Source organism: Haliotis cracherodii, unplaced genomic scaffold, assembly GCF_022045235.1.
Source record: "Haliotis cracherodii isolate W230 unplaced genomic scaffold, xgHalCrac1.p SCAF_9, whole genome shotgun sequence".
Classification (NCBI taxonomy): Eukaryota; Metazoa; Mollusca; class Gastropoda; order Lepetellida; family Haliotidae; genus Haliotis; species Haliotis cracherodii.
Genome location: NW_027266343.1, coordinates 49,817,481 through 49,936,919, shown reverse-complemented (window position 1 = coordinate 49,936,919; position 119,439 = coordinate 49,817,481). Strand labels below are relative to the sequence as shown.

General features: G+C 41.3%; 8 protein-coding genes and 3 non-coding genes across 16 annotated transcripts; 6 read left to right on the top strand and 5 right to left on the bottom strand.

Moving 5' to 3' along the window:
• Positions 1–31,031: 31,031 nt before the first annotated feature.
• On the bottom strand, positions 31,032–38,783 carry LOC139452341 (transmembrane protein 127-like). 3 transcript variants are annotated; one of them, XM_071233784.1, is made up of 5 exons: positions 38,729–38,775; positions 37,604–37,639; positions 35,041–35,452; positions 33,612–33,782; positions 31,032–32,491 (listed from the first exon to the last, which is right to left on the bottom strand). In XM_071233784.1, exons 2-5 carry the CDS (start codon positions 37,610–37,612, stop codon positions 32,094–32,096), a joined length of 990 nt encoding a protein of 329 aa, XP_071089885.1. In that variant the 5' UTR covers positions 37,613–37,639; positions 38,729–38,775; the 3' UTR covers positions 31,032–32,093. The 3 variants fall into 3 exon arrangements, with proteins under 3 accessions (XP_071089885.1, XP_071089886.1, XP_071089887.1); XM_071233785.1 differs by lacking the exon at positions 37,604–37,639 and having other exon boundaries at positions 38,729–38,783; XM_071233786.1 differs by lacking the exons at positions 37,604–37,639; positions 38,729–38,775 and adding an exon at positions 38,399–38,536.
• A 10,174-nt stretch (positions 38,784–48,957) lies between these two features.
• LOC139452342 (transmembrane protein 127-like) lies at positions 48,958–52,835 on the bottom strand. Its single transcript, XM_071233787.1, has 3 exons — positions 51,960–52,835; positions 50,371–50,541; positions 48,958–49,698 (listed from the first exon to the last, which is right to left on the bottom strand). The coding sequence occupies exons 1-3, from the start codon at positions 52,345–52,347 to the stop codon at positions 49,316–49,318; spliced, it is 942 nt and encodes a 313-aa protein (XP_071089888.1). The 5' UTR covers positions 52,348–52,835; the 3' UTR covers positions 48,958–49,315.
• Positions 52,836–52,971: 136 nt separating this feature from the next.
• On the top strand, positions 52,972–59,897 carry LOC139452594 (mediator of RNA polymerase II transcription subunit 28-like). The gene is made up of 4 exons (XM_071234120.1): positions 52,972–53,044; positions 56,071–56,137; positions 56,800–56,912; positions 58,333–59,897. The coding sequence occupies exons 1-4, from the start codon at positions 52,979–52,981 to the stop codon at positions 58,684–58,686; spliced, it is 600 nt and encodes a 199-aa protein (XP_071090221.1). The 5' UTR covers positions 52,972–52,978; the 3' UTR covers positions 58,687–59,897.
• A 1,849-nt stretch (positions 59,898–61,746) lies between these two features.
• On the bottom strand, positions 61,747–74,408 carry LOC139452465 (palmitoyltransferase ZDHHC16-like). 3 transcript variants are annotated; one of them, XM_071233955.1, is made up of 9 exons: positions 74,297–74,408; positions 72,909–73,163; positions 71,522–71,713; positions 70,653–70,764; positions 69,000–69,133; positions 67,180–67,245; positions 65,501–65,749; positions 63,926–63,996; positions 61,747–62,435 (listed from the first exon to the last, which is right to left on the bottom strand). In XM_071233955.1, the coding sequence occupies exons 2-9, from the start codon at positions 73,128–73,130 to the stop codon at positions 62,312–62,314; spliced, it is 1,170 nt and encodes a 389-aa protein (XP_071090056.1). In that variant the 5' UTR covers positions 73,131–73,163; positions 74,297–74,408; the 3' UTR covers positions 61,747–62,311. The 3 variants fall into 3 exon arrangements, with proteins under 3 accessions (XP_071090056.1, XP_071090058.1, XP_071090057.1); XM_071233957.1 differs by having other exon boundaries at positions 61,747–62,429; XM_071233956.1 differs by having other exon boundaries at positions 65,501–65,746.
• Positions 74,409–77,823: 3,415 nt separating this feature from the next.
• Positions 77,824–80,868, bottom strand: LOC139453032 (peroxynitrite isomerase THAP4-like). The gene is made up of 2 exons (XM_071234658.1): positions 80,563–80,868; positions 77,824–78,979 (listed from the first exon to the last, which is right to left on the bottom strand). Exons 1-2 carry the CDS (start codon positions 80,771–80,773, stop codon positions 78,636–78,638), a joined length of 555 nt encoding a protein of 184 aa, XP_071090759.1. The 5' UTR covers positions 80,774–80,868; the 3' UTR covers positions 77,824–78,635.
• Positions 80,869–81,190: 322 nt separating this feature from the next.
• On the top strand, positions 81,191–81,272 carry Trnal-uag (transfer RNA leucine (anticodon UAG)). Its single transcript has one exon. It is a non-coding gene; the product is annotated as a tRNA-Leu (tRNA).
• A 745-nt stretch (positions 81,273–82,017) lies between these two features.
• Positions 82,018–82,099, top strand: Trnal-uag (transfer RNA leucine (anticodon UAG)). The gene has a single exon. It is a non-coding gene; the product is annotated as a tRNA-Leu (tRNA).
• Positions 82,100–83,919: 1,820 nt separating this feature from the next.
• Trnal-aag (transfer RNA leucine (anticodon AAG)) lies at positions 83,920–84,001 on the top strand. Its single transcript has one exon. It is a non-coding gene; the product is annotated as a tRNA-Leu (tRNA).
• A 1,130-nt stretch (positions 84,002–85,131) lies between these two features.
• Positions 85,132–97,207, top strand: LOC139452660 (nucleolar protein 56-like). 2 transcript variants are annotated; one of them, XM_071234198.1, is made up of 10 exons: positions 85,132–85,161; positions 87,873–88,080; positions 90,282–90,449; positions 91,130–91,328; positions 92,034–92,221; positions 92,785–92,936; positions 93,683–93,783; positions 93,998–94,146; positions 95,286–95,407; positions 96,144–97,207. In XM_071234198.1, the coding sequence occupies exons 1-10, from the start codon at positions 85,159–85,161 to the stop codon at positions 96,390–96,392; spliced, it is 1,539 nt and encodes a 512-aa protein (XP_071090299.1). In that variant the 5' UTR covers positions 85,132–85,158; the 3' UTR covers positions 96,393–97,207. The 2 variants fall into 2 exon arrangements, with proteins under 2 accessions (XP_071090299.1, XP_071090300.1); XM_071234199.1 differs by lacking the exon at positions 85,132–85,161 and adding an exon at positions 85,205–85,222.
• Positions 97,208–103,485: 6,278 nt separating this feature from the next.
• On the top strand, positions 103,486–105,585 carry LOC139451935 (M-phase inducer phosphatase-like). The gene is made up of 6 exons (XM_071233219.1): positions 103,486–103,662; positions 104,100–104,342; positions 104,526–104,687; positions 104,823–104,950; positions 105,123–105,240; positions 105,418–105,585. The coding sequence occupies exons 1-6, from the start codon at positions 103,486–103,488 to the stop codon at positions 105,583–105,585; spliced, it is 996 nt and encodes a 331-aa protein (XP_071089320.1).
• A 3,510-nt stretch (positions 105,586–109,095) lies between these two features.
• Positions 109,096–111,229, bottom strand: LOC139451934 (M-phase inducer phosphatase-like). Its single transcript, XM_071233218.1, has 6 exons — positions 111,053–111,229; positions 110,371–110,613; positions 110,030–110,191; positions 109,767–109,894; positions 109,441–109,558; positions 109,096–109,263 (listed from the first exon to the last, which is right to left on the bottom strand). Exons 1-6 carry the CDS (start codon positions 111,227–111,229, stop codon positions 109,096–109,098), a joined length of 996 nt encoding a protein of 331 aa, XP_071089319.1.
• Positions 111,230–119,439: the final 8,210 nt, after the last annotated feature.

Sequence of the window (119,439 nt, the reverse complement as noted above, 5' to 3'; positions counted from 1 at the left end):
CACACATATTCAGCTTCACATATTAAGACACACATGATCAGACATATTAAGACACACATATTCAGCTTCACATATTAAGACACACATGATCAGACACATTAAGACACACATATTCAGCTTCACATATTAAGACACACATGATCAGACATATTAAGACACACATATTCAGCTTCACATATTAAAACACACATGATCAAACACATATTAAGACACATATGATCAGACACAGATATTAAGACACACCTATTAAGACACATGATCAGATACATATGAAGACATGCATGATCAGACACACATATTAAGACACACACATGATCAGATACATATTAAGACACACTCATGATCAGATACACATATTAAGACACACATGATCAGACACATTAAGACACACATATTCAGCTTCACATATTAAGACACACATGATCAGACATATTAAGACACACATATTCAGCTTCACATATTAAGACACACATGATCAGACATATTAAGACACACATATTCAGCTTCACATATTAAGACACACATGATCAGACACATTAAGACACACATATTCAGCTTCACATATTAAGACACACATGATCAGACACATTAAGACACACATATTCAGCTTCACATATTAAGACACACATGATCAGACATATTAAGACACACATATTCAGCTTCACATATTAAAACACACATGATCAAACACATATTAAGACACATATGATCAGACACAGATATTAAGACACACCTATTAAGACACATGATCAGATACATATGAAGACATGCATGATCAGACACACATATTAAGACACACACATGATCAGATACATATTAAGACACACTCATGATCAGATACACATATTAGGACACACATGATCAGACACACATGATCAGACACACATATCAAGGTACACACATGGTCAGACACACACCTACAAAGGCCGACATTTTGTGATATGCAGGACAGTATTCCTCCCTGTGTGGGGTTCCCAGTACAGGGATGGCTGCGTTGATAGTCCCGACTGTGAAAGATACAGACGAATGTGTCTTATACCGGAATATGTAATAGCACCTGACACAGGCATATCAATATTCAAGAGTCCTGTTGTTAGTTACTGACGTTTGTGGGCTGTGTATTTGTCTGTCACCTTTCATTGTATAACAAATAAAACATTGTGGCAGTTTTAACAGCCATTTACAGAGAAAGAAGAAGTGTTTGGTCTTTATTCACTGACAATCCCTTGCCATACAATGGGAGGTGAGTATTGGTCCAGGTATTGTCCATCTGTCTTTCTCAAACACAGGATGAAAGGAGACTGTTGGAAATAGTTAGAAATAGGCAGGGACTTTATGAATTAGCATTATGTTATCTTGCCTGTTGTTTCCCCTTGTGGCCATGTCGTTCGTAGCACCAGAGCAACACTATGGAGGGATTTCTCATGCAAGAAAGACATGAGTTTGAAAATGACTATTTTGGGGAGCATTATACAAGCTATATGTATCAAGTCAAAAATAAGGTTTATAGGATAATATTTACATTTTCATTTTTATCATGCTGTATTTAATGATATTTATGACATGGAGGTGTCGTAAAGGGGAATGTCAATATGTCTGGGGCTTGGCTGGCTTTGTGCCCTACCCCACTGAACACAGTTACATCCTTTAGCTATACCAGGATCTGCTGATTAAGAGATCAAAACATCTTATTAGTCAACACCTTACCCTTGCTTATGGGCTGCACCATCTTGGTGAATTGTTATAGTCTTGAGTGCATATAGTCAGTGATTGTCGGGGGCCTGTGTTGGCTTGTGATTGTGTGGGGCCTGTGTTGGTCTGTGATTGTCAGGGGCCTGTGTTGGTCTGTGTTTGTCTGTGGCCTGTGTTGGTCTGTGATTGTGTATGGTCTGTGTTGGTCTGTGGTTGTGTGGGCCTGTGTTGGTCTGTGATTGTGTTAGGCCTGTCTTGATCTGTGATTGTGTTAGGCCTGTGTTGGTCTGTGATTGTGTGTGGCCTGTGTTGGTCTGTGATTGTGTGGGGCCTGTGTTGGTTGTGTGATTGTGTGGGGCATGTGTTGGTCTGTGATTGTGTGGGGCATATGTTGGCTTGTGATTGTGTGGGGCCTGAGTTGGTCTGTGATTGTGTGGGGCCTGTGTTGGCTTGTGATTGTGTATGGTCTGTATTGGTATGTGGTTGTGTGGGCCTGTGTTGGCTTGTGATTGTGTTAGGCCTGTGTTGATCTGTGATTGTGTGGGGCCTGTGTTGGTCTGTGATTGTGGATGGTCTGTATTGGTCTGTGGTTGTGTGGGCCTGTGTTGGTCTGTGATTGTGTGGGGCCTGTGTTGATCTGTGATTGTGGTTTGTCTGTATTGGTCTGTGGTTGTGTGGGCCTGTGTTGGTCTGTGATTGTGTGTGCCTGTGTTGGTCTGTGATTGTCGGGGGCCTGTGTTGGCTTGTGATTGTGTGGGGCCTGAGTTGGTCTGTGATTGTGTGGGGCCTGTGTTGATATGTGATTGTGTGTGGCCTGTGTTTATCTGTGATTGTGTGGGGCCTGTGTTTATCTGTGATTGTGTGGGGCATGTGTTGGTCTGTGATTGTGTGGGGCATGTGTTGGTCTGTGGTTGTGTGGGCCTGTGTTGGTCTGTGATTGTGTGTGCCTGTGTTGATCTGTGATTGTGTGGGGCCTGTGTTGATATGTGATTGTGTGTGCCTGTGTTGGTCTGTGATTGTGTGTGCCTGTGTTGATCTGTGATTGTGTTAGGCCTGTGTTGATATGTGATTGTGTGGGGCCTGTGTTGATATGTGATTGTGTGTGGCCTGTGTTGGTCTGTGATTGTGTGTGCCTGTGTTGATCTGTGATTGTGTGTGCCTGTGTTGATCTGTGATTGTGTGTGCCTGTGTTGATCTGTGATTGTGTGTGCCTGTGTTGATATGTGATTGTGTGTGCCTGTGTTGGTCTGTGGTTGTGTGTGCCTGTGTTGGTCTGTGATTGTGTGTGCCTGTGTTGATCTGTGATTGTGTTAGGCCTGTGTTGATATGTGATTGTGTGTGGCCTGTGTTGATATGTGATTGTGTGTGGCCTGTGTTGATATGTGATTGTGTGGGGCCTGTGTTGATATGTGATTGTGTGTGGCCTGTGTTGGTCTGTGATTGTGTGGGGCATGTGTTGATATGTGATTGTGTGTGCCTGTGTTGATATGTGATTGTGTGGGGCCTGTGTTGATATGTGATTGTGTGTGGCCTGTGTTGATATGTGATTGTGTGTGGCCTGTGTTGGTCTGTGATTGTGTGGGGCATGTGTTGATCTGTGATTGTGTTAGGCCTGTGTTGATATGTGATTGTGTGTGGCCTGTGTTGATATGTGATTGTGTGGGGCCTGTGTTGATATGTGATTGTGTGGGGCCTGTGTTGGTCTGTGATTGTGTGGGGCATGTGTTGATCTGTGATTGTGTTAGGCCTGTGTTGATATGTGATTGTGTGGGGCCTGTGTTGATATGTGATTGTGTGTGGCCTGTGTTGATATGTGATTGTGTGTGGCCTGTGTTGATATGTGATTGTGTGTGGCCTGTGTTGGTCTGTGATTGTGTGGGGCATGTGTTGGTCTGTGATTGTGTGTGGCCTGTGTTGATATGTGATTGTGTGGGGCCTGTGTTGATATGTGATTGTGTGGGGCCTGTGTTGATATGTGATTGTGTGGGGCCTGTGTTGGTCTGTGATTGTGTGGGGCATGTGTTGATCTGTGATTGTGTTAGGCCTGTGTTGATATGTGATTGTGTGGGGCCTGTGTTGATATGTGATTGTGTGTGGCCTGTGTTGATATGTGATTGTGTGTGGCCTGTGTTGGTCTGTGATTGTGTGGGGCATGTGTTGATCTGTGATTGTGTTAGGCCTGTGTTGATATGTGATTGTGTGGGGCCTGTGTTGATATGTGATTGTGTGGGGCCTGTGTTGATATGTGATTGTGTGTGGCCTGTGTTGATATGTGATTGTGTGTGGCCTGTGTTGGTCTGTGATTGTGTGGGGCCTGTGTTGATATGTGATTGTGTTAGGCCTGTGTTGGTCTGTGGTTGTGTGGGCCTGTGTTGGTCTGTGATTGTGTGTGCCTGTGTTGATATGTGATTGTGTGTGCCTGTGTTGATATGTGATTGTGTGGGGCCTGTGTTGATATGTGATTGTGTGTGCCTGTGTTGGTCTGTGATTGTGTTAGGCCTGTGTTGATATGTGATTGTGTGTGCCTGTGTTGGTCTGTGATTGTGTGTGCCTGTGTTGGTCTGTGATTGTGTTAGGCCTGTGTTGATATGTGATTGTGTGTGGCCTGTGTTGATATGTGATTGTGTGTGGCCTGTGTTGATATGTGATTGTGTGGGGCCTGTGTTGATATGTGATTGTGTGTGGCCTGTGTTGGTCTGTGATTGTGTGGGGCATGTGTTGATATGTGATTGTGTGTGCCTGTGTTGATATGTGATTGTGTGGGGCCTGTGTTGATATGTGATTGTGTGTGGCCTGTGTTGATATGTGATTGTGTGTGGCCTGTGTTGGTCTGTGATTGTGTGGGGCATGTGTTGATCTGTGATTGTGTTAGGCCTGTGTTGATATGTGATTGTGTGTGGCCTGTGTTGATATGTGATTGTGTGGGGCCTGTGTTGATATGTGATTGTGTGTGGCCTGTGTTGGTCTGTGATTGTGTGGGGCCTGTGTTGATATGTGATTGTGTTAGGCCTGTGTTGGTCTGTGGTTGTGTGGGCCTGTGTTGGTCTGTGATTGTGTGGGGCCTGTGTTGGTCTGTGATTGTGTGTGCCTGTGTTGATCTGTGATTGTGTGGGGCCTGTGTTGATATGTGATTGTGTGGGGCCTGTGTTGGCTTGTGATTGTGTGGGGCCTGTGTTGGTCTGTGATTGTGTGAGCCTTTATTGGTCTGTGATTGTGTGGGGCCTGTATTGGTCTGTGATTGTATTAGCACTTATTGGAGTGTATGTTACATGCTAATGAAGGATTGATTCAGTTTATTAAGATTATTTTAACGTTGTTTGAACATGAATGAGACTCACACGCACACATGCAGAGACACGCATTTCTGCCAACCTGCCCTGCAGTTGAGCATCCTGTGGAGACTCAACACTACATAATTGAATACCACTTATTTAATTGAGCAGCAATATTAACTGTAATTGCTTCATTGCATAGCGACATTAACTATGATTGCATTATTTGTTCCCAGATGATTAGATGGAAGTCAATTCAAACAACATTAAGCCATTCCGTCTCAGGCCACATGAAAAATACTTGTTTTCAGTGTGTGTACATTTACTACACATGCACTTGAGGATATTACAATACAAGGCGGACAAATCCGAACCATTTACTCTCACTCTTTACAAACATGTAGCTGTGTACGATTTTTCGACTGGTAATATATAATCATGGGTGTTCCAGATCTGTTTATGGAAAACGTAATTATTATCAATATTTATTACAACCACCAGTCAGTCATGCGGATGTTTTTGAATTAATAACAATCAATTCAAACGTTTGGTTAATTTTCACCTTTTTCATATTGTAAGATTACTAGGCTCTAGATTCTGCATCTCCTGATCACTGCGACACTAGATTCTGCATCTCCTGATCACTGCGACACTAGATTCTGCATCTCCTGATCACTGCGACACTAGATTCTGCATCTCCTGATCACTGCGACACTAGATTCTGCATCTCCTGATCACTGCGACACAAGATTCTGCATCTCCTGATCACTGCGACACTAGATTCTGCATCTCCTGATCACTGCGACACTAGATTCTGCATCTCCTGATCACTGCGACACTAGATTCTGCATCTCCTGATCACTGCGACACTAGATTCTGCATCTCCTGATCACTGCGCCACTAGATTCTGCATCTCCTGATCACTGCGACACTAGATTCTGCATCTCCTGATCACTGCGACACTAGATTCTGCATCTCCTGATCACTGCGCCACTAGATTCTGCATCTCCTGATCACTGCGACACAAGATTCTGCATCTCCTGATCACTGCGACACTAGATTCTGCATCTCCTGATCACCGCGACACTAGATTCTGCATCTCCTGATCACTGCGACACTAGATTCTGCATCTCCTGATCACTGCGACACAAGATTCTGCATCTCCTGATCACTGCGACACTAGATTCTGCATCTCCTGATCACTGCGACACTAGATTCTGCATCTCCTGATCACTGCGACACTAGATTCTGCATCTCCTGATCACTGCGACACTAGATTCTGCATCTCCTGATCACTGCGCCACTAGATTCTGCATCTCCTGATCACTGCGACACTAGATTCTGCATCTCCTGATCACTGCGACACTAGATTCTGCATCTCCTGATCACTGCGCCACTAGATTCTGCATCTCCTGATCACTGCGACACAAGATTCTGCATCTCCTGATCACTGCGCCACTAGATTCTGCATCTCCTGATCACTGCGACACTAGATTCTGCATCTCCTGATCACTGCGACACTAGATTCTGCATCTCCTGATCACTGCGACACAAGATTCTGCATCTCCTGATCACTGCGCCACTAGATTCTGCATCTCCTGATCACTGCGCCACTAGATTCTGCATCTCCTGATCACTGCGACACTAGATTCTGCATCTCCTGATCACTGCGACACTAGATTCTGCATCTCCTGATCACTGCGACATTAGATTCTGCATCTCCTGATCACTGCGACACTAGATTCTGCATCTCCTGATCACTGCGACACAAGATTCTGCATCTCCTGATCACTGCGACACTAGATTCTGCATCTCCTGATCACCGCGACACTAGATTCTGCATCTCCTGATCACTGCGCCACTAGATTCTGCATCTCCTGATCACTGCGACACTAGATTCTGCATCTCCTGATCACTGCGACACTAGATTCTGCATCTCCTGATCACTGCGACACTAGATTCTGCATCTCCTGATCACTGCGACACTAGATTCTGCATCTCCTGATCACTGCGACACTAGATTCTGCATCTCCTGATCACTGCGACACTAGATTCTGCATCTCCTGATCACTGCGACACTAGATTCTGCATCTCCTGATCACTGCGACACAAGATTCTGCATCTCCTGATCACTGCGACACCTTCAGTTTCAAATGAATATCTTTACTTGCAAAATAACATAAAACAGCTCTTATCTGATAACTTTGCAGAGTTGTGTCCCTTAGACATGAAGGATCCACTGATGATGGATTCAATTTATGGATTTTCCTTAAGTCAGCAGCATAGCCATGCTCGTGGCTTGGCCAATATTGTAGTGAGTGCTCAGTGAACTCCATGTGTATTTAGTTGCCGTCTTGTGAAGATCCGGGGTAGAATAGGTCTTCAGCAACCCATGCTTGCCGTAAAAGTGACTATGATTGTCGTAAGTGGCGACTGACGGGATCGGGTGGTCAGGCTGCTGACTTGGTTGATGCATGTCATCGTATCCCAAATGTGTGGAATGATCCTCATGAGTGAGTGAGTGAGATAGCGAGTGAGTGAGTGAGTGAAAGTGGATTTGTCACAAGGGTCAATTGGTTCTTTTCAAATGACCCCTACCACATTGCAAACTAGTATTTATACAGAGCTGTGTGCAACATGTGGAGTTCAGTGAATCTCACATCAGGATACAGCCAGCAAACATCCACTCACAAATGAAGGAACTAACAAGAACTTATAGAAGCTAAACTCACCAATCATCGTAAACAGATGATTCTGCACTAGATGTTGAAACCGAGATGTATCTGTTATGAGGGAATATTCAGAAAAATTAGTGTTTATAATTTGAATCTTGAGGCATAAATTCTCAAAATGTGGCATTTCTCCTGAGCTGAATTGACACTTGTATCCTAAGCATATGGTCAGAAGAAAATTTATACATGCTTCTGCCATAGGAAAATGTATGTTGCCAGAATGTTCTTGTGGAAATGTCAGTGTATTTGAATATTTTGTTCATCACTTTGTGTCATGACTTCAAATAGTCACTTGGAGGTGAAAGTATGTTGAAGTCTTCACTATGAATAATTGAACCTTTATATCCCCTTGCGGCGCCAGTCAGCAAAGGAACCGTGATTCGCTGTGCAGAGTTGGGTCCCTTGGGCACGCCAGAATCCTATGATTGAGGGTTCAAAATCTGGTTCGCCCCAATTATGTTTCTAGGTTTGTCAGCACCATACCCATGCTCGTGGGTTTCACCAAAGTGGTAACGTCTGGGACCTGCATCTGTTCGGGCTTTCCTCCCTCATTAAACTGACACGCAGCGATATAACTGGAATGCTGTTAAAAGTGGCGTTAAAACCCAACTCAGTCACTCACCCTTACATCATAAGTTCTGTTACGTGCAAGGTGATTTTTATTAAAAACTTGCTCTTAATGAAGTATTTATTGATTTTAAAATTTAATCTTTAATGATGGAATATAATAATGGAACATATTACACGACCACTTATGAACAAAATGAGTGAAATGTATATTCAATTATAATTGTCTATGAGATGGTTCAATCTGTCACTGAAATATTTCTATCTGCTGAGTGGTGATAAACTTATATCACCCAGTTGTTGACATGGGTTAAAGATACTTGGCACCATATAATTGGCGGTTGTCTGACCAGTTTGTATGGTCCCAACATTTTCCGCCAATTTTATTGTCTGTTTGTTACTGAGGACACTCTGAATGTTTACAAGTGACTGATCATGGTTTAAAATGGCTGTGCTTCTGTCTCCAGTACAAGTATTCCTACAAGCTAGGAACTGCTGTACATTGTAATTGGTTAGAATTTCTTATGTATTGCGTACCATTCCAGCATGTTATAGAGGCAAGAATGTAGTATACCGGACACCTTCCGCCATCTGGGTAAGGGATGTGCACGAGCTCATTCCTTTGTAATTGTTTTTATGTTTTTCAGACGCAATTTTTGTCGCCTCGCTAAAACAACAGGGTGTTTGGGGTTTGTGGGGGGGGGGGGGGGGGGGGGCTTGCCCCCTACTGAACGGTTTGAATTCAATGCTTTCGTAAATATATGAAATCTCTAATTAGCTTAAATTGTGTAATGAACAGAATATTTGATGATGGTTGTCAAATACACTGTTTTTAGAAACCTACTGCTACTTTTCCCTATTCTGTATTGTGTTGAAGATATCTTTCTATCTCATTGTTACCTTTGAAGAATTCCGGTTCGCCCGATTATGTTTCTAGGTTTGTCAGCACCATACCCGCGCTCATGGGTTTCACCGAAGTGGTAAACGCCTAAGACCTGCATCACTTCGGGCTTTCCTCCCACATTAAACTCACACACACGATATAACTGGAATACTGTTAAAAGCGGTTCACTCATTGTTACCTTTAAAGAGGTACTATCAAGTGAGACATGCTTGGAGGCTTTACAGCTGAATTATACAAACAGCCAATTAATATGCACCTAATATTGATTTTTTTTTACTGGTTAAAAGTCTTTATATTTTCGCAAACAAATTCCAAGACATGCATGGATCCTACAACCTGACATATAATGTTTAGTATAAACCCACTTCGTCCGGGTGTGTCTCCTGACACATCTATGTGCAATGGCTTAGCCTAGTCTGCTGTGGGCCTCTGTGTCGTCACTACGTCAGCTGCCCGACTTAATTATCATTGATCAATTAGACCATTAGTAATGCCTGTCCCAGCTGTGCACAAAGTAGGCAAATTAAAACAGTAATCATATTATTGATGTGTGTGTGCAACAATTAATGTTTTTCAATGTCATAAAGATATTTGTAAATATTGCAAAGATATCATCAGATTATGACAGTATAATGTTTTGATAATAGTAGAGGTAGGGAAGAGTGGTCCCAGAGAAGTGTAATAATTGGTTGGGTAGTTGTTACATTATCCATTTGTCACTCCTTTAGGGCCTGGATACTGAATCATTCCTTCCTCTATAACACAATACACTGTCATATACACTACAACACACTACACTGTAGCAATACACTACAACACACAACACTGTAGCAATTCACTACAACACACTACACTGTAGCAATACACTACATCACACTACACTGTAGCAATACACTACACTGTAGCAATACACTACAACACACTACACTGTAGCAATACACTACAACACACTACACTGTAGCAATACACTACAACACACTACACTGTAGCAATTCACTACAACACACTACACTGTAGCAATACACTACAACACACTACACTGTAGCAATACACTACAACACACTACACTAGCAATACACTACAACACACTACACTGTAGCAATACACGACAACACACTACACTGTAGCAATACACTACAACACACTACACTGTAGCAATACACTACAACACACTACACTGTAGCAATACACTACAACACACTACACTGTAGCAATACACTACAACACACTACACTGTAGCAATACACTACAACACACTACACTGTAGCAATACACTACAACACACTACACTGTAGCAATACACTACAACACACTACACTGTAGCAATACACTACAACACACTACACTGTAGCAATACACTACAACACACTACACTAGCAATACACTACAACACACTACACTGTAGCAATACACGACAACACACTACACTGTAGCAATACACTACAACACACTACACTGTAGCAATACACTACAACACACTACACTGTAGCAATACACTACAACACACTACACTGTAGCAATACACTACAACACACTACACTGTAGCAATACACTACAACACACTACACTGTAGCAATACACGACAACACACTACACTGTAGAAATACACGACAACACACTACACTGTAGCAATACACTACAACACACTACACTGTAGCAATACATGACAACACACTACACTGTAGCTATACACTACAACACACTACACTGTAGCAATACACTACAACACACTACACTGTAGCAATACACTACAACACACTACACTGTAGCAATACACGACAACACACTACACTGTAGAAATACACGACAACACACTACACTGTAGCAATACACTACAACACACTACACTGTAGAAATACACTACAACACACTACACTGTAGAAATACACGACAACACACTACACTGTAGCAATACACTACAACACACTACACTGTAGCAATACACTACAACACACTACACTGTAGCAATACACTACAACACTACACTGTAGCAATACACGACAACACACTACACTGTAGAAATACACGACAACACACTACACTGTAGCAATACACTACAACACACTACACTGTAGCAATACACTACAACACACTACACTGTAGCAATACACTACAACACACTACACTGTAGCAATACACTACAACACACTACACTGTAGCAATACACTACAACACACTACACTGTAGCAATACATGACAACACACTACACTGTAGCTATACACTACAACACACTACACTGTAGCAATACACTACAACACACTACACTGTAGCAATACACTACAACACACTACACTGTAGCAATACACGACAACACACTACACTGTAGAAATACACGACAACACACTACACTGTAGCAATACACTACAACACACTACACTGTAGAAATACACTACAACACACTACACTGTAGAAATACACGACAACACACTACACTGTAGCAATACACTACAACACACTACACTGTAGCAATACACTACAACACACTACACTGTAGCAATACACTACAACACACTACACTGTAGCAATACACTACAACACACTACACTGTAGCAATACACTACAACACACTACACTGTAGCAATACACGACAACACACTACACTGTAGAAATACACGACAACACACTACACTGTAGCAATACACTACAACACACTACACTGTAGCAATACACTACAACACACTACACTGTAGCAATACACTACAACACACTACACTGTAGCAATACACGACAACACACTACACTGTAGAAATACACGACAACACACTACACTGTAGCAGTACACTACATCACACTACACTGTAGCAATACATGACAACATAGTACACTGTAGCAATACACTACAACACACTACACTGTAGCAATACACTTACAATACACTACACTGTTATACTACACTACAACACACTACACTGTAGCAACACACTACAACACACTACACTGTAGCAATACGCTACAGCACACTACACACTATTTTCAGACATACAATAATGCAGTTTCAGTGTTTAAGAGAACTAGTCCACCTTGACTACATGTCCGGCAGCAATTCGGCACCCAAGAACAGCCTTGCAAACGCACTGTGTTGCATAATGAACATATTGCTCAAATGTTTTTTTTCTTTATTGAGATGAGACTGCCATCCCTCGAGATGGTTGACTGACCGAGGACTGAGGTGGTCATGGTAGTTCAAAATCCAATGGTGGAACTGCATGGTCATTGACCCAGGTGTTGGTCACATGAGAGGAATGCAAGTGCTACCCGTGGAACCCATCTGTAGACATGACGGTATTGCTTCATCGAAGCCCAGGCTCTGAACCTTCCTCCATTGCGCCTGAGAATAATGGAAATAACACATTGACATCACAGTTTCTATGGCCTTGGTGGGGGCAAGATCGAAGTCCTTCTGGATCACTTCTGGCTGCATAGGGCACCTATTGTCTGATGAACAAACCTTGGCACAGAAGAGTTGTAGTTGTTATAAAACGTCCTTCACAATTTGGCAGAACAGAACTTTAGTGCGTTTCAGGCCGCGTACTATGGTGGATGAAATACATGATTGAATAAGTTAGAATAATAAAAAATACAACACTCACAGACACACACACACACACACAGACACAGACACAGACACACACACACACACACACACACACACACACACACACACACACACACACACACACACACACACACACACACACACACACACACACACACACACACACACAGACCTTGCACATATACTTTTTTAAAAACAAGAAACGCAAAAGTGATTTTAGATGTATATTTAATATATCATGATATTCAATTGTTCAAAATTGGCACATTGTCATTGACCCAGGTTCCATATGGCTCACATGGAACAGTAGAGTTTCAAAGTCAAGGTAATCTGTTCTGTTCTCAATATCTTGTATGGCCACTTTTAGAGTTCAAAACACATGCATCGTCGTCCCATGGAAGCAATCAGATCCCAAATGGTGGCCTTGGGAAGGTTCAGCCACTTTGTCTGCAGTACTTGTGTCAACTGTCGGAGGTTCTGTGGTTTGTACTGCAGGGCTCACACTCGTTGATCCAGTGCATCCCATAAATGTTCGATTGGGTTCAAGTCTGGAGACCTGGAGGGCCATGGCAGGACCTGGATGTTGTCAATCCTGAAAAACAGCTGTTGTCATTCTTGCCGTGGGAGGTCGGGCGTTGTCTTGTAGGAAAATGACGCTCGCTTGTTGCATAATGGGAAGGACGTGTGGCCAAAGAATCGCATCTGTGTAACGTCGTGCCGTTAATTCCCCAGAACTTGCACTATGTCTGTTCTACCAGTGTTGGACATGGTTACCCACACCAACACACTACCACCACCAAATCTGTCCAATTCCTGACAGTTTCCTATATATAGTTTCATATATAACGTTCCCCGCGATGCCAGGAAACATGACGTCTACCATTCGCTCGGCAAAGAATAAAACGTCACTAAACCAAACTTGTCTCCAAAGCAGTGGGGACCCTACTCTGTGACCTTGACACCACTGACGGCGCCGCCGACAATGCAGGTCCATCAAAATGACACCTCGAACTGGTCGTCTAGTGCGAACACCTTTCTTTGCGTATACAATTCCTCACTGTATGGACTGATATCATACGCAGTTAGAGTTGACCGTGGTGGTTCTTTCGCGAAAGTGACGTAACCGTTTGAATCTGTCCTATGCTCAAGTAGGGATGCGTGGTTGAGCGGATTTGGGAACATCACGTGTTGTCCCGTTTGTCTGACAGTGGTTCCAGAGGTTTTGTAATGGTGCTTGGTGCTACTTGGAAAAGCCTGGCTGCAGCTGAAGATGATTTTCCTGTTTGCAGTCGGCTGATTGACTCTCAAGTGGTTGTGTTATTGCAATCTTTTCACCAAAGATTGCGAATGTTCTAGTACAGCTAGACCATCCCAGTACTGTATAGAGCCTTCCAGAAGGGATTTAGACTATATAAGATTGGAAAGCACTTGATCATCTCACTTTTTAAGTCTCACATTACATCAAGACCAGCTTTTGTGTGAAGATCATAGTTTTCACACTGGACATCCAGCCTTGGCCTATTTTGGAAGCTTCATCACTGTTGCTGCCAGTTGAATATTAGTACCACTGCTATCATCTATCATACTGCCATTGTACCACTTGTACTGCCTTTGAAATTTTCACTGCCATTTGTGTACTGTCATTGTAATTGCTGTGCAGTAATTTGTATTGATTTGTAAATGTAGTCAATTTTATTACATGTATACAATTAATTGCATAGTGTTTCTTTGTTGTTTATTAGTTTCACGCTGAAATCTTTTACATTCAGATTTCTACTTATTGTTTTGTTTGGAAGTCCACATGTGACAGTTGTCAGACAGCATAATATTCATACCCTATGTTATCGAGGTGACATAAATTGTATTTAGTTCTGTAAACAGGCCAGACATGTAACCATAAATAGTGACACTTGGGGGCTTTAGGGGCTTTCGTTCTTGTTCCCCATAGGACATAAATTTTGGTGTACTGACTTTTACACATAGATGTTTTCTTAAAAAAATGAGATGTACTCTGTCAACTATTTTAATATCATCCAAGCCCCACACCACACTGCCGTGAGTCATTTTGGGTACATTGAGTATTAAAGTACTCATGGAAATGAAAAAAAACCCTGTTTTGCTGGATTTAATAATCGACACAAAGCATTACGTAGATGTAAATACGAAATAACAAAACAACTGGAAAAGTACTAGTCTGGATTTGCTCGTTTTATCTCAAAATGTACTTTACAGGAGGTAATTTGTAGGCACTTTCAACATTAAAAAATAAAACTAAGTCCAAATTGACATGGCAGAAACAGGCTATAGGCCTGGAAAAAAGTTATCAAAACAACAATAACAATAACAGCTTTGTTTATGTACATAATGAAAATGACATGTAAGTTGTTGTTTGAGAAGGGAATATGTTACTTTTACGTTCTGATATTTTGACAATGATTCACTATCCCATAATGCGACTGACAAATCACTAACCACTGACAAATCACATGCGCGTGGGTTTCAAGCACCTGCTTTCACCTGTCGTCAAGGTGTCATAGGTCATGGACATTCACCTTGATCTACTAACACCTGGTTATGCTCAGTTTCACAATAGTCTGTTTTGTTCATATTTTTACACACTTTTACGTGTAAAAAGACATAAAAACCTTTGATACGCTGTATTTGTGCCAAGGCCCAATTAGTACTAATTGAGTTGTTTGAATATTTATATATAGTAACTGCATTTATTTACAATCTGAGATCGAAAAAACAGGTTTTCTTTTCATTTCCGTGAGTACTATAGTGAATGCCAGTGTGTGCCTACCTGTGTGCAGGGAAGCGTGACTCAGTCACTGCACTAAAAGACATACTCTGTGGAGCTGTTATTCACTGTAGGCATCAGTAGAACTAACCCAACATACGACAATGATTCAATAAACCACAATTTTACAATACACCACACTGTCAAAACACACTGTTATACTACACTTACAATACACTACACTGTTATACTACACTGTTATAATACACTTACAATACACCACACTGTTATACTATACTTACAATGCACTACACTGTTATAATACACTTACAATACACCACACTGTTATACTACACTTACAATGCACTACACTGTTATACTACACTTACAATTCACCACACTGTTATACTATACTTACAATACACTACACTGTTATAATACACTTACAATACACTACACTGTTATACTATACTTACAATACACTACACTGTTATAATACACTTACGATGCACTACACTGTTATAATACACTTACAATACACTACACTGTTATAATACACTTACAATGCACTACACTGTTATAATACACTTACAGTACACTACACTGTTATAATACACTTACAATACACTACACTGTTATAATACACTTACAATACACTACACTGTTATACTATACTTACAATACACTACACTGTTATAATACACTTACAATACACTACACTGTTATAATACACTTACAATACACTACATTGTTATAATACACTTACAATACACTACACTGTTATAATACACTTACAATACACTACACTGTTATACTACACTTACAATACACTACACTGTTATACTACACTGTTATAATACACTTACAATACACCACACTGTTATACTATACTTACAATGCACTACACTGTTATAATACACTTACAATACACCACACTGTTATACTACACTTACAATGCACTACACTGTTATACTACACTTACAATTCACCACACTGTTATACTATACTTACAATACACTACACTGTTATAATACACTTACAATACACTACACTGTTATACTATACTTACAATACACTACACTGTTATAATACACTTACGATGCACTACACTGTTATAATACACTTACAATACACTACACTGTTATAATACACTTACAATGCACTACACTGTTATAATACACTTACAGTACACTACACTGTTATAATACACTTACAATACACTACACTGTTATAATACACTTACAATACACTACACTGTTATACTATACTTACAATACACTACACTGTTATAATACACTTACAATACACTACACTGTTATAATACACTTACAATACACTACATTGTTATAATACACTTACAATACACTACACTGTTATAATACACTTACAATACACTACACTGTTATAATACACTTACAATACACTACACTGTTATACTACACTGTTATAATACACTTACAATACACCACACTGTTATACTATACTTACAATGCACTACACTGTTATAATACACTTACAATACACCACACTGTTATACTACACTTACAATGCACTACACTGTTATACTACACTTACAATTCACCACACTGTTATACTATACTTACAATACACTACACTGTTATAATACACTTACAATACACTACACTGTTATACTATACTTACAATACACTACACTGTTATAATACACTTACAATGCACTACACTGTTATAATACACTTACAATACACTACACTGTTATAATACACTTACAATGCACTACACTGTTATAATACACTTACAGTACACTACACTGTTATAATACACTTACAATACACTACACTGTTATAATACACTTACAATACACCACACTGTTATACTATACTTACAATACACTACACTGTTATAATACACTTACAATACACTACACTGTTATAATACACTTACAATACACTACATTGTTATAATACACTTACAATACACCGCACTGTTATACTACACTTACAATACACTACACTGTTATACTACACTGTTATACTACACTTACAATACACTACACTGTTATAATACACTTACAATACACTACACTGTTATAATACACTTACAATACACTACACTGTTATAATACACTTACAATGCACCACACTGTTATACTATACTTACAATACACTACACTGTTATAATACACTTACAATAAACTACACTGTTATAATACACTTACAATACACTACACTGTTATACTACACTTACAATACACCGCACTGTTATACTACACTTACAATACACTACACTGTTATACTACACTGTTATACTACCCTTACAATACACTACACTGTTATACTACACTTACAATACACTACACTGTTATACTACACTTACAATACACTACACTGTTATACTACACTTACAATACACTACACTGTTATACTACACTTACAATACACTACACTGTTATAATACACTTACAATACACTACACTGTTATAATACACTTACAATACACCACACTGTTATAATACACTTACAATACACTACACTGTTATAATATACTTACAATACACTACACTGTTATAATACACTTACAATACACCAGGGGGCACGGGTGGCCCAGTCGTCTAAGGCGCCGCGATTCGCTGTGCAGAGTTGCGTCCCTTGGGCAAGCCAGAAACCTATGATTGTGGGTTCGAATCCCGGTTCGCCCTGATTATGTTTCTAGGTTTGTCAGCACCATACCCGTGCTCGTGGGTTTCACCGAAGTGGTAAACGTCTGGGACCTGCATCACTTCGGGCTTTCCTCCCACATTAAGCTGACACGCCGCGATATAACTGGAATACTGTTAAAAGCGGCGTTAAACCGAACTCACTCACTACAATACACCACACTGTTATAATACACTTACAATGCACTACACTGTTATAATACACTTACAATACACTACATTGTTATAATACACTTACAATACACTACACTGTTATACTACACTTACAATACACCACACTGTTATACTATACTTACAATGCACTACACTGTTATAATACACTTACAATACACCACACTGTTATACTACACTTACAATACACTACACTGTTATACTACACTTACAATTCACCACACTGTTATACTATACTTACAATACACTACACTGTTATAATACACTTACAATACACTACACTGTTATACTATACTTACAATACACTACACTGTTATACTACACTTACGATACACTACACTGTTATAATACACTTACAATACACCACACTGTTATACTACACTTACAATACACTACACTGTTATAATACACTTACAATACACTGTTATAATACACTTACAATACACCACCCTGTTATAATACACTTACAATACACCACCCTGTTATAATACACTTACAATACACTACACTGTTATACTACACTTACAATACACTACACTGTTATAATACACTTACAATACACCACACTGTTATACTACACTTACAATACACTACACTGTTATAATACACTTACAATACACTACACTGTTATACTACACTTACAATACACTACACTGTTATACTACACTTACAATACACCGCACTGTTATACTACACTTACAATACACTACACTGTTATACTACACTGTTATACTACACTTACAATACACTACACTGTTATACTACACTTACAATACACTACACTGTTATACTACACTTACAATACACTACACTGTTATACTACACTTACAATACACTACACTGTTATACTACACTTACAATACACTACACTGTTATAATACACTTACAATACACTACACTGTTATAATACACTTACAATACACCACACTGTTATAATACACTTACAATACACCACCCTGTTATAATACACTTACAATACACTACTCTTTTATACTACACTTACGATACACTACACTGTTATAATACACTTACAATACACCACACTGTTATACTACACTTACAATACACTACACTGTTATAATACACTTACAATACACTACACTGTTATAATACACTTACAATACACCACCCTGTTATAATACACTTACAATACACCACCCTGTTATAATACACTTACAATACACTACACTGTTATACTACACTTACAATACACTACACTGTTATAATACACTTACAATACACCACACTGTTATACTACACTTACAATACACTACACTGTTATAATACACTTACAATACACTACACTGTTATAATACACTTACAATACACCACCCTGTTATAATACACTTACAATACACCACCCTGTTATAATACACTTACAATACACTACACTGTTATACTACACTTACGATACACTACACTGTTATAATACACTTACAATACACCACACTGTTATACTACACTTACAATACACTACACTGTTATAATACACTTACAATACACTACACTGTTATAATACACTTACAATACACCACACTGTTATAATACACTTACAATACACTACACTGTTATAATATACTTACAATACACTACACTGTTATAATACACTTACAATACACCACACTGTTATAATACACTTACAATACACTACACTGTTATAATACACTTACAATACACTACACTGTTATAATACACTTACAATACACCACACTGTTATAATATACTTACAATACACTACACTGTTATAATACACTTACAATACACCACACTGTTATAATACACTTACAATACACCACCCTGTTATAATACACTTACAATACACTACACTGTTATAATACACTTACAATACACTACACTGTTATACTACACTTACGATACACTATGCTGTTATAATACACTTACAATACACCACACTGTTAAACGTCTGAGACCTGCATCACTTCGGGCTTTCCTCCCAGATTAAGCTGACACGCCGTGATATGACTGTAATAATGTTAAAAGCGGCGTTAAACCCAACTCACTCACTACAATACTTAACACTGTTGCAGTATTACACATTAAACTGTTTGATTGGCATTTTAGAAGTGAGCAGGTAATGTTCAGTGAGGAAAGATATTCTTGCTTGACAACGGCATAAGGACCCTATACCGAAACACGGCCTCATAACAGAATAAAGATGTTGCATTATACTGAAGTATAGGGTGCATATCCCCACAGCAGCTGGCTGACGTAGCACGGTGATGCTAGCTGCTAATTAGTGGGAGATGCTCAGCTTCTATTTATGTGGAGGTTTATAGTGGAACGAGATCCTACCTGGGTCGTAGTGGAGGGTAATAATCAGTGAGACATGGAGATCAAAGACTTAACACTGAGAGTTACCATGGTAATTGAACACCTTCACAACTTAATCAACAATTCTTGGAACAAATGGGTGTTGATGGCTAGACTAAGTACCACTTTTAACAAGATACCACTCCCAGTTGTCTTCCTGGCCGCATCACAGACAGCCTGACTACTGGGTGGTGTGACGTGCTCCGTCCCCATCTATGTCCTCACAAGGGGCCCCAGTCGTCTAAGGCGCCGCGATTCGCTGTGCAGAGTTGCGTCCCTTGGGCACGCCAGTAACCTATGATTGTGGGTTCGAATCCCGGTTCACCCCGATTATGTTTCTAGGTTTGTCAGCTCCATACCCGTGCTCATGGGTTTCACCGAAGTGGTAAACGTCAGAGTCCGGCATCACTTCGGGCTTTCCTCCCAGATTAAGCTGACACGCCGTGATATAACTGGAATACTGTTAAAAGCGGCGTTAAACCGAACTCACTCACTCACTCACGCACTCACTGTGTCCTCACCCTCTCATGAGACCCGTGAAGATCCCGTGTAGAATAGTATGACACAGACACACTAAGTATGACACAGACACACTAAGTATGACACAGACACACTAAGCATGACACAGACACACTAAGTATGACACAGACACACTAAGCATGACACAGATACACTAAGCATGACACAGACACACTAAGCATGACACAGACACACTAAGCATGTCACAGACACACTAAGCATGACACAGACACACTAAGTATGACACACACAGACACACTAAGTATGACACACACAGACACACTAAGCATGACACAGACACACTAAGCATGACACAGACACACTAAGCATGACACAGACACACTAAGCATGATACAGACACACTAAGCATGACACAGACACACTAAGCATGATACAGACACACTAAGCATGACACAGACACATCAAGCATGACTAGACACATCAAACTTGACGCAGACACGTCAAGCAAGACGCCAAAAAACATACATTTGTCCATGGTAAGTACATATTTTGTTGCCGTTTTTCAACAACAGGTAGGAAGGGGGTTTATTTTGTAGGCCGAGGATTACAACTAAATACCTGCGGCTCAGTGATGAGCATCTCCATTAGGATCCTCACAAACTAAATCAAAGACCAAATGCAATCTTGTGGTATAAGAAATAATTAAAGCTAAGCCAAAACATCTGGCTTAAATTGCTACACGAAGCGTTTGAGGTGATCTCCAACACATGTAATACCTAGAACTGCCTGCCGACACTGTAGCGTCATGAACTGCCTGCCGACGTTGTAGGTATCGAATCGGCAGAAGAATGACGGGCCCATCTGGCGGACTGTTGCTGCTCTAACGGCGCCGTTTCATAACGAAGACGTAGCCAACACGGATGATGTAGCCCGAAACGACATCAATGGCCAGTGCACACATTCACTCCATGACATCATAATAACTTTCTAAAAGTTTCAATTTTACGGCTGTTGCAAAGGCTACACCAAGTGTCTTCAAAACACTCCTTGAAAAAGCATTTATGGTAATTTCCGACAGTTTGGAACCGCAGGCAGTCAATCACCTGAACACAGATGGCCCAGTTTTCTGAACCTTTAAAACATCATAATTTGTGGTAGAAAATGAAATCATCATTCGCTGACTTCGCAACCACATAAATTGTCTGACGATGTGTTAAACTTGGAAGCATATGTTGCAGCTGATGAGCCTCTGGAGAACAGAACATCCTTACACGAAGTTTGTGGACAGCGTGTTAACATGATACAACACGAGATTAGACACCTATTGCTTGTCCTGATGCGTGTTCCCCGGTATTCCATGCTTGTCCTGATGCGTGTTCCCGGGTATTCCATGCTTGTTCTGGCACATATTCCCCGGTATTCCATGCTCGTCCTGGTGCGTGTTCCCCAGTATTCCATGCTTGTCCTGACGTGTGTTCCCCAGTATTCCATACGTATCTTGATGTGTGTTTCCCAGTATTCCATGCTTGTATTGGTGTGTGTTCCCAAGTATTCCATGCTTGTCCTGGTGTGTGGTCCCTAGTATTCCATGCTTGTCCTGTTGCGCGTTCCACAGTATTCCATGCTTGTCCTGGTGTGTGTTCCCCAGTATTCCATGCTTGTCCTGGTGTGTGTTCCACAGTATTCCATGCTTGTCCTGTTGCGCTTTCCCCAGTATTCCATGCTTGTCCTGGTGTGTGTTCCACAGTATTCCATGCTTGTCCTGGTGTGTGTTCCCCAGTATTCCATGCTTGTCCTGGTGTGTGTTCCACAGTATTCCATGCTTGTCCTGTTGCGCTTTCCCCAGTATTCCATGCTTGTCCTGGTGTGTGTTCCCAAGTATTCCATGCTTGTCCTGGTGTGTGTTCCCCAGTATTCCATGCTTGTCCTGGTGTGTGTTCCACAGTATTCCATGCTTGTCCTGTTGTGTGTTCCCCAGTATTCCATGCTTGTCCTGACGTGTGTTCCACAGTATTCCATGCTTGTCCTGGTGTGTGTTCCCCAGTATTCCATGCTTGTCCTGGTGTGTGTTCCACAGTATTCCATGCTTGTCCTGGTGTGTGTTCCCCAGTATTCCATGCTTGTCCTGGTGTGTGTTCCCCACTATTCCATGCTTGCCCTGGTGTGTGTTCCCCAGTATTCCATGCTTGTCCTGTTGTGTGTTCCACAGTATTCCATGCTTGTCCTGGTGTGTGTTCCCCAGTATTCCATGCTTGTCCTGGTGTGTGTTCCCCAGTATTCCATGCTTGTCCTGGTGTGTGTTCCCCAGTATTCCATGCTTGTCCTGGTGTGTGTTCCACAGTATTCCATGCTTGTCCTGGTGTGTGTTCCCCAGTATTCCATGCTTGCCCTGGTGTGTGTTCCCCAGTATTCCATGCTTGTCCTGACGTGTATTCCCCAGTATTCCATGCTTGTCCTGACGTGTATTCCCCAGTATTCCATGCTTGTCCTGGTGTGTATTCCCCAGTATTCCATGCTTGTCCTGGTGTGTGTTCCCCAGTATTCCATGCTTGTCCTGACGTGTATTCCCCAGTATTCCATGCTTGTCCTGACGTGTATTCCCCAGTATTCCATGCTTGTCCTGACGTGTATTCCCCAGTATTCCATGCTTGTCCTGACGTGTATTCCCCAGTATTCCATGCTTGTCCAGACGCGTGTTCCATCCTATACCATGTTTGTATGCTAGGGAAGAGATGACGTTTCAGGTAGAGCCACATAAATAGTGTGTCTGTCATCTGCATTTCCTACAAGGAAAATTGTTCCAATATATAGGCTTATGAAAAAAGGTCGTTTCTCTAATGACCCGCTCGCCCCTCACATTTTGTTTTATCAAATTCAAAGATTTCAGAACGTTTCAACATAAAACCCGCAGCAGTTTGTGTTTCTGAATTAGCCATGACACCAGTCTATATAATACGTTTATAGACACGCTGGTTACACGACAGTTGTAGCTAAGAACGGTTTAGCTCGGCCCTTGATAGTAAACTTGAAGTAAACTTCGATAAAGACTAATATTGTGATTTTTATAAAAGGAGGACCTATTGCACTAAGAGAAAAGTGGACATTTAAAGATGAATATATGAATATTGTCGTGGAATAGTTTTCACAAGTACATTAAACTTAAGTAAATCGGTGTTAAATTTATCAACAAGAGCTAAGAAAGCTTTCTTTCAACTACAGTCGGTTGTACATAAACTTGGCGTTGTTACACCTCTCATTTTCTTTAAACCGTTTGATTGTCAAATACAGCCCATCTTATTGTATGGCGCAGAAATATGTGGCTGTAGAGAGTTTTATGCTATGGAAAAGGTTCAGCTGTTCGCCTGTAAAGTATTTCTTAATGTGGGCATGTCAGCTCCCAGTAATATGGTTTATGGTGAATGTGGGAGGTTCCCACTATATATAACATCTTATACTCGATGCCTACGCTTTTGGCTGAAGTTATTATTTGTATGTTTGAACATCGTTGCCAAAGAAAGCTTATAATATGCTGGCATATCTTGATAATATTGGCAAGAACACATGGGCCTCCCGTAGGCGCTTAACTCTTTTTAATTATGGCTTGGGTTTATATGGATCTCGCAATCTATTGGGGACATGCATATGTTTTATAACAATTTCGTACTCGTGCTATAGATATGTTCCGACAGGATTGGTATTCTACACTTTCAGGAAGTTCGAGATACGACAAATATCCCAATATCAAGTCTCTCCTTGAACCAGTGTCGTATGTTTCAAAATGAAGATTCAAACATCTCCGCAATACCTTTCATACGCTTTAGACTTGGTCTAAATGATTTATAAGTGAAGAGTGAGTGAATATGGTTTTACGCCGCTTTTAGCAATATTCCAGCAATATCACGGCGGGGGACATCAGAAATGGGCTTCACACATTGTGCCCATGTCGGGAATCGAACCCGGGTCTTCGGCGTGGCGAGCGAAAGCTTTAACCACTAGGCTACCCGACCGCCCCCTAAAAGTGAGTGAGTGAGTGAGAGTTTGGTTTAACAAGGTTTTAACAGTATTACAGTTATATCGCGGCGTGTCAGCTTAATGTGGGAGGAAAGCCCGAAGTGATGCAGATCTCTGACGTTTACCACTTCGGTGAAACCCACGAGCATGGGTATGGTGCTGACAAACCTAGAAACATAATCGGGGCGAACCGGGATTCGAACCCACATTCATAGGTTTCTACCGTGCCCAAGGGACGCAACTCTGCACAGCGAACAGCGGCGCTTTAGACGACTGAGCCACCCGTGCCCCCCATTTAAAAATTTCAGGGATTAAGGAGTTACGACAGGTAAGGGCGCTTTGTGTATAGCCTGACACTTGATACCGGTTTTACGACTGAACTAAAATCACTTTTTGTAGCCAAGCCCATCGATACAGGAGTTACGAGAGCGCTAAGAGTGCTCTTTTAACGTTTCAGGGATTAAGGAGTTACGACAAAGGTAAGAGCTCGATACCGGTTTTACGCAAAACTGAAATCACTTTTTGAAGCCCAAGCCATCGATACAGGAGTTACGACAGCGCAAATATCGCTTTTTAACTGGGCCCATGGATGTATGGAGTAACGGCAGTGCAAAGTTCGCTAGCTCTGATACTAACGTACAGGCTTATCTATGAGCAACATGCGGGAGGCAGCAGTGTTTCTGTGCTCAACTATGTCAGCTATGTGAATCTGGTGCCTCTGCCATCAAGACGCCCACTTACGTTCGAGCAGCACTTGACAGACGCCATCATAAACATGGGCTGCTTACCAGCTCACTACCTAGACTACTCCATTAAAGTGCAATCACGGCTGCTCGGTCCGTCAACGTATCTGCCAAACGTTGCTCAGTGTGTTCCAGACTTCGCCATGCCAGTTGTGGTCCAACGGAAGTTATGTAATCCGGTAAACAAATGACCATGAGATCTGACTGTGTGCTTGTTGAGAAGCCCCGCACTCGGCGGGCTGTAAATAAGCGAATGTGGACCAGACAAACCGGTGATTAAAATGACGCGCAGTGTTCCTCGTCGTCGGGGTACGTTGTTTGTTTGTTGTTTGTTGTTTTACGCCGCACTCAGCAATATTCCAGCTATATGACGACGGTCTGTAAATAATTGAGTCTGGACCAGACAGTCCAGTGATTGATATCATGAGCATCGATCCACGCAATTGGGATCGATGACATGCATCAACCAAGTCAGCGAGTCTGACCACCCGATCCCGTTAGTCGCCTTTTACGACAAGCATAGTCACCGTTTACAGCAAGTATGGGTTGGTAGAGACCTAATCCACCCCCGATCTTCACGGGTCTCGTCGGGTACGATGACATGCAGGATTCAACCGAGTCACCAAACCTGATTTTCCGAGCCCGAAGTTGCTTCTTCCGACAAGCACAAGTTGCTAGGGACCAGTTCAAACCCAGCGTCCCGGTCATGTGACCAGGCAACTACAGAACCATGTGGTCCGTCCACGAGAGTGAGTGAGTGAATGGTTTAATGAAGCCTCGAACAGATTTTCGTTATATCACAGGGTCAACTTTTATTTGGATGGTCACGTCAACTAAATGTAAACTTTCGTTTAACCAAATTGCACTGTCATACGGAGAATATATCATCCACGATTATCCAGGGTATTATGTCTCCATTCTATGATGATAACGAGTTCGATTCGAATAGCACAACGCTAGAAATAGCCGTCCAATTATGTTTGTTGTTTGTTGTTAAACGCCACACTCAGCAATATTCCAGCTATATGACGACGGTCTGTAAATAATCGCGTCTGCACCAGACAATCCAGTGATTGACATCATGAGCATTGATCCACGCAATTGGGATACGATGATTTGCATCAACCAAGTCAGCGAGTCTGACCACCCGATCCCGTTAGTCGCCTCTTACGACAAACATTGACGCCTCTTTCGACAAGGATTGCTGAAGACCTATTCTATTCAATCAAATTACTCTAACGGGCAAATGAGAAGTGGCGGCGGGTAGATGGGTGAGAAATGGAGGGGCACCAACGCTGGTGGTATGAGGCGACTGAATGGATGGGGTGGTCAGACTGGGTACTTGGTGGTGGATTGCATGACATCGTCGTTGACGACGACGTGGGTAGTTGCTCATAATATTAATCAGTGGATTGTCTGAAATATTGGTCAGTGGAGTGTAAAACAACCAACACTGACTCACTAACTCTGAAACGGAGCTATGATGACGAATGGGTCCACGATATTTATCATCATGGAATGACCACATACGGGAGTCATGTGATCATTTAACCAGTCACATGACCACTAGCTAGTCACATGATACTTCAACCATGTTCACAGACATGACCCCCAGGAAGGGTCTTGTGACCCTTCAATTTGTCACATGACCACTAGCAGGAGTCATGTCGTTCACATCCACTGTCACATGATCACATGTACGCATGTACGTTTTCAGAGTCTACGATTCTTCCCTGGAATGCAAAGTGGGTAAAAATCAGGGGTTTTGAGGACCTGTTCTTCCTCCGAGTCCTTACAGGAGATAAGCAAGTTACCTACAGTCCTCACAGGGAGACGAGCTTGAAGTCACATTTGACATTATAAGTTGTCAACTAATCTTGAGGGGTATATCTGTGATGAACACACCGTGTGCCCTCAGGGATCGGTTGACAACGAACTTATCTCACAGACATTTATCCATACATGTCTGAAGTTTCAAGGAGTAGAAATCTCTGATTCAGACATTTTGACAGCTAGCAGACGACACAAATGAACTGAGTAACATCACCTTGCCCAATGCATTAGAAAAAACATTGATATTTATGCGAGATAAGCAAGTTACCTACAGTGTTCCTATTGATTTCTCAGTGGGCTACACAAGCCGGCTACATGGAAAATAATTGCCTGCTCCTTAACCAAAGAGAAGCAGGAACTCTAATGTGAGGTGAGATATAGAATTATGATGCTTAAAGGAGTGACGAACAAAACAACACATCTGCAGTTAGTTGGTTTTATTTAAAAAACAAGCAGCACTTAGGTAGTACAGTGAAAATAGATCAATAATTCATGTTGACTATTGATAAATTACACAAATATATCACAAATGCTCGTACATACAGGTATGTGCAGCTAAATTAGGACAAGAATCATATGTTTTGCATCTTTAAACATGTAAACAGTAAAAGCCTGACCCTGACAAACCAAGGATCATGATGAGGATGAACTGAACCCATAGTCAATGGATCCTTGTAAGTTGCTCCACCTAGATCTCTGGGCCATCCATGCCATCTTGCAGCACCAAAAACAGCTACACCATTCATGCCCAGTGCAGTACATCAATCGTGCCCCCCGCAGCACTATGTTAGTATTGTTACCCATGCCTCATTCATTACCCTAGATCAATGGGCACACTGTGTCGCCTACAGCACCCATGCCCCTGTATCACCCTAGAGCCCTGAGCCAATCACTGGCCCTGATGTCGAGGGTACTGCCGGGGCACAGTTCGCCCAGAAGTCTAGGGTTCCGCAGGGGGCACGGGTCACCCATATGTGGTGCTGACAAACCAAAGACCAGAATTAGGGCACAGTGAAACGCAGCACCTTAGACAACTGGGCCACCCATGTCCCCGATAAACCAAGAAACATAATCAGGGCAAATCTGGGATTCAACACCAGAGATCACAGGATTCTGGCAGGCCTAAGGTACACAACTCTGCACAGTGAATTGCGACACCTCAGATGACAAGGCAACCAATCCCCCCTTCACTCTGTGGCTGAAGGTATAACTAATCGAGACTCACACCTGCCCTGCTTAGTGAAATGAATTCTACGCTACAAGACTGGTAAACAGTAACATGTGACAATATGGATGCTGGGCTATATTCCTCTAGAGGAAACATTGTCATTGAGCTGATTCATCTTCACTTCAAAACATAATATTTTTTTATTTTTTTAATGACGCACTCAGCAATATTTCAGCTATATGGAAGCAGTCATATGTATAATTGAGTCTGGACCACACATTCCAATGACTGATATTGTGAACATTGATCTACACAATTGGTATACGATGACATGCATCAACCAAGTCAGCAAGCCTAACTACCAGATCCCAAAGTCATAATATAAAACTATGTAACACAACTGTCCTCTGAATCATAACTCAAGTTTTTTTTATAAAATAGGAGTAATAAATAATCAGCACAAATAATATCAGCTGATATCCTCGCTAAAAGCAACATGGAGCCTATCAATTCAGCAAACAATTGACTTAATTTAACACTTCACCATATATTTTTATTTTCTATATCAAACTACAAAGGTCATTTTAAGGCAATGCAAAATGACCACACAATTAGTTTACTGACTTAAGTAAAAATAGTTTAGATCATGTTTCTGAATCGGGGCTGCAAGCAGAAAGAACAGTCAAAGGGAAGTAACTCTAGGCAATATTGTACGGTGACTGTGATACCAGCATTTCTTTTATCATGGTTATTTCACTTTAAATAATCATTTGGTTTACATGGTCGAGGTCTGCGTAAGAACAAGTCAAAAGTAAGAAATATTTCCATATAACAATGACGAGCAGTATGTCTCTCCCGCCCAGGCACACGCCACTAAGCAGAACACTACTGACTCCACAAAGACACACACAGTAGCAAGACACCGAGTCTCCTCACACATTGTTATACATCCTGTACACATGGCCACACACACATGCACTAAGGTGCATATACCTTACATATATGTACTTACACATACACTTTCTCGTAACACACCCAAACATAACCAGCAAGACACATAAATTTATACACTCACACATACACACACACAAACAATTAAAGCAGAAATCTTTGTACATGTATGCAACACAACACTAATAATGAATAGATTATTCTGCATATATCTTAGTCAAACAATATATGCTGACAAGACAATCCAAAAGAGCCACCAAGACAGGACAATCCCACACAGCCTCTATGACAGGACAATCCCAAACAGCCTCTATGACAAGACAATCCCAAACAGCCTCTATGACAAGACAATCCCACACAGCCTCTATGACAAGACAATCCTACACAGCCTCTATGACAGAACAATCCCACACAGCCTCTATGACAGGACAATCCCACACAGCCTCTATGACAAGACAATCCTACACAGCCTCTATGACAAGACAATCCCACACAGCCTCTATGACAAGACAATCCCACAGAGCCTCTATGACAGGACAATCCTACACAGCCTCTATGACAAGACAATCCCACACAGCCTCTATGACAAGACAATCCCACACAGCCTCTATGACAAGACAATCCCACACAGCCTCTATGACAGGACAATCCCACACAGCCTCTATGACAAGACAATCCCACACAGCCTCTATGACAGGACAATCCCAAACAGCCTCTATGACAAGACAATCCCACAGAGCCTCTATGACAAGACAATCCCACAGAGCCTCTATGACAAGACAATCCCACAGAGCCTCTATGACAAGACAATCCCACAGAGCCTCTATGACAAGACAATCCCACAGAGCCTCTATGACAGGACAATCCCACACAGCCTCTATGACAAGACAATCCCACACAGCCTCTATGACAAGACAATCCCACAGAGCCTCTATGACAAGACAATCCCACAGAGCCTCTATGACAGGACAATCCCACACAGTCTCTACAGTCTCTAGACACATGTCCTAAGTAGTCTGGTAATATCAACCCAACACAACAGATCAGGACTAAATCAACTTCTGTGAAGCATTAGCAATAAATACTCAGTTCTCTCGCAGAGAGTCACTGTCAATAGAGGAGCGTCTCTGATGGGGGTGGGTGGGGTAGTGGTCTGTGTTGGCGTGATGCTGGGGGTAGGGGTAGGGGTAGGGTCGGGATAATAATGAGCACTATAATATACATCTAAGGCCCGGCCCTGGCAGAGGTCACTGATAAATGATAAGCGATATACACTGTTGCTCTTTTCAGATCACCATAACATGGAGGGCAGGCCTAGTGTGGGAAAAGGGTGGGGTTGGGGTTGGTTCAGCGGGGGAGTAAGGAGGGATGGCGGTTGTGGAGATATGACATATGTACTGATGTTCTTTTCAAATAACACTATAGGAGAAAGAATTTATGGATGTCAACTTCTTTATCATGAGGAACAAGTTGACATCCATAAATTCTCTCTCTTATGTGAATCACTTCTAAATGCCATCCAAAGACTCACCACACTATGCCAAGGAGGGATAATGGCAGTGTAGAGGTGCTGGGGTTGGGGGTTGGGGTTTGTGTGATATGATCAATATCTATGCAGTGAGGACCTTCGGGGAGTGACACGTCTTCCCGAGGCAAAGGAATCAACTTTAGAGTCAAGTACAGTTTCCACCCTTGCCAAACTAGGCCAAAATTTCTGAGTTCGAATGTAGCGCCACCAGTGGCCATTACGAGTTATGTCCCTTTTTTTGTCCCTCCTATTGACCAATTAGATTCCACCTTTCATATCACATGCATTTGCTTCAAACAAAGTGGCTGTCCTCAGTCAAGATGATCTGATCGATAATCAAGATCTTTATTATAATATTATGGGTCTTACCTCGCGAAGTGCATCAGATCATTTGTGCACCTTGATCAAAAACATGAAAAGATTTGGAAAATATCTGCTGACGCTGAGCTGGCGGTACACATCCTTCGCAAATCCTGCAATTGACTGAAATCTACACAGCTGTTCACGAACCGGATATTTTGATTGGACTATGCATAAATGTAGTCCAGCCAAAATATAAGTCCATAATTCCAGCCTAGTTCAGTTAACTCCCTTGACTTGGGAAGATGGGAGGGACAGCGGCAATGTAGAGGTTGGGCTGAGGTCAAGGTTGGTTCTGTGAGGGAGTGGGGATTGGGATTGTGGAGGCCTGACCAATACACATACACTGTTGAGCTTTTCAAGCGACCACACTAGCAGGAGCTGGGCCAGGGGTGGAGGAGGTTGCAGATGTGTTAGATGTTGTTGCAGATGGGGCTGTAGAGGGGACATTGGGGGAGTAGGCTGGGGGTGGCGGCAGTTGCCCTATGAAGGAAACGTCGTGACTGTAGGGAGACAGTAGAGAGTGCAGGTCGTCGCAGTCGTCCAGCAAGTACGGCTGAGGGCGGGGCTCCTCGTGGAGAGGGTATCGGCGCAGGCAGTTGCAGGCCACAGCAAACACGGACACGCTTCCCGCTGCCGAGATCAGGTAGAAACTGACATCAAAGGACACCTCTACTTTCTTGTTGTCCCCTTGAAGCTGCTGTACTTGTGTCGTGATGAAATAGCACAGGATGTTCACAATCACACAGATCACAACTGCAACACAAGAGTTAATGTATAATACAAGAGAGAGTGAATCATACAAGAGTGAATGAATGAATCACACAAAAGTGAGTGATGAGTGAGTGAGTGAGTGTTCGTTGCTTAACATGGCACTCAGCAGTATTCCAGCTATGTGATGGCGGTCTGTAAATCATCAGGTCTAGACCAGATTGTTTAGATCATGAGCATCAATCCACACAATTGGGATATGATGACATGCCATCATCCAAGCCCCTGAGTCGCCTTTTATGATAAGGGGATGGTGGTAAGCCATACAAAAATGACAGAGAATCATACAAGAGTTACTAAATCATAGCATGCAGTGATATGTGCATCCTCACTAGTGCGTAGTGTTGTGCATCTTCCCTCGTATGTAGAGTTAGGCATCTTGCGTATAGTTCATGTGTATTGTGCATCTTCCCTAGTGTGTAGTATTGTGCATCTTCCCTAGTGAGTAGTATTGTGCATCCTCACAAGTGCGTAGTGTTGTGCATCTTCCCTCGTATGTAGAGTTAGGCATCTTGTGTGTAGTACATATGTATTGTGCATCATCCCTCGTGTTTGGCAGTATTGTGCATCTTCCCTTATATGTAGAGTTATGCATCTTGTGTATAGTACATATGTATTGTGCATCATCCCTCGTGTTTGGCAGTATTGTGCATCATCCCTCGTGTTTGGCAGTACTGTGCATCTTCCCTCGTGTTTGGCAGTACTGTGCATCTTCCCTCGTGTTTGGCAGTATTGTGCATCTTCCCTCGTGTTTGGCAGTACTGTGCATCATCCCTCGTGTTTGGCAGTATTGTGCTTCATCCCTCGTGTTTGGCAGTATTGTGCATCTTCCCTCGTGTTTGGCAGTGTTGTGCATTTTCTGTGTGTAGAGCCCGAACTGTTGTTTGGAATACCCTGTGTTACCCTTTTCGGGGTTGCATGATCGAAAAGCACATTCCGACTTTCACTTTCTCCGATCTGGTAAGCAATGCTCTGATTGGTCGAATGAAAGGTCTTCTGACATGACCTGTACGGGATGTTGTCAGAGATCTGTTTAGCGGTGGCAAGAACTAAGATCTGACTTTTATTAAACTGAGTGTGGTGCATCTTAACTTGTTCTGTGTACCTGTGAGTATGCTGAAGATGGCGTTGCGATGTAACATGCGGAAGGTCCTCTGCGTGGGCCCAGTCAAATCCAGCAGGAAGGCGATGAGGCTACAAATGACTGCGACACACGAGGCAGCTATCACCCACTTGAACACCATCACAGCCTTTGTGGTCACACAGTTGGCCATTACTGGGGAAACATTCAAACATAGCAGTACAGAATTAGCAAAGGATTCCAAACTAAGCGCCTTGGCAGGCAAAATAGGATTCTTATTTTTCATAAATTCAGAGGAAAATACATTGTACTTGAACCTCTTGTTCCCTTGTTAAATAGAAACCCACCTTTTGTCACTTCAGGCCTACCAAAGAAACCCAGCAGAGAGCTACCAAACAATGGAATATGTTCACACTTTAAATAGAAATAGCCACACAAATTACAAACAAAGACACAATCCCCAAAGACATGATAAAGTTTGCATCGTAGTGATATAGAGAATCTCACCCAAGTGTCGTTTGATATCAAATATATCAACACGAGTCGATAAAAGTTCAAAACTCTGAGTCTTGCAAAGGAGTTTTAAACCTTTATCAACAAGTTTTGATATATTTGATATCAAAAGACACAAGAGTGAGATTCTATTTATCATCAAACATCATTCTTCCAACTTTTTGAGTTTGTAGACGGTACTAAGATGTGTCTTAAGCATTGTTAAGTGTAAAAAGTACTGCTAACGGCTTCAGTAGAAGAGCCATTAGTGATGTCATTTGATTGTGACGTCATGGTATCCAATGGAGTCACAATGGTCTGCAAAGCATTGTGAAGCAATTTCTCAACCAAGCAATATCTCTTGTTGGGGACAGTTTTGGATGATACAAGTTTGTTGCATCCTGCACAATTAACTGTGTTTGTTTATCATTACAATGCAGACTTAATGGGGAGTGTGTCTTTCTTTGTAATTTGTGTTGCTATTTCTATTTAAAGTGTGAACCTATTCCATAGTTTAGTAGCATTTCCCTTACTAAAGTGAGTGAGTACGCTGCTTCATATTCCAGTAATATCACGGCGGGGGACGCCAGAAATGGGCTTCACATTGTACCCATGTGGGGAATCGAACCTGGGTCTTCGGCATGACGAGCGAACGCTTTAACCACTAGGCTACCCCACCGTCCCTTCACTTACTAGAATGAATGCAGCTAATGCCTAAAATATGTAAAAAGGTTCAGCTATCTTGAAAGATTTTGTGCATTTTAATTCATTGGTTAAACCAGCATTAGAAATTGACACTAGCCCTGTAGTCCTGGCCAAACTGCCCAAGAGTTAAGATATCATGAAATTTGCCATTTTTAAGGGTTTTGCTATATGTTATCATTGTAAGGACTAGTGGACTAAAAATGTTACGTTTCTACCGCTGGTTACCACAAGAATGTTCACCTGGCATGTATCTTACCATCTAGCATGCTGGGCCCATACTGATATAAAACACTAGAGCCTTCGTCTGGATATGTGCCCGGCGCTATAAAATGTCCACTATAGAAGAACTGAAACGCTCCCAGGAAGTGCAATCCTCCCCGCGGTCTCTGGATGAGGCTACAGAGTCCATTGTAGATGGACACCCATTTGGGTTCCGCCAAGGCCACACACAGAATCACAATAGTTATCATGTTACAAACGGCTCCGGCAAAGTTCCGTTCACGCTGTTTGAAATTACAGTGTGAATGGCGTCGACTGCGACTCTGGCCATCGCTATGACGACTGCGTGATCGGTTGCTTGAGCGACTTCTTCTTGATGTCGACTCCCGACTTCGAGTTCTCCCTGAACTCCGTGAACTTGGCATAGTGGGTAGTCTACTGATGCATGCCTGTCAAACAAGAAAGACAAACTTCATTACTAGAAACATATCAAGGTGTGCCAAAGGCATAAAGGCCATTTTGAATATTCATAATAGTTTGACTCATGACAAGAGCGCCAACTCACTTTCAGTATTATTTCCTGGTAGTCAGAGCAACGTTTTATCTTTGCTTTTTTTACTAACATCGCACTCAGCAATATTCCTGCTATATAATGGCAGTCTGTACATAATCAAGTCTCAACCAGACAATCCAGAGATTGATACCAATAACATTGATCTACTCATTTGGGATATGATGGCATATGTCAACCAAGTCAGCGAACCTGACCGCCCCATCCCGTTAGTCGCCTCTTACAAGGAGCATGGATTTCCAAAGACAAATTCTCACCCAGTATCTTCAGAGGGTCAAGCTTCAGATTCATGTTATCAAGGTAGCAGAAGTACCGTAAGTTCCCATGGTCCCTGGTCTGGTGGCCTAATTTTGGTTGCTGGTGATCTATGGCTCACTTTCAGTATGTATTGTAATGAATAGTCATATTTTAAGAGTATATGCTAGCTTCAAATACAAATCTATAATACTCTAGCTGTCTTACTGTCCATTGTCGACAGATTTTTATAAACTTTAAATGTATTTACTCAATACATAAATTGGTCTCGTCACAATATGGTTGAAATATTGCCGATGTGACACTCTTTACTGTGACTGTAGACCGTAATTGTTAATAGTTGGTGACCTTTAGCATGTTTAATGACCACTAATGTTCACTAGTGAACATGAAAAATATCTGTTTTGTTTTTCTACTTATATGATACAGGGGTAATATCCAACTTGTCCTCATCTTATTTTGGACTGGTGGTTTCAGTAAAGTAACTCTATATGGGGGAGCAACAACTAGTCCTGCTAGATTTTCAGTTGTCATGCACTAATGAACCAGTGTTCACATCTATCCCTGTGATATCTGACATGTCAGTAGTGTTAGTCATGTTCCCTGATGTTTTTTTTCCTATCTGTTAGTACAAATGCTTTGCAAATCCTGCAGTTGACTGAAATCTGTACATTGAAATTCATGTTGTTTATTAACAGTTCAGTACACAATTTTGATTGAACTATGCACCTCCTGACTGCTGTCTCAGACAAGGGCCACAGGAATCGCCCTTCCTTACTAGTATCATATAACGTCCAAAGGGGCTCTCACACTTTGCCGAGTTGCGTCCCAAATATGGACCCGAGCTGACTCAGGGGGTACTCCTATGGAGCTCATAGCGAGGTCGTACTAAACTCAGGGTAACTCTGGATACCTCGTACTGATCTATGAGAGTTTTGGAACTGCTCAAAACACTTGGGCCGCCAGCCAACTCCTAACAAACTCATAACAAACATACTCGTCCTACTCGTAGTACCCTCGTGGTGCTCGTAGAGAACTCGTATGAGGATTGTCTGCAAAATTTATTGCCAAGTTGACCATGTCTAATACGAGCTATACACCGAATTATTTAGCAGGTTGTAGCTACCTGGTACCAAAGTCGTACAGCTCGTATCGAGATTGTTGTGCTCGTATGAAACTCTTAACAGACTCCTATTGGACTCCTATGGGGCTCGTAACACAATCGTAGCGTACATGTATGATACGCGTATATATGTAGCCTCTTCCCGAATCCTAAGACAACCACCTCGGCAAAGTGTGAGAGCTGCTTAACTCAGGGATGCAACTTGGCACTAGCTTGCTATATATACTGAGTCAGTTCGTTTAATGTTAAAGGTATCTTAAGGGCAGACTAGTAAAATGTCAGGCTTTTTAGGGGGGGTGTCCTTATATGGGAAGCTATGAAACTTGTTAATGGCTAACAGTAATAACTTCTTAACCATCTTAGGGAACATTCTTGACCCTTCATCAGGTGAATACTGAATAAGCATATCGATTTTACACAAGGTGGGATTAATGGATAAAGGTAGGTATATAATGAGGAAGCCAATGGCATTAATGGCAGAGAAACCAATAAGATGTAGCGATGGGGCTGGGTGTTGTAACTAAGAGTGAGTGAGTATGGTTTTACGCCACTTTTAGCAATATTCCAGCAATATCACAATATTCCAGCAATACCAAGGTGGGGGACACCAGAAATTGGCTTCACACATTGTACCCATGTGGGGAATCAAACCTTTGGCATGATGATGACCAGGCTACCCCACTGCCCCTGTTGTAACAAAGAATTGACTTTGGTAACAATATAACAACAACACAATCAAGATGTCCCTGTGTGTTTAATGATAGGAATAAAGCACAGTAGAGTACTACCTTCTGTTCTCATATACTATCAACAACTGATCGGAGCAGCTATAGAACACGTTCACCTCTATTTGTTTTCAACGAGTGAGTGACTTGGGTTTAAAGCCGCTTTTATTAGTATTACAGTTGTGTCAGCTTAATGTGGGAAGAAAGTGATGCGGGTCTCAGACGTTAACTACTTCCGTGAAACCCACGAGCACAGGTATGGTGCTAACCAGCCTAGAAACATGATCAGGGCGAACCGGGATTAGAGCCCGCAATCATAGGTTTCTGGCGTGCCCAAGGGACGCAACTCTGCACAGCGTATCGCGTTGCCTTAAGACGACTGGGCCACCCGTGCCCCCGATATTCAATGAACCAAGGGCTAAGTAACCTACGCTAACCCTAAGAATTGAAAAGGGGTGCGTAAATTATCTTTGCGATAAATCTACTTAATATTTTTTCTTGAGATATATCTCTTTTTTATTAAAATATTGGGATCAAACAGATTCTAAAATCTCATCAAATATTGACCATGTCTAGACATTATTTTCCCATTTTTAATTATTCGGACACCACTGCCATTCCAGGATCACACTAACTTGTCTGACCACCTCCATTACTTATTCCAGAAGCTTGCTTCCATTTTTCTCGTGGACAAAGATATGCGTCAAACACCAAGTCTTACCTCATAATTACCCAACGGTACGAGTGAACGAGTGAGTTGGTTATACCTTCGCTTGGAACAGTATTGACTTATTAAATGATACAAGAAGGTTATTTAGTGTTACAATGAAGTCATGTTGTGTACTTTGGCAGGTTGTGTCATAACGCTGCCGAAGACCTGGTCATGACAGATCCTCTATTGTGGAATTGCCGAAGTTAGTCTTACACCAACTCGAAAAGATGACAGATCTTATCTATCATTATCGCAAATAACCTCAGGAATGTATTGTAACACGTCCTCATACATACAATTTCAGGTTACGTTTCTAAGCAACAGTACAAATCAATATACCTCCAAATTCTTCTGTCACCAATTTTTCTTACATCCTTCGCAGAGTTATCTTTGGAAACCGGAAGGAGATCTTCGGTTATGTTCGGCTATTTCCGTCAAATCCTTGTCGGCTGTCAGCAATATTCCAGCTATATGACGGCGGTGCGGAGATAAGAACAGGGAACATATGATAGTACTCTCTGATACGAGGCAAATTCATCACAACAATTTCGGCGTCACCACCCTCACCCCACCCCCCAACACATCTTGATCTATAATAAATTACCAGTCTCTTATGTCAGGGGCAATGTGGTTGTGCTAATTATTTCCAGTAGACGTGTTTATAATGGTCACTGTGTCAGGTGGATATATAAAGTAATTTCTGTGATCAAATGGTCTTCCATATAGTGTTTACCTAATGTTTATAGAGAAATCGAATTTATGCCGCGTTACCAATTAAGATAGTGTGTTGATTACGGCTCATTAGGCCCGAAAATAATTATTGATTACACCTTTACATACGTAACATATGTTACACTTGGGATTACACGTCTAGTACTGTTTGGGATGGAGTCCCATCCGGGATTTGAACCCACATCCTCAGAATAAGGCACTCAACGCCAGCAAACATAGTCAGCGACGTAACCCACTCAGCCTGAAAACTGGAAGTCCGACAACTGGTAGTCTAGATCCGCTACTTTCTGTTCCCTTCTTGTAGCCCGACACCCTGGCCGTTGTGTGCTGTCATACTCGGAAATTGTGGTTTCGAATCCCGGATAGGTTTCCATCCCCAAAGTGCTAGAATTTGTAATTTACTAAGAGTGAGTGAGGTAGGTTTAACGCAGCTTAGAATAGTATTCTAGTTATGTCACGGCGTGTCAGTTTAATGTGGGTTTTTTTTTTTTCATCAGTGGTGGTAAGCCCATCTATTGCAGTGCGTAATATAGAATTGCAGACTGTGTGTATAAAAAAACCTACAGATGATTTCCACGCCTAGTAATAAAGAAAGAAAACAGGGGGAAACACACGAATGTGTGACAAAAGAGCCACTAAACTCAGAATTCCAACATTTTCAGAATTAAGTATTTTGGGGTTCGGGTGTGTGGGTGTGGGGTGGAGGGGGTTGTCACAAAACTTAATTCGACCTCGAACTTTTGAACTGGTCCCTTACTGAGACTGTATAATCCCCCAAATTAAGATATGTGGAGAAAACCTGCGTCAGATTCTTATATCGGTTTTTAAGGAAGATGTTGAAAAAATGGGTGTCGCAGACATGCAATATAACAATGGTTGTGTAGCTCCAAAGGATAAGTGTGGTTTAACACTACGGCTGGGACGAGTCCAAATTTACTATCCGGGTACCCACCACGCTATTACCCGACCCTACCCGGATACCCGCTATATGTCTCAAGACTTGGGTGTAAAAAGTCCGATTGGGAATTGTTTGACCGTAGCCCTGGTAAAAGAAAGAAATATAACATTTGTTACATTTGACCACTTTCTAAATGGCATTGTGTCTTCATAGCTTTCGGCCATGGGAGTCGTGCGAATTAACACTTGTCAGAGGGGTACACAAAGTACGTGATCTAGACGACCAGTTGTCGGACTTTCATTTTTTGTGGAAGCCTAGGTGGCTGAGTGGGTTGGATCGCTAACTTTGTGTGCTGGCGAATAGGTGCCTCACTCTGACAGTGGGGTTCGAATCCCGGACTGGACTCAACCCCAATCCCGTGTTGGATCCTGTGGTCTGATACACATGTATTTACTCCCGTGTTGGAGCCTGTGGTCTGATACACAGGTATTTACTCCCGTGTTGGATCCTGTGGTCTGATACACAGGTATTTACTCCCGTGTTGGAGCCTGTGGTCTGATACACATGTATTTACTCCCGTGTTGGAGCCTGTGGTCTGATACACATGTATTTACTCCCGTGTTGGAGCCTGTGGTCTGATACACAGGTATTTACTCCCGTGTTGGAGCCTGTGGTCTGATACACATGTATTTACTCCCGTGTTGGAGCCTGTGGTCTGATACACATGTATTTACCCCTGTGTTGGATCCTGTGGTCTGATACACATGTATTTACTCCCGTGTTGGAGCCTGTGGTCTGATACACATGTATTTACTCCCGTGTTGGAGCCTGTGGTCTGATACACATGTATTTACTCCCGTGTTGGATCCTGTGGTCTGATACACAGGTATTTACTCCCGTGTTGGATCCTGTGGTCTGATACACAGGTATTTACTCCCGTGTTGGAGCCTGTGGTCTGATACACACATGTATTTACTCCCGTGTTGGAGCCTGTGGTCTGATACACAGGTATTTACTCCCGTGTTGGAGCCTGTGGTCTGATACACAGGTATTTACTCCTGTGTTGGAGCCTGTGGTCTGATACACAGGTATTTACTCCCGTGTTGGAGCCTGTGGTCTGATACACAGGTATTTACCCACGTGTTGGAGTCTGTGGTCTGATACACATGTATTTACCCCTGTGTTGGAGCCTGTGGTCTGATACACAGGTATTTACTCCTGTGTTGGAGCCTGTGGTCTGATACACATGTATTTACTCCCGTGTTGGAGCCTGTGGTCTGATACACAGGTATTTACCCACGTGTTGGAGTCTGTGGTCTGATACACATGTATTTACCCCTGTGTTGGAGCCTGTGGTCTGATACACAGGTATTTACTCCCGTGTTGGAGCCTGTGGTCTGATACACAGGTATTTACCCACGTGTTGGAGCCTGTGGTCTGATACACATGTATTTACTCCTGTGTTGGAGCCTGTGGTCTGATACACAGGTATTTACCACCGTGTTGGAGCCTGTGGTCTGATACACAGGTATTTACCACCGTGTTGGAGCCGGTGGTCTGACACACAGGTATTTACTCCTGTGTTGGAGCCTGTGGTCTAACACACAAGTATATACTACCATGCTGGAGCCTGTGACCTTATACACAGGTATTTACAATTATGACTTATAGAGACAGGCATGTGGCCTATTGTATCACACTGTGTAGACAGGCATGTGACCTATTGTATCTCACTGTGGAGACAGGCATGTGGCCTATTGTATCACACTGTGGAGACAGGCATGTGGCCTATTGTATCACACTGTGGAGACAGGCATGTGACCTATTGTATCACACTGTGTAGACAGGCATGTGGCCTATTGTATTTCACTGTGGAGACAGGCTTGGGCCTATTGTATCACACTGTGTAGACAGGCATGTGGCCTATTGTATCACACTGTGTAGACAGGCATGTGACCTATTGTATCTCACTGTGGAGACAGGCATGTGGCCTATTGTATCACACTGTGGAGACAGGCATGTGACCTATTGTATCACACTGTGGAGACAGGCATGTGACCTATTGTATCACACTGTGTAGACAGGCATGTGACCTATTGTATCACACTGTGGAGACAGGCATGTGACCTATTGTATCACACTGTGTAGACAGGCATGTGACCTATTGTATCTCACTGTGGAGACAGGCATGTGGCCTATTGTATCACACGGTGGAGACAGGCATGTGACCTATTGTATCTCACTGTGGAGACAGGCATGTGGCCTATTGTATCTCACTGTGTAGACAGGCATGTGGCCTATTGTATCACACTGTGGAGACAGGCATGTGGCCTATTGTATCACACTGTGGAGACAGGCATGTGACCTATTGTATCTCACTGTGGAGACAGGCATGTGGCCTATTGTATCACACTGTGGAGACAGGCATGTGGCCTATTGTATCACACTGTGGAGACAGGCATGTGGCCTATTGTATCACACAGTGGAGACAGGCATGTGGCCTATTGTATCACACTGTGGAGACAGGCATGTGACCTATTGTATCACACTGTTGAGACAGGCATGTGACCTATTGTATCACACTGTGGAGACAGGCATGTGGCCTATTGTATCACACTGTGGAGACAGGCATGTGGCCTATTGTATCACACTGTGTAAACAGGCATGTGGCCTATTGTATCACACTGTGTAGACAGGCATGTGGCCTATTGTATCACACCGTGTAGACAGGTATGTGACCTATTGTATCTCACTGTAGAGACAGGCATGTGGCCTATTGTATCTCACTGTGGAGACAGGCATGTGGCCTATTGTATCACACTGTGGAGACAGGCATGTGACGTATTGTATCTCACTGTGTAGACAGGCATGTGGCCTATTGTATCTCACTATGTAGACAGGCATGTGGCCTATTGTATCTTACTGTGGAGACAGGCATGTGGCCTATTGTATCACACTGTGTAGACAGGCATGTGACGTATTGTATCTCACTGTGTAGACAGGCATGTGGCCTATTGTATCTCACTATGTAGACAGGCATGTGACCTATTGTATCTCACTGTGGAGACAGGCATGTGGCCTATTGTATCACGCTGTGTAGACAGGCATGTGGCCTATTGTATCACACTGTGTAGACAGGCATGTGGCCTATTGTATCACACTGTGTAGACAGGCATGTGGCCTATTGTATCACACTGTGTAGACAGGCATGTGACATATTGTATCTTACTATGTAGACAGGCATGTGACATATCATATCCAACCACGGAGACAGGCATGTGACGTATTGTATCACACTGTGTAGACAGGCATGTGACATATTGTATTTTACTATGTAGACAGGCATGTGACATATCGTATCCAACCACGGAGACAGGCATGTGGTGATGGGAACTTTATTCCCCACAGACAATAATTCAATAAAAATAATGCCCTCTGTAATATAAAATTTATTCCACGAGTCTTGAATATTGGTAACAATGGATAATAAGTGTACAGTTTCTGATTTAACAGACTTATTTACATATCTACAGTCATTCATCTCAGATCTTTCATGTAAACAAAATGCAACACTCTGAAATGTAAGTGTTTAAGATTGTGGAGGTTTGTGCATACTCAAGGCAGACATGTATCACAATAATCATAAGCTTGTGGTTGGTTTTATAATTAGCAGTCACAAATTATTCATATAGAACTGTGAACAAGACAAATCGATGTAACCAGAAATATCAGATGTGCTGTCTGTATATATACATCCTGGAGGCATCAGCTGAGTCAGTAGACACACATCACATCCTACCTACTGGCTTACAGAGACATACTGACAAAAAGTAGAGTGAGTGAGTGAGTGAGTGATTCCATGAATACCCTGGCGTAGTAATAAGACAAGTTTGAGATGCTACATCCTACTGGGCCTAACACATTGGTAAGTTGTCTACAGAGACCTTGAGAGGAAGTTGTCTACAAAGACCTAGGCATGGGGCTGTCTACAGAGACCTTGAGAGGAAGTTGTCTACAGAGACCTAGGCATGGGGCTGTCTACAGACCTAGGGGTGGGGCTGTCTGCAGAGATATGAAGGTGGAGCTGTTTTCTGAGACATAGGTTGGGGCTGTTTACAAAGACCTATAAGTGGGGGTGCTTACTGAGACAGAGGATTTTGGATGTTTACCAAGCCTTGGCAGGGAATGTTAGACCTGGGCATTGAGAGAGGTTTATATTTACTGAGACTTAGGGTGGGGAATGTTCAATGAGACCTAGTTTCTACATTTAAGATTGTGTCAATGTGAGTCACCTGAATGATGATGAAAGTCACCGGTATTACTTCATATGTGAGTCATCTGTATGACTTCATATGTGAGTCACCTGTATGACTTCATATGTGAGTCACCTGTATGACTTCAGATATGAGTCACCTGTATGACTTCATATGTGAGTCACCTGTATGACTTCATATGTGAGTCACCTGTATGACTTCATATGTGAGTCACCTGTACAACTTCATATGTGAGTCACCTGTATGACTTCATATGTGAGTCACCTGTATGACTTCATATGTGAGTCACCTGTATAGTCATCTGTATGATTTCATATGTGAGTCACCTGTACAACTTCATATGTGAGTCACCTGTATGACTTCATATATGAGTCACCTGTATGACTTCAGATATGAGTCACCTGTATGACTTCATATGTGAGTCACCTGTATGACTTCATATGTGAGTCATCTGTATGACTTCATATGTGAGTCACCTGTATGACTTCATATGTGAGTCACCTGTATGACTTCAGATATGAGTCACCTGTATGACTTCATATGTGAGTCACCTGTATGACTTCATATGTGAGTCACCTGTATGACTTCATATGTGAGTCACCTGTACAACTTCATATGTGAGTCACCTGTATGACTTCATATGTGAGTCACCTGTATGACTTCATATGTGAGTCACCTGTATGACTTCATATGTGAGTCACCTGTACAACTTCATATGTGAGTCACCTGTATGACTTCATATATGAGTCACCTGTATGACTTCAGATATGAGTCACCTGTATGACTTCATATGTGAGTCACCTGTACAACTTCATATGTGAGTCACCTGTATGACTTCATATGTGAGTCACCTGTATGACTTCATATGTGAGTCATCTGTATGATTTCATGTGAGTCACCTGTACAACTTCATATGTGAGTCACCTGTATGACTTCATATATGAGTCACCTGTATGACTTCAGATATGAGTCACCTGTATGACTTCATATGTGAGTCACCTGTATGACTTCATATGTGAGGCATCTGTATGACTTCATATGTGAGTCACCTGTACAACTTCATATGTGAGTCACCTGTATGACTTCATATGTGTGTCACCTGTATGACTTCATATGTGAGTCACCTGTATGACTTCATATGTGAGTCACCTGTATGACTTCATGTGAGTCACCTGTATGACTTCATATGTGAGTCGCCTATATGAAACCAATGTGAGTCGGATGTATGACAATCAATGTAAGTCACATGTCTGACTTCAAGTGTGTCATCTGTATGACAACAAATGTAATTATTTGTGATCTCAGGATGACAGAACAATTATATATGTGACATTATTTGTTGATCACGGTCGATGGGGAGCTTGCAACATAAAATGTTTACAAAAATGCAAGGTTTAATAAATATGCAAACTTAACACAGCCTTCATCACACACAGTGTGAGAAGTGTTAACATGACATCAACAGAGTGGGGTAGATATAGCAGCAAGGTATATACAACCTACCATGGCCTGCCAGAGAAATGGGGAGCACTGGAAATTAACAACAGCCTCAAAATTGTAAAAGACTCAACAGACAGTGGAATGTAGGAAGACGCTACTGGCAGGTTCAATCTTGCAGAAGTATTAATGTATTAGTGTAGCAAGTCCATGTCCCAAGGCAAATCAGAACAATCACTTCACCAGCTTCCACTACACACAAAATACAGCAACACCTGAATATTGAGACTACTCGTGTGTTGATAACACATCTTTCCTCTGGCCATCTAATAGTAGTGGGACAATACACGATACATCGGTGGATCATGGGTTTTTACTTCTCGATCACAATTGCACTCAAAATAAAAAGTATCAATTCTTACCTTTCATAAACGTTACACCAAACACTAATTACAAGTGAAAACATAAATATTTTCATAAATTGCTCCATACTTGACACTGCCAACTGTAAATCGCATTACATTTTTTAATTTCAAATTAACTGCTACTGCTACTTCTTATTAATGAAATATAATTCTAAACTTGACAGGACATTGAGTTTGTGTTGGTAGTCGTTGGTTTGGCACTATTCCAGCAGATCGTGTCGTCCTTATTAACACACACAGACATTTGAAGTGAAAATCTAGAAACACATCAGCCAGTGTGTCATTTGGGGTTTCAATTATCACTTTTTAGTTGGGACGTAATCATATATCGCGATATCGATAAATTTATAATGTTGATGCTGTATCAATACAAATTAATGAAAAATGATGCTGATAATTCCCTGCATATGTTAAGATTACCATGGTTAAGATGGACAATAAAAAGGCAGAAAATTCAAATTTAATTTAAGGGATCAACCTAGTTCAAATTTAGCAATAAGTTGATTAATTGCAGGTTTAGATAGAATTTCTTTATTTATTCATATCTAGAATAACTGCTTCATTTATTAATCGATATATATCATGATATCTTTGAGTCGATATATCGATACTAAACATGCCAATCAATGACACGCCCACCTTTAAGTAGTTTCAAGACCATCTGTCTTTAAATTGGAGTGGGTTTGTCCTTCAAACAGAATTGTGTTAGGACAATATGATATAACAGCGAAACAAGAGTAGATACAAATATTTTGTCCAAAGTTTTTTTTCTGTTTTCAGTTTTGTACTGCCTGTTGTAGATCAACAGATAAAAAATATAAGGTCTGGTAATGAAACTGGATCCTCAACATGACAAGTGCCAAGTTTTCACGCATCTGATTGTCTAACTTATCCTCATCTTACTCTCATATTGTAGACAGAGTCTCATATCAGGCATAGCAATTCCTGTCATTGTGTTGCCATGGCTACACGATCTTAGGTCCCTTAACCTGCTAACTTACATAACAAAAATCTTGAAAAGAGATTCTCCTGACTATATCATATGAAAATATAGTTCTATAAACATGACGACATAACATGATCATGTGATCACAACCAACAATAAAAAATAGAACAACTTGTGGATTCAAATTTTCCAGATCTTCAACATGTTAATCTGTCAATACAGATTCAATGTATATATACACATTATCACACTTCACGGGGGATTGGTTCTCAATATATACAGAATATATACACAATAATAGACCATATTAGGAATGTAACAAAAGTGGGAGCGGTGATGATACACATTGCCCTAAAGAGAGGACTGTATGATACATATTGCCCTAAAGAGAAGACAGTATGATACATATTGCCCTAAAGAGAGGACAGTATGATACATATTGCCCTAAAGAGAGGACAGTATGATACATATTGCCCTAAAGAGAGGACAGTATGATACATATTGCCCTAGAGAGGACAGTATGATACATATTGCCCTAAAGAGAGGACAGTATGATACATATTGCCCTAAAGAGAGGACAGTATGATACATATTGCCCTAAAGAGAGGACAGTATGATACATATTGCCCTAAAGAGAGGACAGTATGATACATATTGCCCTAAAGAGAGGACAGTATGATACATATTGCCCAAAGAGAGGACAGTATGATACATATTGCCCTAAAGAGAGGACAGTATGATACATATTGCCCTAAAGAAAGGACAGTATGATACATATTGCCCTAAAGAGAGGACAGTATGATACATACTGCCCTTCAAAAAGGACAATATAAGACATATTGCTCTAAACAGGGTACAGTACCTTACATATGGCTATAAACAGGGTACAGTGCCTATATATGGCTATATACAGGGTACTGTACCCTACATGTGGCTATAAACAGAGTACAGTACCCTACATATGGCTACAAACAGGGTACAGTACCATACATATGGCTATAAACAGGGTACAGTACCCTACATATGGCTATTAACAGGGTACAATACCCTACATGTGGATAAACACTGGGTACAGTACCCTACATATGGCTATTAACAGGGTACAGTACCTTACATATGGCTATAAACAGGGTACAGTACCCTACATATGGCTATTAACAGGGTACAATACCCTACATGTCGATAAACACTGGGTACAGTACACTACATATGGCTATAAACAGGGTACAGTACCCACATGTGGCTATAAACAGGGTACAATAACCTCCATATGGTTATAAACAGGGAACAATACCCTACATAGGGCTATAACCGTATAGTACCCTACATGTGGCTATAAAGTCAGATCAACATGATCAAACTGACTGGTATTATACAAAGGTATAGTATAGGTGTACAGAGATTATTCAGTCATGTTTGCAGATGAGATGGTCTTCCCCAACTAGGCAACAACGCCCTCGCAGTCATCACTAAAGCAATGGTAATGTTCTAAATATGTAACCAAAAAATAATTCTCCCTTGCCTATTTCTTTTCCAAAGGCCTCTGCCTGTGGCCATTATAAATTAATTCTTAGATTTTCATCCCCACCCGACTCCCTACCAAACACCCTGCCTCACGTCGTATTACAGTCATCAGCACCTACAGGCGAAGAAACTCACGACATGTGTCCTTCTTTCCTTACTTGATAAAATACACACTGTACAAAGTCCATGCAGGCTTCCTGTAAATCGCATCCGTCAACAGTTAATGTATCGTCGGATCATAAGTTTTCGGACATCATAGGTTTTCGGACATCATAGGTTTTTGGACATTATACGTTTTCGGACATCATATGTTTTCGGACATCATTTGCTTATCCTGATTACTAGCGCTATAGCAAAGGGTGTGTCGTCACACAGACATTGCAAATACTCGGATGATGGCCTATTTTTAAATCTTAAGCGTACGAACACCAATAACACAGAGATACACTCCTGACTCATACTTAAAAAAATCATATCCAAATTTAATTATTAATTTATTGTGACCTATTCATGAAAATTCTGTCATATATATTCATGACCATCAAATGCTTCTCTCCACCCCAACCCCTTACAGTACATGTCTGTGACACATCTCTTGTAACTGAATGTGAATGTGTGCCAGCTCCGGCCAACGTAACTGTGGCTGTATTCCCTGTACGACCTAGCCCATCACCCGAGACTGGCTTCTTGCTAAGCACTGACACTGAGAGACTGAGCAGCAGCTGATTCCTGTGGGGCGGGTGTGACCCCTGCTGCTGGTGTGTTGGGGGAGGGAGAATATGGGGGCGGGGAGACGTTAGGGGGTGGGGCGCTCTGCTGGTCGTACAGGGCAGCCAGATACTCCATGTCATCACATTCATTGAGGCGCTGGTATGAGACATCCTCGTGCAGGGGGTAGCGTCGGAAACAGTTACACGCCACGGCAAACACGGAGGCACTTCCTGCCGCCGCCACCAAGTAGAAACTGATGTCAAATGTGACCTCCACGTGATCCTGCTTGGTCTTCTTCTGGATTTGCTCAACAAGGAAGGATATCCAGTAGCAGAACAGGTTGATGACCACACACAGGGTCACTGAAACATGTGAAACATGCATTATTACCCACACACAGGGTCACTGAAACATGTGAAACACATTGATAATCACACAATGGGTCACTGAAACATTTCAAACATGCATTATTTCCCCCACACAGGGTCACTGAAACATGAGAAACACATTGTTAACCATGCACAGGGTCACTGAAACGTGTGAAACACATTGTTAACCATGCACAGGGTCACTGAAACATGTGAAACATTGATAATGATGCACGGGGTCACTGAAACATGTGAAACAAATTGTTAACCATGCACAGGGTCACTGAAACATGTGAAACACATTGATAGCATGCACAAGATCCCTGAAACATGTGAAACACATTGTTAACCATGCACAGGGTCACTGAATCATGTCAAACACATTGATAATAATGCACAGGGTTACTGAAACATGTGAAACACATTGATAACCATGCACAAGATCCCTGAAACATGTGAAACACATTGAACCCACACATAGTAAGTTAAAGTCAAAGGTACAGCATAGCCATGGTATATGACATTACTTGCACATGGTGTACTTCTCATGCTTAGCAAGGTTAGCACATGGTTAGAATGGCCTTTGCAGAATAATATTTACTTGTAGTTACCAAGGTACAAGAGCCTGTTCTCGTTCTAGCCAGGGTACCGTGTACTGCCACCTACCTGTAATGATGCTGAAGATTGCATTACGGTGAAATCTTTGCAGAACTCTCCCGGACGGCCCTGTTAGATCGAGGAGGAAGGAAGCCATGCAGATCACAATCGTCAAAAAACTGAAGAAGATGACAATCTTGAAGAGCAGCACCGACTTGCTGTCCACACAGTTGATCAACACTGGAATGACAGTTTACATGGCAACAGTCAGTACTAGGTGCGCCTGTTTGGGTCATTTTAATTAAACACACTATTGTGATGCCACTAATGCAATAGTGATTGGTAATATCCTGGCCTTATTTACCAATAACATGAGAACAAAGCATAACCATGATAATGCAACTGCATTGTGACACAGCCGATTCATTTTCTATCAAAGAAGTATGGCCTATCCTGTCCAACTCATGGCTTTTCACGTTGGTGATGACAAGATGAAATAAAACATATAAAACGCTGAATAAGTGCCTTTGTTTTACATATGATAATGTCAAATGAAGATATTTTGTTTTGTGTTTGTTGCTATATTCCAACTATGTGACAGCAGTCTGTAAATAATAGAGTCTCGACCACACAATCCAGTGATTGACATCATGAGCATTGATCCATGCAATTGGGATATGATGACATGCGAGCCTGACCACCTGATCCTGTTAGTCACCTCTTACGACAAGCATAGTCGCCTTTTACGGCAAGCATGGGTTGCTGAAGATGTTCTACCCCGGATCTTCACGGGTCTCAAATGTAGATAACTACCATTCATGCAGTTCTCAAATCAAGATGGCTGTCTTGAACAATAATTGGTTCATTATTAGAACAGCACTGTATTTCTGGTATACAACTGTGTACTTTAATCATGGTAATACACGTTTCAAATGATACATTTTGAAATATTTTTTCTGTGTCCCATTAGCAGATTTGGGAGCATCCATTTGATTTATAGCAGGGGGGTTGGGTGGGGTTGCGAACAAACATATTTTTGGCATATCATTTCTGAACGACTTGTTCATTCAAAAAATCTTCCAATCTTCCCAAATAGTGAGTAAACAATATATAACAAGTTTGATTATTATTTGTATTGCTTATCCTACACAGAAATTCAATCACAAATTGATTGACACAATGGCGGAATCATGGAAGTGATTTTTTCTCTCACATCGTTATCTCCCCTGAATGCATGCCAACTAAAACATGTAAAAGGCAGCAAATGACCATATTTAGTGTTTAGAAGACAGAATTTGTCCATAGCTGTCAAACACTTTAGCTCCCTATATATCACAATAAGTATTGCTATAGTTTAGACTTTGTAACTAGTGATCATTATTAACTGAGATGCAGTGCTTAAACATTATTAAACATATAAATGCTAGATTGGCATACATAACATAAACGTGCGTGTGGTGCAAGAGTTTAAACCAATTTAATCAAACGTTCTAAGAGTGCCAAATGGACTGATCCATAAGTAAAGTCACTCTTTAAGTTCTTATTGAGAAACAAAAATAAAGGAATGGATGTCTGTATTAAATTAAAATCATGACTATGGCACTAGCATCCCTATGATAGATATACACAGTGATTACAGATGCTGAAATGATGACTACCTTCATCTGGATCTGGACCAAAATGGTAGTGTATAGACTTGTCTGATTGCATGGTAACCAATTTGCCGCTGTAGAAGAATTGGTTGACACCGAGAGAATGAAGATATCCATTCTTTGTGTCTGCCAAACTGCAGCCCCCTCCGCGGAGGGATATCCATCGGGGTTCAGCCATTGATACACACAACAGCACGATCGTTATCATGCTGCACACTGCTGCCGGGTAGTTTCGCTCCTTCAGCTTGAAGCGAAAACGACTCTGACTCTGACTCTGTGAATGGCTTCTTGATTCTCGGTGTCGAGTACGAGATCTTACTCTGGATCGATTTCGCCTTGTGCCACCCTCGCGATTTCTCCCTGAACTCCTACTTGTACTTGTGCTTGACGGCATTGTTGCAAAAACGTGAGAAACTATTTCCTCACTTTTAGAATTGATAGTTTACGTCAACTGCCCATACAGAGTGTAAGGAGTTATAAACAGGATATGATGTCAGAAAGTAGATATGCTCGAACCACTGACACAGTAAAGACTTGAGTAAATGACGTGACTTCAAAATTGTGGGAAGATCTGTCAGTTGTCTCCCTCTCTCTGTCATGTAGAGTTTTAATCATGACACGCCCTAAATAACTTATTCACAGGGAGGCACGTATTAAAACCCAATCTAACAGTGCTTCCGGGTTCCTAATAAACACCACGCAGAGTCTGTCTGAATCGTTGGAAAATTGTTGAAGGTTACAATAAAATTCGTACAACATCAATTTTCCATGTAGACCATTACATCAGATTATCCATATAACAAAATATGAATCGTCGTTGTTCCGAGAATAAAGCTGTCACTATTTCGATCCCGTTCAGACAGAAGAGTGGTGTCCCTCAGCTGAGATGAACCCGGAAGTAAACAAAGTGATGACCGTTATGACCTCGATTATACATACACTTGAAACTGCATGCTGGATAAACGGGTGACACCTTGAGGCGGAATATTCCGAACGTTACCGAAGTTTTCATTGTTTACCGAAAAATGGCCGCCTCCACAAGTGATGGAGGCCAAACTCACATCATTGATAATTTGGAAACAGCGTTTCAGGTAAAGACGCGCGATATTTCTTTTCTGAAATCCCCAACAAGTTATATGTTGAAGGAAAGATTGGATGCATTTAACTGGGCACATGCTACTATCGTCTTCTTAGCACCGAGTTTCGAAGTTGTATGTTTCAGACCATCTGTTCTTCGTTCTTTCCACACCACTGTCATCAGTGCACAATTTAATCATTTCCACAGTTCACGGAGTGCACTTTCGCTAATGTCAGCCATGCCCATAAATAAAAGGGACCAATGGATAACCATGCTAACAAAGTTAATTGGTAATCACTTGTATGAACTAACCAAAGAACTTGGGGCCCCAGAAGTTCTCAATAATTGTGATTGAAAAGCCCCAAACCAAATAACAATTAATACATAGCTCCCTTTACTCAAATATAGGGCCTTCACTAATCCTCACTTCTCCATTATGTGCCATTGTCTGTGGCCTCTCTGGCTTTCTATGTGACAGTGGGTAGTACAACCATTAATTGAAACACAAACAAAATAATAATTAATAATGCCAGATGGGAGAGAAGGATCCTATGCCCTAATGGTATAAACTAAACCACTACAGATTTGCGTTAGTTTTGTTTGGGTCCATTTTCACAAGCAGCCATTTTCTCAATAACCTGATGTTGCAACATAAAATATATCGTCAGATCATGGGTTTTCGGACATCATACACTTTTGGATGGCCATTTTTATCACAATTACTCGCGCTTTAGTGGTGTCTGTGTGTCTATGTATCTGTGTGTGTGTGTTAGTGTAAGCATCATACAGACATTGTAAATATTCAGTTGATGGCTTGTTTTTAAGAGAAAGTTGTCTTGATGTGTTTTACAGTTGTTCATGTTATTAGAGTTTAAACTACGACTGTTTCTTAATATATTGCAAAATATCACATTTGTCATGTATCAAAAAAGGGTAATGTTAATATATCAACACAAATTCACAAACTGAAGGAGTATGCAACATGAGTGTCACTGGTGTGGGTGAAACTCATGTTGATTAATGATAGTCCATTCAACTTATGTTAAAATGTTAAATTCGCATGTTCATCTCCTTAGAGTCACTCACTCTACGTGTTGTTTCATACACCTGAACATGATTTACTAACTCAGTAGATGTATTGACTTTCCTGTGTATAAAGTCAGTCTAATTAGGATTCAAATGATATGGAAATAGATTTTTCAGATAAATTTATATGTTCTATAGCCACAATCTATCATTAAAAAACCCAACAAACTATGTAGAGTAAAAACCCATGTTATCTTATTCTAATTGATAATCGCCTTAGTGAGTGAGTGAGTTGGGTTTAACGCCGCTTTTAACAGTATTCCAGTTTCATCACGGCGTGTCAGCTTAATATGGGAGGAAAGCCCGAAGTGATGCAGGTTTTAAGACGTTTACCACTTCGGTGAAACCCATGAGAACGGGTATGGTGCTGACAAACCTAGAAAGATAATCGGGACGACACGGGATTCGAACCCACAATCATAGGTTTCTGGCGTGTCCAAGGGACACAACTCTGCAAGGCGAATCATGGCTCCTTAGACTACTGGGCCGCCAGTGCCCCCAATATTCCCCTGGACACGTGGTAAACAATAGTTATGTGAAATATGTGGCAGTAATAAGTTTCCTTCTTTTGTCTTGCTATTTGATTGCTTATCTATATTTCGGAATTATTTTTTGACAATGACTCGCATGCTGCAAATGCAGATATGCTCATAATGACTTTTCTGGGATAAACTCATTAAAATATTTATGTCGAAGAATGTTGGTTTCACCTTTCATTGGGATTATGTCTGCACCTATGAACACATAGATGGGACATCACTATCTCCCTTTTCACGAACTGGGAGTACATCTACTTTTTATTCCAATTAGCGCTGCATGATTAGAGGAGGATTGCACTAGGGCTGCCAACTTGAAGCTCGGCTCGGTTAAAGAGTTCATGAGCCAACACATTACCATGGCAACACTGATGGTATCACAAATAATAAGGACTGTGTTCTATGTTTAATATGCTCAAATGATCTATACTGGGGATTTATGCATTATGATTGTCAAATGTCACAATAAGAAGCTGTCAAGAAAAGATGGTACAGTGGTCATTGGTAGAACATCTTCGAGTATCAACTCCATATTATGATGATAAATACTTTTGACCGATATTCTACCAGTACCATGTGTTATCTCCACTGTATCATGGTAAATACACTGAAACTCTGTCCCAAAAATCTTTGTGCCAACTAGCCCGAACATAACTACATCATTTTCATTAGATTTTAGTGTTATTATATGGACTATTTTTATTATTAGCTGAGTTAACCAGATTGAACAGAAATTTACTAGACATGGAATTTGGACCAGTGGCTAAAGTCGCAGACTGCTCTGAACCCATTCACTACCATAGCCATGTTTTGACTCAAATGACATTGTTGTTTTTATGCTCAAAATAGCCGCCCAATCAACTAACACCCATATGTGAGATAAATTCTAACTTACTGGTGAAAGAGATGGACATGGGACACCACTTCCCAAATACAGCTATGATAGCAAATGGGTCCACAGTATTATTTAAACAGAATGGAGATTACCGTATTCGACGTAATAAGCGCCCCGCTCTAAAGGTGCCCACAGCGATATTTGCTAATATATTGGCTAGTGAATAATCCCAATTAGCACCCCTTCGATTGATCAATGTACAAAAGACTTACTTATTCGCGTATATATATTATTATAATACGCACTCTTGTGTTATATGCATACATAATTATGGGCAATTAAATTCTGGAAAAATATATCTGTCTTATGTAAACATTTCAGGCTGTCAGCATAAATCACGAAATTTATCTTTCAACTTCTGTTTTTTTCACTCAAATAATATTCTAATAAGAGCCCTTTATTTCTAATTTTGAGAGGGCCCTGGGTGCTTATGATGTCGAAAACGGTAAATTACACTATGTATCTGGTCTATTGGGGATGATAGTGGTAAGACTGATCCTAATTGTGTATTTTTGGTTTCAGAATTGTCTTGCCTTGGTCACTACCCAGGAGCATTTCAATGTTGTTGATTCCGAAGAGACCAAGACAGGTGGGTATTCATGGGGAAATCAAATCTTTGGATTAAGAAAAGAATAATATATATAATATTTCTACTAATTTATGTTAGGATGTACTTGTGATGCATGTTTTGTGTTGATGTACATATATCTGAAACTTTTAGATACATTTTTCACTCAAGTTAAATAAGAAATGTCTCTGTTCTGGTTGCACTGGTTTGGTTTGAATCCAAGAGGTGACTAAGTGGTCAGGTTGTCTGCGGCATTGACATAACATTCATCTGCTAACTTACTATGACCTTCACCACTTTTGGCTTTCCAGCCGATTGCAGAAGTCAGGGGTAGAAATTAACACTAGCTTGATCCATCTGATCCCACTATTCAAGCCAGTAGTTGAGTAGACTTTTAAGGTTAATTTCTAGCCCTGATTTTAATAGAATTCCAAGGGCAGTATACCACCTAAGATCAACGTCATACAGGAAACACGGTTAAAGCCTACAAGACATGAGATTCAAATAAATGCATAAATGGCAGAGTTCTGGCATGTGGTAATATGGGTTTCCCAATATGGCTGCCACTACGACATACAAACAGGCAGACGAACAGGCCAAGACAAAAACTCATGTGGGATATGTGGTTTGGTAAGCTATAAAGAGATTATAATAGTATCCCAGGTGATGTGTTCATGTTGCAGGGGTGGACCACACAATATCCAAGTTCCTGGATCTAGCGCGTCAGACAGAGGCGTACTTCCTGAGTCAGAGACTCATCATGTCCACGGAGAAGCCGGAGCAGGTGTTGAAGGAGGTGTGTGTCCCTGATGATGTGGACCAGTGTGGCCACTAGGAACTCGGGGACTCTGGTCAGGTGGTTCCCGAGTAGTGGCTACAGTGGCTGTGTTATTGGATTTATGATAATCACACATTCTTACTGACATGCATTCACCCATAGGGGGGGCGTTCGGGTAGCCTAGTGGTTAAAGTGTTCACTCATCACGCCGAAGACCCGGGTTCGATTCACGACATGGGTACAATGTGTGAAGCCCATTTCTGGTGTCCCCTGCCGTGATATTCCTGGAATATTGCTAAAAGCAGCGTAAAACCATACTCACACTCACTCTCACTCACTCACTCACTCACTCATAGGGATGATGCAGCAGTATAGGTCCATAGCAGCCGATGTCTGTTGTAACAGCAAACTGACTGGTCATTTACTTTAAGGCATTGGGGAGGGGGCGGAGGGCGGAGGGGCAGTGAACAAGAGTCATATGATTCTAGTGAAGGTTTTTACTGGACAGGAAGCCATATGGTTCTGTGTTCAGATACACCCACTAGTCTGTTTGTCCAAGAGTACTGAATATCTAAACAGACAAGATGTTTCCTCTTGAAGATCCGGGTTAGAATAGGTCTTCAGCAACCCATGCTTGCTGAAAGAGGCACAAGTATTGACCTGGCAAATGCCTTACAAGCCAAAATGCTGCCTCTCTACCTGCCTACCTCTACCTACATATTGGAATTGCTGTTAAAGGCCTGGTCTTACAAAGGGATGGTAGCGCTACTCTTCCTTTATCTTAACATAGACTTGACATCTTGTGGAAGTTGGATTGTGTGTAACACATGCAGGGTTTCAAACTGCTTGTTTTAGAGTGACAATCACATGGTTAAAATTTGTTTCCGGTGCTTGTAGAAAAACGTGTTTTATGGTATGAATCCAGTGACACTTGCACTGGCATACAGATAAACTGATTAAACTCATGGAAATAGCAATATAAAAATTCTTACACCGTTTGATTCACAAAATAATCCTGGGCATTCAGAAATTGAGAAGGGTATAATCAATTGAATGAAAAAGAAGGGTGCAATTTCCCAAAAAACTGCTTATTATTTAGCTCAATACGAAAAGTCATCAAGTTCTTACAGAAGTTCTCAAAAGTATCCTTCTGGTTGACACACTCAGATTCCAAATGACACACTTAAACATCTTGATGAGCGCCAATTTTTACCCCAGTCATATCAACAAATGGAAGTTACATGACATGGCCAGGCGGTTGGGTAGCCTAGGGGCTAAAGCGTTCACTCGTCACACCGAAGATCTGGGTTTGATTCCTGACATGTGTGAAGCCCATTTCTGGTGTTCCACCGCCTTGATATTGCTTGATAAATTGCTAAAAGTGGCGTAAAACTAAACTCACTCACCCACTAACTACATGACATGGTCACTGTTTCAGGACATCGCCGACCTGAAGAGTGAGATTGAGAGAAAAGAGAAGCTGATAGAAAAACACCATGAACGTCTACAGCACTGGCAGAACCTCCTCCGCAACATGCCTGGCACTGGAACCCCCCAGCAGCCCTCGCTTCACCAGCAGCAACCCCCCCAGATGCAACAACCTCCCCCTCCCCAGCCGATGCACCCACAGCAGCACCCAGGCATGGCCCCGTACCCTGGCCCCCCCATGCCAGGTGCCGTCCCTCAGCCCTTCGTCATGCCTCCGCCTCAACCCCCACCAGCATACCAACCAGGGCCCCTAGCTTACCTGGAACAAACTATGTCCAACATTGGTATGCCTGATCGAAGATAGCGCGTTATATCACGTCCATCATTGGTATGCCTGATCGAAGATAGCGTGTGTTATATCACGTCCAACATTGGTATGCCTGATCGAAGATAGCGTGTGTTATATCACAGCCAACATTGGTATGTCTGATCGAAGATAGCGTGTGTTATATCACGGCCAACATTGGTATGCCTGATCGAAGATAGCGTGTTATATCACGGCCAACATTGGTATGCCTGTTCGAAGATAGCGTGTTATATCACGTCCAACATTGGTATGTCTGATCGAAGATAGCGTGTGTTATATCACGGCCAACATTGGTATGCCTGATCGAAGATAGCGTGTGTTATATCACGGCCAACATTGGTATGCCTGATTGAAGATAGCGTGTGTTGTCGCATCCAACATTGGTGTGCCTGATTGGAGAGTATATGTGCGTTGTCGCATCCATCATTGGTGTGCCTGATTGGAGAGTATATGCGTGTTGTCAAGTCCAGCATAGGAACCGGTATGCCTCACCTGAGATTGAGTGAGTTATTTCATTGAAACATTGGTATGCTAGATCGGAGAGAGCATATTCCATGTCTTGTTTCACATGGGTCTACTTGATGTCCCACTGTGGCTAACTCATGGTGGCAAACACTGACATGAACTGGAGCTGAGACATGAGTTGAGTTGTTGAGTGGCCATCAATTGCAGTCAGCGTCTCTGAACATCGATGTGCCTAACCTAGGCCCACACCAGCATGCAAACTTTGAGAAAACATTGTCAATATTAGGATTGCATTTGGAGAGACGATGTCAACGAACACTGACAGTGATATTCCCACCCTGTGTGTGTCCATGCATCAAACAGCCTCAACTACAGGCTCGTAGGGCCTCCAACGTTATAAGTTATACTTGTGAAGACAGTGCTCACACAGCCTGGTAACGAATAAAGTGGATCATTTCGTTGTGTGAGATGTTACACATTCTATACTGAACACAAAAGGTTAGGGATCATGAGTATTTCGGGGGATATTTTTATGAAATTGTGTCGTCAGTCTTCACTAGAAAACAAAATCCAAAAAAATATTCATGATCCCTGACATTTTGTGTTTAGTATAGATGCAATTTTATATGACAAATGTTACGTGAGACACAGACGGCATACTGGCGAGTCTGACACTGACAGTAAGGTTTTACTTGAGCTGGTGATGCACCAACAGGAATCGTGTGAAACCTCAATAAATGACATTATTCAGGAATTATTGGGTTTTGTTTTGTGTTCTGCCAGTTATGTCTAGGAAATAGTTCATTTCACAGACTAGATGTTTGTCTACATTTCACTGTACAGTAGACTATGTTTATAACAAACATGCTTATGATGAACTGACGGATATAGCGAGCATGTTTTGGTTCCCTTTGCTGTATATATGGTTATAATGAACAAGTTAGTGGTCCCTTTGAGTTTTTTATGACTGTAGTTTACTGTACATGGCTACATACCATAAACACACAAGTCATTTACGAACATTGTACTTGTTATTTTATTAAAATCATAACAATAACATATACAAATGTACATTTACAACAATGAACACAAGTTCTGTGACACTTAGCGGGAAAAACAGTCTCAGGTCTACTGTCTACTGTTTACTGACATCAAGCTCAACTACTTGTTGATTTGATTGTTCATTTGATCTTTGTGCCACCCCCTCACAAGAGCCATGTCTTTAAACCTGACCCTTTTTCACTTTTTCCTTGACATGTTTGCAGAATTGTTTATGATACGGTCAATAAAGCTAAACTGATTATTATTTTATTTTGAAATGACCCCAATTATCCCCACCTTATAATATGATCTTTCACTCCGATACAATACATCTGCATGAAGATCCGAGGACACCCCCGATGGAAGGTCACATCAGTTTGACTCTGAGCAAAATAATGGCTGCATGGGTTCTTGAGCTGTCAACTTTGTAAACAAATTCCAGGTTCCCTGACCGTTAGCAAGGTTCCCTGACCGTTAGCAAGGTTCCCTGATCGTTAGCAAGGTTCTCTGACCATCAGCAAGGTTCCCTTACCATCAGCAAGGTTCCCTGACCGTTAGCAAGGTTCCCTGACCATTAGCAAGGTTCCCTGACCATCAGCAAGGTTCCCTGACCATCAGCAAGGTTCCCTGACCGTTAGCAGTAATGACATCAGAAGCTGCCTTTGAACATCTATATTAATTTTGTAAGGTTTTACTAGTTGAGAGCATGAAAGGGTGGAACAATCTCATTAAAATCAGATTTTTACTCTGATACAATGCTTCCCTGTGTGGAGAACTGAGGACACTTTCATAGGTTGTGTCAGGTGAAGTTTTCACCAGCACATCAGTATAGGGACTTTTCTACTCTCGGAATGAGTGAGTGAAGCATTCAGACAAGCGTATCTGATTTCTTCTGAGTGTTTGTTTGTTCTTTAACGCCACTCTTAGCAATATTCTAGTTATATGACAGCGGTCTGTAACTAATCAAGTCTGGACCAGACAATCCAGTGATTGACATCATGAGCATCGATCTACGCAATTGGGATATGATTAAATGCATCAACCAAGTCGGCAAGCCTGACCACCCGATCCTGTAAGTTGCCTCTTATGACAAACATTACTTGCTGAAGGGTAGTTTTCAATATGATCAATATTCAATATTCAATATTCAATATTATTGCAAATATCACTACGGGAGTATCTTCGATGTGACAAATACTTTAACCACTAGGCTACCCGACCGCCCCACCATATTTTGAAAATGAAAATATTCAGGGAATTTTATTCTACAATTATGTTGTTGTGGATCTTGTACACAGAACGTGTCATCTACACCCAAAAGAGTGAGTAATATATGGACATATCTTTGTGTTCTATGTTATTTGTTGCTAAGATCAAGAACCCACACATCCTTCATTTACCGGTGGACATTGTGGTCAAAGTTTGCTCAGGGTTCCTCTCATGCACCCTCCTATGGTCGTGTCCTCAGACCTCCCCACAGGGGCCGTGTCATATCGGAGTAACCGATCGGAGTTTAATGAGATTGTGGGTGGAATGTCCATGACACAAAAACTCTCAATCATGTAGAAACCTGGCGTAGCAGCCACACCAGCTCCCAGTCATGACGTGATGCGTGGAAAGTGGAGATGCAGCATGTCAGACTGGGAGTAAATCCCTGAGAGGAAGACGGAGTAAAAAAAGCACATGGAATCCTGTGAATGTCCTGTTGATGTCCTGTAAAGTCCTCCAGATAACATGTGAAAGTGAGATGAATGTCCTATTGCTGTCTTGTGCCTGTCCTCAGTACGTCTGTAGAAAGTCATGTAGGTATCTTATGGATGTTGTCTTGTGATTGTCCTTGAAAAATGTTGTGAATGTCCTTGATAACTCATGTAAATGTCCTTGTCAAGTCTTGTGGATATCCTATTGAAGTTTAATGTCCTATAGATGTTTTGTGATGATTGTTAGGAAGTCCTATCCTGCAGTTACTTTCCTGCGAACATCCTGTGAATATCCTGCATAGTCGCAGAGAGAAAACATTCACCATATTTATCACAACAGCCTTAAAATCCTTTAAAATAAATCTGGGTATCAACCACATCAGTCTGTAAAAGAATTCTGCCTCTGTGTGCCATCGTCATAACAACCGGAGGCCATTTTCTTCCTGGTTCAACTGATAGGTGGCAGTTCTCCACGTGAGACCGTTTCCTGTTGGTGTATGGCATGATGGGAGGAGGATGTGTCGCCAGAAGGACCTGGAACTGACAAGATGGTGTACAACAGTTACCATGGTTACATACCACAGGTATAACGATGGTCCAACAGACCAGCAAATAACCTCAGTTTGTGTTCCCTTTGTTAAAGAAAGCTAGAATTTTTGCTTACCCAGAGCCATATTTAGCAATATATGTTTTCAAGCTTTTTTAATGAAAAAAAAGGTCAGAAGGCTCTGTGGTTCACTGTAATTGGCCTGGAATATTAGATAATAAACGCAATAATACCAGGGTAGATATAAGCTCAAATTAACCTGAAAAGTGTCTGCAAGTACTTGCAATAAAAAAAAAAGCAGAGCTGTCACTGCCATTTCTAGAAGTCCCGGACATCTCACATACCCACATTTCATTGCCTACCTTTGTGAAATGATGACTGCTACAACCTCAGGACAGATTCAAGTACATGTACATGTCCCCTCTCTATCATACCGAGGATTGTAAAGGCATTTCCACTGTAATGGCATCACTTCTGGTTTGGCCAAGTACATGCTTAATGCAAGACAACCAGAATCTCACATGCTTGTAGCTAGCTTCATAAGACTGCTGCATGCCCTTCCATTCTAATGGCTACCCTTCTAGTTTGGGAAAACATGTCTCATGCAAGACTGTTTTAAACAGAAAGTCTGATACCTTCAGCTACCTTGATGAGAAATTTATGCACACTTCTGGCTGAATGATATCACTTCCAGTGTGACTTTGAAACAGAAATCCATTGCCTCCAACAAAGCGAAATAAGAAAGTACAGAATAACTTCATTCCCCAATATCAGAAGCTCATGCTTCCAGCTACCTCAATGCCCTTTTGGTTTAATCACCTTGACCCTCAATTTCAGCTTTTTAGTTATTGGGAACAATTCTGAGTGTATGACCTTGAGAGTGAATTTGAGCTTCAATATCATGTGGAATCATTTCAAGACTATAACTGGTTATCCCTCAAATATGATGTTCCGAGGCCGAATTCAGTGCAATAACAATAAAACAGCATATGTCATTCGTTGAAAGTAGGTCACTGTGACCTGTTATCATGTATCATACATATATCCTGAAATAATACACAAACATGTATAAGACTTAATACATGTATGACACATGTGAGGGAAAATGGCAAACATATTTTGCGAATGACCTTCAATGTGACCTTGACCTTATATTTATGTCACTCATGACCTTTCCTGATCTCTGCCCTGTCTTCAGGAAGACCATGTTTCATTGACCTACAGTAAATCCTTGAATTAGACACTAAACAAACTTTTTTTCAGGCTAAGGCCTTGAAGATGACCTTGACTTTGACATGACATATCAGGTTATGAAGGATTTGCAATAAGTTTCAACACCTTAAAGTTCAGATAGGTATTCTGGGAGCTAACTGTGGTAATCACATACTTGCAAAGGACACCAAGTCAGCAATACAGACAAACAAGCACCAGTGTTGTATTCCTTCAAAAGAGTACTATTGATCCTTTTACAGAAACATCTTACCTGTCCTTTTCTATTCCCAGGAAGATTTTCCAGTTCTCCACAAATCCAAAGTCATAAGGATTTTTGAAAATCTGCAAGAGAAGAGTATTTGAATATCATTTTCCGAAAAGTAAATAATGAATGGAAAAAGAAATTTGTTGAAAGGCACACTACCAACAGAGCAAGGGTGTGTTGGTCAAACATCTCCAAGTCCTGCTTTTTAGTCAACTCTGGACATAACAGGGAACCTCATAGTTAATTATATCAACAATTTGTAACTCACAGACCGCCTCCATGGTCTAGCGGAAAGAGCGCTTGCCCAGAGAGCAGAAGATTGCTGGTTCGATCCCAGCCATGTCATACCCAAAAATGTTAAAAGATGGTACTTGTTATTACCCTGCTTGACCCTAGCATAAAGGGGATAAAACCAGGACTGGTCGGGTCAGAGTCAGTATCTGTAGTAGGGTATCCATGTTAAACTTTGCTATGGTTTCTCAGTGGGCTTGCACAATAAAACCATCATTACTTCGGACCAGTACACTAACACGTCACTATTTAAGTGCAATAATCCAGAATACGCTCCATTTCCACCTCATCTTGTTACTCAGATAAATGTCAACAAGTGTTTGCCACTAACGTTGCTATATCCCCCGCCCCTGTTGCAGAATTTATGACATAATGAAATCTAAACAAACCCTAACCTTTTTTAACCGAGGTGGAACTTGTCATGGAAATTGTAAAAAAAGAAGACCTAAGTCCATCTTGTTGCCATAGAAACATAAAAAATAAAAATTTCTAAAATGTCTTAATAGCAAAAGGAACCAGTTCAGCATGTACTTGACAGACCTGCAAAGTGTGATGAAAAAATATTGAACGGTTTATGAGTTATGCTCCGGAAATGAACCCTACCCTCACAGAACCTAAGTCCATCTTGTTGCCATGGAAACATAAAAAATAAAAATTTCTGAAATTTCTAAATAGCAAAAGGCACCAGTCCAGCATGTACCTGACAGACCTGCAAAGTTTGATGAAAACACAGAACCTAAGTCCATCTTGTTGCCAAGGAAACGTAAAAAATAAACATTTCTAAAATTTCTAAATAGCACCTGACAGACCTGCAAAGTTTGATGAAAAAATATTGATGGTTCATGAGTTATGCTCCGGAAACGAAACGTGACGGACGGACTGATGTACGGACAGACGGACGGACGGAGCCCGTTTCTATATCCCCAACTTTGTTGGGCGGGGGATAAAAAAATTAAAAAATAGACTAACGGGATTGGGTGGTCAGGCTCGCTGACTTGGTTGATGCCTGTCATCGATCCCAATTTTGTAGATCGATGATCATGATGTCGATCACTGGATTGTCTGGTCCAGACTTGATTATTTACAGACCGCCATCATATAGCTGGAACATTGCTGAGTGTGGCATAAAACAACAAACCAACCAACCAACCAACCAAGATAAAAATAACTTATAAAAATCCTGATTCTGAACGCAATAATAATTGTTTCCAAGTTTGTTTGCCAAAGGCACTTAGCTAGGAGTCCTACATAAATCTCTGTACACGAGATAACAGAAGAAGGAGACCCTACCATGCCCTTCTTCCTCAGCCTCTTCCTCTCCTTCTTGTTGATGTGGACCTCGACGCTGGTCTCCGCGGTGCTGATCATGCGGGCGTGCCAGACGGTGAGGAGCCCGAGAGCAATGCAAACCCCTGTACACAGCAGGAACTCGAAGATGATGGCGTTGTGGATCCACTGTCCCTTCAGGTCTGGCTGAAACTCGTCCATGCTGCTTGTCAACATGTCTGCCTCTATCACAGGCACCTTGGGTGTCACCTGCTTTGACAAAACATTCAATCTCATTAAAATCAGACCTCAGTTTTCGCTACCGCTAAACAAAGATCTGAAGACATCCCATTAGGGGTCACGTCAGAACGACCTTTCATCCGACCAATTGGAGCATCACTTACCAGATTATGAAAATGACAGTCGGAATGTGATTTCTAATCATGCAACCTCGAAAACTTTAACTCTGAATGATAGTTACAGGTTTCACGACTAAATCCATACAATCAAGACCATCTATTAGCCAATCCAGAATGTTCTTTTGTTCAGGTTTCAAATCTGTAATCGAGAATTTGTCAAAATATGTTTCGATGCGTAGTCGAAAAATTTGAAATTAGTACCGTAAAGCACGAAAAAGCTGCCTTCTGATTGGTCATTCCATTGGTCGGTCAAAGTTTGCGCACGGTCAGTCTGATGTGACCCATAATAGGATGTCCTCAGATCTTTGTTTAGCGGTAGTGAGAAGTAAGATCTGATTTCAATGAGATTGCAAAACATTTAGCGATAATACACAATCTGAAAAATATGTCTCGGAGACTGAAATACTTTCTAGTTACTTCTGCCAGTGTCATAGTGCCAACCCACTGAGAAACATGCTGCAGTGTAACATGGATACCCCACTAAGACATATTATGCCTACTCCAAACCGACCAGTCCTTGTTTTATCCTGTTAATGTCAAGCATCAGACAGGGTAACACCAAGTACCATCTTTTAACGTCTTTATTCACAAGGTACGGCCAGTAGATCAAGCCAGCAACCTTCCACTCTCCAAGCAATACCACGGAGACGGTCACACAGCCCGATCATGCCTACGACCTCCCACTCCCTCAGCAGATGCTCTATCAACTACACCACGGAGGCGGTCGCATGGCCAGGAGATCAAGCCAACGACCTCCCACTCTCCAGGCAGATGCTCTATCCACTACACCACGGAGGTTGTCGCACGGCCAGGAGATCCAGGGAACGACCTTCCACTCTCCAGGCAGATGCTCTATCCACTTCATCACGGAGGTTGTCGCACGGCCAAGAGATCCCACTCCCCAAGCAGATGCTCTATCTACTACACCATGGAGGCAGCATAAAATCATCGGTTACAAAATGCAGAATTGCAGTATTTAAAGTATGTGCAAGTGTTCGGTTCCAAATACAATTCAGCATGGTTAAATCAATAAGTAACAAGATCTACACAGTATGTTTATCTCCTGAGCCTATGAATAAATGTTTTACCCTCAGACCCTGAAAACATGTGACAGAAAAACTTTGGTTGGGATGATTTTTCTCTGCATTCTGTATAAAACCTGAAGTTTGGTTGTTACGGACACGCTGATAGACCTTGCAACAGAAAATTAATGGTCTTTGAACAAAGTTGATAAATATTGTGGAAAAGAAACATGCAGAGAATATTATCCCTTTTGGATGTTACCTTTCTAGAGGTCCACGCTTCCCAGGCGAGATTCACCGGATAAAGTATCCCAGGAAACACAATGTCCTGAAACAGACACATTCCGTTACAGAGAAAAGTACTGCAAACTATCGCCATGGCAACTCTTGGCAAAAGGGCATTCCGGCTCAGAACTGGTTCCCCCATATCTCATGCTTGTCGCCCGGGCCAAGTAATGTTGGGATTAAAGGGCAGGCTCTGTGAGTCTGACTTAGTTGATTGCATGTTATACCCTGAGCCTGTCTGGATTGTTACAACCTCTGTCTGTCCCTGGCTTCCTGGGTTAAGATCTTATTTATATTACACCTTATTTACATGGTTAAAATACATTCTGGAGGAGGTTCTGTGAGTGCGTGAGCATGGTTTTACACTACTTCTAGCAATATTCCAGCAATACCATGGCGGGGTACACCAGAAATGGGCTTCACGCATTGTACCAATGTGGGGTTTTTGGAGCAACGAGTGAATGCTTTTACAACTAGACTACCCCATCGCCCCTACAACACAAGTACCAACTCAGAAAAAAAATACAAGCTTTACATGTTCCTTGTATACCAGGGCCTCATTCCACAAAACTATTGTAGCACTAAGGTGATCGTAACTCCCACACTTTAACATAGATTTACATGTTCCTTGCATACCAGGGCCTCATTCCACAAAGATATCGTAGCACTAAGGAGATCGTAACTCCCACACTTTAACATAAACTTACATGTTGTTTGTATACCAGGGCCTCATTCCACAAAGCTATCGTAGCACTAAGGTGATCGTAACTCCCACACTTTAACATAGACTTACGACTGTTGTAGTGCTACGTGGAATGGGTCCCTGCCTCTGTAATCAACACTAACTGAGTGCACAAACTAAGTTGGGCACTTGAAGATGTTAACAACGTAGTCAGTCAGTAAGTTAGGAATGGTTAGAAGATTGTATCCGTTTGTTGTTTAATGTCGCAAAAGTCCATCTATATGACAGAGGCCTGTAAATAATCGTGTCTGGACCAGACATTCCAGTGACTAATATTGTCAAAAAAGACAGGGTACGATGACACACTTTCAACCAAGTCTGACCACTGATCCATTTGGTCGCCTGAGTCGGTCTCCTGAACCCCAGAAAGTAAACAACAAAATGAATCACAGTCAAGTCTAGCATTATCTGGCAAGTCTAGATTGCCTCAGGCCTGAAATTAAGCATTATTCTGGGCTCCATTTGGATTTTACTTTACTTTACTTTACTTTTACACGTGAACGTGCCATGGGCATGCTTCAAGTTGGTACGTCACACAACGGTTTCAATGCCATCATTCAACAGTCCTCAGGCTACTGAACAGATACCAGCAGACAAGAACCACCAGAGATCGACCAGTTGTTTTTGTAATATTTCAAGATTTATTGCTGGTGTGTTTTCAATGCTGTTCAGTATATATATATATACAGTAAACTATGGTTATAACGAACTCAAAGGGACCACTAATTTCAATTTGTTATAACCGTAGTTCGTATTAACTATATGCTCGGCCCAAGAAAGGTCCAAGAAATGTTTGTTATATTCGTCAGTTCGTTACAAATGTAGTTTACTGTATACAATAACATAACTTTATTTCTGGGACTAAAATTTAATCATGGCTGTCTCTTACAACCAGTATAGTTAGCTGGGCACCTATTCAAACCAAGAATCCCCCCAGGGTTTTTATAATTTTGAAGTTTAGCAGCAAGATGGCCGTACAGACTAAAATGAATATGGAACAGCTGAAGTATTGCTGTGTTAGCAACATTCAGTTCACTGCTTGGGAGTGTGTTTACCTTGCTGCCGTAGAAGTGCTGTTTGAAGAGGTTGTAGCCAACGCTGCTGACGTAGATGGTGCCAGACCACATGTACACACAGAACATGAAGAAGTAGCGGTGGTTGTAGAAGCCGACGCAGTTGTTCAGCCACGCTGGGGGGGTTGAGGAAAACAAGCTGGAGGAGAACATGTATTGGAACAGCCGCACTCAGCAATTTCCAGCTATATGACGGCGGTCTGTAAATAATCGAGTCTAAACCAGACAATCCAGTGATGATATCATGAGCATCGATCCACGCAATTGGGATCGATGACATGCATCAACCAAGTCAGCGAGCCTGACCACCCGATCCTGTTAGTCGCCTTTTATGACAAGCATAGTCACCTTTTACGGCAAGCATGGGTTGCTGAAGACCTATTCTACCCCGGAATCTTCACGGATGTGAACAGTATAGGTCTGTATAGATGTGTACGAGGATAACACTGAGAGGTTCATGTTAGTAAATAATGGTCCCTTGCAAGTATAGAATAGCATACATTTCGCATAAGATTCGTCCCTAGGGAGAACTATGCATCATGTGAGAAGGTCAGGTGTGCACATGTGGTCAATATGCGAAAACAAGGACAGCAGCTGTTATACCTCTATTAAGAATCTTGCAATTCTATTGGTTAATCATGTGATGAAACAATGTATCCTAATGTGGACCCCCCAGAATATTGACCTCATCTTCCTGAGGCAAGGGAGTTAACTGACTATGAAAGTCCAGTTTCCACCCTTGCCGAACCTGGCTGGCATTTCCAGGCCCGATTGTGGTGCCACCAGTGACTATTACGAGTTTTGTCCCTTCTATGTCCCTCCTATTGACCAACCAAATTCCACCTCTCATATCACTTGCAATTGCCTCAAACAAAATTGAGGCGTCCAGTCATGACGATCTGATCTATAATCAAAATCTATATTGTAACTAAAAGGGCCTTATCTCACGAAGTGCATCAAATAACTTGAGTACCTTGAAAAATATGAAAACATGAAAAGATTTGCAAAATATCAGTCGATGCCAAGTGGACGGTACAAATGCTCTGCAAATCCTTATGTCAACCAAAATCTGCATGTTGAAATCCATGTTGTTTACGAACCAGATGTCTAGTTCGTTACACGATTTTGAAAGTAACTCCGGAATTCCAGCCTAGTTTGGCAAGGGTGAAAACTGGACTTTTATAGTCAGTTAACGCCATTGCCACTGGAAGATGTACAATCTCATTAAAATCATATCTTAGTTCTTGCTTCCACTAAACAAAGATCTGAGGACATCTCATTGCAGCCGTAATATGCAGCTACCAGTAATATCAAAACACGGGCTGCGTACTCGCGAGCAGATGACGTGAGCACCTTGATTAAAAACATGAAATGATTTGGAAAATATCATATGTTGGCGGTATACATGCTTTGCAAATTGTGCAAGCGAACAAATTCTGGGCACTTTACGAAACCGATGTCGATTTCGTCAAGCAATTTTGATTGGACTATGCATAGACTGGTTAGTTCAGCCAGAATATAACTCTATAATGCCAGCATAGTTTGGCAAGAGTGGAAACAGGACAGTCAGTTAACTCCCTTGCCTCGGGAATATGGATTCCAGCCTGTGTGGAGATTGACTCGGTGAAAGGATACGACAGTGATGATCCATCTTCATTACGCACTGGCGGCACACGCTGCAATGGTGTGTGCGAGGAGGCTTGGGGGAGATGCATTTCTTGCAGATGGAGACAACTTCTGGCAGGTTCTGCACACACAGAGTCAGGCAGTAAGCAACATGATACTTACAATCAGCTGAATTTGAAACTATACATAACCCTTTTTATTATTGGATTAATATAACAAAGTTATTACATCTGGAAGGCATCTGTGGTGAAGTGTCCTTGCATGTAACAGTGGCATGGTGTACTTACATCTGTGGGGTGTCTGGGGTACTTACATCTGGAGGGTGTCTGGTGTATTTACATCTGTTGGGTGTCCGGGGTACTTACATCTGGAGGGTGTCTGGAGCTGGTATACTTACATCTGGAGGGTGTCTGGGGCTGGTGTACTTACATCTGTGGGGTGTCCAGGGTACTTCGACTGGAGGTTGTCTGGAGCTGGTATACTTACATCTGTGGGGTGTCCGGGGTACTCACATCTGGAGGGTGTCTGGAGCTGGTATACTTACATCTGGAGGGTGTCTGGAGCTGGTATACTTACATCTGGAGGGTGTCTGGAGCTGGTATACTTACATCTGGGGGGTGTCTGGAGCTGGTATACTTACATCTGGAGGGTGTCTGGAGCTGGTATACTTACATCTGGAGGGTGTCCGGGGCTGGTATACTTACATCTGGAGGGTGTCTGGAGCTGGTATACTTACATCTGGGGGGTGTCTGGGGTGCTTACATCTGGGGGGTGTCTGGTGTACTTACATCTGGGGGGTGTCCGGGGCTGGTGTACTTACATCTGGGGGGTGTCTGGTGTACTTACATCAGGGGGGTGTCCGGGGCTGGTGTACTTACATCTGGGGGGTGTCCAGGGCTGGTGAAGCAGGCCATGATGTAGTTGAAGATGATCATGAGAAGCAGCCAGTGCCCAAACACCAGGTGAAACACAGTAGCTGCCATAGACTCGTAATAAATATGTGGAAGCAGACACACATAGAAGATGGCCACTACCATCGTCGTCAGGAACACAACCATTGTTACCATAATCTGAAATATTAAGACAAATATTATACTGAAATGACTTTTTACTCCTAAAAAGAGATGTCTTCCCCTGTTTTGATTCATTAGTTCAATTTGTTACTACATAGAAAATCTCACCCGAGTTTCTTTTGATATCAAATAAATCAAAGAGTGTTGATATAATTGATATTAAAAGACACTAGGGTGAGATTTTATTTATCATCCAACATCATTCAATTTTTTCAATTTGTAGACAGTAATAAGCAGTGTCTTAATTGTAAAAAGTAGAACCATTAGTGATGTTTTTTGATTGTGACGTAATGGTAACCAATGACGTCACAATGGTCTATAAAGCATTGTGATGCAATTACATTGCAGCGATATCTACAACCTAGATATCGCTTGATCTCACCCAAGCATATTTCCTGTGGGAGCCAGCTATGGATGATAAATGTATAAATCTGCTTGCAAATTTGAAAAACAATAAAAGTGAGTGAGTATGGTTTTACGCCACTTTTAGCAATATTCCAGCAATATCATGACGGGGTACATTGGCAAATGGGCTTCACATCTTGTACCCATGTCGGGAATCGAACCCAGGTCTTCAGCGTGACGAGCGAACACTTTAACCACTAGGCTACCCGACCTCCCTGAAAAACAATCATAGGAACATACAATCTGATTAAAATCAGATCTTAGATCTCGCTGCCGCTAAACAAAGATCTGAGGACATCCCATTACTGGTCAGATCGACCTTGCACGAACTTTGACCGACCAATGGAATGACCAATCAGAAGGAAGCTTCCTCGTGCTTTACGACACTAATTTCAAATTGGCGACTACGCTTCGAAACATATTTTGACAAATTTTCTATAACAAATTTGAAACCTAAACAAAAGAACATTCTGGAGTGACTAATAGATGGTCTATATTGTATGTATTCAGTCGTTAAACCCGTAACTATCTTTCGGAATACCCCGTGTTAAAGTTTTCGAAATTGCATGTTTAGAAATCACATTCTGACTGTCACTTTCATAATTTGGTAAGCGACGCTCTGATTGGTCAGATGAAAGGTCGTTCTGAGGTGACCCCAAATGGGATGTCTTCAGATCTTTGTTTAGCGATAGCGAGAACTAAGGTCTGATTTTAATGAGATTGAGGAACATATAGCCTGGAAAATGGTTTCATGCAAAGATGGATAGACACAGAGAAGAAGTCTTACCGGACCCATATACTTTGCAAAATGATCCACACACCAAAACATTGGTTCCATCATTGCGTCTGTGGCAGTGTTACAAGAGTTATGGTCATTGTAAAACAGACTTTTGTACAGAAGTGACCACCATTTCCTGTGCCTCTTGACCCACGCCCACACGCGAGATGGACAGTTGTGCACACGCCACGTGATACGGCCCATCAGGAGGACAGACCGTAGCACAAACATTTGCTGCTTCCTGAAGAGATTCGTTGGCTACAACTGAAACGAGAGAATTAAGTATGACAACATCATCTCTAATTTAGTGATTCCTATAGGCCTGACTTTCATAATGCAATTTATTTTGCAATAATTGTTTATGTATTGCGATACGTACCACACTATATTGCATTCTTTCATCTGTAATTTGATTTTCTGATCATGTTTTCGTTTTTTTGTCCAAAATAGAACCATACACCGGAATTTTCTAGCACATTTTTTTACCACTTTGCTGACGTCCACATGTGAAAAAACCCATTATATACAGGAAGCTGGTCACGAGTAGTTTTGCTTTTTCGATCACAGGAATCAGTTGCTAATTCCATCATTTTAGTTTTGACTTGACACTTATGTCAACTTTGCCAACAAGATGAAAATCTGCATGTTTTTGAATAGGAAATATACATATTGTAATCATTGGTATTTAACATCATGGCATATCAGTAATAGTGCGCACTTCATCTCTAATTACTGTCAATAACTATTATAGAGGCTCTCTTGTACCATATACTTGATACAGACGTCATATGGCAAGTTTCTGTCATATAGATATTTCCTTTACATATAGCTTTTTATTCATGAAAATTCAGGTAATTGAACATACACTTTCAATATAAACTAAAAAGTGATACATAGAAACACAACATAATGTAACAGTGGGTTCTAACACTGTTATCAAGCAAGTTACCATCACTTGTTTGATAACAGTGTTAAAACCTCCACCCAAACGTCACTCCTAATTGTAACAAAGAAGTTGTTCATCCATATATCTTATCCTTACTTAAATGATAATGATACTTTGAAAAACACTTATTTATGACATGTGGATATGGTCAAAATAATTGGTTACGTTGCACACCAGTCCATAGGCGAATAACGTCAATACGTTTATATAGTCATGAAGTGTGATCTCACGTGAATTTGACCATAAGATCTCTAACGACTACCACACACGTGACTTTCAGACGCAGATTGACGCATTCGTCACCAGGCTTGATATTGACAAGATCAATGCAGTGAAACTGGCATCCAGGCATCTGCCACCTTCACTGCCAAATGCTGCCGTGCAAGTGCAGAATTAAATAATGTGACAATTTCTACTAACTGTAACGAGAGCATTGAATGTAGACGAATACCTTCCAAATCATCTTTGTCGATGATTGTGTCACATTGTCCGTTGTCTTTTACAACTACAAGTTCAGAGTAGTTCTACTGCTTCTCAATATTTCCAGCACGAGATGAGGAAGTAGGTTGCGTCCCTTTGTGTACAAGATTCCAAGCTCCTCACAGCGATAGCCCGTTCGCGGAGCTCTCTATACGAGAGTGTAACGGTGTCACGCGCTGGATAGGAGCTTGACAAGATTTACCACTCGGAAAACTCTCGGCCTCTTCCGGGGATGTATTTGGCCCATTCCAGGTATTAGCTAGGGTGAGTGAGTAAAATGTTTTTTTCACGTCGCATCGGTTATTCGGCCGAAATGTCACTTCAAGTGTTTGCAACTTCTCCTCCATCACTGAAAAGACGGGAGAAACAAGGAGGTACCATCTCTAAACGAATGATTGTCAAGTGTCGTGCTCTATTCGTACTTTTGTGTTTTTATGTATTATTAAAAACACATAAAGTGTATTGGACAATTTGTTGAGCGGCACTCAGATCGACAGGACCGACTTGCATAGTCACGTGACACTAATTAATGTCTCAACTTCGTTAAACAAGGAAGAAATAAAATGAGTGAGTGAGTGAGTGAGTATGATTTTACGCGGCGGGGGACACCAGAAATGGGCTTCACACATTGTACCCATGTCGGGAATAGAAATAAAATGAGGACATACACCTTGTTTAAAGATAATTATGTCTTGTTTGATAGGCATTTTTGATAAGTTGGAGTACTAAGTAAGGATAGTATTTATGGATGAACAACTTCTTTATTATAATTAAGAGCGACGTTCGGTGTAGGTTCTAACACTTGCTTGATAACGGTGTTGGAACCTACACCGAAACGTCGCTCCTAATTATAATAAAGAAGTTGTTCACCCATAAATCATATCCTTACGTGATAATTATGTCGTTGAACCTTGTGTGAAACATCCCCTCACATGCATGCACTGGCTTAATTTAGATGTGGAGTGGCGCCTTTAAGAGTAGAGACTGGTCGCGAAGAGAATGTATCTTGAGAACAAATAAATTGTTTTAACTGTACAGACTTTATCGGGGACGAAGAACATGTTTTACATATATGCCCTATATATAACGACCAGAAGACCAACCGTCTTACTACATGTAACTTTACTCTACCTTATTTTAACAAAATGTTTTGTACAGACAAATTTACTCTAGTATTATAGCAAACCCAGATCTTATCTTTTGCGTTGCCAAAACCTGTTATGCGCTGACAGATTTGATATGGGTAATGTATGTGAATGTATACGTGTATATACATTAGATTGTTTTATGTTATATATATTGTGTATATTTAGCTATTTTAGTCTCCTCATAAAATAACATTTTATGTATTTTATTATTTTGGTTCTATTGTACCTGATAAATCGCTGTGCTGCTGGTCGTAGATATTGTGGTCATACATGTACATAACATGTATTTGTATTTTGTTTGTATTTTGAATGTATCTATGAGTGAGAGATAAGTAAACACTTCTGTCTGTCTGTTTGTCTTCTACTGAAACGTCTCGCGTGATTTGCAAGAGTTTTCACCCGGTTTTAAAAAATTTCATTTGGACCAAAAAAATATGTTTTTTCAACATATAACACTGTCTTAGGCCTCGCATCAACATTTGCTTGTTGACGCATGTAGGTACCTCTTTGCAACGTTGTTTATTTATAAAATGACAAGTCTTTTGTTTGGAATATACACAACAAAAGAATTGCGAAGTAGACCTTTTCGAAACTGTCCACGATAATGTAAATCCAGTTAAGTCTACCAAGTCGATTAATCAACGTTTGATTATATCCATGGCAATGAATGTAGCATGAAAGTCACGGACCTATATTCAATAATTCCGAGCTGAGTAATGTTTATATTATCCTTTGCCAGAAAGTATGTACCCGCCTTTAGCATGTTTGGCATGAAAGGACGGGCGAATCAGTGTTTAGAAGCTGTCGGCCCTGACAAAACTCTTCTGGCACTCATTTAAGAAACTGCAGCTTCTTGTGACAAGTCTATTAATAGACTCGTAAATTTACTGCAGGCCATAAGGACCCATACAAATTTGAAACTACGGGCCCGAGACGAGATATACCTGGCACGGGCCTATGGTCAGGCGCTCATTTCAACATTGGAGGACTAGGTTTCAAGTTCTTAGACCAGCACTTCAGTTGCAAGGCGCGTCAGCTTGATGCGGGCCCAAAGTGATGCGCGTCTGCTCAGAGGTTTACAACTTTGGTGAAGTCGATAAACATGGGCATGACACCAAGGCGAATCAGGGATTCGAACCGAAACTTGTTCTGATGATTTAACACCACTGACGTCTGGAACAATAGACGGTGTTATGTTTCTTCCAATGACTTATCAACTGTGAGGATCACTAAAATGCACATTATCGGAACGTTATTATATTCGATATTTCAGCCCTTATTGGTCTAAGGGAATGATCATTTATTAGTGTGTGTTCATTAGCCAATCGGGGCGGTCGGGTAGCCTAGTGGTTAAAGCGTTCGCTCGTCACGCCGAAGACCCGGGTTCGATTCCCGACATGGGTACAATGTGTGAAGCCCATTTCTGGTGTCCCCTGCCGTGATATTGCTGGAATATTGTTAAAAGCAGCGTAAAACCATACACACACATTCACTCACACTCTTTAGCCAATCAGCTGTCAGCGTTCTAAAACGATTCGGCAAAAAAGAATTACCACCTTGTTTTGGAAATTTAGATGGAACAAATGAAAACCTGCACATTACCCACATATTCCTTAGACGCTACTCCCTACTGGGTGTGAGTGCACGCAGTCATGGTGCTCAGAAACGACAGGTCACGAATGCATGGGTGCCGCAATCTGTCTACTTCCGGAATTTGTCGTTTTAGTTCATTTTCGAGATACAGAAATACGATATGCTGATTTCAATGCTTCGCTCACTGAGTACCGATAATTCAGAACTTCAACGCTGATTAGAAAGCGAGTCACCTGACGCAAGCACTATATATGAAGGTGTCCTATCCTGACGCCGAGATGTGATGGAACTAATTCACGTACAGTGACCGTAGGACGATACTAGACTGAACATATAGTCATTGACGAATGTACGCTTGACGCCAACAATAAAACAATGAATTCACGTCAACAGTAGTGTATAGGGCACGTACAATTTGTTTGCGCGTGTGCCTCGTGTGCTTGCAAGCCATTATCAGAACAAATCAGGGATTCGATCCCAAAATCAGTGGGTATTAAGCACTACAAAAGGACACAACTGCAAAGTGAACTGCAGCATTACACGCCTGGGTCGCCTAACTCGCTACAACTAAATAATAACTGTGTATGATAAGGACCTTATTTCATGTTTGAGAGAAACACTAGCACGTGTAAATCATTTCAACACAGTCATGCGATGATCCCTTTATATTCATCAGCCGTCAATTTTAAGACAAAAAAGAACACATCGCATTCATGATACACTCAGTAAAACAGTTTAATAAACATTCTTCGTGCGGCATACATAATAATATCCACAACCCACACGTATACGAATAGTCACTCAATGTCATCGTCAAGGTATATGACTCGTACCTCTGTACAAGCAGTATATAAATACTAGTATTCCAATTGAAGTTCTGTACCACGTGGAAAGATGGCCATTCAGTTTACAGTTAGTCAACACCGCTTCAACGTTATTTCAGTTATATGACCGCGTGTACCACTGAAACTCGCAAGCAAAGGTATGGTGCAGACAAACCACGGTTCATAGTCATGGAGAATCTGGTCTTCGATCCGTGGACCAGAGTATCCCTACAGCTAAGTATACGAACATAGCACAACTTCGCCTTCCACTACTGGGCCACCAGTGCCCCTTATTCACGTTACAGGTTTAAGAATGAATACCAAGTCCTATGTCGTACACATTTCACACGATCAGTTGGTGCAGTGGCATTCAATAGCACCAGGAACGTAACTCTTGAACAAGAGGTAAGAACGACAGTCTAATTTTCACACTTTGCTCACTCCGAAGAGACTGTGATTCAACACTGGACGACGGATTCTCACGAAAGGCTGTTGGGTCATTCGACATGTCAGGATGGCTGTCTGATTACGGTATGTAGAGACATTCAACACGTCTGATTGGCTCAACAATGACTTTTCATATTACCACTGACAGTGTACACACCATATAGGCATTCATCTTTTCAACTGTTCTATGTGAAAACAGGTTTCATCAAACTGAATTACATCATTGCATTACCTATAGATATGATCCTATCATCATGATCGTTATACTTCATGCAGGTGAGTCTGTGAGTGACCATCGCTAAATGCTGCCTTTCCTGGATTCATTACTGTCGCATGACTGGTTAAAGAAAATGTCCTCTGGTGAGTCGGGTTTCGCAGTTGTATGTTCGTATTTGATGGAATTACTTTGTGCTGCCCGTGCCCCGCCCACACCTCCCTGTGAGCCCCGCCTATCTCCGTCCCGACCACGCCGCGACATCTCCACCAACATCTCGGCGGCTGCCAGGACTTTCTTCCTCTGAGCTCTCTGTCCCTTGCGGTATCTACTGAGAGATTGCGCATCCTTCAAGGACAACCCTGTGCCCATGTGGAGAGACGGAATCCAGTCTGGACTGGAGATGTCGTACAGTGTAGTGGGTTTACCTGAAGTTATCAAGATGGTGATATTACTCGATTCTGAAAGAAAATATAAAGAGAGCACAACATTCGTATAGGTCATCGGCATTCACAGAGATAGATAAAAAAAAAGTGTGCAAATATACTGGGCTCCAGATAAAAAAAGAAAATAGGCATCGAATATTTACTCACGTTATCATTCACATTGATATTGTTCTTGGGTATTGTACATAGTTTACCTGCTTGGGGCCAGTCTACACCGATATATCTGGAGTTCTGAATGTATGTATTATAACCGTGTCGAGTCCATACAGTAGGCGAATAAATCCTCGTCCACTCGCCCAAAGTAATCAGGTACATGTTAAACGCATCACAGCAAATGAAATGACTTGTTTTTGACATGCAGCTGATGTGCCTGTTTATCTGTTATCATTAATCGGATGTTTTCTCTGCAAGGTTTTGCTATGAAGTTGGGACTTGCGACGTCACACACCAATGGGCAAATCGTGAACTGACCTAGAACACATAGTCCCCGAAAGAAAGTGAAGTGAGGTGAAATTGGGTCTAACGTCGAGTTCAAGATTATTGCACTTACGTAGCGACGTGCATGGACCTGTATTTGTGTGTGCTCCAGACTAATGCCGATTTTATAGTGCTAGCCCACTGAGATACAATGCCGCAGTTTAACATGATTAACCCACTCAGACACAGTATATCGACTCCGAGCCGACCAGTCCTTGTATCAGCCCCTTAATGCCGATAGCCAGGCAGGGTAACAAGAACCATATTTTAACGTCTTTTGGTATGATGCGACCGGGGATAGAACCCCCGACCTTCCGCTTTCCAGACAGATGTACTGCCACAAGACCACGTAGGTCTTAGTGAGTGAGTGAGTTGGGTTTAACGCCTCTTTTAACAGTATTCCAGTTATATCACGGCGTGTCAGCTTAAGGGAGGGAGGAAAGCCCGAAGTGATGCAGGTCTCAGACGTTTACCACTTCGGTGATACCCACGAGCACGGGTATGGTGCTGACAAACCTAGAAACATAATCGGGGCGAACCGGGATTCGAACCCACAATCATAGGTTTCTGGCGTGCCCAAGGGACGCAACTCTGCACAGCGAATAGCGGCGCCTTAGACGACTGGACCACCCGTGCCCCCCGGTCCGAAATAAAGTGACGCGTGAGGCTGAATAAAATAATTCCACAAAAGCAGCCCTCAGGTATCTTACTTTACTGGAGCTGAAAATGGGCGGAGAACTGATTTCTACAGCTAAGAATGGTATAATACAGCTAAGAATGGTATAAGAATGGTTGTTTCATAAAATGTCTAAGGATCTGTAAGAGAGACCAACAGAGTGAACCATGACAAAAACTGATATATCATCGGACCAAGCATTTCTTAACCTGTCCCTCCCCCATGATATCTATCTGATATTTTACGCTACAATCATCAATACGCAAGCTATGCCCCGTGCCCCGACAACGCGGGCTCTTTCTTGTGCGAACGTGGGATAGACTATTAGATATGCCATTATTACTGGGGGCACGTTTCTGCCTCTGAATGCCTACGAGACTATCTAAACATATCGACATATATGTCTCCTAACCTGATACGAAATGATCCGAACATATTTTGGTGTACTTTGTTGGAGAGTAGTTCTCCCTCCCGAGTTTAGCTATCCACTGGGCTCGTCGTTGCTCAGATAATTCTCGCGTTCGATCACCCTGGTTTATGATGACTGCAGGGATGGAATGATACGACTTCCCGTCCCGATTTGACCTGTTTGAACATCCTCTTACAGAACAGCAGTTCACCATTACTGTCCTGGTGTCATGGCATCTCAAAAAACAAATCACGATTTCAGTAGTAGGTTATTGTTTCTATTTGACCTCAAACATGGCGGATTTTTCCCACAAATATGGCGGCACTAACAATCAGCATTATTCGAGGAACCCTTAGAGATCTCGGACAGAACAATGAAGCCAAGCTCCTCACAGCGATCACCCGTTCGCAGAGCTCTCTATAATATGTTACTGAGAGTGTAAAGAAGGTGTCATGCGCTGGGAAGGAGTTTGCTATGAAGCATTACAAGCTCCTTGCAGTGATATGGCCCCATTGCCTAATTTTCCCAGTATGTTGCATGTACTGCGTTAGAGCTTGTGCCGAATTACGCGGTGGAGGTTATCATCGGTATTTGCGAGTGTCAGATTCATTGAAGCCGCTGTTGGTCGAGGGGTAGCGTGGCCGAGCGGTCTAAGGCGCTGGTTTTAGGCACCAGTCTCTCCGGAGGCGTGGGTTCGAATCCCACCGCTGCCAATTAATTTTTTATTATGAAAGTCAGGAACTATCTTTCACTGTACATTATATTTTCCCTATTATATTATTGCACCCAGGGACCGGCTATTTATGACGAAACTTCACAGTATGCGTGCACCAACCTGTCCAAAATTTATGTGAATTTGCTGAGGTTTTGCAAAGTTGCAGTTTCTACACATTCAAAGGATTTGTGGCAATACATTTTGTGCAGAAAACAGGATAGAAATCTACAGAGAGAATGTATCTTAAGTTTTGTCAGCATCAGAGAGCTTGGGATTTGGCTCTTTTCCAAATAAGACTGTGACGTCATACCTTTCGCGTCACAATGATGGAATGAGTATGGTTTTACGCCGCTTTTAGCAATATTCCTGTTGTAACATGTAGGCTGTTGTCGATGGTGATTCCGTCATTCAGATCGACAACAGACTCAAAACACTGGACTCAACCCAGGCCTCTTCACTCATTATATATGATAACATCAAAGAGTTCGCGTTTTGCTAAGTCACGGTAGAATGGACATAAACATACCGTGTTTTCAATGTAGAGCTAGGTTACCTGTAGATGAAAATTGAATTTGGAACCTCTACAAGCTCGACATAGAAAACACAGTATGTTTATCTCGTAATCATATATGTCTGATTTCCCCAGTATTTTTTGACTGCATGCACTGAAGTCGAGCTGTTATAGAGATGTGCGGAGGAGGTTATCGGCATTTTCGATGGTTAGATGCATTGACAGGTCATGAGGTAGCGTGGCCGAGCGGTCTAAGGCGCTGGTTTTAGGCACCAGTCTCTCCGGAGGCGTGGGTTCGAATCCCACCGCTGCCATCGTATCTTTTTGTTTGAAAATAACAATATTTTAGCGTGCATTATAATTGTTGTATCATTTTATTGTCCACAGGTACCGGTTGTACCGGACAAACAGTCAAGCAAATTGATGGGGAGATAGAAGATCATTTATCGGCCACAACGCTTGTACATGTCACTTGCCAGATTTTCACGTGCCGATCATTCCAGCTACCACCCAAGACTAGAGAGACTCACTCTTTTCTCGTCGTTGTCATGCTAATATATCCCGGGAGAGATTATATTTCATTCAAATTTGTAAATCGTTTTTGTTTTATTTAATTTGCCTTTTGAAAGAAGAACGATGTCTGATAAGGCCTCCATTTGGACCATTAGATAAGCGCTACTAACAACATGTCAATAATAAAAAAAATGATAGAACTCTTACATGTTTTGACACAAATCTCAAAATCAAGAAGAAAGGCTAGTATGTTCTGAAGTCTTTTATGTTTACGTGGAGCATTTTTCTCATATTGGAACATGATCTGACCCTTGGTCAAATGTGATTTTTATTAACCCCGATATGTTTGTCCTCGTAGGTATTAAAACATAAGACATTTTTCGTCCGACATTCCGAGTTCCGATTCTTTTCAGGGAAATATTTTTAATGCTTGTACATTTCATCAACATCCTTAAAGTGAACATAATGTTGTTACATCATATAAGAAATAAACGACTCGTGGTCGTTGTTTATCGTACAATAAAACACTGCAGGGAAAATAAACCACTTGCCCCTCATGGTTTATACTCTCTGCAGTGTTTTATTGTTATTGTACGATAAAAAAAACACTCGTCGTTTATTTCTTAAATAATGTCAAGGACAATATTGTGGATTTGATTTCAGAACTAAGACATAAACATGCAGTGGAAAATACCTGTAACGTTAAAGTCGTGCTTTTATTACGTTTACAAAGATGAATGTTTATCTTAATTCCAATTTTGATTACCTGTGATAATTGACGAAATCGTTTCTGCCATGAACTGAGAACTTGCTTCAATGCAGAGTCAATTACAAGTGTAATTTCAAACTGATCAGTCCAATAATGCACCCTGTCACTGAAAGTAAGGGGCTGGGGCTGGGGTTGGGGCTGGGGCAAGACAATAGAAACCGAAGAAACAATTGAGGCAAGCGCAAGGTTGACTGAGTTATTGTAATAGTGAGGCAGGCTAGATTGGGTGGTTGAGCAAGGACTAAGACTTTAAAATAGGAGCTGACATTAAAATACACTTCATGATATATACATAATTACATACTACTACATTAACAAAAAAAAACCAACTATCTTTAGTCAACATAAATACTCTCATAAATAGCTGTACATAAAAAAAATCACCCTACCACGGGTAAACAAACATTGGAGACTTATAAATTGATATTTGTTACTGAAGTGAATTAAAAAGGCAAAAGTTGCAATATATATATTATCCACATGTCACGCCCACGACGTTTGTAAGCTAATGTTAAAGTATGGAAGTTGCGATCACCTTCGCGCTACGATCGCTTTGTGGAACGGGGCCCTGTGTTGCTCTCATTTTATACTGGTTTTAGTGATAGTACGCGCATCTACATTTGCGCTTTATAGACTTCGCGTAAACTGGGAACCAGTCTATCACCACGTGGTACGCTTTGAGAAAAGCCATGTGTGGGATGTCAACCAGTGGTTCTGGTTCTATTATAGTTTTACCATTTCATGTCAACAGAGAGTGAAACAACCCAATGAAATATCCCTTTTTCCCAAAGGCCATGCAATATTCATTGAGATGAACCTCTTAATCTTACCACGTCACACCCTCGCTCATCTGGTAGCGTGGCCGAGCGGTCTAAGGCGCTGGTTTAAGGCACCAGTCTCTTCGGAGGCGTGGGTTCGAATCCCACCGCTGCCATCAGACTTTTTTTTCCATATGGATCTGAAAATAAAAACATTTGCATGGGTAACACTACCCTGGAACACGTTCTTTTTTCATATGGATCTGAAAATAAAAAACAAACTACTCGGGTAACACTGCATGAACACAGTCAATGTATTTTAGTACTAAAGTATTGAAATACTGACATGGTTGCCTTTAACCCGTTCCCTTTCATCCTCCAGCATTTAGCATTATGCAAGCTTTGGCTGTACATTTTAGCACCACAAGAGGAAGCAATTTTAAACACGTTTAACTTCTTTCTTTCTATAAAATCGCTAAATGGATCTCATTCTGTTATGTTCAAGGACAAGTTATAGAAAACACATGTACGTTGGTGTACAAATACGACTAGCAAAACTTTCCTTCCGTAGATAAAGCCTATTACTGCACGTTGTCACACAAGCATGCTTTCAAAGTATTTGCCAAACTATTGTAATCAGTGGCCGGTCATTTGTTACGGTGTGTGTATGTGTGTGTGTGTGTCTAGTCTTTTCTTTCATGTAATTAAAAGTAGCATCTATGAGGTTCATTTTGTGGTTATTAACATTCATGGGGACATAGGATATTGAGGACCGTGTCATCTTGTTAAGTGGGGCGCAGTTGTGGTTCGGGGGTCCCTAGGGGCGGCAACGCTCCAGTCCTACCTCAAGTGGTATCACTCGCTGTACAGCAACCCATGACAAAGAAACATTCCTTGCATGACAACGGTATAAGGATCTATACCGAAAGGTCGCCCTTACAGTAAATAAAGAAGTTATTATCCATAAATTATCTCCACTTTGTCATCCGTCAACTTCTACGCAATGCCTATGAAACAATTTAGCAAGCCATGGGTTTAGCGTTGCATGGGTTCGTTATGTTGCCTCATGCTATGATCATGTTACAATGACTCTCTCTCTGCCTGAACGGACAAGAGTTGTCATGTGATACCGGTAGGATTTGAGAAAAAACAAACTTGTACCTGACTCAAAAACAGTCAGGCCATGGGGAAAAAGGTCTGCTTGACCCATTTCCTTCCGCCGGAACTACGGATAGTCCGTGTAGGTTTACAACGCGCGTTCTTATTGGCAGTTGGTTCTTCGATTATCCAATAGCAGTCCACTTAACAACATTGTAGAAATAAAAGATTCAAGATGGTGGGTACACGTGGTTTTGTATTTTCTCTAACAAATAAGGTTTTGAGCTATTTCCATCATGGTAGGTAGACAAATATTAACATTTTTCTTTAACAACTGCCTCACAAGCCAAGGAAGTGTACTTTTACATGAAATGCAACAGTTACCATCTTGACATTCCCGAAACTAGAACCCTTTTGGGAGAAATCGCGATGTTGTGACCATGAAATGATGAATATTGTCTGCAGAGAACATACTCGCTTATATGTTCCCGTTCTTTCGCGGCGAAGGCTTGCCTGGAAAGATTTTATGAGAGGAATCTGTAAACTTTTATCCGAGCGTATGCTGTGTCCTGTCAGCACAATTGATTCCGGGGCCCGGATACCGATCACCAACATTGCTCCAAATCCTCTCATCAAATGTATCAACATACTGTGGCATACGCACATGTTCCAGCGCGAAGCCTCTGTTCGTCAAAATAACGCGAAGCGTAATATAATTATTAATGCATTTATAATTGTGAATATACAAAGACGTATATAGGTATGTACGTCTTTGAATTATGTTTAGTATCTGTTTGACACACAATAGAATCACAAAAACAAGATATGCAACTGAAGAAAAAATATTCAGTATAAAAAAATACATACTTGTGCGTGCATCTTTGATCCTTAGGACAGTTAAGGTTTGTTGTGTAACTTGTGTTGCCCAAATCTTTCCAAGCCTTTTGATCCTTGACTAAAAAAGTGATGAACAGATATTATACAGGACCTGTTTAGGTGAATTAAACATCCATTGAAACTTGGGAGATTTTACTGAAGTGAGTGACTGTGGCTGACCTCAATCCTCTTTCAGAATTATTGGCCATCACGTCTGTTTCATTAAAATATTGTTTCAGTAACTTTTAGTATGTTTTTACGGTGTAAATACTTAAGTCCTTGAATGGTATTTAAAGGTCTTCCTTATGTAAATACTTGACACCGAAAAATGCCACATTTGTGATCAACTTTGTCTGCACTTTTTTAATCATGATACTAATAAGTAGTTTCTCTGAGTAATAGCCAATATTGAATGAGATTGAAATTACAAATTGTGTAGACATGTCAACATATATATAAATGTTAACTCAATATGCTTGCTTAGCTTTCACCTGATCAAGGGGCAAGAAATATCTGTGAAATGTCTTTACAAGCACTAAAGACAATGTTATTTATTAACAGCTGTGGTAACCATTTCACTGTGCTGCACCCTATAAACAATTTCTGGGTAGCGACAAATCAGTATCCAAATCATTTATAGGGAGCAGACAGATAGGCATCTTCCCTTGCCGAACTAGGCTGGAATATTGAGTTATATGTAGGCTGGACTAACGAGTCTATGCATAGTCCAATCAAATTGTGTAAAGAAATTGACATCTGGTTCGTAAACTGTCGTGCAGATTTCGGTTGATTGCAGGATTTGTAAAGCATGTGCACCGCCAACTTGGCGTTGACAGATATTTTCCAAATATTTTCATGTTTTTAATCAAGATGCTCACTGGATTTGATGCACTTCACGATTTAACACCCGTTTTATCACAATATAGATCTTGATTATTGATCAAATCGTCTTGACTGGGCACCGTCATTTTGTTTGAAGCAAATGCAAGTGATATGAAAGGTGGAATCTGATTGGTCAGTAGAAGAGGCATAGAAGGGACGTAACTCGTAATTGCCACCACTGGCACTACGATCAAGCCCAGAAATTCCAGCCTAGTTTGGGAAGGGTGGAAAATGGACTTTTATAGTCAGTTAACTCCCTTGCCTCGGGAAGATGAGAGATAGGTAACTTCAACTAATCCTAAAAAGTGTCATGTTTTCATGATCTGCCAACTTCATAGATCTGGATACTAACAATACACTATTTGGTGTATAAAACTTTGACTGTAAAACTTTGACGTATGGTTGGATGATGACCATAGACATGTTCAAACATCAATATGATCAACAAGTTCACTTTTCTCAACTGAACTGGAATTCACTATATATCCTGTCATGGATTTTGTACAGACAACCATGTAGTTAACTATATTTTGCTTCAGCATAAAACATAATTTATTTATCAAATATTAAACAACAAAAACTGTCCTTTTATGTATTCATGAAACTAATGAGTGATATTTATGAAATTGAAAAATATTTTGCAAACTAAAACAATGGAATCCATTGTTATGACAAGAAATGGAAGCAACCGACTACTGCTACCCTCTGTCCACAATCAATTGAATCATGATAACAAGTGACACGTTCATAAATTATTTTATTAACGTTTAAGTAAAACTACTGTCTACTTCAAACTTAATCAAGCCTCCTTTATTTGTTTTTATCATGTCTGCTACCTTGATTGTAAATATATTTGCCCACTTGTTATATTTGTTAACATGTACTTTAAAATGGAATATAATTTCTGAAAAAAATATATTTACCTTAAATTTTATATTTAGCAATAATCATTTCATGCATGTATTCTGAATTGTCAGGAATCAGTGAGCCGAAATTGAGTGTCATAACAATATTTGTGCTCATGCTGTCAACCATATGTTTGCTGGCTGGTGGGATTATAATAATTACAATTAATTAATTAATAATAGTAATGAATTATAATTTACATGTTGCTCTGATGTAACAGGAATACTCAAGCTACATTCACTCCCTCCGTCTCAATCTCACCTGTAATCTGTACTTACATTGCAGGCACAGAGTCTGTACACGCTGTATGAGCATGCCTCAGGGTACGCTCTGTTTCGTGTACGGGAGTTCGAGGAGGTGGCGATGTTACAGCCGCAAGTGGAGCAAAGTGTGACCGACCTCAGCAAGTTCAACTCCATCGTAAAACTGGTGGCCTTCTCCCCATTCAAGAGTGGAACCAACGCTCTTGACAACATTAATAGTATCTCTGAAGGTGAGACCTAGCGGTACATGCACAAGGGTAGTGAGACCTAGCAGTACATGCACGAGGGTAGTGAGACCTAGCAGTACATGCATTGGGGTAGTGAGACCTAGCGGTACATGCACGAGGGTAGTGAGGCCTAGAGGGTAGTGAGACCTAGCGGTACATGCATGAGGGTAGTGAGACCTAGCAGTACATGCATGAGGGTAGTGAGACCTAGCGGTACATGCACGAGGGTAGTGAGACCTAGCGGTACATGCACGAGAGTAGTGAGACCTAGCGGTACATGCACGAGGGTAGTGAGACCTAGCGGTACATGCACGAGAGTAGTGAGACCTAGCGGTACATGCGTGATGGTAGTGAGACCTAGCAGTACATGCGTGATGGTACTGAGACCTAGCGGTACATGCATGAGGGTAGTGAGACCTAGTGGTACATGCATGATGGTAGTGATACCTAGCGGTACATGCATGAGGGTAGTGAGGCCTAGCGGTACATGCATGAGGGTAGTGAGACCTAGCGGTACATGCATGAGGGTAGTGAGACCTAGCGGTATATACATGAGGGTAGTGAGACCTAGCAGTACATGCACGAGGGTAGTGAGACCTAGCGGTATATACATGAGGGTAGTGAGACCTAGCGGTATATACATGAGGGTAGTGAGACCTAGCGGTACATGCATGAGGGTAGTGAGACCTAGCAGTACATGCATGAGGGTAGTGAGACCTAGCGGTATATACATGAGGGTAGTGAGACCTAGCGGTACATGCATGAGGGTAGTGAGACATAGCGGTACATGCACGAGGGTAGTGAGACCTAGCAGTACATGCATGAGGGTAGTGAGATCTAGCGGTACATGCATGAGGGCAGTGAGACCTAGCAGTACATGCATGAGGGTAGTGAGATCTAGCGATACATGCATGAGGGTAGTGAGACCTAGCGGTACATGCACAAGAGTAGTGAGACCTAGCGGTACATGCATGAGGGTAGTGAGACCTAGCGATACTTGCATGAGGGTAGTGAGACCTAGCGGTACATGCACAAGAGTAGTGAGACCTAGCGGTACATGCATGAGGGTAGTGAGACCTAGCGGTACATGCATGAGGGTAGTGAGACCTAGCGGTACATGCATGAGGGTAGTGAGACCTAGCGGTACATGCATGAGGGTAGTGAGACCTAGCGGTACATGCATGAGGGTAGTGAGACCTAGCGGTACATGCATGAGGGTAGTGAAACCTAGCGGTACATACACGAGGGTAGTGAGACCTAGCGGTACATGCATGAGGGTAGTGAGACCTAATGGTACATGCATGAGGGTAGTGAGACCTAGCGGTACATGCATGAGGGTAGTGAGACCTAGCGGTACATGCATGAGGGTAGTGAGACCTAGCGGTACAGCACGAGGGTAGTGAGACCTAGCGGTACATGCACAAGGGTAGTGAGACCTAGCGGTACATGCATGAGGGTAGTGAGACCATGTACACTTACAGACCGGTTGCACATTGGCAGGTCAGCTCTTTCTGGTAGTTACTCTGAAGTACCTTAAATCTACACAACATTTACTCATAGAGTTCAGTCACAATTTTCTCCTTTTTGTTTTGATATTTTGAGACCAAGTTGTTACATATATATGTTTAACCTCAAAATGTTATTTTCTTGCCCTAAAAATAGACAACAAAGATCTATAAGGTACTTTATTTGCCGGTCCATAGGAACTGTTAGTCACATGAATTACCGATCCAAGCCTAATTCTACCAGTAGAAAACTGGCAATTACTGGTAAACGGGTGCGCTTAAAACATAGGAGATAAATCAAGGACTGGTCAGCTGACGCTAAACTCCATTTTATGCTCTCTACGTGTAGGATATCCCCACTATGTACTCCCTGCTTGTGCAATATCCCCACTATATACTCCCTACATGTGCAATATCCCCACTATATACTCCCTACCTGTGCAATATCCCCACTATATACTCCCTACATGTGCAATATCCCCACTATATACTCCCTACATGTGCAATATCCCCACTATATACTCCCTGCTTGTGCAATATCCCCACTATATACTCCCTACCTGTGCAATATCCCCACTATATACTCCCTACCTGTGCAATATCCCCACTATATACTCCCTACATGTGCAATATCTCCACTATATACTCCCTACATGTGCAATATTCCCACTATAGCCCCTCTGTGTATACATCTGACAGGGTTGTTGCACGAGGACCTGCGTCTGTTCCTGGAGACGAATGTGCCGAAAGCTGGCAAGAAGGAGAAGATAACTGTTGGTGTTGGTGATGCCAAGATTGGTGCGGCCATTTCAGAGGAACTTAGCATTTCTTGTCAACATATTGGTGTGGTGCCCGAGATTATCAGAGGTATGTTTCTGAGTCAGATTTTTCCCCCTAGTTCTACAATGTCAAATGCATGGGCATTATGTGTTAGAATTGGTCCCCAGCTACCTATGCTGGACATAAGAGGGGATCAAATGGATCACTGGTCAGGCTTGGTGACTTGGTAGATTGTGTATCATTATAAAGAATGGCATGGATCGCTGCTCACATCGTCCCTTGTCTGGTCCAAACTTGATTAATTTCTTTAGGCCACTGGAATATTGGTGACTGCATCATTGAACATCAAAACAAACAAACAAAAATACAATGAATTCAGAGATTACAATGTATTGTTTTGCTTCTGTTCTTTTTAAATTTCTTTTTTTGTAAACAAAATGAAAGATTATATAATTATTAAACAATACTTCTTCACTGAATGAATTATGCTCCTTGCCATGGTTGTCTTTTGTTCACTGTAGAAAGACATGATCTGTAGTCACTTGAAGCACATGCATTATTGGAGGGTTCTCATCTCTTGAAAATGTAGCTGGTAATTAGTCGTGATTGCCATCCTACTGGTAATCATTGAAATCACTCTAGTTTTGCCAGAAATTTCATCTTGGTTTCACACAAATTAAAAAGTTATGGCATCCCACCGATTGAGTGATGACATAATTTGAATATCTGAATCATTCTCAACAGTCCATATCTTCCTATTTTCACAGGAATACGTGTCCACTTTCCCAACCTCGTCAAGGGTTTGACTGACAAGTCAGCATCCAAAGCTCAGCTTGGCCTTGGACACAGCTATTCCAGGGCCAAGGTCAAGTTCAACGTAAACCGTGTAGATAACATGATTATCCAAAGCATCAGCCTCCTCGACCAGCTGGATAAAGATATCAACACCTTCTCCATGAGGATCAAGTAAGTATGCCCAGAAAATATCCTCCATGTTTATTATTTACAGCAGGTGAAAAAGTTCATGTTTTCTCAATGACAGTTTATTTTTAATCCCCGCCACAAAGTGGGGCAGGGGATATAGGAACTGAGTTTGTCCATCCATCTGTCTTTCCGTCTGTCTGTCCGCTTTACAAAGGGGATATATTTTCTAAAAAACTATTTAAGTTGGGGAAGGAGATTTGTTCGATGCGTAAAAAGCTGGTTTGTTTGGCAGTATTCCAGCTATAATACAGGTGCCTATTAATAATCATGTCTCCACCATACGAACCAGTGACTGATATTATGAGTGTCCCATGCTGTCAGTGTACGATGACCCACTTTCAACTGAGCCTGTCCACCTGATCACTAGTTGGCATAGGTTGCTGGGGACCAATTTAAACCCAAATCACCATGGAGGTTGGCATTTGTTATTAAAGTAGAGGGGGCGGTCAGGTAGCCTAGTGGTTAAAGCGTTCGCTCGTCACGCCGACGACCCGGGTTCGATTCCCGACATGGGTGCAATGTGTGAAGCCCATTTCCAGTGAACCACGCCGTGATATTGCTGGAATATTGCTAAAAGCGGCGTAAAACCATACTCACTCACTATTAAAGTAGGGTTAAAATTTTAATGTGGGGGTTAAATAGTAGATGCACCAGTATAACAGTTACTGTACTAATTGCTATTTGCAGAGAATGGTACTCGTACCACTTCCCAGAGTTGGTGAAGGTCGTACCTGACAACTACACATATGCCAAGGTCGTAAAGCTCATCCAGAGTCGCAAAGATTTGACAGAAGAGAAGAGTGAGGAACTGGAAGAAATGGTGATGGATGCTGGAAAGGTCAAGGCCATATTTGATGCTGCAAGGTCATCCATGGGTGAGTTGAGATGTCTGTATTTTCCATCAATCGGAAGGTAAAGTTCATGGTTGATTCTGCAAGGTCAGCCAGGTGGGTAAACCATGTATTGTCTGTAGGAAGTCCAAGGCCAACTATGAAGATTCAAGGTCTTTCATTATAGTTTGAGAATTCTTCCATTATTTCATCAGTAGGAGGGTCAAGGTCATCCATGACTTGGTAGAGACCTAGTGTCTATGCATTATCGGAAGACAGCACCATCTTGTGCATGGTACCCCTGTTGGGATTCTGGGTTAGAATTGGCACCTAGCTAACTGTTTGTCATTTGAGGCGACTAAATGGATCGGGTGATTAGACTCTGTGACTTGGTGGATTGTGTGTCATCATACTCTGACAGTGTTGTTCACAATATCAATCATTGGATTGTTTGGTTTAGTCTCGATTCTTTACAGACTGCCCACGTGCAGCTGTAATATTGCTGAGTGTGCATACATCATAACAAATGGAATCATATGATGAGTTTAGGCGTTGGTACTGTTGCTCTTGATGCTCTGCTTATTGTGCTTGTGTGCTTGTGTTTACAGGAATGGATATCTCCCCCATCGATCTAATGAACATCAGCATGTTTGCAACACGAGTGATTGGATTGACAGATTACAGGAAACAGCTGTCGGAGTACCTCAAGACCAAAATGAGCTCTGTGGCGCCCAATCTTGCTACTCTCATCGGTGAACAGGTGTGCAGTGCTTTTACAAGGGACATATTTCAATGGCACATTTTCATGATTTAACCTTTGATAGGACATAATTCTATATCATTACCAAATTTAGATGTTTTGTTTGTACATTTTGGATAACCACCAGTCAGTGTCCTTGAAACTGAACTGTGTCCATAGTCCCACAATGACCTTCAGTCCTGACTCGAGGCACAAACGTGTGTCAGGACCTACTAGAACCCTTATGCTTGCCTACAACTGTCAGTTTGAGGCACATGTACAATTGTCCTTGACTGGATACATAATTCACGGAACATGAGTGAGTGAGTATGTTTTTACGCCGCTTTTAGCAATATTTCAGTAATATCATGGCGGGAGACACCAGAAATCGGCTTCACACATTGTACCCATGCGGGAAACCGAACCCGGGTCTTCCTCTTAACGAACAAACACTTTAACCACTAGACTACCCCACAGCCCCTGGACACGAGGACCACTTCCATGGCCTAGTGGATAGAGCGTCTGTAGAAGATCGGTGCTTCGATCCGCAGCTGCAGCATAGCTTAAGATGAAAGATATTACTTGTTAAGCTGTCTGGCACTCTGCGTTATGGGGCTAAAACAAGGACTGGTTGGCTCGGAATGTTAACCTGCAGCATGGTATCTCGGTGGGCTAGCACTATAACACTGACATGAGTCTTGACAAGCATGTCACTATTTGATCTTACTTCACTTCACTCAATTCATTCATGGTTGTCCGTTGTTCAGGTTGGTGCCCGTCTGATCGCCCACTCTGGAAGTCTGACAAATCTGGCCAAATACCCGGCTTCCACTGTGCAGATCCTGGGAGCAGAGAAGGCGCTCTTCAGGTAGGGCCTCACATATCACTGTGGGGATTTCAGGGTTAGAACAGGTCCCCGGTGCCTCTTGTCTGTCTCCCTGTGACGTCTCAGGGTTTTTCCCAATTTGTCTGTGCACTCACTTCATGTTAAAGTCCCTGTTAATTCCTGATGAGTTTTATGACTTCAGTGACCTGAAGAAATGATTCTTCTGTAAGTCTTATTCAGAGAGTTTTTGTTTTAGAGCTTTGAAGACCCGAGGTAACACTCCCAAGTACGGACTCATCTTTCACTCCACGTTCATTGGTCGAGCTGGCTCAAAGAACAAGGGTAGAATATCTCGCTACCTGGCCAACAAGTGCTCCATTGCTTCCAGGATTGACTGCTTCTCTGGTGAGAAATATGCCATGTTAACACACACAACGTACAGCCATGCAGTTGTTCACAGACAGACGCACGCAAAACCATTTGGCTAAAAAAAATAAGTCCTAGTTCTCAGGCCCGGCCCGCATGATCATAAAGCCTGCAGCATGCTTTAATTTCCATTTTTAAATTTATAAAAAATATCCTTATACATGTACTTAGAAAATAATGTGATCCAATATATCACACAGTTACTTCCCTTTACATGTGCACTGCTTTACTGCCTTCTCATGTTATGGTCATGGCAGCAGTAGAAGTCTGTATGCTTGTTTATGTAGGGAGGCCCTTTCCCAGGTTGATGGTATACTGATGGTATATTTGCTTACTTACTAGTTTGAACAAGCCAACAACAAAAAAATAAAAAAATATGCCACCCACCCACACTTTATTTTCACCACTTATATTTTTTAAGCCTTATGTAGTAAGATATTCCTAGTGTTGTAGACATTAGACTTTTTTTTCATTGTATTTCTGACAATGTGTAGAGGGGGCCTCAGTTAGAGTTATGTCCCTTAGATGAACCAGGATTTACAGCAGTTCCAATCTGACATTTGCGCTTACCATGATACTTGTCAGGAGTGTAATTGTGCTCCTTATGGCATATAGCATTTTGTGATTTCCTCCCACAAACTTGCACAGCATCATAAATTTGAATGTTCAAAGCATCATTAAAAACAAGCGCATAGGTTCATTCAGTGAGATGTACAGATTGTGTACTGTTGGGATACTGGCTTCCAATGGGCTCCTTGTGCTATGCTTGTCCTAAGAGGAGACAAATGGATCGGTCGGTCAGGATGAGTGACTTGGGTGATGACATGGCCTCATAGCCTGGCAACTGGATTGTTGCTCACAATATCAATCACTAGATGGCCTGAGCCAGACTTGATTATTTACAGGTTGCCATCACATAGCTGGAATATTGCGGAGTTTGGTATTAAACAACAAAACAGCAACAAAAAACAACTAAAATGAATCAACACGGTGAAGGGTCCAATGAACTTTGATCATTGTGTTATCCACTGGCCTGTCTGTCCCAGATTGGTTATTGAAGAGCCCGGCGTGATCTAGCTGCAGTTTTAGACAAAGAAAATGTGTTGTATTTCTTACAGATTATCCGACGACTGTGTTTGGGGAGCATCTGCGGCAGCAGGTTGAAGACAGGTTAACCTTCTATGAGAGCGGCACAACGCCCGCTAAGAACGTGGATGTTATGAAGCAGGCCGTGGAGGAGGTGAGACACTGGAAATGATGGCTTTGGTGTGTGACAGGATGAGATGCGACCCATGAAGATCTGGGTAGAGAATAGGTCTTCAGCAACCCATCCCTGCCTTTAGAGGCGACTATGCTTGTCGTAAGAGACGAGTAACAGGGTCAGGTGGTCAGGCTTGCTGATTTGTTTGATTCATGTCATCGTCCCAATTGCATGGATCAGTGCTCATGATGTCAATCTCTGGATTGTCATTATTTACAGACCCCAAATCGGGGGCACAGGTGGCCCAGTCGTCTAATGCACCGCGATTCGGTGTGCAGAGTTACATCCCTTGAACGCCAGAAACCTATGATTGTGGGTTTGAATCCCGGTTCGCCCCGATTATGTTTCTAGGTTTGTCAGCACCATACCCGTGATCGTGGGTTTCACCGAAGTGGTAAACGTCTGAGACCTGGATCACTTCGGGCTTTCCTCCCACATTAAGCTGACACGCAGTGATATAACTGTAATACTGTTAAAAGCGGTGTTAAACCAAACTCACTCACTCACTACCGACCCCAATCATATGGTTGGTATATTACTAAGTGTGGCGTTGAGCAACAAACAAAATGAACAGGATGTAATTCTTTTCTGTGGATGGATGACAGATGTTTGGTAGAACTAACTAGTTGTGTGTCAGGATTTACTGCCTCGGGCTTGACATACATTGTTTGTTATTGATACTTTAAGTACGCCTTTTGTTTTTCTTCACTTTCAGGCTGTGGTTGTTCAGGCTAAGCTGGCAAAGAAGGAGAAGAAGAAGAGGAAGAAGGAGAAGAGAAAGCTAGACGAAAGTGTTGGCGCCAACACGACTGGGGATCTTGACACCACCCAGGAGGATGACCAAACCCCAAAGAAGAAGAAGAAGAAAAAGAAGCAGGCAGAAGAAAGCATGGAGGTTGAGGAGGAGGAAGAAGAAGTCGAGGAGCAGACGCCCAAGAAGAAAAAGAAGAAGAAGAAGAATTAGGATGAATAAAACAACTTCCATCAATTGATTTCACAAGAAACATTGAATTCTCATCAAATTTCATAAAGATTGCTGTTTGGAAGCCTCATATCAAACAATTTCATGAAGATATATTTCCAAACATTTTTCATACATTTTGTGAGATTTAACTTCTTTTAGTAAGGCAGTTTGAGGCAATTCATGTTCCAGTTTCACTGGCATCTGTTCAGCAAGGCCTTCTTCTGGAGGCTTTTGATGCCTGCCCCTAACTTTGTTTCAGTGTTTTGTTTTAGTTACTGATTTTTCACCAGAGGTGATTAAGCAAATTTTAACATTATGTTGGTATATTTGTTAACAGACTCATGCAGTTTTCTCAGATATGTTAGAATGATACAGTTCTTCAAACTTCGGAACTTCTTTGAGTTTAACACTTTCAACAATTCCGTGCATATATATTTACATTTTATGCAATTCTTTTCAGTAGAATGCTCTCAGTTGCTACACACATGCTAACACACATGCTGCATTCATGGAATGTCAAAGATTCATTGATCGTGTGGGATTGTGTATGAGTAGTGCTGTGTGTTGGATATAAAGAAATTCTTTTGTAAATAGAAAGTTCTTAAAGATTAGTTCCAGCACCGTTTGTTAGAAAACCTTTTAGCATCATCTCTGTGCAATGGAAAAACAATCACTTTGTTTCCAAAGCAATTTTAGTTTTATTAGCCATGATGTACACAAAAGTCATTTATATTTTAGTGAACTGTCAAAAAGTGCAAATATGATTGAAATTAATTGCAAAAGGGCAATAAAATTTACCAGAAATGATAATCATGTTGTTGAGTTTATTTGGCCTTGTTGCTGTATTCAGTGAGCCATATGGAGAGCTGAACAGGTACCCCTGTCCAATGCTTTTGAATTAGGGAATGAAACTGACTTGCCCGAATGTCTAATAAATGAGTGAGTATTGTTTTCTGCGGCTTTTTGCAGTAATATCATGGCAGGGAACACCAGAACTGGACATCTCGTGTTATACTCATGTGGGGATTCGAACCTGGGCCCCCAGCGTGATGAGCTAGAGCTTTAATCACTTGGCTGTACCTGATTCCCGACTGTTGAAAAAATCATGCATCAAGCAAGTCACGAAGCTTGACCTCCTGATCCTGTTAGTCCCCTAATTCTAACCCTCATCTCACTGGCATCCACACCAGCTGGCATGTATTATTACACTCATATCATTTGGTTATGTAATAAATAAGAAATGTCTTTGTTAATATGTAGTTTGTGTTAAGGATTGAAGTTTTATTTGTTGACGTTCATCAGCTGATGAAGACGGTGCCTCACGTGAGCAACTTTCATGATGTGCTAAGTAATTCAAAAACAATCATGAATCTTCTTCACTGGTAATGCAAGAGAAAATACTATTGTTTCTAACTTTCTATCATAACTCCCAAGAAACCCGTAGCCTTGTACTTTGCCCTTCAACTTTGGACCAGTTAGTGGCAAACCCAAAAGATCAAAGCTCCCCAATAAGCATAGAGGGCATTCTGACATGCTTCTTTTGTCTCCTCAATTATCAAAACTTCATCTAAGTTGACATAACTAGCACAAGAAAAATGCCACATCATGTCACAAACTGCTTCACTGAGGGTCTGCAAGATCTCTGGCCTGCGAGAGGAGCCGAACGGTAATTTAGTGTCTACTTAAAAAGTCTGTATCCCCATCATTCGTGACCATCTTCTGTTATTCCGGGACAAGCCGAATAGCGACTCGTGCCCCTCTCATGGCCATTTTGCGACCGGGTTCCGTCTTAGCGCAAACGGGCATACCATACATGTATATTCCCCATATATTATATACATTTCAGATGCAATTTAAAGCACATCTGGACATGCAGAACTATACAGTATGATTGAACACATTTAACTGTGTCTTGGGTATATTTTTAAATGCAAGACGTGTTTAATCAAAAATTATTTCTGAGTGATTCTTTGACGAAGAACTTGAAATCATATGCTCATTCTGATTGGTTTGTCGTATTTTCGCACATAACATCCATCGATAGGGGGACGTGTCTTCTTGCAGGATACAGAAAGGGGTGAGTGGTGACGAATGTATCCCCATCTGTATCAATCCTGTTGCTTTGTAATCGTCTGGATGTAATCGAACTGACCTACGGTCATGCCAGAGGTCGACCTTGGCCAATTTAATTACTTTTTTAATCACCACTTTAAAAGATAATACGTTAATTGTGTGCCTCTGTTGAAATAGCCAAAGAAATATTGCATGAAGACATGTTTAAAGAACAGAAGTCTGTTGTCACAACCCCTGCCGTGATGCTGCTGGAATATTGCTAAAAGCGGCGTAAAACTAAACTCACTCACTGTTGTCACAATGCCAACAAACAACATGTGACCAGCTCCTGATCCAAGTAGGCATCAATCGCACTGACAGTCTCGCGTATACATCCTGAATGTCATCCCTGTAGCGCACACCTGTCATCGTGCCCTGCTGTATGACATGGAGATCGCTGAAGGACATGGAGATATAGTTCTACTGATCCTACCCCAACTTATGATTTAGCTTCCTCCCCTCATCGGGCACGACAATCTGTGAAATCTAAACAGTATCTGGTCTGTCCAATTGACGTGATCATCAGCCTGTGATGTGGGTACAGTGGGATGCGAATGGTTGCCATCCGGACGACGATTACGCCCGGTCAGAGTAGAAACATAAATGCCACCAGCATTCCGCAATTCATTTCTGAGTGTGGTGGCAGTCGCGAAATCGCGAAGTTCCTGCCCGTACGTGCCCCATTCAAAACCCTGTCACGAGTGCTATATATTCTACGTCGTAAGCCAATGTACTAGACTTTACATTGTGTTGTGTGACGCCAAAAGAACTGTGACAGAGGTACATTTCAGGTAAGCATCCGCTGACTGCAACTGCTCCTCCATTATCAAAGCATTTGCGTCCGCCCACTGCTGGAATGAGATGTCCACCGCTTTAGGAGCTATATTTTGCGAAAGTGTATCCTTACAATCGATCCAAAGCCCATTTCAAAATCGTTAGCCCACTTTTCTACCCAGATATAGTTAATAAATAATCTGACAATCTGGGTAGAGAATAGGTCTTCAGCAACCCATGTTTGTCGTAAGAAAAATAAATAGTCCCCGAAAATTCGTGAAAGAAATAATTATGCTTCATATACATGTAGTCGGAATCGTACAATAGACTCTACTTTGGGCAGAGATTTCTTATTGTTATGGAAATGTTTTTGTCGCTTGTATTTATCTAAAATGGGATAGACAAGGTATTATTCCATTAATCATATAATTCACGCTTATTAACAACAAAGTGATCGACCGTTTCCCGACCAAACCACTTCCTCGATAATTCACGTACGAGATAGGAAGTGTTCACACTTTCAACCGTTACTAAATGTAACGTGAAATGGGAAATATAAATACTGAATAACAAAAGTTCCTGTGACATTGAATAAGATTTAATACAAAGTTATGTTTTTTACCAAATCTGAAACAATTTCGGATTGCAACAGATAAAAGACTCCTTTAAGTGTTCGTCTGGTATAATTTGCCATACAGTCTTCAGAAAATGCGTGATTCCATTAAAACATGAACATGCCAAAATGTCAATTTACAAATCAATAGCGTGTGTGTCCACCTCTGGTTGCAATGCAAGCAACACATCTTCGTCTCATGGAATGGACCAGGCGTCGCACAAAGTCCTGTGGGATATCTGTCCATATCTGCCGGAGCATGTTTCGAAGTTCCTGGAGTGTCTGTGGAACGCGTGGTTAACGTCGATGGCGCCGATCCATCTCATTTAACGTGCTCGATTGGTGAGAGATCAGGGGAGCGAGCCGGCCATGGGATGACATTCACGATGTCTTGTTGACTCGATCCTCATTCAAGCATACCAATGGCTCGCAGACGCTCATTTTCGGACAGGCGTGGCATTTCGTAATGTTGAATAATTACGTAATTTTGTTGTTTTGCTGAGTGGTTGTTGTCAGGACGATGCTAAACAATGCATATGGAATCCTGTTAACGTTAATGTTTTATACTCATTCTTAGGTAGTGAAATGCATGGGGCTTGCATAAAAGTCAACTTTGCATGGAATACATGCTTTTCTGTAGCAGTTGTTCGTTTTTTGTGACTTGATTCCATACATGTACTACAATATTGAAAACCAAACTTTACTTGTTTGAAAAATACACTAACGTATTGGTGTCACAGGAACTTTTGTTGTTGAGCATATAAATTGTTAATGCAAGAAAATAACCAGTCTAGATAAATGTTAAACTTGTTTGATAAAGCCAAGCAGAAGACTAATATTTCCCTGACGTGATAAAATGGTATGTAATGCATTACAAATCTAATCAGCCGTTCATAACTTTCAGCGTGGCGTCATTACTCATTTTCCGTTATCCATTCATATAATTTTCACCGCTATTTTCCTTTTTCCATGTTTGTCAGCACCATATCCGTGCTTGTAGGTTTCACCAAAGTGGTTACGTCTGTGGCCTGCTTTACCTCGAACTTTCCTCCCACATTAAACTGACCCGCGGTGATATACAGTAAACTACGGTTATAACGAACTCAAAGGGACCACTAATTTTAGTTCGTAATAACCGTAGTTCGTTATATGCATATATACAGCATATATGCAACAAATGTCCGGGACTAAAAAATAAGTTCTTTATAAGCGTGTTCGTAATAAACGTAGTTTACCGCCGCTGGAATACTGTAAAACGCGGCGTCCAGCAAAACTTACAGATTCACATCTATAAAACCAGCACCAATACACTTAGCATTGAATTATTCCGCCAGATGTTATGACAGTGGAGAGGGTGACAGTAATGCTGGCATCAATTCTCTCCAGGGACATTTCTCCTGATTTCTTAATCGAAGTTTTCCCAAATCATGCCCCATTTCGCCGACTTGATAGTCTAACACTGTCTACCCACACTAAGCTTTCTTTTCGAGTTCTGGGCCCTGTTCCATAAAGCGATCGTAGCGCTAAGATGATCGTAACTTCCATACTTTAACATAGGCTTACGACAGTCGTAGCACTATGATCGCTTTGTGGAACGGGTCCCTGGGACATACCTACCTGTGACATGTCCCTGGCCAAAGGCAATTCCCTGTATATTGGTAGTGTCTGTACTTGCTTCAAGGTGGCATTTTACAAAATATTTGAAAAACTATTAATGACACAGTTTGACTATTTTTTTACTTTTAGTGTGACAGTGCACAGTTATAAATTTTCAAAAGTCAAACTACAAACTTTATAACAACAAGGAAAACGTGTTCAATAAAAAGGTTCAATGTAAGAATAAGTCGTTAACTGCAACATATGGAAAATTAAATCTGGAAAATAAATCTTACTCAGCTTATATATACTCCTAAGAAGCCCTAAATATCAAGGTTGAATAACCCCCATGTTTTACGCCAGTACATGTTTGTCATCAAGTAACACCCAGCACGACTGTAGTCAGTATGTAGCACCACTTTACAAGTAATGTATGGGCCAGCAACAAGCTATGTTAGGATTTGAATCGGCCATGAAATACAATTTGATTTTGAAGTATACAGTCTTTAGTGTATCGTTTAAAAGATCGTTGCAGACGGGTACAACTTACGACATTCACTATAACACGATGTGACTTGGGTGGAAAATATCAAGTGAGACCAAACCGCATCAACAAATATCTAATGCGTTGTGTTTTGGGGTTCCACCAACGTGGTTAAGGTCTCTGTCTGCAGTTCAGGATCTTTCTTCAACAGTGAGTTGACACGCCGGGAAAATGAAAACACCGTTTTAACCAGCGGTAACTTCAACTCATTCTAATGCGAAGTTTTCCAATATGATGTTATTTACGTGTCACGATTCGCCTCTAATTTTTAGTTGTCCCTAGTGGTGCCATTCTTGACCATCCCCGCTAGTAATAGATCGTAAGCGTTCAGGTGATTGCTGTAAATATTTTATGTATTTCAATGTCCCCGGACGGGACTCTACCCAAAAAAGTACTAGAATCTGTACTTCACTAAGAAAGTGTTATCCCAAATATAACATTAGTTGCATTTGACCACTTTCTAAATGGCATTGTGTATTCATTCAATGCCCCATGTCAACAAATACAAAAGGATATTTTCAAATACATGCTTCGTCCAAATCAAATTAACTTTCCAGTTGACCCAAATAAGATCTAGTTTGTTGGTACAAGCAACACTTATAATATTTAAGTGTTGTAAACAACATAATCTGTGCACCAATCCATGTAGATTATCATGCATTGTCATCTGTGTGCCTTTCTGTGGCCCCATGAGCCACCACCAGTCTTCCTCGCTTGCCCTACACAAATAATGTAACGAGCTGTCTTATTGTTCTACTGCGTATGTCTGATTTATACCTCTTATCTAATGTACTGTATCAGTTATCGGTTTATTTGATACCCCGCCTGGATTATCACTTGATGATAATCTCCTCTCATCCCCGTATAGAAACTCGGGACACACAAGCCATCACCGTCCCTCCCCAAGCTGGAGCGCTGGTAACTCACGAGGTGCTAGCTTCCTATAATTGCTCCGTTTTAGGCTGGATTTGTTGTTACAGAGTTTCAGTGGCTGTTTAACTCCCGATACAGTAATTAGCTAGAAGTGTTAACGGTAGTGTGCTGCAGTTGTTAAGTAGTTTGTATATGTAATCAGGTCATTGATAGTGTATAGGTATATATACAGTATGGGAGGCTGCAGGGGACATCATTATCTAGCTAAGGTTGTATCTGACACAGGGGAAGTCACTACAAGAAAAATCACACTTTTTGTCAAACAGGAAGACAGACACTACAGGTAAGGTTCATCTTTATTTCACGATTTTGTAACGTTTCACCAACAGTCAGATCATGGTTGTTCATATCCATCAACACAACCCATAGGATACACAGGACAATCACTAATTCACATCACACATATGTACAGTACAGTTCAGTATGCATTGTTGCACAGTGACATATATTTAGTATCTTCATTCATCAATATGTATTATGACTCAATTTCATAACAATGTAATTATTATTTTTAGTTTAAAATGACCTCCTCGCCAGTGTCCCGGATGGACATGCTTTGCCTCGATAGTCCTGATCACGTGACATTGGGTCTTCTGGGTATTCACGAAGATGCTGGTGTATTGCCTCGCAGCCTCACTTTCGATGACGATGATGACTCACGTGACAGCGGTTTCGAATCTCACGGGAGTGATACTGAGGTAAATATCCCGACAGTGTTCCTATTTCCACAGAACAACATACCATGCTTTTAGTGTTCACCAGATGTGGGTAAACACGTGATACTCATAGATTTATTTACCAGGACCTGAACAGACAATGCACCTTCACAATGCATCTTAATGTTTCCTAATATATGATCCTGGGGACTCCGGGTTAGATTAGGCCCCCAGCTACCTATCCTTGTCTTAGGAGGCGACCAAAATGGATCGATGATCAGACTCGGTGATTTGTCTGATTGCGTCATCATACCCCGACGGCATGTATTGTTCCTCAATTTTAATTTTGGTTCAAACACGATTGTTTATAGTCCGCCGTCAAATAGCTGGAATAAGTCTGAGTGCGACCCTGAACAGTAAACAAACAAAACAAATTTCTTATTACAAGTATGAAGATATTTGCTATCTCTTTTTTCCAGGGATCTCCGCTCAACTGTTTTCTGTCGAGTAGAACAATTACCGACTTCAGTTCAGTCAGAAAATCTTTATTCTCACCAAAACGACCACATGATGAGGATGGAAGTCCCGTGACAAAGAGATCTAGACTGGATGAAGTCACGGAACATCAGGGAGAGCTCTGTATTTCTGAATCCCCCGAATCCATGAAATCAGCGCTGGATAAGATGGAGGCGGAAATCAACCTGATAGGCGATGGCTCAGAGGTAATAATCTATGTATGGCAAATATTAATAAACCACACACGTGTCTAAACACTATTCGTTGCTCGTTCAAGACAAGTTCATCTTCTGAAATTATTCTGAAATGGTCAACGGGATCTGACATTCATTCATTAATTTCGGTTTATCATGTTTTGTTGCATAATGAGGTCATTATTTGTTATCCAGTGTCACAGACTCCCGACCATCACAGGCCGACACAAGGATCTCAAGTCAGTGTCTCCACGCACAGTCAGTCACCTTCTGACGGGCAAATACAATGACGTCATTTCCGGGTACCAGATCATCGACTGCCGGTACCCGTATGAATATGAGGGTGGTCATATTGAGGTAAATAAAAGTTACTTGTTGATGTTTAAGACGGCAATGATGCAATGTCTAATCTGTAAAGATCATAAATATTCCTAATAGCGTTCACAATACATTTTGTACACATTTTCAATCCTGTGATCATGGTTCTTACAGGGTGCCATAAATCTCCACAACGAGGCTCAAATCAAGGAGTTAGTCCCCAGTCTACGGGGGAGGGAGTCGACTGAACGGATCATCCTCGTTTTTCACTGTGAATTCTCTTCAGAGAGAGCACCCAAACTGTAAGTCCTGGTATCTCTTTTTAAGCATTATTTTTCTTTAGACCCTGACGAATAATGTTCAACTGGTTAAAAATGTCCTCGATTCGTGTCCAAGGTTACATACAGTTTTATGCTATTATGCACAGTTCATACCAAGAGGGTCCTCCATTGATGCAAACATTCTCAAACCCAGATTACGCCATTTGCGGAGTTTAGACCGGAAGCTGAACAGTGACTGCTACCCGTTCCTCTTCTACCCGGAAGTGTACCTGCTGGATGGCGGTTACAAGGCCTTCTATGAACAACATCAGGTGCGTTCACATTTCACTTACCGACAATTTAAATCATTGTAATTATGTCAGTGAAACTTAGAAACAACATATGTATAGTTCTTTATCTTATTAATACATCACGTATTTCACAAAGCTGTATTTAAAAAAGAGGTTGCAGTGAAATTCCATTACTCACAATGTTCCTTGTTCTTTCAGCGCCAGTGTCAACCAAACATCTACATTCCCATGCTACACCTGGACTACGCCAGTCAGCTTCGTCACTTCCGGTCCAAGTCCAAGTCGAACAAGACTGTGAAAAACAGATACTTGCGGAGTCTACGTTTAGACATTGATGTTTCACCGCCTAAATTTTCGCTCATGTAATAATGACATCATTTACATATCACTTTTGACATTGTTGACATTGTTGATATTATTACATTGTTATGTATCTCTTGTTGATCGTTCTCTGCATTTTAGTGCTGATTGTCTATGTTGTCTAAAACCGAAATAAAAGTTTCAATATACGCATATATTTCTTCTTTTCCCGAGCATTCCAGCTATCAATTCACAAAGGTGGTCACGCAAACATAAAACTAAAACTACTAGCAGCGTATGCAATCTGTCTTTTGGGATGTTTCTACAACAAACAGTCAAGTCTGACACAAATGTGACCTATCAGTGACAAAACTGATGTCCGATGCAATTCCCTATCTTGACTTGTACAATATGTTCATTGTTGTTTTAGATGACCAATGACTTGCCTTTGCATGTGTTTGTGTCAGGTGTCACTGGTGGGGTAGGATACGTACCTCTTTTAGCAAACAACTGGTATCATCACTATTTGATAGTTATTCATGAACACATGCTCATGATGTACTAGTAGTTAGGTCGTACAATCGACTCTTCTTTCGGCAGAGATTTCTTATGGTAATGGAACTGTTTTTGACGCTTGTATTGATCTAAAATGGGAGAGACAAGGTATATGACAACCGCCTTTAAGTATTCAATATGTAATCTAAATGTGTAAGTATTATTAGTAATTACCAATTACACCATGTAAATAATACAAATTTAAAATGCATGCCTCTCCATCCCGAACTGGGATGTGGCTGAACTTGATCTTCATCGCGATCCCTTGTCCCTATGGCTTCCATGGTTGTTGTTGTCCTGTCATAACATCTCGTGGAATAATTCAACGCTAAGCCTATTATATCTTCCTTTACAGTACTGAAAAGATCAAAGGCCTATAGTATACATATACATACAGTATGGGACTGATGTGGTTTTATAGATGGTGAGTCTGTGAGTTTACCTGGACGCCTCTTTTATTAATATTCCAGCTATATCACCGCGTGTCAGCTTAATGTGGAAGGAAAGCTCGAGGTAATGTAGACCATAGACCTTAACCACTTCAGTGAAACCTACAGGCACGGATATGGTGTTGACAAACATAGAAACATAATGAGGGCGTTATTCCATCGTGCGTAAAAAGGAACATTGCAGTGGAAATTATATGAATGAATAACTGAAAATGATTAATGACGCAACGCGGAATGTTATGAACGGCTGATTAGATTTGTAATGCATTACATTCCATTTGAAACCTCACGTTGCGCTTTCGGTTCCAAATTCAATTTAGCCCTTGTTATATCTACAGGTAACCTAGCTCTACATTGAAAACACAGTATGTTTATCCCCTAATTCTACCCTGAATTTGGTAAATACTCGATTTTTATTGGTTAATCAGAGGCATCAAATCACAATGAACTCCCTCTGATTGGAACAGTCGATTTGACGGCTTCATCACCGCGGAAGTTAACATTTGTAGATATGTGATATTTCTACGATATTTCAAGGATGTGTGGCAATATTGTCAAGCAGAAAATACGATAGAAATCCGCAAAGAGAATGGTTTTCAAACTTTGAGGACAACAGAGAGCTTGCTATTTCACGCTTTTCTTACTACGACCTAGACTTCATAACCTTTGCGTCACAATGAAAAATATGACGTCATAAGAGTCATAAGAACGAAATATTTTCAAGGATTGCTTTTCAGGGGTGCCCATCCCCTGTTATCTTACGAAGTTCACGTGCTACATGCTTTCATTTTTTTTAAATATTACGGGGTACACAAACTGTTAGAGTGAGTGAGTGAGTATGGTTTTACGCCGCTTTTAGCAATATTCCAGCAATATCACGGCGAGGAACACCAGAAATGGGCTTCACACATTGTACCCATGTCGGGAATCGAACCCGGCATGGGTACAATGTGTGAAGCCCATTTCTAGTGTCCCCCGCCGTGATATTGCTAAAAGCGGCGTAAAACCATACTCACTCACTCACTCACTATCAGGTCAGGAATATATCAGTCTTCTGTTTAGTTTTAAAAGGTAAGTTTAACATTTATCTGGACTGATTATTCTCTTGCTTTAACAATTTAATACATATTTGCCGCTATATTGAGTCTATAAAGTGTGAACACTTCCCATCTCGTACGTGAATTATCGAGGAAGTGGTTTGGTCAGGAAACGGCCGATGGCTTTTTTGTTAATCAACTTGAATTATATGATAAATTGAATTCTTAACACTTTGTCTATCCCATTTACTTATCCCCATTTATGTCAAATAAAAGCGACAAACACATTTTCTTAATCATAAGAAATCTCTGCCAGTAGCAGAGTCGATTGTATGATTCCGACTATATCACGAGCATGAGTTCATTAATAACTTGTTTGTTTTGTTTGTTTGTTTGTTGTTTAACGCCACACTCAGCAATATACCAGCTATATGACGGCGGTCTGTAAATAATCAAGTTTAGCCCAGACAATGCAGTAATTGATATCAAGAGCATCGATTGGGAAACGATGACATGCATCAACCAAGTCAGCGAGCTTGACCGCCCGATCTCGTTAGTCGCCTCTTACGACAAGCACAGTCTCCTTTTACGGCAAGCATGGGTTGCTGATGACCCCGGATCCTCACGGGTTTCATGAATAACTATCAAATAGTGATGATACCAGATGTATCCTGAAAGAGGTGACTACAAGTAGCACCTGTCACAGGCACATGCAAATCAAGTCAATTGTTCACCTGAAACACCACGTGAACATATGGTATCGGTATCGATAATCTTGGAGGACAAAAAACCCTACATAGCATTCTGTTTGGTGATCCAAACTTAGATGTTTTCCTGAATACAAAAATATTCTTGTCTGTACACAAATCTATAGAAACGACTAACAGATTCAGTAGCTAGCATATTATTGTTTCCAAACTGTTTATCATTTATATTGTTAAATCTATATACAACACTAAAATGTATAATATCAGCATATGTATGAGATGCACACTGTCATCACTTTCCAGCCCATTGTACATATCCTTCACATGAGCACTGTATACTAGTATATATTGGGCACTATGTTTCCACAATGTGAAGCTTCAACTGTAAATTGTTCATTTTCATTATGCAATATTATATTATGTAGGGAGAAGGCGGTAATACGTCCCTTTGTCCTTTTGGACAATAAAATATGTTTAATAAATAATAACATATGGTACAAGTCAAGATAGGGAATTGCATTTTTGTCACTGATGCGTCAATGTGCGTAAGAAATATTATAAATAGTACCTGAAGTATGTGCTGTTCAAACGTCCAAAAGACGGATTGTATGTGGATAGTACGTTAATGCGTGACCATCTTTGAGAATTGATAACTGGAACGCTTGGAAAAGAAGAAATATATGCTTACATTGAAACTTTTATTTCTGTTTTAGTCAACATAGACAATCAGCACTAAAATGCAGAGAACGATCAACAAGAGATACATAACAATGTAATAATATCAACAATGTCAACAATGTCAAAAGTGATATGTAAATGATGTCATTATTACATGAGTGAAAATTTAGGCGGTGAAACATCAATTTCTAAACATCGACTCCGCAAGTATCTGTTTTTCACAGTCTTGTTCGACTTGGACTTGGACCGGAAGTGACGTAGCTGACTGGCGTAGTCCAGGTGTAGCATGGGAATGTAAGTGTTTGGTTGACACTGGCGCTGAAAGAACAAGGAACATTGTGAGTAATGGAATTTCACTGCAACCTCTTTTTCGAATACAGCTTTGTGAACTACGTGATGTATTAATCAGATAAAGAACTATACATATGTTGTTTCAAAATATCGCTGGTATAATTACAATGATTAAAATTGTCTGTAAGTGAAATGTGAACGCACCTGATGTTGTTCATAGAAGGCCTTGTAACCGCCATCCAGCAGATACACTTCCGGGTAGAAGAGGAACGGGTAGCGGTCACTGTTCAGCTTTCGGTCTACACTCCGCAGATGGCGTAATCTGTGTTTAAGAATGTTTGCATCAGTTGACGAACATCTTGGTATGAACTGTGTATAATAGTATAGAACTTTATATCACCTAAAAACATTAATAATTCTTAGTTCAATACCTTGGCTTGGTCAAGACTCGAGGACATTGTTAACCAGTTAAACATTACTTGTCAAGGTCTAACGAAAAAGAATGTTTTAAAAGAGATACCACGACTTACAGTTTGGGTGCTCTCTCTGACGAGAATTCACAGTGGAAGACGAGTATATACCGTTGAGTCGACTCCCTCCCTCGTGGGCTGGTGACTAACACCTTGATTTGAGCCTCGTTGTGGAGATTTATGGCACCCTGTAAGAACCATGATCACAGGATTGAAAATATGTACAAAATGTCTTGTGAACGCTGTTAAGAATATTTAGGATCTTTACAGATTAGTCATTATATCATTCTCGTCTTAATCATCAACAAATAACTTTCATTTACCTCAATATGACCACCCTCATATTCATACGGGTATCGACAGTCGATGATCTGGTACCCGGAAATGACGTCATTGTATTTCCCAGTCAGAAGGTGACTGACTGTGCGTGGAGACACTGACTTGAGATCCTTGTGTCGGCCTGTGATGGTTGGGAGTCTGTGACACTGGATAACAAATAATGAATTGAGTATGCAATAAAACATGATAAAACGAAATTAATGAGAGTCAGATCCCGTTGACCATTTCAGAATAATTTCAGAAGATGAACATGTCTTGAACGAGCAACGAACAGTGTGTAGACACGTGTGTGGTTTATTAATATTTGCCATACATAAATTATTACCTCTGAGCCATCGCCAATCAGGTTGATTTCCGCCTCCATCTTATCCACTGCTGATTTCATGGATTCGGAGGATTCAGAAATACATAGCTCTCCCTGATGCTCCGTGACTTCATCCAATCTAGATCTCTTTGTCACAGGACTTTCATCCTCATCATGTGGTCGTTTTGGAGAGAATAAAGATTTTCTGACTGAACTGAAGTCGGTGATTGTTCTATTTGACAGAAAACAGTTGAGTGGAGATCCCTGAAAAAAGAAATAGCAAATATCTTAATACTTGTAATACAAAATTTGTTTTGTTTGTTTACTGATTATGGCCGCCCTGAGAATTATTCCAACTCTTTGACGGTGGACTATAAACAATCGTGTTTGAACCAGACAATCTTGTGAAATAAAAAGAAGAGGAACGATACACACCGTCGCGGTATGATGACTCAATCACGGAGTCTGACCATCGATCCATTTGGTCGCCTCTTAAGACCATCATAGGTAGCTGGGGGCCTAATCTAACCCGGAGTCCCCAGGATCATATATTAGGAAATATTACGAGGCATTGTGAAGGTGCATTGTCTGTTCAGTTCTTGGTAAATATATCTGTGAGTATCACGTGTTGACCCACATCTGGTGAACACTAAAAGCATGGTATGTTGTACTGTGGAAATAGCCACACTGTCGGGACATTTACCTCAGTATCACTCCCGTGAGATTCGAAACCGCTGTCACGTGAGTCATCATCGTCGTCGAAAGTGAGGCTGCGAGGCAATACACCAACATCTTCGTGAATACCCAGAAGACCCAATGTCACGTGATCAGGACTATCAAGGCAAAGTATGTTCATCCTGGACACTGGCGAGGGGGTCATTTTAAACTGAAAATTAATAATTACATTGTTATGAAATTGAGTCATAATACATATTGATGAATTAAGATACTAAATATATGTCACTGTGCAACAATGCATACTGAACTGTACTGTACATATATGTGATGTGAATTAGTGATTGTCCTGTGTATCCTATGGGTTGTGTTGATGGATATGAACAACCATGATGTGACTGTTGGTAAAACATTACAAAATCTTGAAATAAAAATGATTTCTTACCTGTAGTGTCTGTCTTCCTGTTTGACAAAAAGTGTGAGTTTTCTTGTAGTGACTGCCCCTGTGGTCAGATACAACCTTAGCTAGATAGTGATGTCCCCTGCAGCCTCCCATACTGTATATATACCTATACACTATCAACGACCTGATTACATATACAAACTACTTAACAACTGCAGTACACTACCGCTAACACTTCTGGCTAATTACTTTATCGGGAGTTAAACAGCCACTGAAACTCTGTAACAACAAATCCAGCCTAAAACGGAGCAATTATAGGAAGCTAGCACCTCGTGAGTTACCAGCGCTCCAGCTTGGGGAGGGACGGTGATGGCTTGTGTGTCCAGTGTTTCTATACGGGGATGAGAGGAGATTATCACCAAGTGATAATCCAGGCGGGGTATCAAATAAACCGATAATTGATGTTGGAATACAGGTACATTAGATAAGAGGTATAATTTAGACTACGCAGTGGAACAATAAGACAGCTCGTTACATTATTTGTGTAGGGCAAGCGAGGAAGACAGTGGTGGTGGCTGATGGGGCCATAGAAAGGTACACAGGTGACAATGTGTTATAATCTACAAGGATTGGTGCACAGATTATGTAGTTAACAACACTAAAGTAATATAAGTGTTGTTTGTACTAACAAACTGAACCAAGCAAGGAGGAAGACAGTGGTCTATTTTGCGTGTAACGAGACAGTGGGAAGGCACAATGTTTAGTAATTATCCGTAGGGTAATGTTGTTTTATGCAGCAGTTAGCAATATTTCAGCTATATAACAACAGCATGTAAATAACTGTGTTGACCAGGGAAAACAGTGATCAAAAGCATGAGCACTGGTCCATAACATAGTACCAAATACTACGTTTATCTTCAGTCATCTCAAACGATATAAATATTTTATCCCCAGCAAGGTATTCTTGGTGTTCTTTTTGTCTGTTACATTGAAACTGCCATCTTGATGTTTTGAATATGCATGTGTTTTATAAGCTCATGTACAACGGCTGGCTGATTGAGGTTGACTGACTTTCTGACAAGAATAGGATACTGTGGTCCTACTGTGTCCTGGAATCGCCATACAGCCAAATGGTTATACAAGACAATGATGGCACAGAGCATCGACACAGTCCCTTCATAATGGGCTAGGGGGCACTGGTGGCCCAGTCGTCTAAGGCGCCGCGATTCGCTGTGCAGAGTTGCGTCCCTTGGGCACGCCAGAAACCTATGGTTGTTGGTTCGAATCCCGGTTCGCCCCGATTATGTTTGTAGGTTTGTCAGCACCATACCCGTGCTTGTTGGTTTCACCGAAATGGTAAACGTCTGAGACCTGCATCACTTCGGGCTTTCCTCCCACATTAAGCTGTCACGCCGAGATATAACTGGAATACTACTGATAAAAGCGGCTTTAAACCCGACTCACTCACAATGGGCTAGACTTGATTTGTAATAACACCAGATTTTGGGGGGGTCAACGGGAAATTAGCGAAGTTATTTTGGACGCAGCATATCTTTTAGTATTTGTTGAAACGGGACGTTCAAATAATTAAAGTATTAAAACATCACCTGAACACTTATTGTCAATTACCAGCTCATTTCGTGACACGCTTAACGAAATAACTGGGATGGTCAAGAATGGCACCAATATGGACAACTAAAAATTAAATCGAATCGTGACACGAACATAACATAATGTTGGAAAACATTAGAATGAGTTGAATTTAACGCTGGTTTAAACGCTATTTTTATTTTCACGGCGTGTCAGCTCATTGTGGAAGAAACATCAAGTTGTAGTCGGAGACGTTAACCAAACACAAAACATTAGACGCTTGTTTATGCGTTTTGGCTCACTTGATATTGTATAGCCAAATGAAATATGGTATTATCATGAATGTCGTAAGTTCAACCCGTATGCAACGATCTTTTAAACGATACATTAAAGACTGTAAACTCTAATGTCAAAATTTATTTCATGGCTGATTCAAATCCTAACATAGCTTGTTGCTGGCCCATACATTTGATTCGTATGTTTGCTACAGTACTTGCAAAGTGACGGTACATGCTGACCACAGTCGTGCTGGCTGGTACATATCCACACACTGACGTAATATTAGATGGGAATTATTCAACCTGGATATTTATCGCTTATAAGGAGGCATTTACATGCCATTTTCTATAAATATTTTTCCATATGTTGCAGCTGATAACTTATTCATATAATGCATTTTGTTATACAACATGTTTTTCTTGTTTTTCTATTTGTAGTTTCTATGCGTTTGTAAGCACCTTTCAGGGCTGAAGGTTTCAAAAGGAACAGAGGATATATAGAGACGTTTCAGAATGACACAGTAGAAGATGAGAGACAATAGCGTGCTTTGTACGTGATTTAAAGTATCACACACCTTTTGTTTTTCAGACTAAAGTGTGCTGATGTATGGAAGCGTATTAGTGCCACAGTCTAAAAAATATCATCTACGTAGATGAAAGCACTACACTACACTACACTACACTACACTTCACTACACCACACCACACCACACCACACCACACCACACCACACCACACCACACCACACCACACAACACCACACCACACCACAACACACTGACACTACACTACACTACACTACACTACACTACACCACACCACACCACACCACACCACACCACACCACAACACAACACACAACACCACACCACACCACACCACACCACACCACACCACACCACACCACACCACACCACACCACACTGACACTACACTACACTTCACTGACACCACACCACACCACACCACACCACACCACACCACACCACACCACACCACACCACACCACACCACACTGACACTGCACTACACTACACTACACTACACAACACCACACTGACACTACACCACACCACACACCACACCACACCACACCACACCACACCACACCACACCACACCACACCACACCACACCACACCACACCACACACCACACCACACCACACCACACCACACCACACCACACCACACCACACCACACTGACACTACACCACACCACACCACACCACACCAGACCACACCACACCACACCACACCAAACCACACCACACACCACACCACACCACACCACACCACACTGACACTACACTACACTACACTACACTACACCACACCACACCACACCACAACACACTGACACTACACTACACTACACCACAACACACTGACATTACACTACACTACACTACACTACACCACACCACACCACACCACACCACACCACACCACACCACACCACACCACACCACACCACACCACACCACACCACACCACACCACACCACACCACACCACACCACACCACACTGACACTACACTACACTTCACTGACACCACACCACACCACACCACACCACACCACACCACACCACACCACACCACACCACACCACACCACACCACACCACACCACACCACACCACACCACACCGCACCACACCACACCACACCACACCACACTGACACTACACTACACTACACTACACAACACCACACTGACACTACACCACACCACACACCACACCACACCACACCACACCACACCACACCACACCACACCACACCACACCACACCACACCACACCACACACCACACCACACCACACCACACCACACCACACCACACCACACCACACAACACATGTAAGTATCGTCTACGTAGATGTAAGTATCATCTACGTAGATTTAGGTGTCGTCTACGCAGATGTAGGTATCGTCTACGCAGATGTAAGTATCGTCTACGTAGATGTAAGTATCATCTACGTAGATGTAAGTATCGTCTACGTAGATGTAAGTATCATCTACGTAGATGTAGGTGTCGTCTACGCAGATGTAGGTATCGTCTACGCAGATGTAAGTATCGTCTACGTAGATGTAAGTATTGTTTACGCAGATGTAAGTATCATCTACGTAGATGTAAGAATCATCTACGTAGATGTAAGTATCGTCTGCGTAGATGTACGTATCGTCTACGTAGATATAAGTATCGTCTACGCAGATGTAAGTATCGTCTACGTAGATGTAAGTATCGTCTACGTAGATGTAGGTATCGTCTACGTAGATGTAAGTATCGTCTACGCAGATGTAAGTATCGTCTACGTAGATGTAAGTATCGTCTACGTAGATGTAAGTATCGTCTACGTAGATGTAAGTATCATCTACGTAGATGTAGGTCTAATACTAATACGCTTCCATACTGATAAATCAAAACTCACTGTTAAGGCTTTGCAGTGGAATCTGTTTTGACAGACACTATAGACTGACTGTTCTCTATCGTTGACATTATATATTTCATTTCACTGATCAGAGGACAACAAGGAGAAAGAGTCTTTCATGCTTAGTTTTACATAACTGCACGGCAGACAATGAGAAACTACAGCGTTGAAATACCTTTAACTTTTGAAAAGTAACTACTTTCAAAATCATCCACTTCTGCATAAAATAACGACTTTCCCTAATTCGCCGACCTTGAGCTCTGTATTTGGCATTCAAAATAATCCTATTCTTGGTAATTGATAACAGATCATTTTTGAATATTTAAAACTGGGCACTATCACACTAAAAGTAAAAGAAAAGTCAAAATGTGTCATTAATACTTTTCCAAATATTTTGTCTGGAGTAAATATATATTTAATCCAAGAAGAATGTCATCGTGGAGCAGGTACAGACAGCGCGAACATACCGGGAATTACCTTTGGCCAGGGACATGTCACAGGCACGGATGTACCAGAGCTCGAAACTAAAACTTAGTGTGGGTAGACAGTGTTAGACTATCAAGTCGGCGAAATGGGGCACTTCCAGAGTGATTGTAACATTGTGTCATCACATTTCGAGGAATAATTCAATGCGAACAGTCTTTATTTCAGTACTGAAAAGGTCAAAGGGTTATAATACACACATACATACAGCAGCAATGGGACTGGTGTGGCTTCTGAACATGGCGAGTCTGTGAGTTTGACTGAACGCCGCTTTTAACAGTATTCCGGCTATATCACCACGAGTCAGCTTAATGTGGGAGTAACACTCGACCATAGACGTTAACCACTTTGGTGAAACCTACAAGCACGGGTATGGTGTTGACAAACATAGAACCATAATCAGGGCGTTATTCCATCCTACAGAATAGCAGTAAAAATTATATGAATGGATGACTGAAAATGAGTAATGACGCCACGCTGAATTAGATTTGTAATGCATTCCATTCCATTTGAAACCTCACGTTGCGCGTTCAGTTCCAAATTCAATTTAGCGTGGTTAAACCTACAGGTAATCTAGCTCTACATTGAAAAGTAGATTACATTGACAGAATGTTCTATCAGATCAGGGATATACTAGTCTTCTGTTTAGTGTATCAAGTCCGTTATATTCAGTCTGTAAAGTATGAACCACTCCTCTGTCGTACGTGAATTATCGAGGAAGTGGTTTGGTCAGGAAAGTGTTAATGACTTTGTTGTTAGTCAACTTGCATTATCTATCCCATTTTAGATAAATACAAAAGGCAAAAACATTTCCACGACCACAAGAAATCTCTGCCAGTAGCAGAGTCGATTGTACGATTCCGACTATATCACGAGCATGTGTTCACGAATAGCTGATGATATCAGTTGTTATAGTGATCATATCAGTTGTTTTCTAAAAGAGGTGCGTATCCTGCCCCACCAGTTGCACATGTCAAAAACACATGCAAAGGCATGTCGATTGTTCACCTGAAACACCACGTGAACATATGGTACAAGTCGAGATGGGGAATTGCATTGGACATAATGTTTGTCACTGATGCGTCACATTTGCGTCAGAAATGTTATGAAAGTTTCCATGAGGTTTCGTTGTAGACACATCCAAAACGAGTGAGTGAGTGAGTAAGTGTGGTTTTACGCCGCCTTTAGCAATATTCCAGCAATATAACGGCGGGGGACATCTGACCGCCCGACATCCAAAAAGACAGATTGCATATGATGACAGTAAATAAAAGCGTGACCATTTTTGAGAATTGATAGATGGAACGCTTGGGAAAAGAAGAAATATTTGCATACATTAAATCTTTTATTTCGGTTTTAGACAACATAGACAATCAGCACTAAAATACAGAGAATGATCAACAAAAGATACATAACAATGTATATATATCAACAATGTCAAAAGTGATCTTTAAGTGATGTCACTATTACAAGAGTGAAAATTTAAGTGGTGAAACATCAATTTCTAAACATCGACTCCGCAAGTATCTGTTTTTCGTGGTCTTGTTCGACTTGGACTTGGACCGGAAGTGACGTAACTGACTGGCGTAGTCTGGGTGTAGCATGGGAATGTAAGTGTTTGGTTGACACTGGTGCTGAAAGAAGAACAAGGAACATTGTCAGTTATGGAATTTCACTGCAACCTCTTTTTTAAATACAGCTTTGTGAAATACGTGATGTATTAATCAGATAAAGAACTACTCGTATACAAATGTTGTTTCTAAGTTTCACTGACATAATGACAATGATTAAAATCGTCTGTAAGTGAAATGTGAACGCACCTGATGTTGTTCATAGAAGGCCTTGTAACCGCCATCCAGCAGGTATACTTCCGGGTAGAAGAGGAACGGGTAGCGGTCACTGTTCAACTTCCGGTCTAAACTCCGCAGATGGCGTAATCTGTGTTTAAGAATGTTTGCATCAGTTGAGGAACATATTGTTATGAACTGTGTATAATAGCATAAAACTGTATATCGACTATGAACTATTTTAAGTCTTAGTTCCATGCCTTGGTTTTGTCAAGAATCGAGGACATCTATTTAACCAGTTAAACATTACTCGTCAGTGTCTAACGAAAAAGGATGTTTCAAAAGAGGTACCACGACTTACAGTTTGGGTGCTCTCTCTGACGAGAATTCACAGTGGAAGACGAGGATGTTCTGTTGAGTCGACTCCCTCCCCCGTAGACTGGTGACGAACTCCTTGATTTGAGCCTCGTTGTGGAGATTTATGGCACCCTGTAAGAACCATAATCATAGGAATGGAAATATGTACAAAATGTTTTGTAATATTTAGGAGGAATATTTAGGATATTTACAGATGAGACATTGAATCATTCTCGTCTTAATCATCAACAAATAACTTTCATTTACCTCAATATGACCACCCTCATATTCATATGGGTATCGACAGTCGAAGATCTGGTACCCGGAAATGATGTCGTTGTATTTGCCTGTCAGAAGGTGACTGACTGTGCGTGGAGACACTGACTTGAGATCCTTGTGTCGGCCTGTGATGGTCGGGAGTCTGTGGCACTGGATAAAAAATAATGAATTGAGTATTCAATAAAACATGATAAAGCGAAATTAATGAAAGTCAGATCTCGTTGACCATTTCAGAATAATTCCAGAAGATGGACATGTCTTGAACGAGCAACGAATAGTGTGTAGACACGTGTGTGGTTTATTAATATTAGCCATACATAAATTATTACCTCTGAGCCATCGCCTATCAGGTTGATTTCCGCCTCCATCTTATCCACTGCTGATTTCATGGATTCGGGGGATTCGGAAATACATAGCTCTCTCTGGTGCTCCGTAACTTCATCCAATCTAGATCTCTTTGTCACAGGACTTTCATCCTCATCATGTGGTCGTTTTGGAGAGAATAAAGATTTTCTGACGGAACTGAAGTCGGTGACTGTTCTACTCGACAGAAAACAGTTGAGCGGAGATCCCTGAAAATAGAGATAGCAAATATCGTCATACTTGTTATAGAAAATTTGTTTTGTTTGTTTACTGTTTGCGGCCGCACTCAGAATTATTCCTGCTCTTTGACGGTGGGCTTTAAACAATCATGTTTGAACCAGACAATCTTGTGAAATAAAAAGAAGAGGAACAATACACGCCGTCGTGGTATGATGACGCAATCAGCCAAATCACCGAGTCTGATCATCGATCCATTTTGG

Excerpts from the sequence above, each read along its gene's own strand:
- LOC139452341 (XM_071233784.1), bottom strand. Across the intron at positions 33,783-35,040 it reads TGGGCCCAGCATGCTAGATG|TAATGGCCAACTGTGTGACC; the intron begins GTAAGATACATG and ends ATGTTTCCCCAG. Across the intron at positions 32,492-33,611 it reads CATCTTCAGCATACTCACAG|TTGTGATCTGTGTGATTGTG; the intron begins GTACACAGAACA and ends CTTGTGTTGCAG.
- LOC139452342 (XM_071233787.1), bottom strand. The coding sequence starts at position 52,347 with ATGCCGTCAAGCACAAGTACAAGTAGGAGTTCAGGGAGAAATCGCGAG. Across the intron at positions 50,542-51,959 it reads TGGTCCAGATCCAGATGAAG|TGTTGATCAACTGTGTGGAC; the intron begins GTAGTCATCATT and ends CTGTCATTCCAG. Across the intron at positions 49,699-50,370 it reads AATCTTCAGCATCATTACAG|TGACCCTGTGTGTGGTCATC; the intron begins GTAGGTGGCAGT and ends CACATGTTTCAG.
- LOC139452594 (XM_071234120.1), top strand. The coding sequence starts at position 52,979 with ATGGCCGCCTCCACAAGTGATGGAGGCCAAACTCACATCATTGATAAT. Across the intron at positions 53,045-56,070 it reads ATTTGGAAACAGCGTTTCAG|AATTGTCTTGCCTTGGTCAC; the intron begins GTAAAGACGCGC and ends TTTTGGTTTCAG. Across the intron at positions 56,913-58,332 it reads CGGAGCAGGTGTTGAAGGAG|GACATCGCCGACCTGAAGAG; the intron begins GTGTGTGTCCCT and ends TCACTGTTTCAG.
- LOC139452465 (XM_071233955.1), bottom strand. The coding sequence starts at position 73,130 with ATGTTTGTGCTACGGTCTGTCCTCCTGATGGGCCGTATCACGTGGCGT. Across the intron at positions 69,134-70,652 it reads GAAGATGGATCATCACTGTC|CGTGGCTGAACAACTGCGTC; the intron begins GTATCCTTTCAC and ends CAACCCCCCCAG. Across the intron at positions 65,750-67,179 it reads AAGCGTGGACCTCTAGAAAG|CAGGTGACACCCAAGGTGCC; the intron begins GTAACATCCAAA and ends GTTTTGTCAAAG.
- LOC139451934 (XM_071233218.1), bottom strand. The coding sequence starts at position 111,229 with ATGACCCCCTCGCCAGTGTCCAGGATGAACATACTTTGCCTTGATAGT. Across the intron at positions 110,614-111,052 it reads CTCACGGGAGTGATACTGAG|GGATCTCCACTCAACTGTTT; the intron begins GTAAATGTCCCG and ends TTCTTTTTTCAG. Across the intron at positions 109,895-110,029 it reads ATGAGGGTGGTCATATTGAG|GGTGCCATAAATCTCCACAA; the intron begins GTAAATGAAAGT and ends TGGTTCTTACAG.
- LOC139453032 (XM_071234658.1), bottom strand. The coding sequence starts at position 80,773 with ATGGTGAACTGCTGTTCTGTAAGAGGATGTTCAAACAGGTCAAATCGG. Across the intron at positions 78,980-80,562 it reads TTCGGATCATTTCGTATCAG|GTAAACCCACTACACTGTAC; the intron begins GTTAGGAGACAT and ends TGATAACTTCAG.
- LOC139452660 (XM_071234198.1), top strand. Across the intron at positions 88,081-90,281 it reads CATTAATAGTATCTCTGAAG|GGTTGTTGCACGAGGACCTG; the intron begins GTGAGACCTAGC and ends TACATCTGACAG. Across the intron at positions 92,937-93,682 it reads CTACTCTCATCGGTGAACAG|GTTGGTGCCCGTCTGATCGC; the intron begins GTGTGCAGTGCT and ends TCCGTTGTTCAG.
- LOC139451935 (XM_071233219.1), top strand. The coding sequence starts at position 103,486 with ATGACCTCCTCGCCAGTGTCCCGGATGGACATGCTTTGCCTCGATAGT. Across the intron at positions 104,688-104,822 it reads ATGAGGGTGGTCATATTGAG|GGTGCCATAAATCTCCACAA; the intron begins GTAAATAAAAGT and ends TGGTTCTTACAG. Across the intron at positions 104,951-105,122 it reads TCAGAGAGAGCACCCAAACT|ATTACGCCATTTGCGGAGTT; the intron begins GTAAGTCCTGGT and ends TCTCAAACCCAG.